The following is a 137,513-nucleotide window of genomic DNA, read 5'->3' as shown; positions in this document are numbered from 1 at the left end:
ACACAAGCTGGGTGTACTACAATTCAACTCAATTCTCACACTGTCAGTCTGGAGAAAACATCAGATCCCAGAGGCTAAGGGCTCAGCCCTATGAGATTGCCCCTCCTTTCAGAGGCCAGTCACAAGTAATAGGCTACCCACCACTTCTGCTTGACTTGACTAGAAGGGGCTCCCGTGATCTTCTCCTGCTTGGATTCAATGGTGTGCAGAGCAGCTCAGAGAACTCAGGGAAACACTTCCATTTACCAGTTTATTGAAGGATATGATAAAGGACACAGATGAACAGCCAGATGAAGCGAGACATAGGCGAGGCCTGGGAGGGCCCTACGCACAGGAACTGTCGTGTGGAGTTGGGATGCATCATTCCCTCTGTGTGGACGTGTTCACCCACCTGAAAGCTCTCTGAACACCATACTGTTGAAATGTTTATGGAAGCTTCCTCACATAAGCATGGTCAATTGTTAGCTACATTTCCAGCCCCTCTTCTCTTTCTGGAGCATAGAGGGTAAGGTTGAAAATTCCAATCCTCTGCTGATGTCTCCATCTTTCTGGTGATCAGCTGCCATCCAGGAGCCCAATCAGAATCACTTCATTGAACAAAAGATGCTCCTGGTGATCTTATCACTTAGTGGGTAACAAGAGTTTCTTGGTGCTGTTCCTGTGACCGGAACTGGTGGCAGAAATCTATCTACATATTTTCTATTATCTCACATACAGATACATCATGGTTTGTTCATTTGTCTGTTGATGAACAATTGGACTGTTTCCATTTTGGCTACTATGACTTGCGATGCTATGGATATTTGTTCACAAGTTTTTCTCGGAGCCCCTGTTCTTAGTTCTTCAGGAATCTATTCCTAGGAGCAAAATAGCTGGTAACTTTGTTTGGCTTCCCAGGTGGTGCTAGCAGTGAAGAACCTGCCTGCCAATGCAGGAGACAAGAGATGCAGGTTCAGTCCCTGGGTTGGGAAGACCGGCTGGAGAAGGGTGTGGCAACCCACTCCAGTATTCTTGCCTGGAGAGTCCTGTGGACAGAGGAGCCTGGTAGGTTACAAGTTCATAGTGTCGCAAAGAGTCACAACTTAAGTGGCTTAGCATGCACTCACTGTGTTTAACATTTTTAGGAACTTGCCACCTATTTATTTATGTATCTTCTCTACCTCCTTAAAAAAATTATTTATTTGACTGCATTGGGTCTTAGTTACAGCATGCAAGCTCTCTAGTTGTGGTGGGCGAGCGTAGCTGCCCCAAGGCATGTGGGAGCTTACTTCCCTGGCCAGGGATCAAACCCACCTCCCGTGCACGGGAAAGGAAATTCTTTTTCTTTTATTAAGATTAAGCATGGCATTTATTTCTTTTTAATAATTAATTTTATTGTTGGTCACACTGAGTCTTCATTTCTGTGAGAGGGCTTTCTCTAGTTGTGGAGAGCGAGGATTACTCTCCAGGTGTATTGCATGGGCTTCTCACTGCGGGGGCTCCTCTTGTTGCAGAGCGCAGGCCCTCAGCACACAGGCTTCAGGAGTTGCAGCACATGGGCTCAGTAGTTTTGGCTGGTGGAATCTTAATGGATCAGGGATTCGACCTGGATCCCCTGCATTGACTGGCAAATTCTTACCCATTGTATCACCAGAGAAGTCCAGGAGGTGAATTCTTAGCCATCAAAGTACCAGGGAAGTCTCTCTACTTCCTTTTTAAAAAAATATTTATTTTTGTTTTACTTATTTGGCTGCACCGGCTCTGACTTACAGCATGCGGTACCTTCAATCTTCATTGCAGTGTGCTGGAACTTCAGTTGTGATATGCAATCTCTTAGTTGCCACCTTTGGGATCTAGTTCCCTCAGCAGGGATGGAACTTGGACCCCCTGCATTGGGAGCTCAGAGTCTTAGCCACTGGACCACGAGGGAAGTCCCTCTATCTCTTTTTTGAAAGCTACGAAAGGTTCTAGTATAAGGGCACTCAGCAGTTGACTCACCAGACCCTTCTGATTAAGTACCTTCTGCACACGTAGCTTCTGGTTTTGCCACATGGCAGTAGAGATCCCAGTACCACACCCTGTGGGTACCCGTATGACTTCATCTGAGTAAATTATTGGATGCGCAAAGCCTCAGCTAAATGATTGGTTCATCTCTATGTTGAGTCCCTTTTCCCAAATTGCCCATTTTGAATGTCACACATACAGAGTTGATCACTGCATTCTCATCCACTCAGTCTTATCTCTCACACTTACAAGAGGGCTAATGTGAAAGTCAGTCATGCCTCTCACTGATCTTTCAATTTGTATGCTTTTTTGTCTTGCTTTAGATCTCAGCCCTTTTTTTTCATTATTATTACTGTTGCTATGATGTATTGGTTCATGGTCTTTCCTGATTTGGGGTGAGGGATAGTTTTTGCCCTCTAGGAACAGTTCAGATATTCTTGAAATTCACTCAGGCTGGGGAGAGAGCAGCCCTTGAGTTTCACACATAGAGCCAAACTCTAAGGCCATGCTGTGAGGACTAGTGGGAACTTGGAAAGGAGTCTTAATATAATATCATTTGCATACCCGTTCGACCAACGCTCAGAGAGCCTGACGGTGTGGTAGACCTCTTTATAGGCTGAACTTGACCGGGAAGTGATAAGTTGAAATCCTAACCCCTGGCACCTACGAATGTGACCTTCTTTAGAAAAAGAATCTTTGCAGTTGTCATCAAGATGAGGTCATACTGGAGCAGGGTGGACCTTAATCCAACAACTGCTAGTCTTATACAATGCAGGGAGGGACTTCACTGGTGGTCCAGTGGTTAAGAATCTGCCTGCCAGTGCGGGGGACATGGGTTTGATTCCTGCTCCGGGAAGATTCCGTGTACCTTCGGGCAGCTAAGCCCGTGTGCCACAATCACTGAAGCTCACATGCTCTAGAGCCCAGGTTCTGCAACGAGAGGCCACTGCAATGAGAAGCCCAGGCCCCACAACTAGACAAAGCCCACACACAGCAACAAGGATACAGCACAGCCGTAAATAAATAAATAAAATTTCTAAAAGTGGAGGAGAAGACACAGATACAGAGAAGTTTATGTGAAGATGGAGACAGAGATTGAAGCAGTACAGCCACAAGCCAAGGAATGCTCGAGGCTCCAGAATCAGGGAGAGGCACAGAAAAACCCTTCTCTAGGACTTTCAAAGGGAACCACCACCCTGCTGACATACATACTGATTTCAGACTTCTGGTCTCCAGAACTGTAGAAGGGAGGCAAGAGAAAGATAGATAGACACACCACATAAAGTTATATCTGGGAGAAGAGAGAATCAGTTCAATGACATGTGCAAAAAAGGGTGATTTGATCATCTTGGGAAAGCCAGTGATAGCTTCCCTGAAACTTGACATCCGAGTCAAGATCTGACGGTGTTAGTAAGTCACGGATTTGGGGAACACCATTCCAAGCAGAGGGAACAGCCTATGAAAAGGCCCTGAGATCAGATGTGCTTTTGAAGAAGAGAAATAAGGTCTTCTGGGGAAAGGAGAAGACAGCTGGTAATGAAACTGTAGTTTCCATAAGACATTTGAAAAGCATGAAATTTCTGGAAGCTAAAGGCATTCTTAATCCAGCAGATCTGCATTGATTTCCCGTCTTAGATACTCCCCAGCTATGTGGCCTCAGTGACTTTGCCTCTCCAAGCCTCAGTGTCTGTCTATAACAATGTTGATTATGCAAGTCCTTGCTTGGTCAAGGAGAGTGAATGAAATAACCCATGTGATGTGCTTCCCTATCCTTCACTATCTCCCAGAGCTTTCTCAAACTCATGTCCATTGAACCGGTGATGCTATCTAATCATCTCATCCTCTGCCTCCCTCGTCTCCTTTTGCCTTCAATCTTTCCCAGCATCAGGGTTTTTTCCAGTGAGCCAGTTCTCTGCATCAGGTGGCCAAAGTATTGGAGCTTCAACTTCAGCATCAGTCCTTCCAATGAGTATTCAGGGTTGATTTCCTTTAGCATTGAACGGTTTGATCTCCTTGCTGTCCAAGGGACTCTCAAGAGTCTTCTCCAGCACCACAGTTCAAAAGCATCAATCCTTTGGCATTTACCCTTCTTTATGGCCCAACTCTCACATCCATACTTGACTACTGGGAAAACCATAGCTTTGACTAGATGGACCTTTGTTGGCAAAGTGACATCTTTGCTTTTTAAAACGCTAAGTTTGTTATCTTTTAAGATTTGAAATAGCTCAACTGGAATTCCATCACCTCCACTAGCTTTGTTTGTAGTGATGCTTCCTAAAGCCCTTGACTTTGCATTCCAGGATGTCTGGCTCTAGGTGAGTGATCACACCATCATGGTTATCTGGGTCATGAAGATCTTTTTTATATCATTCTTCTGTGTATTCTTGCCACCTCCTCTTAATATCTTCTGCTTCTGTTAGGTCCATACCATTTCTGTCCTTTATTGTGTTCATCTTTGCATGAAATGTTTCCTTGGTATCTCTAATTTTCTTGAAGAGATCTCTAGTCTTTCCCATTCTATTGTTTTCCTCTATTTCTTTGCATTGATCACTGAGGAAGTCTTTCTTATCTCTCCTTGCTATTCTTTGGAACGCTGCATTCAAATGGGTATATCTTTCCTTTTCTCTGTTGCCTTTAGCTTCTCCTTTTCTCAGCTATTTCTAAGTCCTCCTCAGACAACCATTTTGCCTTTTTGCATTTCTTTTTCTTGGGGATGGTCTTGATCTCTGCCTCCTGTACAAGGTCAAGAAACTCCATCCGTAGTTCATCAGGCACTTTATCAGATCTAATCCCTCGAATCTATTTGTCACATCCACTGTATAATCATAAGGGATTTGATTTAGGTCATACCTGAATGGTCTAGTGTTTTTCCCTACTTTCTTCAATTTAAGTCTGAATTTGGCAATAAGGAGTTCATGATCTGAGCCACAGTCAGCTCCCGGTCTTGTTTTTGCTAACTGTATAGAGCTTCTCCATCTTTGGCTGCAAAGAATATACCTAATCAGATTTCGGTATTGACCATCTGGTGATGTCCATGTGTAGTCTTTTCTTATGTTGTTGGAAGAGGGTGTTTGGTATGACCAGTGCATTCTCTTGGCAAAACTCTGTTCCTTTGCTCTGCTTCAGTTTTTATTTCAAGGCCAAATTTGCCTGTTACTCCAGGTATCTCTTGATTTCCTACGTTTGCATTCCAGTCCCCTATGATGAAAAAGACATCTTTTTTTTGGTGTTAGTTCTAGAGGGTCTTGTAGGTCTTCATAGACCCATTCAACTTCAGCTTCTTTGGTGTTACAGGTTGGGACATAGACTTGGATTACTGTGATATTGAATGGTTTCTTTGGAAACAATCAGAGATCATTCTATCGTTTTTGAGATTGCACCCAAGTTCGGACTCATTTCAGACTCTTTGGTTGACTATGAGGGCTACTCCATTTATTCTAAGGGATTCTTGCCCACAGTAATAGATATAATGGCCATCTGAATTATATTCGCCCATTCCAGTCCATTTTAGTTCACTGATTCCTAAAATGTCTATGTTCACTCTTGCCATCTCCTGTTTGACCACTTCCAGTTTACCTTGATTCATGGACCTAACATTCCAGATTCCTATGCGATATTGTTCTTTACAGCATCGGACTTTACTTCCATCACCAGACATAATCACAACTGGGTATTGTTTTTTCTTTGGCTCCATCTCTTCATTCTTTCTGGAATTATTTCTCCACTCTTCTCCAGTAGCATAATGGGCACCTATAGGCCTGGGGAGTTCATCTTTCAGTTCATCTTTCCTATCTTTTTGCTTTTTCATACTGTTCATGGGGTTCTCAAGGCAAGAATACTGAAGTGGTTTGCCATTCCGTTCTCCAGTGGACCACATTTTGTCAGAACTCTCCACCATGACCCATCCGTCTTGGGTGGCCCTACACAGCATAGCTCATAGTTTCACTGAGTTAGACAAGGCTGTGGTCCATGTGATCAGTTTTATTAATTTTTTGTGATTGTGGTTTTCATTCTGTCTCCCTCTGATGAATAGAGGTAAGAGGCTTATGGAAGCTTCCTGATGGGAGAGACTGACTGTGGGGGAAACTGGGTCTTGTTCTGATGGGGGGGGGGCATGCTCAGTAAATCTTTAATCCAATTTTCTGTTGAAAACGGGCTATGTTCCTTCCCTGTTGTTTGACCTGAGACCAAACTATGGTGGAGATAGTGAAGAGAATGCGACCTCCTTCAGAAGGTCCCGGGCACATACTGCCACACTCAGTGCCCCTGACCCTGCAGCAGGCCACCGCCAACCCATGCCTCCTCCAGCGACTCCTGGACACTCACAGGCAAGTCTGGGTCAGTCTCTTATGGGGTCACTGCTCCTTTCTCCTAGGTCCTGGTGCACACAAGGTTTTGTTTGTGCCCTCCAAGAGTCTGTTTCCCCAATCTTGTGTAAGTTCTGTCATCAAATCCCACTGGCCTCCAAAGTCAAATTCCAGTTGAGCTATTTCAAATCCTGAAAGATGATGCTCTGAAAGTGTTGCACTCGATACACCAGCAAATTTGGAAAACTCAGCAGTGGCCACGGGACTGGAAAAGGTCAGGTTTCATTCCAATCCCAAAGAAGGGCAATGCCAAAGAATGCTCAAACTACCGCACAATTGCACTCATCTCACACGCTAGTAAAGTAATGTTCAAAATTCACCAAGCCAGACTTCAGCAATACGTGAACCGTGAACTTCCAGCTGTTCAAGGTGGTTTTAGAAAAGGCAGAGGAACCAGAGATCAAATCGCCAACATTCACTGGATCATCAAAAAAGCAAGAGAGTTCCAGAAAAACATCTATTTCTGCTTTATTGACTATGCCAAAGCCTTTGGTTGTGTGGATCACAATAAACTATGGAAAATTCTGAAAGAGATGGGAATACCAGACCACCTGACCTGCCTCTTGAGAAACCTGTATGCATCTCAGGAAGCAACAGTTAGAACTGGACATGGAACAACAGACTGGTTCCTAATAGGAAAAGGAGTACATCAAGGCTGTATATTGTCACCCCGCTTATTTAACTTACATGCAGAGTACATCGTGAGAAACCTGGGCTGGAAGAAGCATAAGCTGGAATCAAGATTGCCGGGAGAAATATCAATAACTCAGATATGCAGATGACACCACCTTTATGGCAGAAAGTGAAGAGGAACTAAAAAGTCTCTTGATGAAAGTGAAGGAGGAGACTGAAAAAGTTGGCTTAAAGCTCAAGATTCAGAAAACTAAGATCATGGCATCTGGTCCCATCACTTCATGGGAAATAGATGCGGAAACAGTGGAAGCAGTGTCAGATTTTATTTTTTTGGGCTCCAAAATCACTGCAGATGGTGACTGCAGCCATGAAATTAAAAGACGCTTACTCCTTGGAAGGAAAGTTATGACCAATCTAGATAGCATATTAAAAAGCAGAGACATTACTTTGCCAACAAAGGTCTGTCTAGTCAAGGCTATGGTTTTTCCAGTGGTCATGTGTGGATGTGAGAGCTGGACTGTGAAGAAAGCTGAGCGCCGAAAAATTGATGCTTTTGAACTGTGGTGTTGGAGAAGACTCTTGAGAGTCCCTTGGACTGCAAGGAGATTCAACCAGTCCATCTTAAAGGAGATCAGTCCTTGGTGTTCATTGGAAGGACTGATGCTGAAGCTGAAACTCCAGTACTTTGGCCACCTGATGTGAAGAGTTGACTTATTGGAAAAGACCCTGATGCTGGGACGGATTGGGGGCAGGAGGAGAAGGGGACGACAGAGGATGAGATGGTTGGATGGCATCACCGACTCGATGGACATGAGTTTGAGTAAACTCCGGGAGTTGGTGATGGACAGGGAGGCCTGGCGTGCTGCGGTTCATGGGGTTGCAAATAGTCAGACAGGACTGAGGGACTGAACTGACTGACTCCCAGTCTGTGATACTTTGTTACAGGAGCTGCAGGAAACTCATGCAGTCTCCTCTAATTCAGTCTTCTGTGCTCACCTTCCGGGCACATCTGGGCAGTGATTTGCAGTTACACATTTGATCTGAAAGTGGCTCTGTACCCAGCTTACTTTCAGGTGTCCATCTTACCCCTCAGGGACCTATTTTTTTCTCTCTTTTCTGGAAAAAAATTTTTTTTGGTCACAAAATTATTGCATGTGAGATCTTAGTTCCCTGATCAGGGTTTGAACCCACAGCCCCTGCACTGGAAGCTCGGAGTCTTTTTTTTTTTTTTTTTTTTTAGTTGGAGGCGAATCACTTTACAACATTGTAGTGGTTTTTGCCATACATTGACATGAATCAGCCATGGATTTACATGTGTTCCCCATCCCGATCCCCCCTCCCGCCTCCCTCCCCATCCCATCCCTCTGGGTCTTCCCAGTGCACCAACCCCGAGCACTTGTCTCATGCATCCAACCTGGGCTGGTGGTCTGTTTCACCCTTGATAGTATACTTATTTCAATGCTGTTCTCTCTGAACATCCCACCCTTGCCTTCTCCCACAGAGTCTAAAAGTCTGTTCTGTACATCTGTGTCTCTTTTTCTGTTTTGCATATAGGGTTATCGTTACCATCTTTTTAAATAATTCCATATATATGCATTAGTATACTGTATTGGTCTTTATCTTTCTGGCTTACTTCACTCTGTATAATGGGCTCCAGTATCATCCATATCATTAGAACTGACTCAAATGAATTCTTTTTAATGGCTGAGTAATATTCCATGGTGTGTATGTACCACAGCTTCCTTATCCATTCGTCTACTGATGGGCATCTAGGTTGCTTCCATGTCCTGGCTATTATAAACAGTGCTGAGATGAACATTGGGGTGCACGTGTCTCTTTCAGATTTGGTTTCCTCAGTGTGTATGCCCAGAAGTGGGATTGCTGGGTCATATGGCAGTTCTAATTCCAGTCTTTTAAGAAATCTCCACACTGTTCTCCATAGTGGCTGTACTAGTTTGCATTCCCAACAGTGTAAGAGGGTTCCCTTTTCTCCACACCCTCTCCAGCATTTATTGCTTGTAGACTTTTGGATAGCAGCCATCCTGACTGGAGTGTAATGGTACCTCATTGTGGTTTTGATTTGCATTTCTCTGATAATGAGTGATGTTGAGCATCTTTTCATGTGTTTGTTAGCCATCTGTATGTCTTCTTTGGAGAAATGTCTGTTTAGATCTTTGGCCCATTTTTTAATTGGGTCATTTATTTTTCTGGAATTGGAAGCTCGGAGTCATAACCACTGGACCAAAAAGGAAGTCCTTTCTTTCTTCCATCCTCCCTCCTTTCTTTCTTTTCTGGTGGTAAAATACATGACACAAAATTGACCATTTTAGCCACTTAAAGTGACAATTCTGTGCCACTTAATACATCAACTATGTGTACAACCATTCTCTCTTTCTAGTTCCAGAGCATTCTCATCACCCGAAAAGGAAGCCCTGTACCCACTAAGCAGTCACTCCTCATATCCCCTCCCCCAGCCTCTGGCAGCCACTGATCTGCTTTGTCTATGACTTTGCCTGTTTGGACATTTCATAGAAATACAGTCATATACTGTGTGGCCTTTCATGTCTGGTTGCTTTCACTTAGCAAAATGTTTTCGAGGTTCAATACATTGCAGCGTGTATCAGAGCTTTGCTACTTTTTATAGCTGAGTAGTATTTCACAGTATGGAGGCACCACCTTCTGTTTATCCATTCATCAGACACTTGGATTGCTTCCACCTCTTGGTGATTGTGCCTAATGCTGCTGTCAATATGTGTGTACAATCACTTCTTTGAGACCCTGCTTTCAGTGATCTTGCATACACATCCAGAAGTGAAATTTCTGGGTCATTCGGCATTTCAGTGTTTATCTTTTTGAGGAACAGCTGAACTTTTCTGCAGCAGCTGTACTATATCTGTGAAGTGGGGAGAGTGACCAGGGCCGGGGCCCACTGGGAGATGTTATTTAGTTTCCCACCCCAACACCTTCTAAAAGAGCCACAGTGAAATTCCACCCCAAATATATCCCAGCCTGCAGCCTGAGGTGAGAAGGGATGGGGGTCCCTGGAGGCTGCCTTCTTCCCCGGAGCCTTGCCACCCACAATAGCAGCCTTGAGTCTCTTTGGGAACTGGACCTTTGAGGCCGGGCCAAAACCCACCTCCTCAGACATCCCAGTGTATCCCCCAAAAAAGCAGCTTGTGGTTGAATCAGAATCAAGGTGGCCGCCTGCTGTCCCCGCACCCAAGGCCTGCTATGACCCATCGTCACCTTCAAAGAGGCTGTTCAGAGAGCAGAGGAAGGCCATGAAATGTATACACATGCCTATTTTTCTTTCCCTACCAGCATCGCCGGGGCTTTGGCCACAGGTCTGTGTCCCACAAGAGGCTCCTTTGAAGCAAGCATGGGGCTGCGAGGGGGGGGGGGTTGCCCAGGGAAACCCACAAGCACCCACTGTTCCTGGGGAGAGCCCCCAGTGGGGTCCATAGTCAGCCAGGGCTGGCCACATCTCAGCAAGGCATGGCTGGTGAGGGCCACTTCTGTGGGAGCCAAGACCCCAGCAGATGGTGTTTCAGAGAGGCTGGGCTGGGGGATAGCTAAAATCCTAAATGTCTTTTTTTTTTTTCCCCAAAGTCATGGAATTTCCCTGGAGCAGCCATGGCTGCTGCTTACCCTCGAGGGACCTCTCTTGGTATGAAAGAAGAATTCCATTTTCCTGGACTTGGAGGCTGGCATGGAACTCAAGGAGGAGCTTGACTGGGATGTGGGGCAGAGTTGTGAATTCAGGACTGGCGAGTGAATTCCGCAGTGTGATCTGTGCTGGGTTAAGTCACTGAGTGGGACAGCCCTGGGGTTGGCTGAGATCTACCTGGAATCCAGCCTGGGCTGTGGTGGAAGCCTGTGAAGACTTTGGCATGGTCCGAAATAAATTAAAAAATTTTTTTCTTTTCTTTTTGGCCATACCATGTGACATGTGGGATCTTAGTTCCCAGACCAGGGATTGAACCTGCAGCCTATGCACTGGAAGCACAGTCTTAACCACTGGACCACCAGGAAAGTCCTTTTTTAAAAAAAATTTTCAATGGTGAATTGTTAAAATGTAGACAAAGTAAAGAACAGTGAGGACTGGTGCTTGATGGCTGCTGGCCAGATATTGCCTCATGCCCTTTGAGTAACACACTGTGGGGGTGTTGGGGCCACGAGAGCCCCATTCCACAGGTGGGGCACAGAGAGGCCAAGACACTTGGGAGAGGTCACACAGCACACCGAGAACAGAGCGACAATGCAAACCCAGACTTGCTTTCGTTAACCCAAATCCATCGGCATGGGGGATCTAGTTCCCTGACCAGGGTTGAACTTGGACCCCCCTGCGTTGGAAGTGTGGAGTCTCAACCACGGGACCACGAGGGAAGTCCCTGTATTATTCTTTTTAGTAGAAATTTACCTTGTTCACAGGCGCAGTAGTTGTGGCTCATGGGCTTAGTCGCTCTGCTGCATGTGGGGTCTTCCTGGACGAGGGGTCAAACCCTCATCTCCTGCGTGGGCAGCTGGATTCTTCATCACTGTGCCACTAGGGAAGCCCTTTTTTTAGACTTCTTTTTTTTGTGGAAAAATATACCTAACATAAAATTCACCATTTTATCTGAACAATTCAATGGTATTAAGTACATTCATGAACCGTAGTGCAAGCATCACCATTTGATACTTCCAAAACCTTTTATCTCCCCAAATAGAATCCCAGTGCTGATTAACCGATAACTTCCATCACCCCCTCCCCTACCCCCTAGTTAATCTCTAATATCTGCTTTCCGTCCCTGTGGATTTGTTTGTTCTGGACATTTCATAGAAATAGACTCACACAACATGCAAGCACACAGCCTTTAGAGTCTGACTTCTTTTACTCAACACAATGTTTTTAAGGTGTATTTGCGCTTCATTCCTTTTTATGGCTGAGTAATATTCCACTGTGTGGACAGAGCACATTTGCCTTACCTGTTCATCCACTAATGGACAATTGGGTTATTTCTACCCTTGGGGCATTGTGAACAGGGCTGCTATGAACATGCGCATGCAAGTATCTGTGAATCGCAACTTTGAATTCCTTCTTTACATTTCTTTCTTTCTTTTTTTTTTTAGTTCTTTACTTTTGGCTGTGTTAGATCTTCGTTGCTTGGCAAGGGCTTGCTGTAGTTGCAGTGAGCGGGGGCTCGCTGGTGCACGGGCCTCTCACTGTGGGGGCCTCTCTTGTTGTAGAGCGCAGGCTCTAGGCAAGCGGGCTTCAGTAGGTGCAGCATATGGACTCAGCAGTTTCCACTGTGGGCTCTAGAGGGCAGGCTCAGTAGTTGTGGCACCTGAGCTTAGTTGCTCTGCAGCATGTGGAGTCTTCCTGGACCAGGGATCAAAACTGTGCTCCCTGCATTGGAAGGCAGATTCTTATCCACTGCACCATCAGGGAAGTCTCCTTTGTTATAATTTTTTCCTTACCATACACATTTCTTACCACATACATTTTTCCTATAATACTCTCAAGGACATTGCTATTTATTTATTTTATTTTTTTTCTGGAAACCTTGGACATTGCTATTTAAAACAGCACTATTCAGTTAAAGCGGACATACAAAAACCTGCACATTTTTAAAGTGTACAATTTGATGTCTTTGATATATGCTTACACCTGTGAAGCTGTCTCTGCATCTAGATAGTGAACGCAGCCAGCACCCCTAGAGGTTCTCTTCCGCCCTTGACATCCCTCTCTCCCTCTCATCCCTTCCCCTGAAACCTCTGTCCTGTTTTCTGTCAGTTTACATTAGTTTGCACTTTCCAGGATGGCATAAAAAAGGAATCATGCAGTATGTAGCCTTTGGCATCTGGATTCTTTCACTCAGCTTAATGGGCTGGAGCTGCATCCCAGTTGCTTGAGTGTCGACAGTTCACACCTTTTCATTGTTGAGAAGTATTCCATGGTGTGTTCATCTCTTCCCTTGAAGGTGAAATTTTGGGTTATTTCTGGTTTGGTGTGATTGCTAATAAGTAAAGCCACTGTGAGCATTCATGTACCAGGTCTTCCATGAACACCTGCTTTCATTTCTCTAGGGTAAATACTGAGGAAAGGGAGTGGCTGACTCAAGTTAACTTTTGAAGAAACCACCAAATCGCCTTTCCAAGTGACTGCAGCAGTTTGCATTTCCCGCAGCCTGGATGGGAGTTCCAGTTCCTCCCGATCCTCGCCAACACTTGCCGGTGTCAATCTTTTTCATGTTAGCCAACTAGGGGAGGGGATCATGGTGGGCACTGTGTTCTGGGCTGTGAGACTCCAGGTGATTTTATAGTCTTTCTGCTTTTCTATTTTGTCTGATTATCTTCTTTTCCAGCATCAAGAATATGATACTTTTATAGTCAAGGATCCTCTACCCCATGTATACATTTTGTTTTTTCCCAAATAGGAAAAACAAATAAGAGTTAAATACTGGGCTTCCCTGGTGGCTCAGTGGTAACAAATCTGCCTGCCAACACAAGAGACACAGTTTCGATCCTTGATGCCACATTCCTTGGAGCAAGTAAACCCATGTGCCACAACTACGGACCCTGTGCTCTAGAGTCCAGGAGCTGCAACTATTGAGCCCACCTGCCAAAACTACTGAAACCCATGTGCCCTATGACCTGTGTTCTGCAACAAGGGAAGTCACTGCAATGAGAAGCAAGTGCACTGCAACGAACAGTAACCCCTGCTCGCTGCAATTAGAGAAAAGCCTGTGCAGCAGCGAAGACCCCACACAGCCAGAAATAAACAAATAAGAAAGAAATTCAAGTATAAAAAAAGGATTAAATACCAATCAAACAGTTACTTAGTTTTGCTCTAAAGTTGCCTTGAAGGTATGTTTTGAGGTGATGAAAATGTTCTGCAACCAGAGCTGATAGTCACACAGCAGTGTAAGTGTACTAAATGCCACTTAAGAAAAATAGCCAAAGTGGTGAATTTTACATTAAGTGAACGCATTTAAAAATCTAGAATAACCTGAGAAATAATGCTGCATCCAGCTAGCTGGCAAAAATTGCCCAGTGTGTTGGGAATGGGGCTTCTAGGAAACTCACAGAAAGCTATGAGGGGGCAGTCATGTTGTAGTGGCCACCCTGGTTCTTCCTCCTCGGGTGGAATATTCACATGCCTTGTGACATGTCCTAGAGAAATTGCTAGACATATTGGAGATGTCCACACCTGGAATCTGCCTGAATGTTGGATAGTGGTGATGGAATATTATACAGCCATCAAAAATCATGCCTGGAGGCGGACTTCCCTGGTGGTCCAGAGGTTAAGAATCTTCCTGTCAGTGCAGAGGATGTGGGTTCAGTCACTGTTCTGGCAGCTAGGATCCCACATGCTCCTGGGCATATGGGCAACTGGGACCATGTGCCATCATTACTGAGCCCACGCTCTAGAGCTGGTCCTACTAAGCATGTGAGCTGCAAGTAGAGCCCATGCTTCACAGGAAAAAAAGCTGCCAATGAGAAGCCCGCACACGACTAGAGAGTAACCTCAACTCACCTCAACTAGAGAAAGCCCATGCAGCAACGAAGAGCCCATGTGCCTCAGCAAAGACCCAGTGCAGCCAAAGATAAATAAACAAATAAAATAATTTTTTAAAAAAGCATGCCCGGAGGGATGAGTGCCAATATGGCCACAGCTCAGAAATAGAATCACCATGAGAAAAAGAGTGACCTCAAGATCACAGGCAGCCTGACGCCTTTTATGCAATTAAAGTAAAGGTGCATATGTATTTTAATAATTATTAGAACTATGAAAAATACAGTACAAGGGTTGAACAGGGGGTTTGAGATGAGGCTCATCTGGTGGAATTGTAATGTCCTGGGAGTCCTGTAACAAGCTACCACAGACTGGATGGCTTAAAACAACAGGACTTTTATTTTCTCACAGTTCTGGAGACCAGAAGTCCAGGATCAGGGTGTTGGCAGGGCCGTACTCTCTCCAGAGGCTCTAGGGGAGGAGGCTTCCTTGCTTCTTCCAGCTTCTGGGGACTCCAGGCATTTCTTAGCCTGTGGCTACATCACTCTGACTTCTGCCTCCATTATTGCATGGTCTTCTCCTCTGTGTTTCTCCTTTTCTATCTCTCATAATACTTGTCTCTGGATTTAGGGCTCACGCTAAGTCTATGATGATGTCATTTGTAATCTTTCACTTAATTACATCTGCAAGGACTCTTTTATCCAAATGAGAGCATATTCATAGACTCTGGAGGTGAAGGCGTGGACATATCTCTTGGGGGAACACCGGACAAGCCGCTGGAGGGGCAAGTAGTAGGCTTGCTAATGGCTGCTTGGTAGGCTTTTAAAAATGACTAATAACCTGATAAACGAAAGTGGCCATGGATGCTCCAGTGGTGAGAATGTGGCTAGATCAAGTATTATTTTATTTTTCATCCTCTTCATGTGATATTGTAAAGAAGTGCTCTGGGTAGAGTGTGTTTTTATATTATAGTTACTTTATAATGTTGTATTAGTTTTGGCATACAGTGAAGTGATTAATTTTTCTTAATTTTTACTTACTTGTTTATTTTTGGCCACGCTGGGTCTTCAGTGCTGCGCAGGCTCTTCTCGAGTTGCGGCAAGCGGGGGCTACCCTCTTGTGGCGCATGGGCGTCTCACTGCGGGGGCTTCTCTCGGAGAAGCTGTACCACATGGTCTCTAGAGCTCTGGCTCAATAACTACTGCAGACTGGTTTACTTGCTCTGAGGCACGTGAGACCTTCCCGGATCAAGGATTGCGCTCATGTCTCCTGCATCGGCAGACGGATTCTTTGCCACTGAACCACCAGGGGAGCTCAAGTGCCTCAATTACACATGTACATATATCCATTCTTTCCCAGATTCTTTTCCCATATAGGTTATTACAGAATATTGAGTAGCGTTCCTGGAGTTGTGTTAAGATGTAAGTGCCTGGGTCTGCCCACGATCTTCTCAGGCTAAGCGTCTGTCAGAGGTGGTGCTTGGCATCCTTGGAGGCTGATCTGAGATGCCTGCACCCATAGCGGGTAGCCCAGGTCCTTTCGAAAAGCCCCTTTGTCCCTTCTGAGACAGACTATCCTGGATGATTAAAAAAAAAAAAAAAACCCAAGGGAATCCCACCCTCAGTGTCCCCTGGGTTTGCCTCACCTGCTCTGAGCCTGTTTCCACTCCTGGAAGATGGATGACTCACTTATTCTTAGAATTTCTGAGGTGCTGGTTGTCAAGCAATGCTATCCCTGTGTCTGTTTCACACCAGGGTTTCTCAGCCTCAGAGTTATTGACATTTTGGGTAAGATTCCTTTCTTTCTTTTTTTTTTGTGTGGAGGGCTGTCCCGAGTGTTAGAAGATGTTTAGCAGCATCCCTGCCCTGTACCCACTAGATGCCAGTATAGAGTTGCAGGATTCAGAAAATACAAATGCAGAAGATCCAGGTAAATTTGAATTTCAGACAAACATAGAAAAAACTTTTAGCCTAATTTATCCCAATTATTGCATGGCATACAATTATACTAAAAAGGCATTTGACAAGGGTGAGAAATGAACAGTCTTTTCAACAAAAGGTGTTGGGATAATTGGATACCTACATGTAAAAGTATAGCGTTGGATACCTGCTGTATATGGGGGGAAATATCTATGACCTTAGAATGGAGTCGGGTGGGCTCATGCTCAGTCGGGTCCAGCTCTTTTCGACCCCATGCACTGTAGCCCTCTAGGCTCCTCTGTCCATGGAATTTTCCAGGCAAGAATACTGGAGTGGGTTGCCATTTCCTACTCCAGGGGACCTTCCCAACCCAGGGATTGAACTAGCATCTCTTGCATCTCCTGCATTGGCAAGCGGGTTCTTTATCAACTGAGCCACCTGGGACTTTAGAATAGGCAATAGTTACTTAGCTATGATGGCAAAAACAAGGCAACAAAAGGAAAACCAGGTAATTTATACTTCATCATAATTAAAAAGTTTTGCGCTGCAAATGATATCATCAAGAAAATGAAGAAGACAGCCCCCAGAATGGAAGAAAACAAGCGCAAATCATACAGTTGACAAAAGACTTACATTCAGTATACAAAAATAACTTTTTACCACTCAATGATAAAAATATAAATAACTCAATTTTAAAAGGGCTAAGGACGTGAGTAGACATTTCTTCCTCAAAACAACCAACCTGAGATAGAAGAACAAAGTTGGAAAACCTCACTTTCTGATTTCAAAAACTATTCCAAAGCCACAGTAATCATGACAGCATGGTATTTGCATAAGGATAAACAAATATATCAATAGAATAGAACTGGGAATCCAGAAATAAAGCCTTGCATTCGTGATCGATTGATTTTTTAAAAAATATTTATTTTTGGCCACGCTGGGTGTTCACTGTGGTGCGGGCTTTTCTCTAGCGTCGGTGAGCAGGGGGTGCTCCCTCGTTGGGAGGAGAACTAGAGCGACAAGTAGCTGAACTAGAGCCATTCTCTGGTTCTCACTGCAGTGGCTTCTCTCGCCGCAGAGCACAGATTCCAGCGCACAGGCTCAGCAGCTGTGGTGCATGGGTTTAGTTGCCCTGCAGCATGTGGACTCTTCCTGGATCAGGGGTCGAACCCATGTCTCCCACACTGGCAGGTGATTCTCTACCACTGAGCCACCAGGGAAGCCCAATCAATTGACTTTTAACAAGGGTGCTATTTCAGTCTGCTTGGGCTGCTATAGCAAAATAACAGAAGACTGGCTGACTTAAGCAACAGGCATTGATTTCTCATAGTTCTGGAAGTTGTTAGGTCCAAAATCAAGATGCTAGCCAAGTCAGTTCCAGGTGAGAGCTCTCTTCCTGGCTTGTAGATGGCTGACTTCTTTTTTTTTTTTAAGTCTTTATTGAATTTGTTACAATGTTGCTTCTGTTTTATATTTTGGGTTTTTTGGCCCAGAGGCATGTGGGATCTTAGCTTCCTGACCAGGGATGGAACTCATACCCCCTGCATTGGAAGGTGAAGACTCAATCACTAGACCACCAGAGAAGTCCCGTTGGCTGACTTCTTGCTGTGTCCTCACATGGCAGAGAAAGAAACAGAGAGACAGAGTGATCTGGTATCTCTTCTTATAAGGGTACTAATCCCCACTATTAAGCCCCATTCTCATGAATTCATTAAACTCCAATTACCTCCCAAAGGCCCCACTTCCTAACCATCATAGTGGGGGTTAGGGCTTCAATTACACATTTAGGGGGGATACAAACATTCAGTTTATAAGAGGTGCCAAGACCATTCAATGGGGAAGGAGTAGTCTCTTCAGCAAATGGCACTGGAACAACTGGATATCCTAGATATCCACGTGTAAAAACAAAGGAGTTGGACTCCTACTTCACACCATACACAAAAATTAACTCAAAATAGATCACAGACCTGAACATAAGATTTAAAATCATACTACTCTTAGAAGAAAGTCAGCTCAGTCACTCAGTCATGTCCAACTCTTTGCAACTCCATTTGGACTGCAGCATGCCAGGCTTCCCCGTCCATCACCAACTCCCAGAGCTTGCTCAAACTCATGTCCATACAGTTGGTGATGCCATCCAACTATCTCATCCTCTGTCATCTCCTCCTCCTGCCTCCCAGCTTTCCCAGCATCAGGGTCTTTTCCAATAAGTCAGTTCTTCACATCAGGTGGCCAAAGTATTGGAGTTTCAGCTTCAGTATCAGTCCTTCCAGTGAACATTCAGGACTGATTTCCTTTAGGATGGACTGGTTTGATCTCCTTGCAGTGAATTTTTTCTCCTTAGAAGAAAACACAGAAGCTAATCACCATGACCTTGGATTAGCAATGGCTTCTTGGAAATGACGCCCACAGCACAAGCAACAGAGGAAACAAGTAGATCAATGTGCCTTCTTTTCTGAGGGGCCCTCAAAGCATGTGAAGGTGTTGGTGGATCTTGAGTTTGCAGGAGAAATGCGCCAGAGATAGCAGAGAACGTAAGATCTTGACAAAGCATGTTGATTCTTTAATCATCCCTTTACCCTATAACCATGGTAATAGGATTCCTCCCTGTTCTCCCCGAGCGCTAATGTGGGCTGGTGACTTGACCACCGGAACGTTTACGGAGTACCTACCGTGTATCCAGCTTTGTGTCAGGCCCTGAGCATACAGCAGTGAATGAGCAGTGAATGAGATGGATACAGCTCCTGCCTTCAGAGAACTGATTTTTGCTCCCACCTAGGTTGGGTTCTCAAGAAGCTGAGCCTGAGATAGGGATTCAAGGCTGGGTGGGTTTGGGAGAAAGCAGTGAGGGAGAAGACAATGCAGGACAAGTTAGAAAAGAAGCAGGTAAGGAACTGGGCTCAGCTGGAGTCAAGCCTCCACTTCTTCAGGGTGGACCCAAGAGTGTGAAGAGCAGCAAAGTTGGTCTCATTCTGCTGGTTCCCCACGCCAGTTGGTCATTGGTGCGGGCTTGCCTAGGGTGTGTGTGTTTTGGGAGGCGTGACCTCCCCACGGAGGCAGTTAGGATGAGGGCGATTCACAGTGGGTGACTGTGAGCTGTTAGCAGACAATATTTGCAACAGCTGAGCTAGGTGCACTAGCCGGTAAAGGAGATCTGAGTGAGGCACCTACAGCATCCTGTACATCAAAAAATCACACTAACAACAATTTAGTCACAATTATAATCAGTGCATTATGGGACCAAACTTGGGTCCACTCACAGTAAAACCAATCTACTGACGCTGGGTTGTGATGAACGAAAGTACAGCATTTATTGCAGGGCGCCAAGCAAGGAGTCCCGGCAGCTAGAGCTCAAAAGGCCTGAATTCCTTGATGGCTTTCAGGGAGAGGTTTTTAAAGACAGAGTGAGGGAGGGGAGTTTGGGGTGTGTGATCAGCTTGTGGACATTCTTTTCATTGGCTGGTGGTGAGGTAACTGGAAGTAAACATCATCAACCTTCTGGTTCCAACAGGTCTGTGGTCTATGTGCTTGAGGGCAGCATGCAATTAACTTCTTATGCCTGGTGGGGGATCAGTATCTGCAAACTAATTCAAAGGACACAACTCAGAGTGTTATCTATAGCCCTTGAGGAAGAACTAAAGTTTCCTGAATCTGTTTACTGAACTGTTACTATTTTGTCTCCCTTGACTATTTTCCTTTCTCGCTACATTTTCTCACTTCTCTGATTAAATGTGTTTGCAACTTGGGCAAGGCCTAGGAGGCTAAAGTTATTTCTATAGAGGAGAGGCAGGTGAAGGACATGGGAAGTGGGGTCTGTCCTGTGAAGGCCCTACAGGGTACTGCTCAGTTACAAACTGTGGTTGTGAAAAGGGCTCCATCAGAGGAAGGGAAAGGAAGGTCTTGGGGTGACAGGGAAAAGAGGGATAAGGCATAGATCCGGAATTCTGGTGACCATGTCGCCAAAAAAGCTAGAAAACCAAAGTCCACCGGAAGGTCTTGGGGCTCAGCTGCTCCAGATCACATTCTAGGGCTGGCTTCCCTCCTGAGGCACCTCAGCCAGGATATCTTCCAGCCCATGACAGCTGTGGCTGACCTACCTTTAGGGGTGTAACACCCCAATCTGAGGTTGGGACAAGTCATTTGTTACTACTGACAAACACTTAAGTTGTTTTGAATCTTTTGCTTTTACCAACGAACCTGCAATTAAATATCTTGCAGGGCCTTCCCAAGTGTCGCGGTGGTAAAGAATTTCCCTGCCAATGCAGGAGACACAGAAGATGTGAGTTTGATCCCTGGGTCGGGAAAGTCCCCTGGAATAGTAAATGGCAACCCACTCTAGTATTCTTGCCTGGAAAATTCCATGGACAGGGGAGCCTGGCAGGCTACAGTCCATGGGATTGCAAAGAGTCAGACACAACTGCAACTGAGCACATGCACATGTAAATATCTTCTATGTCTGTATCAGTTATCCATTGCTATGTAACAAATTATACCCAAAGTTAGTGATTAAAATAATAAACACTTGTTATCTCATAGTTTCTATAGGTCAGGAATTAGGAAGGAGCTTGAGGTCAAGATGGCGGCTAGAGCTAAAGGACACGCCCCTGAGGCTGCGGAGTTCGCCGCCGCACATGGGTGGCGCCGGGGGCTGGCTGACGGTTACTGTTTCTCAGTTGCTCCGTCATGTCCAGCTGTTTGCCATCTCATGGACCGTAGCACACCAGGCTCCTCTGTCCTCCCCTACCTCCCGAAGCTCGCTCAAACTCATGTCCACCAAGTCGGTGATGCCATGCAACCATCTCATCCTCTGTCGCCCCCTTCTCCTGCCCTCAGTCTTTCCCAGCACCAGGGTCTTTGCTAATGAGTCAGTTCTTCGCTTCAAGTGGCTGAAGTGTTGGACCTTCAGCTTCAGCATCAGTCCCTTCAATGAATATTCAGGATTGATCTCCTTTAGGATTGACTGGTTTGATGTCCTTGCAGTCCAAGGGACTCTCAAGAGTCTTCTTTAGCACCACAGTTCAAAAGCATCCATTCTTTGGCGCTCAGCCTTCTTTATGGTCCAACTCTCACATCTGTACATGACTACCGGAAAAACCACAGCCTTGGCTATACAGACCTTTGTCGGCAAAATGATGTCTTTGCTTTTTAGTACAGTGTCTAGGTTTGCCATAGCTTTCCTTCCAAGAAGTGTCTTTTAATTTCATGGCTGCAGTTACCATCCACAGTGATTGTGGAGCCCAAGAAAGTAAAGTCTGTCTCCACTTCAGGGGTCTTAGTTTCCTCTCCCTGGTCCTCAGGATGTGGTAGCTTGTATAATGTAGAGTAAGTGACCAGGAGAGGGCAAGGCAGAACCCCCAGTTCCTCCAGCTTCATGCAGTTACTTCTGTCACCTTCTGTATTGCCCTCTATTCATTAGCTGCAAGTCACTAAATCCAGTTACACTCAAGGGGAGGGCAATCAAAAAGAAGTGTCAAAGAATTTGAGGACATATTTTAAACTTCCAAAATGTTGATGAGGGGGCAACTTTTACACTGAAGTAAAATCCTATAACATAACATTTAAAGCAGACAATTCATTGGAAATTCCCTGGTGGTCCTGTGGTTAGGATTCTGGGCACAGGTTTGATCTCTGGCTGGCAAACTAAGACCCTACAAGCGATGCAGTGTGACCAAAACAGACAAACAAAACAAAAACAAAACACACAAAAAATAGGCAATTCATTGATTTTTCGTATATGCACAATGTTACACAACCACCACCACTATCTCATTTCAGAACATTTTTGTCATCTTCCAAAGAAACCCTATATATTTTGCAATTCCCCCTCCCCCATATCCTGGCAACCATCATTCTATTTCCTGTCTTTATGAATTTGCCTTTTCTCAGTATTTCACAGGAGTGGAATCATATGGTATTTGTCCCTCTTGGCCTGACTCATTTCAGGGTTAATATTTGTATGTTAATCTCATCAAAAAATACCTTCATAGAGATCTAGAATAATATTTGACTGAAAATCTGGGTACCATGGCCTAGTGAAACTGACCCTCAAAATTAACTATCACAAGTCTACCTCTTGTCAATTTGATAATCATACACATCTCCTTAAACCATACTTAATTTTCAAAAAAAGATGCTAACCAGGTCATACTTTTACCTAACACAACTACAACTTTCCTGTGTACAATGAAAATATACTAACCCTTTCTCTTGCAGAGAATACAAAGTCCTTGGGTGATATTTACTTTTGTCCTTAATATCCTGTAAGTTAATTACTATGATGTGAAGTTCAGTTTGGTGAAGTCGAGTTCAATCGCTCAGTCATGTCCAACTCTTTGCGACCCCATGGACTACAGCATGCCAGGCCTCCCTGTCCATTGCCAACTTCCGGAGTTTACTCAAACTCATGTCCATTGAGTTGGTGATGCCATCCAACCATCTCATCCTCTGTCATCCCCTTGTCCTCCTGCCTTCAATCTTTCCCAGCATCAGGGTCTTTTCCAATGAGTCAGTTCCTCACATCAGGTGGTCAAAGTATTGGAGTTTCAGCTTCAACATCAATCCTTCCAATGAATACTCAGGACGTTGTGCTATAAAGTCAATATACTGAATATTGGGACTTCCCGGTGACCCAGGAGTTAAGACTCTACGCTCCCAGTGCTGGGGGTTTGGGTTCCATCCAGTCAGGAAACTAGGTCTCACATGCTGCAGCTGAGTTCACATGCTACAACTAAAGTGTTCACATGCTACAGTGAAAAGATCCTACATAAAAGATCTCGCATTCAGCAATGAAGTTTGAAGATTCCGTGTGCCAGAACTAAGAGCTGGCACAGTCAGATAAGTAAAGAAATATATCATTACATGGTCAGAGGATAAGATGAGGAAAGCAAAGACATTTGCTATATAGATATTACACACACATACACAGCCAAAAAAAAATAAAGGAATGGTATGGCAGAAGCAACACCATGTTGTAAAGCAATTATCCCTCAATTAAAAAGAAATAATTTTTTTTTTAGAAAGGAAGAAGTACTCATGATGATTTCAGTCCTCATTTCTGTAACTGGTCATGTGGTCATAGCTGGTATTAACTACCTTCTTCTACTACCCGTTCCATATTCCCTTTGCCCTCAGCAAGCATCTGAGCCATCATGGTTCTTTACCTCATTGAGTGACACAAAGCTTCATTCCTGAAGGGTCTGGACCATTAGTAGTCGTGACTGAACTGGGTTGTTGTGGTTCTTTATTGGCCTTAATCACATGACCACAATAATACTACAGTGAGAGTTGGACCATATAGAAGGCTGAGCATCAAAGAATTGATACTTCTGAATTGTGGTGCTGGAGAAGGCTCTTAAGAGTTCCTTGAATTGCAAGGAGATCAAACCAGTCTAAAGGAAACTAAAAGAAATCAATCCTGAATATTCATTGGAAGGACTGGTGCTGAAGCTCCAATACTTTGGCCACCTGATGCAAAGAGCTAACTCATTGGAAAAGACCCTGATTCTGGGAAAGATTGAGGGCAGGAGAAGAAGGGGACAACAGGGGATGAGATGGTTGGATGGCATCACTGACTCAACGGACATGAATTTGAGCAAATTCTGGGAGATAGTGAGGGATGGGGAAACCTGGTGTGCTGCAGGCCATGGGGTCTCAAAGACTTGGACACAATTTAGTGACTGAACAACAACAACAAATGACAATACTAACAGATGCCTTCATGGATCTGTTGTGATCCAGACATAGTCTTCCTTACTTCCATTGTGGAGTAGAAGGCTACTTTCCCTCCTGGACATCACGACTCATCATCTCAGTCAGCACAGTAACCCCCTTCCTTGCCTGTTGATTCAGAGGCCTGAGGAACCCAAAATGGCCAGGTGGCCAGGTAACTGTAACTTCCAGTTCAATAGAATCATTGTTTTTCTCCCAGTCTAATCACTCCTCCCTTTGAAATAAAGACCTTGGGACTTCCCTGGTGGTCTAGTGATTAAGACACTGTGCTCCTAGTGCAGAGTTGAGGCTTCAATCCCTGGTTGGGGAATTAAGAGCTCACACGCCATACAAGTGCAACCAAAAAATAAATACAAAAATGAAATGAAGACCTCTAGGCCAGGAGAGCATAGGTCACAATGACAAGAAGCAAAAATTTTGTTAGGTGTCCCTAGTGGTAATAGTGAATGATGCCACTCCCATATCCATACCTCGGTTCCTGGGTTCATGAATCTTGGCTATCAGATTCAGACCATATGCAGCCTCCTGGACAACCGTGCCTCAGCCCTGCACCTTGCTGGTACTGTAACTGAGCCTTCAAATGGCCATTCTATAACTCTGTCAAACCAGTTGCTCCAGGATGATGGGGAATATGGTAAGATCAGTGAATTCCTTGCCACACTTCATTTTCATTTGCTATGCAGTGAGCTTCTCAATCGGAAGAATGCTGTATGGAACACCATGATGGTATAAACCCACAGGTGATAGTTTTAATGTATTCTATTTATTTTTGGTTGTGCTGGATCTTTGTTGCCGCAAGTGGACTTTCTCTAGTTGTGGTGAACGGGTGCTGCTCTTATTTGCATTGCATGGGCTTGTGGCTTCTCTTATTGCGGAGCACAGGCTGTAGGCACAAGGGCTTCTGTAGTTGCAGTATGCAGGCTCGGGGGTTGTGGTTCACAGGCTTAGTTGCCTTGAGGCAGGTGGAATATTCCCAGGCCAGGGATTGAATTGAACTTGTGTTCCCTGCACTGGCAGGCAGATCCTTGAACTAAAGAGCCTCTTGATGAAAGTGAAAGAGGAGAGTGAAAAAGTTGGCTTAAAACTCAGCATTCAGAAAACAAAGATCATGGCATACTGTCCCATTACTTCATGGCAAATGGATGGGGAAACAATGGAAACAGGGACAGACTTTATTTTGGGGGGCTCCAGAATCACTGCAGATGGTGACTGCAGCCATGAAATTAAAAGATGCTTGCTCCTTGGAAGAAAAGTTATGACCAACCTAGACAGCATGTTAAAAAGCAGAGACATTACTTTGCCAACAAAGGTCCGTCTAGTCAAAGCTATGGCTTTTCCAGTAGTTATGTATAGATGTGAGAGTTGGAGAGAGTTTCTTTATAGAAAGCTGAGCACCAAAGAATTGATGCTTTTGAACTGTGGTGTTGGAGAAGACTCTTGAGAGTCTCTTGGAGATCAAACCAGGCAATTCTAAAGGAAATCAATCCTGAATATTCATTGGAAGGACTGATGCCGAAGCTGGAGCTCCAATACTTTGGCACCTGATGTGAAGAACTGACTCACTGGAAAAGATTCTGATGCTGGGAAAGATTGAAGGTGGGAGGAGAAGGGGATAACAGAGGAAGAGATGGTTGGATGGCATCACTGACTCAATGAACATGAATTTGAGCAAGCTCTGGGAGTTGGTAATGAACAGGGAAGCCTGGTGTGCTGCAATCCATGGGTCACAAAGAGTCAGACACAACTGAGCGACCAAACGGAACTGATAGTTGTACCGGCCTTAGTGAATGGAAGTCCATATGGCCGAGCTCGTGCATAACCTCTACCCCTGCCACCATGGTCACTTGTTGATGTGGTCCATTGTGCTGTGGCAGGAGTGGCTGGGGAGAGAAGCTAACTTGTATTCACAGAATGGGTCACTTTGTCCTTTGATTATTGAACTTCTCCTCTGTTGAGTTTAGCCTTTGTGAACATTCACATGGGGTACAGATATCTTCACATCCCCCACCCTCTCATTCAGGGAGGTCTATCCACACAGTCTTCCCCAGACTTTATAGCCCTCAAAATTCCAATCATGTTCCTTCCAAATCCCTGACCATCCAACAAACCCACTGGCTGCAGCCTATGAATCAGTGTGCAATCATACATTTGGCCATTTCTCCCTCCAGGCAAAATAAACAGCTAAGTGCACTGGTTGAAGTTCTGCCCACTGGAAGGACCCCCCTTCATGGCTGTCCTTCAGGGCTGTCACAGAGAGGCTGTAGCTTTGCAGCTGTCCACTTCTGGTGGTATCTGCATATTTTGCAGGATCATCTGGAATCTAGGCCCAAAGAGAAATCTTGGGTCAGTTGAATATAAGAAAGACTTCTAAAAATATCACTGAGCTAGAAAAGCCCTGAATTTTTGCTGAATTTATTTCCTACTCTCTGACATACAAATGTTTTACCAGTAAGTTTGGAATCATTGCTACTTCTGGTTCATTAGGTCCAATCAGCATAATGTCATCAATATAATGGACCAATGTGACATCTTGTGAAAGGGTAAGTTGATCAAGATACCTGCAAACTAAATTATGACTTATGGCTGGAGAGCTGAACCCCCGAGGCAGGACAGTGAAGGAATATTGCTGGCCTTGCCAGCTGAAAGCAAACTACTTCTGGTCTTGGACAAGGATGGAGAAAAGGGCATTTGCCACCTCTGTAGCTGCATACCAGATACTGAGAATGTGTTTATTTGCTCAAGGAATGAAACCACATCTGGTGGGGCAGCTGCAACTGGAGTCAACTACCCAGTTACTTGTGATAACCCACTGTCATTCTCCAGGCTCCATCTGTCCTCAGCACAGGCCCAATAGCAGAATTGAATGGGGATGTGCATTCAATTACATCTTTCAAGTCCTTAATGGTGACACTAATCTCTTCCACCCCTCCGGGAATGCAGTATTATTTTTGGTTTACCATTTTATTTGGAAGAGACAGTACTAGTGGCTTTCACTTGACCTTTCCCCCCAAAATAGCTCTCACTCCATAGGTCAGGAAACAAATGTGAGGATTCTTCCAGTTGCTAAGTGTATCTATTCCAATTATGCATTCTAGAACTGGAGATAAAACACAAGATGAGTTCAGGGATCCACTGGAAAATGAACCAGATAAAATTCCATTGATAACTTGACTTTCTAAGTCCCTACTCTGACTGATGGGCCACAGTGATGTTTTGGGTGTCCTGAAATTTGTGTTGGTTCAGAGCCACTGTCTAGTAATCTGTGAAAGGCCTAAGGATTTCCTTAAGCCCAGTGCATGTTCACCTTGGCAAAGGGCCAAAGGTTCCATTGGAGAAGACTGGGAGAAAGGTTAACATAAGAATTTTTGGTAGTGTATTGGGTCCTTCCTCAAGGGGACTCAGCCTCTTCTTCATTAAAGATGTTCTGGGTTTGTGAACTGGATCAAGTCTAAGAATTGACTGACATGATACTCCATTTTTAAGATTCAAATTAGACTTTTATTCACATGATCTAGAACTTTTCTGCTTAAACAGATCAAGTAAGAATTTAGTAGGCTTCCCAACCATTTTACTTTTAAGAATGCCTTGATCAGCTAGTCAATGCCATAGGGCTCTGTGAGTCAGACTCTTCTGATTGCTGCTTTTTTTCCCTCCTGATTGCTACTTTGACTCTGCTGTCCATTATGGTAACCACATCCATCTTCAAAAGCTTAGGGAGGTGAGTAGGTCTTAAATGATAAATCTACTCTTAACGTTTTCATCTCCCTAAGCTTTTGACTTCTTTCCTTGAGAGTAAACTATAGTTACTGTTGAATTACTTCTCCTTTCAATTTATCACATTTTTCTTAATATATTTTTGGGTTTTGTTGTTAGGTGCTTTCATGTTTACAATTATTATTTCTTCCTAGATTGAAATTGTATCATTATCATTATACAATATTCTTTGTCTCAAGTAACAGTTTTTGTCTTAATATCTGTTTTACCTGATACTAGTATAGCCAATATAGCTCTCTTTCAGTTACTATTTGCCTGGAGTATCTTTTTCCATCCAGTTACTTTTGGCCTTTTTGTCTTTGACTCTAAATTGAGTCTTTGGGGACTTCCCTGGCAGTCCAGTGGTTAAGATTCTGCACTACCAATGCAGGGAGCATGGGTTTGATCCCTGGTTGGGGAACTAAGATCCCACATGCCAAGTGGCAAAGAGAAAAAAAAAAGTGATTTTTTTTTTTTTTTTTGCAGACAGCATAGCTGAACCATGATTAAAAGAAAAAAAAAAAAAAAACCTCTGAAAATCTCTGCCTTTTAACTGGAGAGTTTAATTCAATTTCATTTAGTGTAATTACTGATAAGGACTTATTTCTGCCATTTTGCTATTTGCTTTCTGTATGTCATATCTTTTTTCAACTCTTCCATTACTAACTTCTTCTGTGTTAAATTGATATGTTTTAGTGTATCATCCACAATGTTATTTTGCAAATGTGAGGCTATGTAGGAAATAAAAGGAGATCCTTAGAAGTGGAATTACTAGGTCAAGGGCAGGGCAAGGCATGCACTGAAACTGCTAAGTTTTACCAGATTGGTCTTAAATGATTCTACCAATTCGACTGGATACTTTCCATACAGGGCTTTGCATTTTATTGAAAGCATCTGTTAGCTCGCTAGGATTCTCCCTTAAACTGTGTCTTCCTGTAGAGGGGGACCTAATTATTCATTTTTTATATTCCCACGTTTTCATGCACTGGAAGCCAGAAAAGATGTGAAGAAAGAAAAAGGAATCTTTTATTATGTCATGACAGGAATATTGGAAAATGAGGAACCATGCAGCATCTGGAACTTTAGGAATGGCCATGCAAACCGGGAGCCCTGTGAACTGACTTCAAGTGCTTAGTCCCAGAATCTTGGGAAGTGGGGGGTTCTCCAAGACATTTTACAGAAAAGGAAGCTGGGGCTAGGAAGTTAGGAGATTAAGGCTCATAAACTAGTAACTAAACTTTTACTGAGCACCTTTCTGCGAGGGCGGTTATCCTCCCCACAGAGAAGACCATGTGATGAACAGTCAGCCCCTGTCCACATGGAACTTCTCTTTGTAAATACTTGGGAGTAAAGAGTAGCTCATTTATTCCTCATCTCACCTTTTTATTTATTTATTTTAGGTTGTGTTGGGTCTTGGATGCTCCTCAACGATTTAGCAGGGCTACTCTCTAGCTGTGGTACACGTGCTCCTCAGCGCAGTGGCTTGCTTTCTCAGAGCACTGGCTGCAGGGGGTTCGGGCTTCAGTAGTTGTGGTCCAAGGGGCTTAGTTGCCCCACAGCGTGTGGGCCCACCCCAGATCAGGGATCAAACAGTGTCTGCTGCATTGGCAGGAAGATTCTTAACCACTGGACCACAGGAAAGTTCCCCTCATCCCATCTTAATGGCTATTATTTCCCTTTCCCAGCTGAGGAAACGCTAGGCTCAGAGAGAGAAAATCGCTTGTATAATTAAAGTCACACAGACAGTAGGTGGCCAGGTTTGGGTTTCAACCCAGAGCAGTGCTCCCCATCGCTGTTGTTTCATGCCTCTGAATAATACCATTGTCCAGAGCAGCAGCAACCACTTTTTCTGTGCGCTAGGCTCTGTGGTAAGGACTGTCCCCATTCACTTATTCAACCAGTGCACAATGAGCAGCTACTATGCGCCATGCGCCCTCATCTTAAAAGATTTGGCGAAATTAGCCCCGGGAGTTTCTCCCAGTGAAGGGGACGCACCACTCCTTCCTCGCCAAGCCTCCCCAGCTGGGTGTTCCACCTCGGGAAGGCATCCAGCTGGCGCTCAATTAACCCATGGCACTGTCGCCGCTTCTAGGGGCACAGACGACCACGGCCGCACCATCCGCTGCCGGAGTGCCACAGAAAGCGGTTGAGGCGGCCCCAGGAACTCGTGTGGTGGCCGGGACGGCGGTTGGAAGCCCCGCCCCCCGCGCGTGCGCGCTGCGCGTCCCGCCCGCCCGCTGGGCTCCGGCAGTGCGGGCGCGGTTGAAGGCGTCCTCGAGGAGCGCGCGCGCCTGCGCCGTCGTCGGACTCGCGCACGCGCACCTGCGCCGGCGCCGGCCTCACGCACGCGCACGGCGGCGGCGACGGCGGCGGTGGCGGCGGTTCCTGCCGGGGGCTGCGAGGGCGGGCGGCCCCGAAGGAAGCGGCGGAGCTGAGGGGCTCAGCGGCTCGGCGCGCGTGACTCTCAACCCGGCTCGCTCCGCGGCGGGCGTTTTGAGCCTGTCCAGGGGCGCGGACGCGGCGGCGGCGGCGGCGACCCGAGGCCTGCGGCCTAGGCCTCAGCGCGGCGGCGGGCTCGAGTGCGGCGCGGAGCCGGCCAGAGGGCCCTACGCGGCGGCACAATGAGCGTGGAGGCGTACGGGCCCAGCTCGCAGACGCTCACCTTCTTGGACACCGAGGAGGCCGAGCTGCTCGGCGCTGACACCCAGGGCTCCGAGTTCGAGTTTACCGACTTCACCCTCCCCAGCCAGACGCAGACGCCCCCCGGCGGCCCCGGAGGTGGCGGCGCGGGGGCCCCGGTCGGAGCCGGCCCGGGCGCAGCGGCCGGACAGCTCGACGCGCAGGTGAGCGGCACATGGCGGCGCCGGAAGCCGGGGCCGGGCCTCGGCAGCGGGGGACCTGCTCGGGTTTCCCCTCCGGCCCGGCCGGGGCTGATCTGCTCGTCTCCTGCAGTCCCTCCTGCTCCAGAGTGACTTGTCCGGGGTATGTCCCGCTTAGTCCAGGTCCGGAGTAACCTGCCTCCAGTTTCTGCTCTCCAGCCGACCCGGGTAAACCTCCTTCAAGACCTTCTCTGGTCTCTCTCTCTCAGGATCTAGTTCCACACTGAGTCTTAGCTGATTGGTCCCAAGTCCCCTTCCGGGCCTGTCCGAAGTGACCGGCCCTAGGTACGTCTCTGGCCTGGGCGGGGGTGACTTGTCCCCGAATTCTCCTTCAGCTGGGTCAGTGCCCCGCTCAAGCCAGCTCCTGATCTGCGCCGATTCCCCCTTCAGTCCCATCCGACCGCTGCCCCACCCCCTTACCTGTGGTCGCAGTCTGGACACCCCTGCCCTCATTCTTGCCCAGTGTCCAGTGGGTTTATATTGCATCGGGCCGACGGACGCTGGCGAGAGGAGGGCTGAGGCTCCTCCAGCAGAAACGGAATTTGTGCATTCAACAGAGAGCCCCAAGCTCGCAGACTTTTAAGATTATTCAGGGGAGTGTTTGCGTTTTGTTTTTTCTTCTTGAATTGCCTGTTGCTGAAACCGACCTGTTACGTAACTCCGCAGCCCTGCCTTGGAAAAGTTGGTTTTGAGTTTGTTCTTCCAGTGGGTGAGTGGTAGTGGGTTTTATATACGTGGCTCTGCCACGTCAGGAACTTTTGTTCTTAATGATGTGAACATTTAGCAAAGGCTGCTTGGTTATTTTAAATTTGGGTTTGTGTTATGGGAGTGTATCCGGCATACACTTCCTGGATCTGGGTCCCTGACCGGGGATGGGAGAGGGCGCTGGCTGTGGTCTTGGGCTAGGCTCCCCAAGGAATGTAGCCATCATCCTGTGGCTCTCAAATTCCATTCCTGTGCCTGGCACCTCCCTCAGATTTATTTTCCTGAATTCTCAGCCACAGAGGAGCTATAGGCTTCACCTTGTCACAGGTGTCCCTTGGCATGAGGACCCACTGCCAGAGTGGGGGGAGCCAACCCAGCCTCAGCCAGAGTGAGCTGAAACTGTCTCCTGGGGGAAGGGGCTTGCATTCTGGTTGATTGAGTCACTCCCTGTGGGTAGACCACCCACTTGGACTTTCTTTTAGCCCCTAATAGAAGCAGAAAACATTTGACTCATTCTAACCCCAGATTCCTTAAAAATAGAAGCTTAATGGGTGGGGCATCAGGGAGAACAGGTGTGCACATATCTGTGTTTTTTCCCTTTTGTTGACATATCATGGGGGCAGGGAGAGTTTGCTTGGGAAATAAGTGAGCCGCTGGAAGCTCATGATAACACCTGTTATCAGAGTAGTTTCATACTCTGTAGATGCTGTTTCCACAGCTGTAACATGGGGGTAACAGCTGTATTTTTGTTACTTTTAAACATACTGAAATCTGGACTCATGTATGAGTGGATAGACCAGATATTACTGTCTGTTATTTGTATCCAGTGTGTCCAGAAGATGAGGCTAAAGATCTCTTGGCTGAGCAGTGTGCCATGACCTGTGGCAGTTCAGGGTTGTTTTGTGGAACGTAATTGTTTTATTGCAAATCCTTTTTAAACTGTAGACTGTAAAACAGAAAACTTGGGTTCTGCTTCAGCTCTGAGTTCTAATTTTGTCCCTTGGGTTCTGTTTTTGATTAATTGTGGGGGCGTGTCTTTCTCTTTCAGTTGAAGTAATTGATTTCTTTTTTTAAAAAAATAAATTTACTTATTTTTCAATTGAAGGATAATTGCTTTACAGTAATTGCTTTCTTTTACTGCACCTGAACACTGAACTGTATTGAATAAGAGCATTAAAACACTTCACCAGAGGGAAACATTATGGTTGAGCTTACTTGTTATGACATCAAAAGGGTTTGTCCTTTTTTACTTTTAAATAACTCTGGTGACCCACCCACCTGTAGCCTCACTCTGGATTTGTCTTTGGGTAAGGGGAATGAAAAGTTGATTATCTCCTGTGTTAGTTGGTGGCATTGGCTGCCTGCGACATTTGGGAGGTTTTCCCTTATTTGTCCTCAAGACTTGCCTGTATAACCAGATGTCCGGTGGAGCTTCTATTCTGAGTGCCTTTTGATTTTATCTTTTTGGATGAGAGGCTGTGAATTGTCCAGTGCCGTGCAGCGACTTTTGTTTCACAGCTTTACTGAGGTAGAATTTACGTACCATGCGCCTCAGCGTTCCCAGTGCTGCCCAATGCCTTTAGTACAGGGCTGTGCAGCCACGCCCACAGTCGCTTTCAGGGCCTTTTCCTCACCGTGGAAAGAAACCTAGTGCCCTGGAGTCTGCCAGCCTCCCTTCTCTAACCCCGGGCAGCCGCTGATCCGTCTCTGTTTACCTGCTCTGGGCCTTTCACGTAAGTGGACTGTATGTGGTCGTACTGTGCCTGTGGTCATTCGCTCTTTCACCGAGCACGTTTTCAAGGCTCATCCACGCTGTGTAGCATGTATCTGCTGCATTCCTTTTTATGACTGAGTGATGTTCCACAGCATGGACAGATGACATTTTGTTTATCTACTTGTCTGTTGGTGGACCTTTGGCTTAGCCACTATGGGAAGTGCTGCTGTGAACATCTGTGTACAAATTTCTGTGTGGGTGTAAGCCTTCAGTGAAATTCTGGGTGGTCTGGTAACAGCTGCCTGTTACCTTTTCAGGGGCTACCAGACTGTTTTCTAATGTGTAGCTTTCTACGTCACTGATTCCACTTTTAATATCAGTCTTGACTGCCAGTTTTGGTTTTGCCTGAAGGTGTAGGTAACACGTGTGTGTCACGGGGCAGTGGGGAGAATGGCGCTGAGGTGAACTGAGTTGGTTCAGATAACACTTGTTTTCTTATTTATGAAATGAACTGATATTTTTCACAGCCCTGTCAAATGTCCTTAAGATAAGGCAACAATTTTCTTTTGAGTATTTGACCCTTTTTTGGGCCTGTCTCCCAGCGTCTCAAAGGGCAGGGAAAGGTGATTTCAGAAGTCCTGTCCATAACAGCTGCTGTTACAGACCTTCTGGCCTGCTTAGTTGTAATATTCCCCTTTGGTGCTGCTATCGTGTTTCCTCCAAACATTGGAATTATGATGATGAAAATCTTGAGTTGGGAACACTACCAAACAAAAAAAGGAGTGAACCACTGATGCACACAGCAGCATGGATGCATCTCAAAATAATTACATTGAGTGAAAGACACACTTTAAAAAAAAGGTATATACTCTGTGATTCTTCTCATATAAAACTCTAGAAAGTGCTAGGTAACCTATGGTGATAGAAGGTAGAACAGTGGTTGTGGGGATGGGAGGAGAGGAGGGAGGGGATGACAAAGGCAGGAAGAGACTGGGGGTGATGGATGTGCTTGTTATCTTGATTGATGGATTCATGAGTATTTAGATACATCAATGTGTGTCAATTTTAAAAGCTGTAAAGAGCTGCTACCTTGTCTTAACTCTGGCTGCCTTCAGAAGTTCTGACATGTCCTTGACTATCTAGGTAAACAGATTGTCTTATGATTCCTGGCCCTTAGCTTATGATGAGGAGTGAGTTCCTTACAGTTCCAGGGTTCCTGAAAGTGGTGAGTTTAAAATTTGCGTGGACCTTTTTTGGTTGTGTGAACACTGGGTTAGTACAACTGTGACATAGTACGCCTTGAGAAAATTGGAGATGAGATCCTGCACACTTCACAGGAGCTCTGGCAAGTATTCTATAGCACTTGTCTTTTGGTGGATTTCCGGGGTTTGAAAACCAAAAGGGAGGAACTAAGTAACTTAGTGCTGAATAGCCGAAATAGCTTCTGCCTCTGTTTACCCAGTTAATTTCTTTACCCAGATTTAGCGTGATTGGAGGAAGTTAACACTAACACAATAGCAAAATTCTCTGTCAACCTAGGTCTCACAACCAAAAAGGAGACATCTTTCAAACAGCTTCACTGAGGTATGATCGTACACCATGGAGTCCTCTTGTTCTTCAGTGTTTGATTCAGTGGGTGTTTTTTTAGTAGCTTTACTGAGCTTGCAGCCATCAGACAGTCACTGTCTTCTCTTCTCTCTCATGCCACCGTTCTTTCCTCTTCGGTTTTGCTCCTGCTGATCTCTGTAGTCTCTGGTTAAAGCCCTGAGGTAGGGAATCGGGTGAGCCCACACTTGGCCACTTGAGCCCGCACGTCGGGGGCGTGTGCTGCCTGCCCTGTGTGGGCTTCCGTGCCAGGGTGCTGAGGCTTGGCCCCCCGCTCAGGGACGAGCCTGCGCGCCCGTGTGTCTGTCCGCCGGTTCTTTGGTTCCTTCCACACAGGCTCCCGGGCTGCCCTCCCTGGCCTGATTCTCGACGGCTGCCCCTCGGTGCTCCCCTCTCCCTGTCCTGCTGTGCTCCAGGATCGCTGTGGGCAGTGACCCCCGCGAGGAGGCAGAGCGAGGCCTTTGTCAGCTGCAGGTTCTGTGTTAGGCGCGGCGGGTGCTGCCCAGTCGGCAGGTGGCCGTGGGGACAGTGGGCATCCAGAGGAGGGCGTGGTCTGCCTGGCCAAGTGACGGCCTCTATGAGTGGTGCTCCTGGAGTCGGTCAGGAAGCTGCGCCCACTTGGCAGGGAACACAGGGCTTGGCATGGAGGGCTAGTGGGTGCAGGCAAGGGCCAGTGTCTACACCAAGGGGCCCGGCTCGATCTGGGAGCCTTGTGTTGCTGCTGAGGGGTGCCGTGACCTCACTTAGAGTGGGGCCCTTAGATGGCGGGAGGCCTGGCAGAGTGTGGCTGAAGCTGGAAGGGGGATTCAGACAGAGAGTGCTGGGGTCAGGTGTGTGGCCTTCCGTGTGTGTGACAGAGAACGCTCATGGTACCAGCTGGCCCTTCCTCCTCCCAGGGTCCCACAGCTAGCATCAGATCCTTTTGTGCCTTTTTAAACGTGTGCCGGTCCAGTAGCAGCTTGTGAGCTGGACAGCCAGACCCAGCTTCTCAGGACCCCTGTGGACTGGGCCGGGATGCCTCTAGACCTCCAGTCGGCTTAGGCCGCCTGGGGAGCTTTGGGGACCTTCGTCACGACTGAGGATAGCACCTTCCTGTCTACTGCAGCTCCTCTCGTAGCTCAGCTGCTGGGGTGACATGAGCCTGGCGGCGCCACTCTCCTCGTCCCCAGGTGGAAGGCGTTTGGCTGCGCTCTCATCTTCCGTCACTCCTCTCAAGGGCGTGGCTCTGCAGAGCTGACACAGTTTCCAGGCAGCGCTTTGTCCACCTGTATTGTATAAAAATGTATGTTGTGAATTCTCTCGTGTATAAGTAAGTAAAGCAAACCCTGCCCTTCTTTCTTCTCGATTTGATGATTGTGAAGATTTTCCGCTCTCTTTTTCTTTTCCTTCTCTGACATGTTTTAAAGCAAATCCAACCTATTTTGCTCTTCTGAGGTTGAGCCATATGAGTTAGTAATACTCAACCATTTAGACCTACAGTATTTAGAATGCGTTTCTAACAACAGGCAAAGGGCATCCTTGGAGCCTCCCTGCTGTTGTCAAGTGAGCAGCGCCAGCGGTGGTTGTTCGGGATCGTCTGACACGTGGGACTCCCTTCCTCCACAGTCGCACCGTTTACCTGGTCCTGAGCCCGGCCAGGTCTGGTGTTAATGGGACCGACTGTCGTGTCTCCAGCCCTGCTCTCCCGGGCAGCTCCTCTCTCTCCTTTCCCTGCCACAGAGCCAGAATCCTGTCCAGGTCACTGTCCTGTGAGGTGTCCCGCCTCCTGGACTGAACCTCTCCTCACAGTCTGGCGTCTCCCTGCAGGTGTGGGTGGACCCCGTTTCAACCTGTGAGCTCCTCTGAAAAGTGGCTGACCCCAGAGCTGGGTAGTCAGGGGCAGGGTGAGCCTCAGCCACCTCAGACAGGTCAAGGATATTTGTGAGCTTTGGAATGAACTGCAGGGGTGGACTCAGCCCTCGGTGAGAACAAAACAAGGGGGAGGCAGGTGGGGCTCCTTTAACTCAGAGCTTAGGGACTGCTTTGTTGGGTGGGACCATGTGAAGTTCCCTTCATTGTAGGTCAAAAATGGTGAAATCGCAATAATTTCTTGCGGTTAAAACAGAATAAAGAAGGCTGAGAGATTATATCACAATGTATAATCATTAACTGGATCTTGAATTTAAAAAACTATAACAGATGTTATTAGGGCATTGGGGACATGTGTGTATGTGTGTTAGATAGCAGTGTTATATTAGCATTAGTCGTGAGTGTGATGCTTATATTGTGGTTATGTGGAGGAAGCTCTTGTCCTGGGGCCTGTGACTCTGAAATGGATCAGGAAAGTAAAAGTATGTGTGTGTGTGCATGCTTGTGCAGAGCAAGAGAGGGAGAGAGCAAGCCTGGTAAAATGTGAGTGACTGGTAGATCCAGATGAGGGATGAGTGGGTCATTCATTCTCTGTAGTTTTGAAACTTTTTCGAAAGTTGAAGGAGAAGGGATCTTCTGTTAGGCTGTCCTGAGGGCTCATAGGCTGTCCTGAGGGCTCAGAGACCCAGTAGCTCCTCTCTGCCTCAGGCCACCTCAGGAAAGGTGGTTTCCCATTCACTCTTTTTTACTTAGACTGTGGAAGAAAAGAATAAATGATGAGTCATTTTACATCACAATCTTTCTATCTTGGATGAGAAGATGTATTCATTGAGCCAGTACTGTGAGAGCATACTGGGGTGTGGGCTAATTCTAGGTGCTGGGGTCATAGCAGGACACAGAACAGCAGAGTTGGCCCCTCTGGCACCCCTCAGATGGGGTCAGGGGTGACCTCCCTTGGAGGTGCCCTCTGGATGGAGACTGAAGGACCAGGAGCTGTCTGTGCAGAGGCCAAGGGGGTAGTGAGTGCAAAGGCCAGGGACTGAGAGCAAGGTCCATTTTATGGTAAGTGGTTGACGCTTACAAGGTTTGAGATAACGCGTGGTCTGAAAGTTCTTACCAACACATTTAGCGGTAATTTTTAATTCACGTGCTTTTCCTCCATGAGAATGAAGTGACTTTTCTTCCTGCTGCTCTGATGTGCACAGAATTCTGCAGTGGGTCATAAGAAACTCTCTTGGCAGAAAATCCCTGCAAGGCCTTGATCATAGTGTCCAGAGCAGGGGTGGAGAGGAAACTGTTTCTTTGGCTTTCTGGACCCAGTGACCTGGTACCTGGGGGTGTGTGCAGAGAGCCCGGGGAAGGCTTAGGGAGGCCTTTGCCCGCTTGAGCCCAGCAGGACCCAGGGGTCCTGGCTGTAGTTGAGGGGCTGATGACTTCAGGCAGTCCTGTGCCAGACAAGGACCTTCCCCTCCCTTCTGTTACGTTGCCTGGCTTGGGCTGTGTGCCTTCTCTGTGCCAGGCACTCTTTAGTGCTTTAATTCAGTTAATTATAGTTTCTAAGGTCAAATGTATTTTTGAAGTTAATGTTTATCTTAAAACTTTCCAGAAAGTAGAGAGAGAAACGAACAACCCAGCTGTGGAAGTCTGTGTTGTGGTCAGGTCATAGTAGGGCAGGAGTCGGGCCGGGCAGGGGTTGAACATGCCCGTGTGCGTGTGCAAAAGTACTTGTAAGAAGGGGCACACCCACACTCCCAGCCACACAGCTGAGAGCCTGTTGGGGAATCTGGCCTCTTCTCTCTGGTCTCCTTGCCTTAGAGCGTGAGGGAGAGCTCATCTGACCTTGTGTTGTCTGTATTGCATTCTCTCAAGAGACTTCGTAGAGCAGACTCAGATTTCCTGCTCCTTATGAAGCCTGAAGGGTTCATAACAGTGATGCAGAGAAAAGATCGCCACTTTCAAGAGCCTCACTCATCCCCGAAGCTGGTTCTCTCTGTGAGGGGAGAAGGGTGGGGTCTGAGGCCTGGATGAAGCAGGATGGGCAGAGTGAGGGCCCCTGGTGGCACGCAGGTTTCTGTATTACTGCACACACTAATTTTGGTATTTCAGGGAAGTAAAGATTCACATCACTAATGTTTCTTTGAACAAAAAAGTTTATGCAGCCTGATGACATATTTTAGGAGCTCCTCCTCTAGGAGTTGGTGAGATTTTCGTTTTTCTTTTCTTTAACCATTTTTAAATTGAGTATACTTAAAATGCTGTGTTAGTTCAGGCGTACAGCAGAGTGATCAGTCACACACACACGTGTGTATATTCCTCAGACTCTCTCCTGTCGCAGGCTGTCCCCAGGTACTGGGTGTAGCTCCTTCTGTCATAGGTCTCTGTGGTTTGCCTGCTTCATGTGCAGCCGTGTGCATGTGTTGGTCTCAGAATCCTAGGTAACAGCTTCCCGCTCAACCCCTTTGGAAGCCAAAAGTTTGTTTTCTGTGTCTGTGAGTCTTTCTGTTTTGTAAATAAGTTCATTTGTTTCATTATTTGTTTTTTTTTTTTAATATTCCAACATACAAGTGATATCATACGATACTTGTTTTTTATCTGACTTCACTTAATATGATACTCTCTCATCCATCCATGTTGCTGCAGGAGGCATTGTTTCATTCTCGCTAATGGCTGAGTAGTATTCCATCGTTGCATCTTTATCTGCCCCTCTGTCAGTGAACATTTAGGCTGCTCCCTTGTCGCGGCTATTGTGAATAGTGCTGCTGTGAACATTGGGGTGGATGTATCTTTTCAGAGTTTTCTCCGGATACATGCCCAGGAGTGGGATTGCTAGATCATACGATAACTCTATTTTTAGTTTATCCTCCATGGTGACTCTACCAGTTTACATTCCTACCAACAGTGTAGGAAACCTTTTTCTCCACACCTTCTCCAGCATTTATTATTTGTAGCCTTTTTAGTCATGGCCATCCTGACTGATGTGAGGTGATACCTCATTTGGTTTGCATTTCTCTAATAATTAGTGATATTGAGCATCTTGTCATGTACCTTTAGCCATCTGTATGTCTTTGGCGAAATATTGGCAAACATTTTCTTAAAGTGCTAGGTACTCAATGTTCTAGACTTTGTGGGACAAGAAGCAAATACCTACTATTAGGTAATTAAGTCAACCGTTTAAAAATGTGAATACCGTTCTGAGCTTGAGATTGTGGCCCATATCCTTCTGTCTCCTGTAGCATGATACATATGGCTGTTCCATTGCCATTAACTGAAATCCAGGTACTGTAATCTGGCCGCACACTTTGAGAAAACCAGCGTGTGTGTGCTGAGGTAGTCATCCCCAGAGCAGCCTCATCCCAGTGTTGCCACTGTGCGCGTCAGGGGAAGTGTTGCCGGGAGGAGAGGTGACTTTTGGAAGTGGTAATCTGCTATCAAAATTTCAAACAAAGCACAAAAAGAAATTTAGCAACCTGATGAAAAATGGGCAAAGCGCTTGAATAGACTTTTCCTCAAAGTGAAAGTGAAGTCCCTCAGTCATGTCTGACTCTTTGCGATGCCACGGACTGTAGCTTACCAGACTCCTCCGTCTGTGGGATTTTCCAGGCAAGAGTACTGGAGTGGGTGGCCATTTCCTTCTCCAGAGGGTCTTCTCGGCCGAGGGATCGAACCCGGGTCTCCTTAATTGTAAGCAAAGAAGATAAACAGTTCCTCAAAGAAGATATACAAATGGCAAACAAGCATAGGAAAAGATACTTAGCATCATTATAATCCACGAAAGGCAAATCGAAACCGCAGTGAGTTACTGCCTCACACCCATTAGGATGGCCACTGTCAAGAACAAACAAAAATCACAAGTGTTGTCAACGATGTGGGAAAATTAGGACCCTTGTGCAATTCTGGTGGGTGGGAATGTAACATAGTGTAGCTGCTGTGGAAAACAGTAATAACTTCCTCACAAAGTTAAACAGAAGAGCTATATGATCCAGCAACTCCATCTCTGGGTATATACCCCAAAGAATTGAAAACAGGGACTTGAAGAAATACTTGTACTTTATAGTAACATCATTCACAACAACCAAAAGGTGAAAGCAACCCAAGTGTCCATTTTCAGATGAATGGATAAGCAAAATGTTGTGTCTGTACAACGGAATATTTTTAGCCTTTAAAAGTGAGGAAATTCAGACACAGTTATGGCATAGATAAACCCTTAACCCCTTATGCTAAGTGAAATAAGTCAGTCACAAAAGGACAAGTACCGTATGACTCCACTTGTGTGAAGTCCCTATAGTAGTAGTTAAATTCATAGAAACAAAGTGCAATGGAGGTTGCCAGGGACTGAGGGAGGGAAAACGGACAGAGTTTCAGTTTGAGAAGATGAGAAAGGTCTGGAGATGGATGGCGGTAGTGGTTGAACAACCATGTGGATGTACTTAATGCCACAGAACCACTTAAAATTTTTTAAAAAGGAGATCAGGGATTCACAAAGAGGTGCTTGTGATGATGTTAATAATGTTATCTTCATGACATTAAAACCCAAAAGTTGATATTGATTTTTCATTTTTAAAAAAAAATAATTTCCCCAAAACAAAGCATACAGTCTTATATTTAACCTGGACCTTCTGAAAATGCAAGTATATTAAAGTGGTGGCAGAAACTGTGAAATGGGGTTCTGATCTGGGTGAGACCATTACAGAGACAGGGATTCCTGTAACGGGTTCTTGGCTTTCTTGACAACCCGAATACATCTTTGAGATTTCTGGGGTGCCCCCTCAGGAGACGTGTTGTTCTTCGGCTCAGATAGCTGACTGAGCAGCGGCCAGGCTGGCCAGGGCCCGCCCTGCATGGCGCGCATGCGGGTTATGGTATCAGTTTGCCCGCGGCGCGTGGCAGGGGCTCTGCGAGGGAGCCAGGCCAGTGTCTGACCCGTCTCACAGCTCAGAGAAGCCTGGGGCCCCTGTCAGTCCCTGTCCTTCATCACAGGCCTCTCCTACTGCTTGACCCAGCTCTGTGTGGGCTGTGGCCCCTGGGGGTGATGATGGGGACAGTTGGCTGCCGTCTGAAGGGGCAGTTCCTGGAGGGCAGCTACTAGGAGCGTCTCTTCCCCTTGGATGAGCTGTCTGTGTACCTGTGAATGGATGTGTGAGCTCAGCAGAAGTGCCTGTGAAGTTCACTGCTTAGTTACTTAAAGTTGCCTGTTTGTATGTTTTTGCTGTTACAACATGTAAAAGGTAGTATATTTAGTACAATTGTATCCTGAAACTAGAAGATTGTCTTAACATTCAGTTTCTAATTCCTGCTTAAGGGCTGCCTTCTGGAGGGGGAGCCGACAGTGAAGAACATTTGTGGACTGGCAAGAGAGCCACACCCCTACGTCTGCAGGAGTCCCAGCCGCCTCTGGTGCTTAGGCAGAGGAGTGGGCGGGGCAGGCCCTCGCCGCGGGGGTGCCACCCTGCGGTGTGGTTGTGCGTCTGTCCTCGGGGACCACACTGGGCTTGTGCGATGTCATCTTGCTCCTTGTGGCCCCCGTGTCCTGGTGGTTGTGGCTTTGTGGCTCGGTGGGGTTTGGCTAGGCTGTGCGCGTGGCAGGGCGGGTGACCTCGGCCACGCGTGCCCTGTTTCTGGCCAGGTAGGCCTGATGGGGAGGAGAGTGCGAAAAGTCAGATCAGCAGAAGCTGGACTGTCGCAGCAGAGAGCAGGCCAGTGCTTCACGGGAAGGTTGCCACGGCTGCTCACGTGGGGAGAAGCCAGGTGCCTGGGCTGAGGCCCAGAAGCTGCCGCCTTTCATGATGATGCTGCCCTTCTGCCATAGGTCGGTGGGCCTGAGGGCATCCTGCAGAATGGGGCCGTGGATGACAGCGTGGCCAAGACCAGCCAGTTGTTGGCCGAGTTGAACTTTGAAGAAGATGAAGAAGATACCTATTACACAAAGGATCTCCCTGTACATGCCTGCAGGTGAGCACTTCAGCAGAGGGGAGGGCCCACCTCCCAGAGCATCCACCGTCCACATGCATGCTCTGACTTTACAGAGGCCCATCTGAGACCATGGACTGTGGCACTTGGAAACCCGGTCCTTGGCAATAAGGTTGCTCAAGCCCTTGTACGCACATAAATCCCTCATCCTGGGCAGGAGAGTGGGATCAGCAGCCTCTGTCATCCCTGATTCTCCCAGCTGGAGGGAGAAAGAGTCCCCTTCTCTGCCTTCCTCAGGCCTTAAGGTGGTTCCCCGGAACCTGCCCCCTCACTCATCCGAAAGAACTCAGCATATCGGGTGAGCATCTGAGTCCAGAGGGTAAAGAGAGCAGCTGACATTTCGCTTACAACGAGGTTCCTGTAGGCTTCTTTAAAATAGCTGCCTTGGGGACTTGCATGGCGGTCCATGCTGCCAGTGCAGGGGGCGTGGGTTCCATCTCTGGTCTGGGAACTAAGATCCCACATGCCGTGTTGGGCAGCAAAAAAAATAATAATAATGGAAAGACCTGCGTGTTGACCAAATTTGGAATTCTGGTCTAGAGGAGGACCCATCCCTTGTGTTTGGACTTACTCTTGCTTTTTTGTTACACAAGGAAATTGAGACCAAAAGAGGTGTAATGATCTTGCTCAGGGCACTCCGCCAGCCAGGGCCCTGGGCCTCTCAGCCCTGCCCACCCTCGGGCACGCTGCCCCTCCACGGTCTGCACCCACGATGGCGTAGAGGGCTGCTCCTTCCCCGCTTGATGGGCAGACTGTCTGACCTTGTTGGTTCTGTGTTCCCTCGCATTCACAGTACATTTTTACATCTGTACTAGTGTTCCTGTTCTCAACAGGCCCATGAAGTGGTCCTGGTGAAGCTGCAGTGGTTAAAGTCTGCACACCCCCTCGCACTCCTGCCGTCCACGTGGAGTGGAGGAGGGGAGAGCTGTCCTGGCATGAGGTGCCGCCGGGAAGGTTCTTGGCCAGAGCACATTCTGGTTTGAGACGAAGTCTTGGCTTCATGCACACACAGAACTCTGTACAGAGCCAGAGGCAGTGCTTTTGTTTTTGGCGTATTGATTTTCAGAAAAGGGAGTGCGGGGGCTCTCCCGAGGCGCTCCTTGCGGGACCCTCCACTGCTGGGTTGAGCTGTGTTCCCAGGAGCATGGCGCCCTCTGCCGGAGCGTCTGCAGCTCTGAATGCAGCGTGGTCTCAGCTTATCTTCTGTGTGCCCAGAGCTAGGGATGTTGACTTCCTTGCTCACAAGTCACAGTTCCTAAAACTTGAGACCAAGGGAAGTGACCCCGTCACCTTGGGGGTGTTAGGTCTGCGTTGCTGGGCTCACCTGGCACCTTGCACTGTTTTCGTCCCCACTCCCCCAACCCTGCCAGCAAGGGTCTTTGCTGCCATCTGAGGAGTCTCCACAGCACCCTAACCCCTTCCCTGTGTTCACAGGGTCAGGAAGCCTCTGCAGTTAACTGATTGGATTTTGTTAGTGGGATCGTTGGGTTTGAGTATGTGTTTAATGAAAAACTTAAAAATGTTGTAAGAGGAAAGAATTTTACATCCTGCCAAATTAAAACCAGAGAGCAATCTTCCAGCTTTAACTGTTGATGTTTTGACTTTTTCAGTTACTGTGGAATACACGATCCTGCTTGCGTGGTTTACTGTAACACCAGCAAGAAGTGGTTCTGTAATGGACGTGGAAATACTTCTGGCAGGTAGATAACCAAACCGCGCATGTGTCTTTAATCAGTGCTGTGTCAGATGTGTGTGTAAATTAGGGAAATGTTGAAGCAAAGCACAATATAAAATCACGCTAACAAACCTGGTTTTTTCCCCTCCTCTGTGACTGGTTTAACTTGAAACAGATGGTGGTGTGTGAATGCCTTAATGTATTTACCCTTGATTTATTCTCTGCGGTTCTTTTTATTATGCAAGTAGGGTTGGTTTAATTCTCATTCCCAGTTTTTATTTATATTTTTCTGCAAGATGAGCTCCTGGCACGCCCGTTCATCTACATTACTGGGTGCCTGGGGAGGATGTTCCCAAGACAGTCATGGGCATCCATGGGAGCCGCTTCCTGAGAAGGCTCTCCCTCTGGCCTTAGCTCATCGGAGCAGTCCTGAGGCTAATATGGGCCAGATCCTGAATCATCAGATTAAATTAAGTTCACTTGACCGTCGACTCTGGGCTTCCCTTCCTGCTGTTGATCAGCAGCAGCTGTGACAGGGTCCCTTTTTTTGGGTTTGGGTGAGACCCGCATGATGCGGGTACTCAGATTCCAGGGGAGAGTCTGTTTGTCTAAGCTCGAGTGGTGAGATTCCTCAGCCCCCACCACTGGCACGGGTCTGGTCCTGTTGGCTTCTCAGAGGCTGCTGTGAGGTGAGGACTCAGGCCATTGCCACAGAGAAGCAGAGCAGAGTCTCTGTGGGACAGGGCTCCAGGTCACCGGCACGGAAGCAGCATCTTCCTCTGAGACTCCTGTTTTATAGAAACAAAGTGACCAAATTCCGTAGGCAGTTTTTTTCGTACGGAGCCCCTACCCTTCGTATGTCTTCGGCAGCCGTGGACCCAGGCCCGGTTCACGATCTCGTGCAGGACACAGAATGGTCAGATCTCATGTCACCTTGGAGTTAGTAATGCAGATTATGGGCTTCTGAGTGAGGCAGGAGAGGGAGCTGTGGTTTTTTTAGAGATATGAAAGGAGAAGCATCTTTAGGGTACCCAGAAGAGATTGGTATCCCACTTTCCAAATGTTCTGGGTAATTTAAGTGTTCCTGTGTTTGCATTAGTTCCTCTGTTGCAGGAAAAGCAATTAAATAAAACTTTCCTTAGTTGGCAACCCCATCTTCAGGTCAGCAGAGCCCAGATCAGGGAAGTGAGCAGAGAACCTCTAAGAGAAAACAGACTTGGTCAGCCAGCACTGTGTGTTCTGTGCAAGGTCAAATTGTGGAGGTGATGGGGCAGCCACCCACGTTCAGGAAGCTTCCAATGTGATGGAGTGTTCTGGGCCTAGAAAAGACAGGAGGAAATCACTGAATCCGGTAGAATACCCAGGGGTGGCAGCTCCAGGAGGGGAGGAGAGGGGTGGGGGCTTTGGAGGTACAGAGAGCTGTGGTGATTAGCTAGGTAATCTGACAGTCTTTGTGGGGCCAGAGAGGATCAGGATGTTGGCCTCTGAGCCACAGCTTGCACAGGAGGGGTTTCCCAGGGTGATGCGAGGGGAGCAGCAGGGAAGGCTGGAGGCCCAGCAGGCACGCTCAGTGTGTGACAAACCCCGCAGCAAGGCTGGGAGAGCCTGGGGCGGAGCCAAGGCCCTACCTGGGCCCCGAGTGAGGCTGGCGTTGGGGAGGGTGAGTTCAGCCCTGGTTTAGGTGAGCCGTGTCCCGGAAATGAGAAGGGCGTCAGAGTTCTGGCCACGCGCAACAAGAAAAGAACTGGGACAGCGGGGCTTCCAGGAAGCTCAGAGCTGGCCCTGCGCTTCCCGAGAGTAGCCTTGACCTCCCCCCTACTCCGTATTTGTTTGCTGTCCTCAGGTTTCTAGTACGTTTGGTTATCAGGTTTCCTGGCCTGCAGCAAATGAGAAGGGGTGTTGCTCCTGGAAGCAGGCGTGGGGGCCAGGAAAAGTGACTTTGAAAGGAGCAGCGGAGAAACTACATTGAGTGAATAGGAGCAGTGAAGGGGCGAGCCTTCCTCTCCAAGACAGCAGCCTTGGCACCCGTGTTAGATTCAGTCAGCCCCAATAAGTTGGATTTAAGAAAGCAGAAATGGGGTAAGAGGGAACTGTGTGAAACATGTTAGGAAAGTTTTCCTTAGAAATGGTTCAAGTCGGATCAATTTTTGCACTCAGTGGGGAACCAGTTCAGGGGCAGGCTGGTCCCTCTGGATGCCAGATGGATGAGGTGTGACCACTCCTGCTAATGGACCGTGAACGGTACCGGAACTTTAAACGGAGCTCGAAAATTGGAAGTGGTGAAAAGCCAAACTTTGGGTGTTAACTATTTATCATTTCCTGGTTTCAGCCACATTGTAAATCACCTTGTGAGGGCAAAATGCAAAGAGGTGACTCTGCACAAGGATGGGCCCCTAGGGGAGACGGTCCTGGAGTGTTACAACTGCGGCTGCCGCAACGTCTTCCTCCTCGGCTTCATCCCTGCCAAGGCCGACTCGGTTGTGGTGCTGCTGTGCCGGTGAGGGCAAGGCCCCAGTTCCCTTGTTTGGCGGGGGGGTTGCCTTTCAGGCAAAGACTCAGTCTCCATGGCTCCAACTTTCTGGAGCTTTAAAATAGTTTTAAGTGGTTTCCGCCAACTGGCGAGGTGTAAGGAGGTTTGGAGGGTTGGGGCTTGTTACAGAGCTAGGAATGTCATAGGACCCTTTTGGGGTGTCTTCTGGTTAAATCATAAAATTCTGTAAAAGCAAAGTCTGTTCTGAGTTTTAAGAATTAAAAAAAAAAAGAAAATTTCAGAGCTTAAATGCATGGGGAGATGCAATTTATTGCTAACAGTTTGAAGGTACTCTGTCCATACAGTAAAATGTAGGGAGCACCACTCTGAGGTGAGAGGTAATAAGCCTCTGGGGGGGGCAGAGGTCATCCTCATCTGGGCTCTCCCTGCCTTCGGGGCTTCTGCAGGCAGCCCTGTGCCAGTCAGAGCAGCCTCAAGGACATCAACTGGGACAGCTCCCAGTGGCAGCCCCTGATCCAGGACCGGTGCTTCCTGTCCTGGCTGGTCAAGATCCCTTCTGAGCAGGAGCAGCTGCGGGCGCGGCAGATCACTGCCCAGCAGATCAACAAGCTGGAGGAGCTCTGGAAGGTGAGGGCCTGCCGGCAGTGCACATGCCCCTCCCTACCGAGTGTTGGGGGGGGAGGGGGCTGGGACCGGGACCGGGGTCCTCAGAAACAGGAAGGAGGGTACCCGGGATGCCTCCTGCCAGGCCTCTGGGAAAGGAAAGCTCTGGCCAGTGGAGTGTTTCTCTTGTTGAGGGCAAGGGTGGCTGGTGGGAAGGAGGAAGATGGGAACTGGCTGTCAGCGACTGCTGGTGGACATGTCCAGAGGAGCCGGGCCTGACGGGACAGACAGGACTGCGGTATACTGTGCAAAACCTGCTTGGGCTTGAGGCGTGTGACATGTTGGAGCCAGGGTGACACCAGGTTAGGGGCTAGCAAGATTCCTGCCCTGCCCACAGGCCGCTTCTCCACGGGAGCCCTTCTCTGGTTCTGGATGCGCGCGCACACACACACACCCCCCCACAGGCCGTTTCTCCAAGGGAGCCCTTCTCTGGTTCTGCACGCGCGCGCACACATGCACACACACACACACTCACACACCAGGTTAGGGGCTAGCAAGATTCCTGCCCTGCCCACAGGCCGCTTCTCCACGGGAGCCCTTCTCTGGTTCTGGATGCGCGCGCACACACACACACCCCCCCACAGGCCGTTTCTCCAAGGGAGCCCTTCTCTGGTTCTGCACGCGCGCGCACACATGCACACACACACACACTCACACACCAGGTTAGGGGCTAGCAAGATTCCTGCCCTGCCCACAGGCCGCTTCTCCACGGGAGCCCTTCTCTGGTTCTGGATGCGCGCACACACGTGCGCACACACACACACACCCCCCCACAGGCCGCTTCTCCAAGGGAGCCCTTCTCTGGTTCTGGACGTGCACACGCGCACACACACACACACACACACACACGCCAACAGGCCGCTTCTCCACAGGAGCACTTCTCTGGTTCTCGACGTGCGCACACGCACACACACGCCCACAGGTCATTTCTCCAAGGAAGCCCTTCTCTGGTTCTGGACGCTTACACACACGCGCGCGTGCACACACACACACATTTTATTTATTTTTGGTGCAGGATGTGGGATCTTGGTTCCCTGATCAGGGATTGAACCTGCAGCCCCTGTAATGGAAGCTCAGCATCTTAACTAATGAACGGCTGAGAACTCTGAATTGCTGTTTTTTAATTAGGCTAGAAATTTTAATTAGGCTAGGCACACATATAGTTAAAAAAATGTGAATTTATCTTCTCTTCAGCTGCCGGGAAAAATATGTTTGAAGCATTGGCTAGCAAGGAACCTTTCCACCTTGATTTTCAGGTTGCTGCAGTTATCTCACTGTTCTTGTTTATATCCAAACAGCCCACTTACTGCCAAGAGAGAGTGGGTTTCTCCTTTTGGTGCAGTGTAGTAAGATCAGGAAGAAATGGGGAGATGGGCCTGCTTTTCTGTTCACACAGTCAGGGAATCCAGTGCTTTTTCTGGCAGCTGGGAGGAACACGCTCTCGCACGTCGGGGGCTCCGTGTTTGTTGAAGAAGGTGGCCCTGGTGGGGGGAGTGTGTCAGGCTGTGTTCCTGGGGCATGCACCCTGTGTGCCACGTGGGCTTCCTGATACGGGGGCTCGGCTGCTGGGTGCCCTGCTCGTCCTGAGAAGTGATGGCGGGTGTGCGCTGCGCCTCTGGAGACTGGGGAGCACGCAGACAGTATGTTTTAAGTAGAGGTGGGAACGGGGAAGAATGTGGTCCCGGCCCTTGCCTCTAGGAGAACCCGTCTGCCACCTTGGAGGACTTGGAGAAGCCTGGAGTGGACGAGGAGCCGCAGCACGTCCTCCTGCGGTACGAGGACGCCTATCAGTACCAGAACATATTCGGGCCTCTGGTCAAGCTGGAGGCTGACTACGACAAGAAGCTGAAAGAGTCACAGGTGATGTGTGTGTGCAGGAGGGCTTGTTCATTTTAACAGAGCCTCTCTCCTCAGGTCTGGGGAGGGTGGGTTTCTCTGCAGACCGCAGATGCTGACTTGGGCCACGGTGCAGCTCCTGAGAGACGGAGCCGTGGATTAAGGACAGGCTGTGGGCAGAGGCCCCCTCGCTCAACGGCCAGACATCCACATGGGTGCTGTCTGATTTAAAATCCAGCAAACATTCCTTCCAGTTGGGTTCGTAGCCTTTGCCGCAGCGGGGAGAGTCAGACCCCAGGAGCCGACAGCACCCTGAGGACACCCTGTGCCCATTCCTCGGAAACTGCATGGGAATCAGGAGCCCTGAGGCTCACGGGCCGTGTCCTCAGCCGTCAGCTTCCTTCTCTCCCCCCGCCGCCCACAGATCAGCTGTCTTCAAGAACAGACGTCGTGGGGGGGGTCTTCTGGTCGTCCTCTGCAGGTTTTGGGGTCCTCACGCCTTCTCTCCCGGATGTGCCCTTGTTGGCGTTTCAGGCTGTCGGGTGCCGCTCGCCGTGGGGCACCTGCCTGTGGAAAACAGACACGAGGAGCCCAGACCCATGTCTGTGTTGCGGGCTAACAGGGCTCTTATTTTTTATGTGCTCAGACTCAAGATAACATCACGGTCAGGTGGGACCTGGGCCTTAACAAGAAGAGAATCGCCTACTTCACTTTGCCCAAGACTGACTCTGGTAATGAGGATTTAGTCATAATTTGGTTAAGAGGTGATTTTAAGTTTTAAAATATTTGTGACTCTAAGTAGCATAAAATTCCTAGTTTCACCCTTGTAAAGTGTCCCTGAATTTGAACTGTTGGTGGTGGTGTCTGTGACGCGTGTGAAAACACCGACTCTCCTGTTGTCTTCTCCCTGTAAGATATGAGGCTCATGCAAGGGGATGAGATTTGCCTGCGGTACAAAGGGGACCTGGCACCCCTCTGGAAAGGGATCGGCCACGTCATCAAGGTCCCTGATAGTATCCTTTGTATAAAGAAGGGCTGGCATACGCACCCTCTGCCCCAGTCTCCGAAGGGCTTGACCTGTGTGGGTCACCACGGAGAACGGTCTTGGGGCCTCAAAGGCAGGGGAGGGTGTGTGCAGCCCCAGGGGCGGCCCCTTTGACTCTGGTTTGTTTCCAGCCGTCAGGCTCTTCACTTGTCCTAGCTGATACAAAGCTGCTTAGACAGAAGCCAGTGGGCTCCGAACTGTGTGCCCGAGGGCTCTGTGGAACCTGGGCCCTGGGCTTGGCTGTCCTTGCTGGGTGCCCCCCGGGCTCCTGGGGAAGGCAGCCCTGGCTGCAGTGGCCCGGACTTGCTCCCGGAGTCTGTCGTTGAGAACACAGGCCCCTCGCTTCGTTTTCTGCGTCTGGTGCAGAGGAGGGGCTGTCTCCTCAGTGACTGAGTGAGGGCTCCTCATGAAGGCTTTGACAAGGGTGAAACTTAACTCGGCGGTGCAGATTATGGCGATGAGATTGCTATTGAGCTCCGGAGCAGTGTGGGTGCCCCTGTGGAGGTGACTCATAACTTCCAGGTGGATTTCGTGTGGAAGTCAACCTCATTTGACAGGTATGTCTGCCCCCTCCCCACCCCCGCTTGCCTGCATCTGCTTGGCAGGCCCCGGCCCTCGGTGTGGCTGCTGCCTCCTGCGTCCCCCCACTGCTCCCTGGCAGCTCCAGTGTGCCCGCTGCTGACCCGGAGTTTCCCCTTCAGAATGCAGAGTGCGCTGAAAACCTTCGCTGTGGACGAGACCTCTGTGTCGGGCTACATCTACCACAAGCTGCTCGGCCACGAGGTGGAGGATGTGATCATCAAGTGCCAGCTGCCCAAGCGCTTCACGGCACAGGGGCTCCCCGACCTCAACCACTCTCAGGTTCTCACCTGTCCCGGGGCAGGAGGGTCCCGGGCCTCAGGGCCTGCGTGCTCAGCAGCCATCCGCCTTGCTTACACCCCTAATGGCCGCTTGTATCCGAAGGTTTACGCTGTGAAGACTGTGCTGCAGAGACCGCTGAGTCTGATCCAGGGCCCGCCGGGCACGGGGAAGACCGTGACCTCAGCCACCATCGTCTACCACCTGGCCCGGCAAGGCAACGGGTACGGCTCTCCACAGCCCAGGGTGGGAAACGGGGAGCCCAGGGTGCCTGGCTTGCTGCTTCCTGTGCCGTTGGTAGTAGATCTGGCCTTTGTGACTGCTTTTCACAAGGAAGCTTGCACAGGGTATGTTCATCCTCGGTTGTGTTGTGCCTGTGTACTCCTCGGAGCTTGGAAAGTCTTAACAGCACGGTCAGGAGGTGATGGCACTGGAATCAGGAGTTAGCGGGGAGAGGCATGCACAGTCTGAAGATCAGGAAGCTCCAAACCATCTACCTTGTTGCTCCTTCAGCACCGTGTCACTCCTGGCTTTAGTCGTAGAGCTTGAGTCGGCTGCCCTACCACCTGTGATCCAAACAGTGGTCTTGCTGATTAGCCTCTTCTCTGGGTGAGCGCTGACGTTCGCTCACATTGTATTGAAGGCCCGTGCTCGTCTGTGCTCCGAGCAACATAGCCGTGGACCAGCTGACCGAGAAGATCCACCAGACTGGGCTGAAAGTCGTGCGGCTCTGCGCCAAGAGCCGCGAGGCCATAGACTCCCCCGTGTCCTTCTTGGCCCTGCACAACCAGATCAGGAACATGGACAGGTGGGTGTCGGTCCCTCGCCTTAAAGCGAGACACGTCTCCCCGGGCAGGCCCCGGCGGCAGCGCCCTCCTGCTCACATGCCGTATTTGCAGCATGCCCGAGCTCCAGAAGCTGCAGCAGCTGAAGGATGAGACCGGGGAGCTGTCGTCGGCAGACGAGAAGCGTTACAGAGCCCTGAAGCGCACTGCCGAGAGGGAGCTGCTCATGGTGAGCTCCTCACCCGCCCTGCTGCCCGGGAACGGGCCTGGGCTTTGGGCTTTTGTCTTTACTTGTTCACTGTGGGCTTTCCTGGTGGCTCAGACAGTAAAGAGTCTGCTGGCCGTGCAGGAGACCCGGGTTTGTTCCCTGGTCAGGAAGATTCCCCTGGAGAAGAGGATGGCAACCCACTCCAGTATTCTTGGCTGAGAAATCTCGTGGACAGGGTCCATGGGATTGGAAAGAGTGGGACACAGCTGAGCAACACTTTCAGTTTCACTTGTTCACTTGGGCCAGGGGACCTGTTTGGATACATTAGGTCCATGTGAGCGCCTTTAGTGGGTTCTTTTCCATTTGAGGAGAGAACTGTAATACCGTTCTCCATGTGCTTTCTCTGAGGTCACACAGAGACAGCTTATTGTCTGAAACGCACGATTTTTTGAGGTAGATTCCACTCCCTGCCAGCCTCCCTGTTGCTGGAATCGTGGGAGCCTGGTCTGTGCCTGGGGCGGGGGCAGGTCCGGAGCACCGTCTCCCACTCTCGGTGGTTTCCCTGGCTCAGCACTGCCCCTCAGAGGCTGTCTTGAGGCACCACAGCCTTCTTTAGGCGTGACTCCCAAGCACGTAGGATCTTGAGAGTTGGTGTCGCCACAGCCTGGATTGAAGATGCTATCAGGGAGGGTGTGGGCCACAGCAGTGTCTGTGTATTGTCCTGCCTGCCCTCTGGGGTCTGGGAACCTTGACCCGCAGGTGCCCTGAGGCCTGGCGCACTCTCTTCCCCAGAACGCAGATGTCATCTGCTGCACGTGTGTGGGCGCAGGAGACCCGAGGCTCGCCAAGATGCAGTTCCGCTCCATTCTAATCGACGAGAGCACGCAGGCCACCGAGCCAGAGTGCATGGTCCCTGTGGTCCTTGGGGCCAAGCAGGTGGGCCACAGCACGCCCCTTGTGGCCTTGTTTGAGACTGTGCGCGCGCTTGTGTTCCCGTCCTGTGCGGAGCTTGGTGCTGGAGACCCGCCTCAGTGCCCTGTGCTCTGCTCCATGCCCTGGCAGAGCACACAGGGGTGCCCAGCAGGCCTTTGAGGGGGCTTCCCCGGGTGGGCGTGGCGCAGGGCGCCTGCATGGCGGCTCTGAGAGCGTGCTTCGTGTGCATGCTGGGCGGTTCTCCCACTCCTGGTCAGTATCTTGCTGCTTGAATTAGTGTAGTTCGGGGGGTGTATGGACCCCAGTCCTCTTAGTCCCTGAGTGGCCGTGTGGGCTGCCCATGTTTGAACTGTGATGTGGGCCTCTTATCACAGCTGATCCTCGTGGGTGACCACTGCCAGCTGGGCCCCGTGGTGATGTGCAAGAAGGCGGCCAAGGCCGGGCTGTCGCAGTCACTCTTCGAGCGCCTGGTGGTTCTGGGCATCCGCCCCATCCGCCTCCAAGTCCAGTACCGGATGCACCCTGCGCTCAGCGCCTTCCCATCCAACATCTTCTACGAGGGCTCTCTCCAGAATGGCGTTACCGCAGGTAAGCTCGGCCCAGTGCCGGGAGTCTGGGGACAGTGCCTGGCCTCACTTCCTTCTCAGGTGGCCTTACGTGGTGACCGTTTGTGTGTAGGGGCCCTCTGGGAGGTGCAGTGGGCAGAACGTGTGCTCTAGAGTGCAGGACATTCTGTGGCAAGGGCAAGGGGGGGAGCCCGCATCTTGGTAAGATTTGCAGAGTGAGCTGTGAGGATTCCCACCAGTGGTGCGTCACACATAGAAGAGGGGGTGGCAGAGACAACCCCCGTCCCACTCCTTCCTCTGTCGGTGGTTCTCAAGGTCTGGGCCCTGGGGGTCTCAAAGACTTGTGCATACCCAAGAGCAGACTGCTTCCACGGTAACCCTGGGGTGTCGGGCGCCGTCAGGCTGTGCTGACGCTTGCGGTGTGACCAGGCTGTTGTGTATCATCTCCACCACACACCTGTGGCAGGCCCCGTCCTGAGTTCAAAGGGAAGAGTACCCCATTCCCTGGTCCCTGAGGCATGTGCTTGTGACTCTGTGTGGGGTGGGAGAGGATGGTCTCTGAAGACACTTGGCAGGTGTGTGAGGTGCTAGAAGGCAGGACTCACACACTGGTTACACAGACTGGAACGGTTAGTAGGCAGTTTCTTCAGAGGGATCAAAGCTGGCCTGTGGCTTCAAGGAAAACAACTCACAGTATTCATCACCAGTGATAAAATCTGAGACTTCACACCGAAATGAGAATTTTGGAAAACACGTGTCCCCTAGTATGAGCTTACCATGTCTTCCAGGTGCTGAGTAAATTTTCTGATGAGGTCTGTGGTGGTGACATGTGTCAGCTGTGTTAGCCTTTGGAAGCCCTGCCTGACAGGGTGAGCAGCATGTCCCATTCCCACAGGCAGCAAGGGTGCTTCCAAGTCCCTGGGGGTCAGAGGCCATGCAGGTCAGGGCAGGGTAGAAAGGCCATCGTCCCGGAGCTTCAGGGCAGCCTCCCATCCAGTTTTCAGATAGAACTGAGGTAATTCCACAGTGGTGGGAAAGGTCTTAGAAGATGCTTCCTGGGGCTTCCCTGGTGGTCCAGTGGCTAGGACTGTGTGCTCCCAGTGCAGGAGGCCTGGGTTCGATCCCTGGTCAGGGAACTAAGATCCCACATGCTGTGAGCAAGAGTTCACATGCCGCAGCTAAAGATCTCAAGTGTGCAACTCAGAACTAGCACAGCCAAATAAATATTTGAAAACAAACATGCTTCCCTTTTCACCCACTTGCATCTGTGAGCCCTGTCCATCCTGACATGCTGCGAGGGCTCACAGGAGACTGGGGGCAGGAGTCCAGTAAACTGGAGAGTGAAGTGGTTGATAAAATTCACTAAACATATATTTCAGTGAAATATTATTTTTCATGAAAATGTTTTAAGTTAATATGTTCATCTTTAAACAGATTTTTAAAATTATTTTACATTTTTGGGTTTTAAAATACAATAAATATCAGTAGATGTAATGCATAGAAATAATAGCTGTTTGGACTGCTCTGCTTGCAGAGTGTAAAGACACGCTGAGAGCAGCATTCGTTTGAGAACTGCTGGCTTAGAGTCTTAGTAACGCCAGCGGCCCAGTACATCGGCTTTGCTCAGCCCACTTTGTAGATGAGGAGACTGAGGCAGAAAGTGCAAGTGCCCGTCCAGGGCCACGCGGCTGCTCTGCGGTACAGTCTTGACACTTGGGGTGCTGCTGGCCTGCCGGGCGGTAGGACTAGGAAGGCCAGGTCGTGAGGAGCTTGTAGGAGATGCAGCTGACACTCGTTGGGAAAGCCAGCACTCAGCACTGGTGCAGACCCCTGCTGGCCTTGCTGCACCGTCCCCATGGCCTTGGCTCCACAGGATAGAGGCTGCTGGCGATGGTTCAGTGCTGGACCGCCAGTGTCTGGGTCATGGCACCCCTGAAGGAATGCTTTTAAGAACTCTGAGGAAGTGTAAAGAAGTGCCCAGATCCTGAGAGTCCGACTTAGTGAGTTTTCACTAGGTGACCGTGTCTGTTACCAGCACCTGCCCCTGAAAGCCCCGCCTCACCCACACCCTGCAGCCCAGCCGTGAGCCTGTCTGCCACCCCGGGGTGGCCGCCAGCAGTGTGGGGGGGCGTGTCTACAGCGTGGAAATTAGCCGGCGCTGTGTGCTCGCCCCCGCCCTGTCCCTCACAGGTGGTTAAACATTTGCCAGCCTCGGGTCCCCGAGCTTGCTCTAGCCACTGCCCTCACTTGAAACATTGAGTCTTTGCCTCATTTTCAGCTTGACTTAAAAGGGATCATAGCAGTGTCCTCATAGCTTAGGCTTTCCCTTCATCTATGGTAGTCTATTTTGGTGCAAAAATTCCAGTTTTCTTACATTAATCTGATTAGGTGTAACTCCAGTCAGAAATTCCCAAAAGAATGGGTGGACTGTCTGATTGGACGACTGGTTTTCTGCATCGTAAGGCCTCGCAGAGGACTGAGCACCTAAGATGAGCATAAAGAGCTTGAGGAAGGTGGCGGCTCGAACTCGGGTGTGACGAGGTACCGCTCAGCTGCGGTCCCGAGACGCCGGGCACATCCTGAGATGGAGGCCAGAGGCAGACCCCCCTGTCCACACACCTTGGTTTGGGACAAGACGGGTGGCTCAACAGTGTCATTGTTAAAAGCCAGTTGCAGGTACACATAAGTCCCATCATAAACCTTCTGGAAGGAGATAGGATATTTTCTTTACCCTGGGGCAGACTTAGACCGCAGAGAACACTAACAGTGAGATCTGTTCAGTGAGTAAGCCAGCTTTGTACCAGGTAGAGTGCTAAGTGTTCCTGGGAGTTTCGGTCAGAGGACCCCCTCCAGTGGCCTCCCCTGGGACCCACAGACCTGGGTCAATTGCCTGGAGCCTGCTGTTTCCTGCTCTGCTGTGTGCCTCTGCCCAGGATGGAATGGCCTCCAGTCTGCTCTCCGCCTCAGCTCACCCAGGCCGGCTGCACTCTCTTCTCTGACAGGATGTTTTCTTTTTTCTCCTCCACGATGCCAGCGGATCGTGTGAAGAAGGGATTTGACTTTCAGTGGCCCCAACCAGATAAACCGATGTTCTTCTATGTGACCCAGGGCCAAGAGGAGATTGCCAGCTCAGGCACCTCCTACCTGAACAGGTAAGCAGAGACTTGTCTGTGGGGCCTGCTGGCTTCAGTGACAGCCTTTCCAGTGACTGCACACCTGTGATTTTGTTTAACGTGGTGGTGAAACTTGTCCTCGTTTTCCTTGTCCTTGTGTTCAAACACTTAAACCAGCAGCCTACCTAGGTCCAGCCTCGCCTTGTCAGTGTGTATTTCCTGTTGAGCAGATCCTTTAGGAGCCCCGTGAGCCTTTTCTGTCCCTCCTGACTCAGTTGGTAAATGCTGGGCTGCCTGGCCCTGGGTGCGCCATGCAGGTCCTCCACAGGGTTGTGCTGGAGGTGAGGCTGCACCGAGCCTTCCACAGCCTCTGGCCTTGGGGGTCTCAGGAGCCCAGAGATGGAGCCTGGAAGTGAAAGCCTGACTTTCTTAGGACGGAGGCTGCAAACGTGGAGAAGATCACCACTAAGCTGCTGAAGGCGGGCGCCAAGCCGGACCAGATCGGCATCATCACGCCCTACGAGGGCCAGCGCTCCTACCTGGTGCAGTACATGCAGTTCAGCGGCTCTCTGCACACCAAGCTCTATCAGGTGCGCCCGCTGGCTCCCACCCCGCCCGGCTGCAGGGCCGCTGGGAGCCCACGGCCGGACCCCGGGGCTCTGCAGCTCCTGGTCCCCGGCGCACCTGTGGGATCCCATGGCGGATCTTGACACAGTTTGTGCGGGCTGAGGGCTCCTTGAAGGAAGCCTGTTGGCTGACTGTGATTATTGCCCCTGTAGGAGGTGGAGATTGCCAGTGTGGACGCGTTCCAGGGGCGTGAGAAGGACTTTATCATCCTCTCCTGTGTGCGGGCCAATGAGCACCAAGGCATTGGATTTTTGAATGACCCCAGGCGACTTAACGTGGCCTTAACCAGAGCACGGTACGGAGAGCTGAGTCTTGCAGGGCCTTGTGGGGCGGCCCCCCTTGCATAGGAGTCTTTATGAGGTGCCGGGAGGGGTTGGCCCAGGAGCTGCTCCCTGCCTGCTTCTCTTCCTGTCAGTTCTCGCACCCCAGCCACACCTTGGGCTGTGGCACACGGCACATAGAGGGGCCTCAGCAGTGCCCGGGGCAGAGGGCTCCCAGCAGCAGTCTGGAAAGAACCTCTCACTCGTGGCTTGTCTTTGTTTCTGTGTCGTGTCTTTCTATCCAGTTGCCTTGTTTAGCTCTGGAATGTAACTTTTGAAATAGCGAGGGACCCAGAGAATCAGGTGGACCCCGTGTCACCCCACATGAAACCAGACAACAGCCACCGTTGTACCAGCTGCAAGAGGGACTCAGATTCCCTCCCCAGTGAGGGCACCTTGGTTTTCATTTGGTAGCCAGCATAGGAGGGGGAGCCCTGAAACAGCTGATGAATGTAAGCTTCCCCCCAGGAGCTTGGCTTGGGCATCGAGTGCGTGCCCAGCCCAGCAGAATGCCTGAGGTGGCTATGGAGTCTGCCTCGGCCATGTGCGACTTGGTGCCCAGGAGGCCGACTCGTCTCGAGCTCATCTTCCCACAGAGATGTTTTGACATCTGGGCTCAACAGAAACCTGCCCTCACATAAACCCAAGCGCAGGGTCGGCAGCTTACAGGATGGGCTCCAGTGAAAGTCACCTCAGCTTACAGTTACCCAGCCATCCCCAGCATTCCCCGTGGGTGCTGCATAGGCAGGCCAGGCGTCTAGGCAGGGAGGTGGAGGGTGGCTCTCGATGCTCCTGTGTGGTGAGGAGACGGGCATGGTGGGCAGGGTGCCAGGGGAGCTGCCTGGGCATCTTGTACTTTCAGTTCAGGTGCTCAGTCGTCTCCGACTCTGTGACCCCATGGACTGCAGCACGCCAGGCTTCCCTGTCCATCACCAACTCCCAGAGCTTGCTCAAACTCATGTCCCATCAAGTCAGGGATGCCATCCAACCATCTCATCTTCTGTCTTCCCTTCTCCTGCCTTCAATCTTTCCCAGCTTCAGAGTCTTTTCAAATGAGTCATTTCTTTGCATCAGGTGGCCAAAGTATCAGAGCTTTAGCATCAGTCTTTCCAATGAATATTCAGGGTTGATTTCCTCTAGGATTGACTGTTTTGATCTCCTTGCAGTCCACAGGACTTTCAAGAGTCTTCTCCAGCACCACAGTTCAAAAGCATCAGATCTTCAGTGCTTAGCCTTCTTTATTATGGTCTAGCTCTCACATCCATACATGACTACTGGAAAACCATAGCTTTGACTAAAGTCTCGGGGCCTACCTCTTGCAGATATGGGGTCATTATCGTGGGCAACCCGAAGGCCCTGTCCAAGCAGCCGCTGTGGAACCACCTGCTGAACTACTACAAGGAGCAGAAGGTGCTGGTGGAGGGGCCCCTGAACAACCTGCGGGAGAGCCTCATGCAGTTCAGCAAGCCCAGGAAGCTGGTCAACACCATCAACCCGGTGAGCGTCCGCCACGGGCCGGGGGAGAGCTGGGAATCCCCCCTCCCCAGGCCACTGTGCTGGGCATGTGGTAATGAGTGATGGCAGGTGGGACTTGTGACAAGTACCAGCTGAGGGCAGGCTGAGAGTGTCAGTGTGTGAACATGAGCGATGCGTGCTAGCCTGTCCCCGCAGAGCTCCGCACCCCAGGCATCTCAAGTGTTCTGAGGCTTTGCTTTTCTTGGCCCTTGTGGAATACCATCTCACAGGCGGCACCTAGCAGCTTGCAGTCAAACCCAGGCAGCTAGGAGCTTGATAAACCCATGGTGGTCTGGGGCTTAAGGAGTGGATGCTGCTTGAGGTGAAGCCCAGAAACAGAAATGGTTGGCATCAAAGGCCAGCCCAGGCGAGGACAGCTGGGCAAAGCCCAGAGCACACGAGTGGCAAGCCTCAGGGTTGTTTTCTGTGTGTGCAGCTTGGCCACCTCCCAGGCACCAGATGTTTGGAAAGTTCTTCCTTGTGTCAGCATGATAAATTCCTCACTGACCTAAACCCTTTGCAGGGAGCCCGCTTCATGACGACAGCCATGTATGATGCCCGGGAGGCCATCATCCCAGGGTCGGTCTATGACCGGAGCAGCCAGGGTGAGTCTCTGCGGGGGACCGCCCTGCCCCGTGCTTGTTGACTGTTCCCACGCCCACACCTGCCAGCCCTGTCAGTGCTGAGTGACCTCTCGTGCCTCTGTCCGTAGCAACCTGCCTGGCAGTGAGAGTTCTTTCTCAGCTTCGCTTGCTTGGAATCACATAATTGGTCTTGGGCAATGTCTAGAGAGACAGATGTTTCTAAAATAACGCAGCTGTGTGCCCAGCGGTGTCTCAGCAGATCTTGTCAGCTTGCTTCCACGCCCTCACCCCACCCTGCCTGCTCTTCGAGCTCCTTCTCCGGGAGCATCACCCCTGCAGCCTCAGGCTCTGCTGCTTGCCCTGAGCTTCAGCTCCATCTGTCAGACCTCGGAGCTGGGCGCACCGCCTCTTTAGCGGGTGAGGCTTCTGTGTACTAAGGCCGAGCCTGGCCCTGCTGCCTGGGGCTCCTCCTCTAGCCTGAGGCAAGCTGTAGCCGGTTCCCATTCATCCCACAGATCCCTGCCTCCCGGGACCCTTCCCTGTGCCAGCTGTCATGGAGGCCCAGCGCCTCGCCTGTGTACTCTTTGCCACCTGCCCAAGTCTCGCAGTTGCCTTTGACCTCCCGCCTGCTTGCCATTCCCCGCTGGTGTACCCCAGCTGCTCCTCTTCCACCGGAAATCGTTACAGACCCTGTCCCTGCCCCAGTGTTCTTCTGGTCCTTAGGCTCAGACTGGGGGTTGTGTTCTTAAATAACAGCAGATCTTGTCGTCATATCTGATGAGTCCCTGTGTGGCTGAGGGTGTCCTGGGTCCATCCCTGAGGCCCCCATGGATCTGCCTTTACCGAAGGTTGCCCTGGGGGTTTTGTCTTCAGTGAGATGCACTGGTCTGTCAAGCGTAGGCATTTTCTTGCTTTTGGTTGGGGGTGGCAGGGTGGCAGTGGTAGATGTAATATGAATGTAATATTTGCGCTAGAAAGGGCTGTTTAAAGAAATCAGAAATGCAGCATGGTTTCCGTCTTTCATACCCCCATAGGCCAGTGGTTCTCAGAATCCCCCAGGAGAAGAGGTTCCTTCGCAGACACCGGCCTCAGGAGGCTGTCGGGGGGTGGGGAGGACGTGCTGTGAGATCCTGCAGCAGGTGACTGTGCTGTCGGAGCACTGCAGGAGACGCTGGGACAGACAGCAGGGAGAGGACAGGACGGACGTTTCTGCCGTGGGCCGGCCAGCGGGCGGTGGGCTCTGGGTGGTGTGACGCCTGCCGCTCATATTGTGTCTTACAGGCCGGCCCTCGAACATGTACTTCCAGACCCACGACCAGATTGGCATGATCAGTGCCGGCCCCAGCCACGTGGCTGCCATGAACATTCCCATTCCCTTCAACCTGGTCATGCCGCCCATGCCACCGCCGGGGTATTTTGGACAAGCTAACGGGCCAGCCGCGGGTGAGCACTGAGTGGTATCCCATGGGGAAGCCAGCTTGGCCTTGGACTTTGTTCACATCCTGGGTTTGATGTGAGGCTCAGAACCTCCTTCAGGGAACCCTGGACTGCTGTCTTTCAGGCCGAGGCACCCCAAAAGGCAAGACTGGTCGTGGGGGACGCCAGAAGAACCGCTTTGGGCTTCCTGGGCCCAGTCAGACGAATCTCCCCAACAGCCAGGCCAGCCAGGATGTGGCGTCCCAGCCCTTCTCCCAGGGCGCCCTGACCCAAGGCTACATCTCCATGAGCCAGCCCTCCCAGATGAGCCAGCCCGGCCTGTCCCAGCCTGAGCTGTCCCAGGTGAGCACACAGCCATGAGGCGTCAGACCAGCCCAGGGGCCCCCCTGACACACACAGGCCCTGGGGCCCTCTCCCCTGACGACCTCAGCTGGGGCTGTGGTTCTAGAGCACCCCACACACAGTACTGCCCAGGGTAGCACATCTCTGGTGGTGAGGTAACCAGCGTGGGTTTCCTGCCACTGGGCATCAAGGTAAGCTTCCAGATGATTCCTTGGGCTGGTGACGGGTTGGACACCGAGCAGGTTCTCAAGACTGGGAGGATGACTGCGCCTCCTTGCTCAGGGCTCACCTCTCCACCCTTGTTACAGGACAGCTACCTTGGAGATGAGTTTAAGTCACAGATCGATGTGGCTCTGTCGCAAGACTCCACGTACCAGGGGGAGCGGGCGTACCAGCACGGTGGAGTGACGGGGCTGTCCCAGTACTAGAAGGCAAGCTGGCCTCAGGAGGGGGGTGGGCCTCTGGAGGAGGGGTGCTGTCTCGAGTCCGCGCCTGTCACTCTGGGTCCCTGTGCCTCTGCTGTGTGTGGGGCTGTGAGCTTCACGCGCTCCTCTGCCGCAGTCTTCTCCAGAGGGTCTTAGCGCTGCTTCTGGTGGGCAGCCAGGAGGCAGAGGGTCCCCTCACCCTGACGAGGGTGGTCTGCCCGCAACAAGGCCAGAGTGGTGTGAGAGAGGCCGTGGGCCTGCCCCGCCCCGCCCGTGACCAGGGGCCGCGGGAGCTGGCGACGCTGGGAGCAGGGGCGGGCTGTTGATTGCACAGGCCCAGCAGCCGCGACTCTCGGGGTGGAAAGTCTATGGTCTGGGCCCCCCAGCGGCCCCTGGAATGGGGCCAGGTGGAACGGGGAGCTGCCCTGGCTCCCGCCTGTTCTGAAGCCTCTTGCCCTCTCTCTCTCCCTGGCAGGTGGCAGCGGAAGAGCTAAGCTATGTGGCTTAGTCCATCAGCATCTTATTCTGGGTAATAAAAAATAAAAATAAATGGATACCTGTTTTCCACTGCTAAAACTGAAGCACCACTGCGAGCAACAGGAGAGGGAGAGGAGCCCGAGGCAGAGCGAGCGCCCTCTGCTGGCGCGCGGCGGCACGGAGACCGGAAGGGAGAGCGGGAGGCGGGGCGGCCACGGAGGACCGCCCGCCAGCGAGCCCCGCCAGCCCCGCGCGCGAGGGGCCCAGCTCGCCCGCCGCGTCCACACCTGGGTCTGCGACCGGGGCGGAGGGAGGAAGACCCTCATCTCAGAGTAGCCCTTTCCTCTGTTCTTTTCTTTCTTTTCTCTTTTACTGAAAGGGGACTACGTTTTAGCAGGAAAAAACTTCGCGATTCTGTGCTGAGCAGGCTGCTTGCAGTGGCGGCCGTGCGGGGAGAGCCCCGCAGAGTGTGGGTTCTGTCCACACCGGCTCTGATACCGCTGCGCTCATGCTGCCTGCGTTCTAGGAGGGTTTTCATTTCAAGAAAATATGGTGGTTTGTGTTTTTCTGTTTGTTTTTTAAAAATTCTTTCTAAGGAGTACTGAAAAATATACTTTCCTGAGTTTGTCTCTCAAATCTTAGTGGTGGACCTGGGAGATGCGACAAGCTTCCAGAAACGAAGTATAAACATGCCAACACAACTCAAGATTAGAATCAACCCCTGTGATGGGAGGAGGATTTTTTTCAGTTTTTAGCTTCCAGCAGCTTCTCCCAGCGCATCAGGGCAGTGAGGTAGCACAGTCCTGGGCCGGTCAGGCAGCTCCGAGGTCTCTGCTGGACTCCGAAGAAGCAGAGCGCTTGCCGTGCACCGTGGACTTGGCCCCACAGGAGGGGCTTCGGGCGGGACTGGCCATGAGGCCAGAAGGCTGGAAGGTGGCTGTTCCCCGGCCAGTTGCTTCTTCCCCAGGGTCCTTCCTGAGGATTTGGTGAAAGGCGGCAGTCAGGAGGACCTGTACCTGTTCCCAGGGAGGCCGCCGCCACCCCTGAGGCCAGTTGGATTCACTGAATGCCCCCCACCCCCACCTTGTTCCCCACCTGCCCTACTAGTTTGGAGCCGCTCTACACGCGGGCACAGCTTCAATGAGGTAGGGTCGTTTGTGGGGGGAGAAGGGAGTAAGTTTCCAAAATAAGTTGGTTCTGTGCTAAAGGGCTTGAAAGAGTTTGTCACATCAGGCGTTACACGGGGCCTCTGCCTGGGTCTGAACTGCAACTTGAAGTTATTGTTGCTGGCAGAGGCCCCCCCACGCCCAGCTCTTCGCACACTGTGGGGTATTAGCCTCCCTGGCCGGCCCTGGTTGGGGACCGTCTAACCCTAACCCTGCCTGTCCAGGCCCTGGTGCCCCTGACCCCACCACCCCCCTCCCAGTGTGCCTTATCCCACAGCCTCCAGCTGGCACACGGGAGAGAGGGAGCCGCAGGCCCCCTTCCTCTGGCACACAGGAGGGAGGGGGCGCGGGCCGCCTTCTCTGGCAGGCCCCCTATCACCTTCGCTGCAGGGCCTTCGGTCCCCACTTCTTTTGGTAGCTGCATAGTTTGGATAGGTTTCTGCTGTGACCCCTCGTGCGCCGTCCCCATGGGTGACACCCACCCACCCTGTTTTGTTCCTTGGAATGCTTTGCCTCTGCTTTGTGCTGTTTGCTTTTTTTCTCCACCTTCTTAGCAGCAGTTACTATAAGTTCCCCAAATTAGAAAAACATCTGTACCAAGGCAATGTAACTTTTGGTTTTTGGTCAATTTGTTTTAAGCTCTTTTGTCACCAATAAAATCTTAATAAACATCTCTTGCTTTCACACTGGGGTTGGGTAACTGCAGGGGTGTGTGGCAGAGCACTTGGCCTGGGGGTCTGACTGGTTGAGGATGTGGGGTTCAGAGCCACCTTGATGACAAAGCTGAGACGGCTTGAAAAAGGGGGCCTGGGCCTGCGCCCGGCGGTTCCTAGGTTTCAGATTCGTTAGATGTTGGGCTCTGGGACGGTTTGTCCGGTGGCATCACTGTTGGGAACCCCCACCCATTACCTTCGTGGTCAACGGTGATGGTCGATGGCTGCCAGCATCCCCTGCCCCCCCCCCCCATCCTGGCCACGTAATAAGACCAGAGGAGCCAGCAGAGCAGACCACAGTAGTGTTTATTGTTACCCCCACCCCAGCCTGCCTGCCCCCGTCAGCGACAGCCGCACTCATCCACCACCATGTCTTCGTAGTGCCGTAGGACTACGTTGTCGCTGTTGTCAAAGAAGAGCACGGAGATGGGCGACAGGCGCGCGGGCACGCAGCAGGGCAGGCCGGCGGCGCCAGGGGCGGCCGCGTGCATGAGCGTGCGCAGCACCGCGTGATTGAGCGCAGGAGTCCCGCCGGCTTCAGACAACACCGCGGGCAGCGCGCACTTGCCCTGGCAGTAGTTGGCCAGGAAGCCGCGAGGCGCGATGACCCAGCGGTGCCAGCCCACCTCGCGGAAGCTCACATAGAGCCGCCGTGCGCGACACGCGCCCCCGGAGCCGCCGCCCACTGGGGGCTCGGCCTCACGCCGCGGCCGGGCCAGGGGGTGGCACAGGCGCTGGTCGAGGGTCACCAGCAGCAGCGAGGCCTCGGCCAGGCGCGCACAGGCCGCGGGGGTCCGGTGACGCAGCGCCAGCGTCAGGCGGAGGCTGCGGGGCGCCGAGGCATTGCGGGCCCAGATGGAGCCCAGCAGCTCGGCACGCACCGGCAGTCCCAGCGTGGGCACCACCTGGCGGAACCCCACCGGCCCGAGGCCTGCTCCCGCCGGCGCCACGCTCAGTTCCCAGCCGCCAGTCGTCCCCGCTGTCGCCTCTGCAGCCGCGAAGCGCAGCTCCAGGCGGGCCTGGCTCGGGCGCTCGGCTGGTTCCACGGCCGACAGGTCGAAGATGACGGTCCACTCAGGGCACTGCCCTGCAGCTGAGGCGGGTTCCGGGGGGCGGGCGGCCGCTCCTGGGAAGAAAGGGAGAGGGCTTGGCTGGCGCTGGGTCCCCTCTCGGTGCTGGCTGGCCCACGAGGGGGGTCTGGGTTGGGGACTGCAGAGAAAGGTGAGCATCTGGAGATGGGGGCGCACCGTCTGTTAGAAGGCGTCAAGTGGTGTGAAGCACCAGGGAGTGGGGGCAGGGCATCACTTGCGAGGAAGAAGCCCTACCCATTTGGGGTCTGCCCGCGGTTGGGGACTTAGGCAGACAGGGGGCGGGCGGGGGCGGAGTGGAGATCGGCGAGTGGGGGATGAGCGAAAGCCTGCCTCGGGCCAGGGGAACCGATGCTGGGGCGGGGTGGCATCGGCAGGAAGACATCAAGTGGTGTGAAGCGGCAGAGGGGCTGCGATGGAGTGGGGGCAGGGCTTCAGCTGCAAGCCAGGGGGCCCGGCTCAGAGTAGAAGAGCCTGGCTTTCGGACCGCTCCCTTCGCTGTCCCCCATCCCCTGTCCCCACAGGTGTCCACGCCCAGGACCGCATGGAGTACTGAAGCCCAGGTTGCTTGCGGGCTGGACGGGATGGGTGGGGATCCTCAGGGCTCTTTGGCCTCCCAGACCCACGCCGCCAGCGCAGACCCCACTCACCGCGGTCCAGGACGTGGCGCACGATGTTTCCGGCGACCCCCAGCTCCTCCACGTGGCACGGCAGCAAGGTGGCGCCTGGGGGCATCCTCCGCGGGTCCGCCCTGGCCTCCTGGTGGTCCCGGTGGCGGAACAGGCGCCACATGACAGGGGGTACGGGCCGGGATCTGGGGGGGCCCCGGGGCACGTCGGGCAATCCGAGAGCCTGGAGCAGGGCGGCGGCGGGGCCCGGGGGCGCGGGAGCGCAGGCCGGGGGTGATGAGAGCAATAGCAGGGCCAGTAGGAGGAGGAGGACTCGGCGGGCTGGACGGCGGCACAGAGGTGGCATCTTCCTCACAGGCAGCGGCCGGGAGAGTGCTCAGGGCCTGTCGGGCTCCCTGACCTGTGGGCTGGGGGCAGGACCGGGGTCCCTGGAGAGATCTGGGCTGGGTCAGGGTCCCGGGGGGTGTGGCCGCGATCTTGAAGCCAAATAGGGACCAATTGCAGGGGCGGGGTCTCTGGGGGGTGGGGCAGGGGTCCGGGGAGCGGCCAAGGCGGAGTGGGTTGGGGAGGGGGCGGAGCCTGGTAGGGTTAGGGTCCCTGGGGCGGGCTGGGGAGCCGCGTGGCCGGTCTCCTAGGGCGAGGTTGGGTGGGACTGGGTCCTGGGCGGCGAGGCCGGGGTGGAGGGGTTCAGAAGCGTTTGTCCTTAACCAGGCCATTCCTCAGCGGCTTCCTGCGAGCCAGAACCGGCCCAGGTTAGCCTGGGGACCCCACGCCCTTAAGCAGCAGCCCCCACCCCTCTCCCGCCCTCCTGGCCTTTCATATCTTTTTTCCCAGCTCCGCCTCCATCCTTCCTCCCAGCCCACAAGGCCAAAAGACCCTGCCATCTGCCTGCCGGCCAAGTGGTCCCTGCTCCTCCCCACAATTAAACCCTTCTCTCCCCTCCCCAACTCCTGAGCCACCCGCGGCTGCTGGAGGGCAAGTTACCTACCAACTCTACCTGAACCAGGACCTGGACCTCTGCCTCCACAGGAGGCAGAATTGACCAGAGCCCCCTGCGACCCCACTGGGACAGGGCAGGCTCCTTCCCACCTCCAGGAGCCTTACCAAGAAAGGCTTCCCAGGCCACGATTCTCCATCCACTGCCCGCTGTCTACATCTGCCACAGCCCCTATTTTGCTTCCATGTCCTTAAAACAAGTTATGTGGTGTTTAAAAAAAAGAATCAATACTATAAGTGCCCAGCTTGAGATCCCAGAGAAAGACCCCTAACTTCTAAACAATGTGCATGGCTTGCATCTTTTGAACTGTCTATAAAGATGTGTGCTCCTGCACTTCAATTTTCCAAATGGTGCAGCTGAGATGGCACCCATGTGCCCTGGTGCTCCCTTTAATTCCGTCTTCCCTGCCTGTGCTCCTGGCAGGTGTCTGGGCTTCCCACTGGGAGGAGACCTGTGCTCTCAGTGGTCTACCCAGGCCCACCTTACTGGACCCAACAGGCCTGCCCCTGCTTCTCACCGCTACTGCCAGCCCTTGCTCAGAGTTACGCCCTGTTTAACTGCCAGTCTGCTGATGCCAAGATGGACCTCACTGCAGCCTAATGGTCATGGCCATTGGCCATTCCTGTTCCCACGTATGAGAACTCTTCATGCTTTTGCACGTGATCGATCCATCAGTCTCTGCTGAAATGAGTTCTACAGTCCACTTACACACAAATGTATTTTTTTCTTTGAGCCAGTAATACATTCTTGGGCTTCCCTGGTGGCTCAGTGGTAAAGAACCTGCTTGCCAATGCAAGAGATGTGGGTTTGATCTCAGGGTCAGGAAGATCCCCTGGAGAAGAAAATGGCAACCCACTCAAGTATTCTTGCCTGGGAAATCCCATGGACAGATTGAGCCTGGAGGGTTACAGTCCAGGGGATCGCAAAGGAGTCAAACACGACTTAGCGACTAAACAACAAATACATTCTCATGATCTAGACATCAGAAAGCACAGAAAACTCAGTTTGACTGGATGACTCCTAGCAATCCACCACCGTTTTTCTGAGAATCCTGCCCTCTGGTTTGTGGAGCACTCTAGCCCACAGACCCTTCCATGTCAGGACACAGACTTTCCTGAGGAGGCTGTCTCAGTCACTGTGATTCGCTCTTCCTTTGGGCTGGAGCCCTGGATGCCCCTTCCTGGGAGCACATCTCTCCCCCTTGGCCCACTTCTCCGTGGGTCGCTGCTTCCTCTCACTGCCACCACAGGAGTCTGTTATCTAGGAGATCAGAGATAAGCCCCCTGTGGACGGCCCATCTGTCCCACAGCTTCTGGCTTTGCCTGTTGGTCCTTTAGACGGAGCATAGGTGGGATTCCTGGCTTCTCGAGGCTTCTCATAGTTCCGTTGTTGGACAACAGTCTCTCGTTTCCGTTTGTTTGATTGCACATCTTTCATTTCTGCACCGACATCTTTGATCTTTTGGAAGTTTGTGCTGAGGGCTGATGTGAGATAAAGATGGTTACCAAGGAAGCGTCCCACTGACACTTCTTCCCTCCCGGGGGTTGCTTCTTTGTTAACGTTTGATGGGCTCAGCTCTGTTCCCGCTGTTTTTAATTCCTATACTTTTATAGAAGGTTTAATACCTCCAAGGATCTGTATCCCCTGCCCTGGGCCTTTTTATCAGAGCTTTCCTGGGGTTATTCAGGTTTGTTTTTCTGCACAAGCTTCCAAGTGCCCCCTCCCTCCTCAAAAACAGTGTTAGTATTTGTGGGGGGAGGGGAGTACCCAATTCTGGCAGGACGGCCTCTCTGCAGTATCAGATTTATACATTTTTAGTCTCAGTGCAACACTGCAGGGAAAGAAAAAAATCAGAGTGAGGGTGGAAGCTGGAGGGAGATGTGGACAGGCAGAGACCCAGGTGGTTTCTGGATATTTCCTTGAGGATAAGGAGAAGGGAGAGAAGGGGGTCTCTCGAGGGTTTTGGAAGGCTTACACCTTGAGTTGCCATCAGCTGTGATGGGCAAATGTACAGCAGAGGTAGTTTGGGAGTGGGGCTGGGGGTTGATGTTGGATATTTGAGGTGCTGAGAATGTCAAGCAGACACTGACACAGAGAATGCTGCTCAGAGGGACCCTGGGAGCTGGGAGAGACACTGGGAAGTCCGGTTGGATTCAGTGACGTGGGAGGCGGGAAGCCAGGCAGATGAGCAGGAAGGCGGCAGGAAGTGAAGCGGGGAGCAGGAGCGCCTGGTGATTGCAAAGGAGGGCTGGGCTGGGTATGAGGTTTCTTTTGGGGTGTTGACAAAAATGTCCTAAAACCATGGTGAGGGTTGCACAACTCTGTGGATGGGCCAAAAACACTGAATTCCACATGGTAATTGGGCAAACTGCATGGTGTGTGAATTCCATCTCAATAAAACTGTTTTTAAAAAGGGGAGGGGTTTAAGTGACCGCCAGGTTTGTTTAGCATCAGTGGAGCAGACAGGAGTGGTCTCAGGGGGTGAGGGGGGAAAGAACCCAGAGGGAGCTGGGTTTGGGAAGGGAGGGGAGGGGGGCGCTGTGCTGTAAAGGGGGGTGGGGTGGGGAAGAAGCTGGCCAGACTGGCAGAGAAGGGCAGAGAGAGAGGCGGCTTCTCTCCTTGATCAGAATGTCCCTGAGCAGGAAAGGGGGTGGACATCGGTGGCCCAGATGGTGGCTTCAGGAGACAGACCAGCTACCAGCCAGCCAGCCAGGCAAGAGGGTGGACATCCTCCTCCTGGGGACACGGGGGCCAGTCATCGGGTGAGGGGACGATGGTGAAGACAGCTGCTGGCCAAGGAGAGGGAGAGTCCCAGGAGCGCAGGCACCGCCCCGGCATCACTAAGGACCCTTGGCCCACGTGGCTGCTGTGGCCAGACGGGGGGGTCTCAGCTCTTCGGATACCGCAGGGCCTGCTGAGAGCGCGGCGAAGACCAACGTCTGGGGAGGTGGGGCTGGCAAATCAGCGCAGCCAGAGTGGGGCAAGGGGCCTGGATGGACGGGGGTCCCAGCAGCCTGAGGGTATGACGGGGGCTTCATGCCAAGGTCATGCCCAGGACGTGGGGGCCACTGCAGGGGCCCGGAGGTGGAGACCCAGGAGGGGTCCCGTGGAGGCAGATGAGAAGAGAGAACCAGCAGGAGCCAGGAAGGCATCGGTGCCGCCCTGCCACATGATTCCACTCCGAGTCCTTCCAAGTGATTCTCAGCCACCGTTTTCTTACTGTTTGCAGACCTAACTGAATTTTCTCATCATACATGGTCTGCGTGATCCTGGTCCTGAGCAACGGAGGTTGCTCCTGTGGCCTGTTTTTTTTTTTTTTTCTTCAATTTTGAAAAGTGTTCTGTGCTTTAAAAGAGCATCTGTTCCTGGGCTTCCCTGATGGCTCAGCGGTAAAGAATCCGCCTGCCAGTGCAGGAAGACATGGATTCGATCCCTGAACTGGGAAGCTCCCACATGCCTCAGGGCAACTGAGCTCACGCACCACGACTACCAAGCCTGTGCGTTAGAGCCTGGAAACGGCAGCTACTGAGGCTGCGCGCCCCAGGGCCCACGCTCTGCAACAAGAGGAGCCAGTGCAACAAGGAGCCCAAGCACCACAACTAGAGAGTAGCCCCCGCTCGTCGTGGCCAGAGAAAGCCCCAGCAGCAACAAAGACCCAGCACGGACAAAGACACATCATAAAAATCAAGTTTAAAAAATACAAAAAGGAACATCTGTTCCTGCTTCTGAGCCACCTGCTGAGGAGCACAGACTTAACCTCCCAGGGTCCCCTCTTGCCATGGTTTAGGGCTGCATTGTGCAGATTCCTCCAGATCAAAGGTCACACCTGAATGTGTCTTCCTGTCCTTTACTTGCAACCTGCATTTATCCTGGAGTTGAAGTCTTTAACCAGGTCAGAAGCGGGGAGTCTGCCTGCAATGTAGGACACCCGGGTTTGATCCCTGGGTCGGGAAGATCCCCTGGAGAAGGAAATGGCAACCCACTCTAGTATTCTTGCCTGGAAAATCCCGTGGACAGAAGTGCCTCGTGGGTTACAGTCCACAGGGTTGCAAAGAGTTGGACACGACTGAGCGACTAACATAGATTACCCAAAGGTAATCCCCTGGGATGCCCCAGGTGGCGCTAGTGGTAAAGAACCCACCTGCCAATGCAGGAGACATAAGAGATGCAGGTTTGATTCCTAGGTTGGGAAGATCCCTGGAGGAGGGCATGGCATTTATTTTTATTTATTTTATTAAGCTTGACCCAAACATGGCATCTTTGTGATTCTTTAACATTTTTTTAAATGTTTGGCTGTGCAGCATGTGGGACCTGGGTTCCCAACTAGGAACCAAACCTGCACACCCTGCAGTGGAAACTGCAGAGTTCTGACCCCTGGACCGCCAGAGAAGTCCCAGCTCTAGTTTTTTTAATCTCTGAGATGAGGCATTTAAAAGAATTTTACCCAGATACGTGTCAGTTTCTCTGCTTATGTATCTCTTGGGTGTAGTTTTCCTGTTTTCTGAAATATTCTTGTAGAGAAGGTCTGCAAGTGGTAAGCATTCTTAATTTTTGTTCCTGTGGATATTCTTCTTCTTTTTTTTTTTTTTTCTCTCTTGATGGGGATGCTGGGGACAAAACCCAGGATCTCATTTAAGCCAGCAGGTATCTTTTCTCTTGAGTAATTGTTTTTCAAGTTGTATACAAGAGTCCTGGTTTCTTGTTACTTTCTTTCCACGTTGGAGGTGATATCTGACTCTACAGTTTTCCAGCTTCCCTTGTTGCTGTTAGTCTGTCACCGTTTTGTAGGTCATCTCCTTTTCTGTGGTTGTTTTACATTTCCCAGGCTCCTCTGCCCATGGGATTCTCAGGCAAGAACAGTGGTGTGGGTAACCATTCCCTTCTCCAGGAGATCTTCCCAACCCAGGGATTGAACCCAGGTCTCCCACACTGCAGGCAGATTCTTTACCATCTGAGCAACCAGGGAAGCCCCATGTTTGGGGCAAGGATGCTTTCTTATTCGTCCTGCTGATGATTTATGGTTTGTCATTTTCTGGAAGAATTCTCAGTGTTATGTCTTCTCATTGTTCTCTCTCTCTCTGTCTCTTCTTAGAACTCAGCCAGATAGTTCTTACCATTTGAGTTGTCATATTTTCCATGTGTTTAGCTGCATTCTGGATAATTTCTCCACAGCTTTCAATTTACTGATTCTCCTTTAAGCTGTATCTAATTGTTGGAGACAACTTCTACAGTAGGTTGAACTGTGGTCCCTAAAAAGATACGTTCCCATCCTAATCTCTGGAACTGTGAATGTGACTATTTGGATAAATAGTCTTTATAAATGTAATTAAGTGAAGGAAATTGCAAAGAGATGATAGTGGTCTAAATCCAATGACAAATGTCCTTATAAGAGAAGAGCTGGAGAGAAGAGACCATGTCTTCGAAGACAGGAAATGGAGACTCGAGTGATGTAGTCACAAGCCAAAAGGAACACCCAGAAACTGGAAGAGGTAAGCACAGATCCTCCCCTAGACCTTCAGAGAGAGTTTGTGGCTCCTGTTGACACCTTCATTTCAGATGTCTGATCTCCAGAACTGTGAGAGAATAACCTTCTGTTGTTTTAAGCCCCCTGGTTTGTGGCACTTTGTTACAGCAGGCTCAGAAAAGTAACAGAACATCCAATGCTGTTTTGGCTGGTCTCTCATGTCTTTTACATTTTTCATAAACTTTCAACTTTAGAATAATTTTTAGATTTGCAGAGATAGCATAAAGAGTTCCAGGGCAGACCTTGTCCAAGCTTCCCCGAATGCTGAGATTTTATATCTCCACAGTGCACTTGTCGCAACTAAGAAACCAACGCCGGGGACACTGCTATGAGCTAAACTGTAGACTTTATTTGAATTTCACCAGTTTTTCTATAGATGTCTCTTCTGGTCCAGGATTCCACAACTGCATTCAGTCAGTCTGAGCTAGGACAGCTCCTCCATCTCTTGTTTTCCATGACCTGACAGTTTGGAGGTGTCCTGACCAGCTCTTTGGGGGCACATCCCACATTCTCATTGCTTTTTATCCCCTCTTGTTTTGTACTCAACTGTGCTAATTCTAGTTATCCTCATGGATTAGGTTCTTCAGGTGGTGTCCACGAGGCAGCATTCCCTGGTCCCCTGTCATCTCTGTATGGAGTTTGTTCTTTGCCATCCTAGTGGGAATGATGCCATTTGGGGCTGGAGGTGCCAGCCTCCCAACCCACATTCTGACTGGACATTCCTGGGGGAGACAGAACAGGGAGCGGGGTGTGGCTAGGGGGTCTGACTTTCTCTTTGCCTTGGGCTCTCCAGGAGTTCACTGTCTTACAGAAGAAAGAGCTCTCAGAGTTTTAGACTTAGGCCAAGCAAGTGCTTCTCTGACCTCGTCCCTGAAGTTATCTTTAGTCCCTGCTTCTTCCAGAAGCCTCTGAGGGTTGGTCAGACTCCTTGGTGAGACCTCACCAATCTCTATGTTCAATTCCCAACTCAAATTCGCTGGACATGGACAATCCAACATCCTTAGAACTAGTCTCCCAACTTCCAACCCCACGGGTGCACACAGCCCTGCCCCGAGTCCCAGCTTGGTGAACGGCAGCTCAAGCCAGAGGTCTTGGATCGTCTCTGATCCTTTTATTTCTGTTTCACCTACAGCCAGAGCAAGTCTGGTTAGTTCTCCAACACCGCTGGGATCTGACCACTGGGATGACCTCACCTGCGGCCCAGCCTTCTCGTGTCCACCGTCCCCACTCCCTGGCCTGACTCCTCTCTCGACCCTGGGTGCTGGCTTTCTGGCCTCTCTGACCATCGCCCAGTTCTCTGCTCCCCTTCCCACATCTGTTTCTCTCTTCTTCCTCACTGCCCATGCTGACCCACGCGTCACGCACTCTGAGCCCACTGCTTCCTGGAAAGCATCTTCCCCAGCCTGGTCCCTCACGATCTTCCAGAGGCCAAATCAGAGGGTCTGCAGTGAAGCACCCTGGGGGCCTTCAGCGGCCCCCCTACCCCACCTCACTGCTGCTCAACCACTCCTCACACTGCCTGTGGGGTGCTGCATGCCTTGGACCTGGCTGGTCACCCCAGCCTGCCTCCATTCACCCCTGGGGCCCCTCTAGGCCAGGGCTTTGGGTGCCATCTAGCTCACATCCCAGGGCTGGCAGCCCCCAGGCCCACCTCCAGAATGCTTCAAGAGGCCCCTTTTGCTCTCTGTCCCAGGCTCCCACCTGGGTCCAAACCCCAAGCCCCGTCTCTTGGCTGACCAGTGGTTGCCTCAAGGGATCTTGAAGCCAAAGAGTATCAGCATGAACAGAGTGCAGGTTCTCTGGGCCGCCCACAGCAGCCCCTGCTCCCCACTTAGAGGTTGTTGTCAGGCCTGGCCAACGGCCACCCCTCACCACTGGGCTTGGCCCTTACAGCTCCCACCACTGAGACCCTGACCTTACCCCTCACCCCTCTGCCCCGACCAGGCACCTCTCTGCCCCCACCTTCCTCGCTGTCTGTTCTGACAGCGTCTAACTCTGTAGCTACATCGTCCATGCCTTTATTGCAGTCTCTCATTTGAATGGAGGCTCCGGGTGCGGGGCAGCGTCCACCTGGGCTTCATTGGCCGCCGCGTCTCCGGGGCCCGCCCTCAGCGCGCGAGTCAGACAGAGGTAGCTAAAGGAATGAACCAGGGCCGCCGGCCCCTCCACACTCACTCAGCTTTGCGGGGCTTCGGGCTCGGGGCCTCTGCCGTGTCATATTCCCGCACATCCTTCAGTTCCCGCACCTGGCCCGTCAGCACCTTGGCAGCAAAAGCCACGATGTACTGTGGGAGGGGAAGGCAGAGGTGAGAAGAGAGCCCTGCGCCTCCTGACCGCCGTCTGCCCCTCGCCTAAGGTGGCCCTCTCACTGGGCCTGTGAGAAGACAGCCTGCGCCTGGAGGGCTCCTTGGGGACGGGCACCGGAACAGGACCGCGTCTGCGGAGGGCCGGGCGGCGAGGCGTGGCGGGCGTCCACTCACCAGGAACCAGTAGAGGTTCATGAGGGTGAGCAGCAGCAGGAGCGCGTTGAAGAAGAAGTAGAAGGGGATGTCAGGCACCGACCGCAGGCTGCAGTAGCTCGTGGTGTACAGGACCTTGAGCGGGAACCAGTAGAGGCGGAACCAGAACCTGCAGGAGGAAGGGGCGGCTCGGGGAGGCTGTGGGGGAGAAGCGGAGGACGGCCCCACCCCGTGCCTGACCTGTCCCGGCTGGAATCTTCCATCTGTCCCCGTCTCCTCACCCCACCCTTGTTCATTCCTACCCCTCTGTTTCCATTCCTGCTCTGTCCTTTCCGGCCCACTGGCTTCTTCCCGCCTCGCACCGCCTACTGCCCCGCCAGGCCCTGCCCGCCCCCACCAAGCCCCACCTGCTTCTCCGGCCTGGCCCTGGCCCTTCCCACAAGCCCTATCCCGTTCCCAACTGGCCCCAACCACCTCACCAACCCCACCCGCTTCCCTGCCTGGCTCACCAGGTCTCTGGGACCCGCTTTCTTCCGGCTCGGCCACGCCCACTCTTCTAAGCCACACCCCCTTCCCTGCCGGGCCCACCCCCTCTCTGGGACCCGCTTTCTTACGGCCCGGCCACGCCCACTTCTCTAAACCCCACCCCTTTCCGGCCTGGCCCCGCCCCCTCCCCGCACCAGCTGAGGCAGAAGCTGAGGCAGCCCAGGTCGGCAGCCAGGGCGTGCAGCCTGTGGTGGGCGCCTCCGCGGGACTTGAAGTAGACATTGAGCTTGGTGAACTCCAGCTGCACGTCGCTGATGTCATGCAGGAAGAGCACAAGGATGCCCACCTTGTGGTACCTGGGTAGGAGAGCGGGAGAGCAGAGGGCCAGTTACATGGGACCCCCACCCACACTCAGGCCCCCTGGCCGCCCCCCAGGCCTCCTGTGGGCGGTTCGCAGCCATCCTCCCTGGCCCGGCTGCCCTGCCCATCCCTTCAAGCGGCTAGGTCAGCAGGAGCGCCCAGACCGCATCCACCCTGTGGCAGCCCCACCCAGGCCCTCACCCTATCCCTCCTGACTCAGGAACCTCTCTGCAAGTACTTTCTCTGATCCTTCCTTACCTCTGTGACCCCTCACCCCTCTGTAACCCCTGACCCTGACAAGTCCAGATCCCTCAAACTTTAAACGCGACTGCCTCACTGATGTTCCCAGGTTTATACATTTAACCTGAACACGGCCACAATCTGCAGGCTTGCCTGAGACGGGCTGGGTCCCCACCAGGATCTGCAGGAGCCTGGAGCCCCGGTCCTGACCGCTCACAGCTGCGTGGGCCAGCGGCCTGAGCCCAGCCTGGACGTGGCCGTATGCCTTGGTCACATCTTCGTCCCCTCTGTCCTCCTGACAGCTCAGGCTCCCGAGTCACAGGCTGTGCTCACCACCTAGCATCCCTGGTGTTCCTGGAGCCTTCCTTCACCGCCCTTCAGTCTCTGCTCACCTGTCACCCCCAACCCCCCACCTAACCTCACCACCTTGGTAGTCCTCATCTTTCCACTCGAGTTTTCCAGTTATCACCTTCAGATAAGTGTCGGTTTTTTTGGCGGGGGAGGGGGGGTGAGGGGATGTTATCTGACTCTACCCTCTAGAGCAGGGCTGTCTGATAGAATTTTCAGGAATGATAGGAATGTTCTAAACCTGCACTGTCTGAGACCCAGAGTCACCAGCTACAGAGTCACCAGCGCTGTAGTACAGAATGTGTGATTTTATTTAAGTTTAATTAACATTAACAAGGCCACCCGTGGCCAGCAGGCACTGTGCTGGAGGGCACAGCTAGTCCAATAGGAATAGAATATGAGCTGTATGCGTCATTGTTAGTTTTTTGATTTTATTGAAGTACAGGTGATTTACAATATTGTGTTAAATTTATGCTGTAGAGCAAAGTGGTTCAGTTTTATATATATATGTATTTTTATATATATAAAGGCTTCCCTGGTAGCTCAGCTGGTAAAGAATTCATCTACAATGCGGGAGACCTGGGTTCGATCCCTGGATTGAGAAGACCCCCTGGAAAAGGGAATGGTAACCCACTCCAGTATTCTTGCCTGGAGAATCCCATGGACAGAGGAGCCTGGCTATCTACAGTCCATGGGGTCACAAAGAGTCAGACACAACTGAGTGATTAAGCACATTCTTACATATACATTCTTTTTCATATTTTTCTATTAGGATTTATCACAGGGTACTGAATATAGTTTCCTGTGCTATACAGTAGGACTTTGTTGTTTAACCCTTCTATATGTAATCATTAACATCTGCTAATCCCACTTTCATTTTAAATTTTCCATCAGCCACGTTAAAAAAAAATAAAGTGGAAGAGGTAAAATGAATTTTAATAATATATTCTAAATAATTCAGCATATCTGAAATATTGTCATTCAACATGTAAATGAGATAACAAAGGGCTTGCAAGGTATTTTCACTCTCCTTTGCCTTGGAATCAGAGTGGCTTCTACATACACAGCAGCTTGTGGCTTGGACAGGCTCTGCCTTGAAGCCTGTGGCCCCATGTGGTGGCCACGGTGGGTTCTGGAACATCAGGGTCTGTCGGGCTCATGGTCGCACCCCCAGCAGCACCTGCCACATGGCAGGTGTTCAGTAAACACCTGCTTTGTGACCCGGCCAAGGATGCCATCTAGGAGGGGTTAAAGTGGCACAGATGGGGTGGGGGCAGGAGGGCCTCTCTGCACCTGTCTCACCCCATCACTCTAGAATCTCTCTCCAGAAGCCTCCCCCACGGACACTCCCATGCCTGACCCAAGGATCAGCCTCTGTCCTGTGCCAGCCTCCTGCCACTGCTCACACCAGCACCCTCTACCCTCCTGTCTCCCCCTGGACTCACCGGAAGGCGTAAGAGGACACAATGAGGATCAAGGTGACCACGTGGTGGACAAGCATGACCACTGAGTCCTTGCGCCAAGCATCCAGGTACAGCGTGGCATAGATGGAATGGCCGTAGAAGCTTCCCTGTAGCAGGTAGGCCACTGCAATGTCCCGTGGCACCGCCATGCCCGTCTTCCAGTCTGGGGAGGGCCGCACCGTGCCGTCAGGGACTCACAGGGCCTCTGGGACCCCCGTGACCCCACTCACCCCCTCAAGCAGGCGTGTGCCGCATGTCTCTGCAGGTGCGCTGGTGACCGGGTTTCTGTTACCCACTCTCCACCCGTCATTGTTTAGGAATAGGCATTACCTTCTAGACCGATTCTACATCTACAGAAAAAGGTGCTCCTACCCTCAAAACGACTCCTACAAGTCCATACTAAAGGAAACCAACCCTGAATATCCATTGGAAGGACTGATGCTGAAGCTGAAGCTCCAATACTTTGGCCACCTGATGTGAAGAGTCGACTCATTGGAAAAGACCCTGATGCTGGGAAAGACTGAAGGCAGGAGGAAAAGAGGGTGGCAGAGGATGAGATGGTTGGATGGCATCACCGACTCAATGGACATGAACTTGGGCAAACTCTGGGAGATGGTGAGGGACAAGGAAGCCTTGTGTGCTGCAGTCCATGGGGTCGCAGAGAGTTGAACACGACTGACCGACTGAACAGCAGCCCTGAAATCGGTCCTGTGCAGAACTTCCAACTCTGCCCCAGGCCCCCTTCCTGTTGTCTCTTAGTCGCCAGGCTTGCTCGAGACCCTCCCAGCAAAGTCCAGACTGATGGAGGTGCCACCTGCCTCACTGTGCCAGCCCGTGCCCATGAGTGTGGGTGCTCCCGCACAGAGCGCCCAGCTCCACTTCGCTCCCTCCTGTAGTTCCCCCCGGCCACCCCCAACACACGCGCCCACTCACACTCCAGTCTTGAGCCTTCCCAGGGACACCGACCCCCAGCTACTTCTACCACCTCTGTCCCCTCCTCAGCCCATCACCAGTCTCTGCCTGGCCTGACCGAGAACTCCGGGCTGTGCCCTGCTGTCTGCAGCTCCTCCTGCTCACCCCACCCCTGAAATGGCCTCCGCGGGCTCCATCCCAGGTCTCCTGTCCCCACCCCCGGCCTCCATGACCTGGAGCTAGACCCTCAAGTCCCCCCTGGAGCCTTACCCCCTAGCTGCCTCCTCCAGTGACAAGCCTTCGCCTGTGCCCCAGCCCCTCCTGCAACAGAGACCCGCTTGGGCGCCTCTCGGAGGGCCCCTCCTTGGTCCCTGCCCCCACCCCCGCCCTGGACCAGGCACTGCCATCTCCTCCCAGCACTGCCCCAGCTTCCTGGCCCCCAGAGCCTGTTCCTGACTGTTTGACAGTCCGTTCTCCCCGCAGCCACCTCGATGGCTGGGAATACACAGACCCCATGACCTGGCAAGCCCGCTCTTGGCCTACGGCCAAGGGAAATGAACACAGGGACGCTTTACACCCATGTTCACGGCAGGACTAGTCACAGTCATCAAAAGGGGAAGAGCCCCAGTGCCCGTCAGCAGGTGAATGGATGCACAAAACGGGATAAATTCACACGATGGAATATTGTGCATCCACAAAAAGGAAAGATGCATTAACACACACTACAATGTGGATAAACCTCAAAAACATGATGCTGAGTAGAAGAAGCCAGACGCAAAATAGTCACATATAATCACAAACCAATGATTCCATGTAGAAGAAATGACCAGAACAGGCAAATCCGTGGGGACTGAAAGCAGATTAGTGTTTACCTGGGGCTGGGAGAGGGAGGATGGGGAGCTGCTAATGGGGATGGGTCTCCTTTTGGGTGAGTTGGAAATGTTCTGGAACTAGACAGACATGGTGCTTGGACAACACGTGACTGTGCTGTCACTGATTTGCTCACTTTAAAATGGTGAATTTTTAAAAATTGTGCTAAAAATATATATATAACATAAAATGTACCATCTAGGCCACTTTTAAGTCAGTAGCACTAGGTATATTCACAGTGTTGGGCAACCAATCCCCAAGACGCTTTCCATGTTGTAAAACTGAAACTCTGTTCCAGCTGGACACTCCCACTGTCCCCACTCCCCCAAGCCCCTGGCCCCCACCATCGACTTTCTGTCTCTGTGGATCTGACAGCCCTGTGCTGTGCTGGGCTTAGTCGCTCAGCTGTGTCCGACGCTTCTCGACCCCATGGACAGAGGAGCCCAGGAGCCTGGTGGGGTCCTCTGTCCATGGGGATTCTCCAGGCAAGAATACTAGAATGGGTTGCCATGCCCTCCTCCAGGGGATCTTTCCAACCCAGTGATCAAACCCAGGTCTCCCGCATTGCAGGTGGATTCTTTACTATCTGAGCCATCAGGGAAGCCCATGAATACTGGAGTGGGTAGCCTATCCCTTCTCCAGGGGAATCTTCCCAACCCAGGAATTTAACCAGGGTCTTCTGCATTGCAGGCAGATTCTTTACCAACTGAGCTATCAGGGAAGCCCTAAGTGCCTCATATAAGTAGAATCACACAATATTTGTCTTTCTGTGACTGGTTAAAATCATTAATTCTGGGAATTCCCTGGTAGTCCAGTGGTTAGGACTCTACACTTTCATTGCTGGTGGCAGGGGTTCAATCCCTGACAAGGGAACTAAGATCCTGCAAGCCACATGGGGCAGCCAAATAAATTAATAAATAAAATTAAATAGTTAATTCTATGTTATGTTTAACTAATTTTAAAAACGCAAAACACCCGACAGATCACTCACCCCCAACTTTAACACGTCCAGGGCTCCCGAGACTCAGCAGCCAAACTCAGTCTTGGGAGCGTCTCTCGCCACGCTGTGTGTGCAGCCGGGCAGCAGTCAGCAGAGGGAGCCCCCCACCCCGCACCTGCCAGGGGCCTCTGTCCCTCTTCAGAAGGAAGGGACATGGAGGCGCCCTCTGTGGAAACTGGACATCCACTTTTCCACCTATTGCATTCAAGACTGGTACAGTGGGGAGCAGCCCCTCTCCAGCCATGGGCCCTGGATCTGGGCTAGAGGGACATGGGGAGCAGATAACTCCCCATCCGGGCTGCGTCTGTGCCTCCTGGCACATTTGGAGGGGGGCAGGCAGGGCACCTCGTCTCCACACACACTCCCTTGCTGCTCTGGACTTTCCACATCACCCTTGCCTCATCCCCCTCCTCGACCTCCAGGATCAGCTCCTGGTCTCCCCACACCTGCCCCACCTCCACCCCCTAGACCCCAGCATCAGCCCCACCCTCCTCCCCTCTCATACCCACCTCTGGTTTGGCAGTGAATCCTACCAATTCTGCTTTCAACAAAATTTTTAATGATGTGACCTCTGTCTCTCTCTTTTTTTAGTTTTGGTCATGCCGAGTGGCACGCGGGATCTTAGTTCCCTGACCAGGGATCCAACCTGTGCCCTGTGCAGTGGAAGCACAGAGTCCTCACCACTGGGCCACCAGGGGGGGATCCCCTTAAAACATTTCTTAACCACTTCTCTCCCTGCTTCAGCCCTGTTCTGGACACAGACACCAGCTCCCGTCCTCAGCCCCTCAAGTCATCCTGTCAGTGTCCCCCCTTCTGCTCTCGGCCCTCTGGTTAAGGGCTCCACTGCCCTGGCCCCAGCTGACTGGGCTCCTTGCTGTTTCTGGTCAGCCAATAGCGGGTCTGTTTGACAGTAGCCTTTACATCTCCTATCTGTCCCAGGCTCCTCCCAGTCCCCACATATAAGTCACCTTTGGTGGGACCATTCCCATCCCTGTGGCCTTCCTGGTGGCTCAGATGGTAAAGAATCTGCCTGCAATGCAGGAGACCTGGGTTCAATCCCTGGATCAGGAAGATTCCCTGGGGAAGGAAATGGCTACCCATTCCAGTAGTCTTGCCTGGAGAATTCCATGGACAGAAGAGCCTGGTGGGCTATACAGTCCATGGGGTCACAGAGAGTTGGACACTAGCTAACACTTTCCCCATCCCTGTAGAAAATGCCCTTCTCCCCGTCTCCCAGACACCCCATATCCCCTCTCCTCACTCAAGATTTCTCACCTGTGTTTGCCACCATCAACAGATTTCCTATTTCATGGTCTGTTACCCCAAGACACAGGGGTAGGGCCCTTTCTCTCACCTGCCCACAGTTGTGCCAGCAGAGCGCCTGGTACACAGTAGGTGCTCAATAAATGTGCACCCAAAGAAGCAGCTAAGTTGCAAGTGTAGTCGCAAAGAATAATTTATAAGGAGGAGCCAGAGGCAAGTCCATGCCCGAAACTTTGAAAGAGTTCAATTACAGTTCATTCTCATAAAAGAAAATTGAATGACAACTAAAACCTCCCCCCAGGGATTTACAACATGGGAAAAGCGGTCCTGCGGACAGCAGGGTCCCAGAAAGAGACACACAGGGGTTCCATGCTCAGCTCCCTGGGGCCACAGGAACCCTCTCAGGATGTTTATACCACACGGCAGGAAACACGTCCATGTGTGTCCCAGACGCACGGCCTGTGTGGTCAGCACAAGGGTAGCGACGTCTGACCCCTCACTGCAGACTGTTCTCTATCAGCCTCCCGGCTGGTGACAGACAGCGCTGCAGTCACCTTCCTGCCCACCCCCCACCCACAGCTCAGACCATGAGACTTCCACATCGAATCCACTCAATGGATGCAGTCACTTCCCCCCACCTATATCTCCTCGCCAAGCTGGTCCAAGCCACACTGGTCTTTCACCTGCCCCCTGGGCCCGGCTCCCCTCCTTACCCAAGGTTCATTTCCTGGGAGCCAGAAGCTTCTTATAATCCACAAACCCACCCCATTTAGGATGAAACTCAAGCTCCTGCCGTCCTCCTCTGGCCTTTAGACATCGCGCTCATGCAAGCCCCAGGGCATTTGCATGTGCTGGACTGCCTGCCAGGGCCCACCCAAGGGGTCACCTCCTCTAGGATGTCTCCCTGAGTCCTGACACAGGGTCAGGTGCCCCCTTTCCTGGCCCACAGGCCCCTCGATTGCCACTGTCTCAGGGCCGACGTCCAGCATGGGATGTCTGATGAGCGTCGGGCTCCCCAAAGTAGCTTTCTCTGAGTTCCAAACACAGCCCTCCCCCAACCTGCCCCACCCTGGGAGGTGCCCTACCATAGAAGACGGAGGGTGGGTCGTGAAAGAAGGGGTAGTCAGTGCCGAAGAGCAGGTAGGTGCTGTAGCTCCAGGCGCCCAGGTAGAAGAGAAACTTCCAGGCGCTCTCAGGCATCTTGGCGGCATCTCTGGGCTGGAGGCGGCACCGCTTGGCTAGGGGCTATGGGTGAGAAGGTGGGTGGGCCATCAGCGCTGGGGGCCCAGGTCCACTCCTCCAGGGAAGGGAAACCGAAGCCCGGGGACTCCCCAGGCCAGGCAGTGTTGGGGAGGGCCGGGCCAGGTCCCCACAGCCTCCTGGAACGTAACCAGAGCCCACGAGCGCCTGCCAAGGGCTAAACTTAGTGCCCAGCTGTCCAGCCGCAGTGGCCTGGGGAGGGGAGTGATGGGGGAGACCTGAGAGGAAACGTGAGGGAGGCTGTGAGCAGAGGAAGGGGACGTGTGGGTGTAAAGCCAGGGAGATCACTGGGTCAGTCTAGGGGACTGGGGGTGGGGGGTCTCAACAGGAGCTGGGGGTATGACAGGGAGGAGGGAGGATTAAAGAGAAGATTTGGAAGGCGTGGTGGGGGTGAACCTGTGAAGAGAGCATGGAGGCAAATTTGGGGGCATTTGTGGGGGACACAGGGGGCTGGAACCCAGTGATCCCCAGGGGGAGAAACTTGAGGGGAAGGGGGTGCCTCAGAGGTGAAATCTGGGGAGACCTGAGAGGAAGAGAGGGCTGTGGAAGATGGGGGAGGGATGTGGGGCAAGACCTGGGGATGCAGGGCGACAAAGGAAGGGAGGATGCAGCAGAGGAATAAAGAGGGTCAGGGCAAGGATATCAAAGACAGGCGGACCTGAAGGGACATCGGGGAAGGCACAAGAGAACTGGGGGCATGCAACGGTGAGACGTGGAGGAATCTGCGGGGCTCAGAGCCTCAATCTCCCTGGGGGCGGGGCTCCACAGCTGCCGGCCAAGCCCCGCCCCCTTCCCCTAGGAGAGGCTGAGGGGGCTGGAGCACCAACAGTCGCCATGGAGACAGTTGGAGCCAGCTCCAGTAACCCCTGGCAACCAGACAACTGCCAAGAAGATGAGCTTTGGACGAGGCAGCCCACCCATTTCTGGGGAAGGGCGAGCCACAAATTTGGAGTGAGTGCCAGAACTCCTGGGATTCCAAAAGTGGGGGCGCTGTGATCTTGCTGTCCCCTACCCAGCTCCCTCAGGAAGTGAGGAGGAAGCCTGCTCCAACCTGGTAGTCCCAAAGTGACCGTATCCCCTCCTGGGCTCTGGTGTTCCTGGACCTCCCACCTCCCAGCTGGAACTTGCAAGGTGGGGGAAGCAACAACGCTGGACTGGGCCCAGAGCTGACATGTGGAGCGGCTCTTGTCGTGCCTGCCGCCCCTCCCTGGAGCAGGGTGGTGGCTGGGGTCTCTACCCACCATGTGGGTCATATGGGGGTGGGGACAACGGCAGCCAGACAACATCCCATCCTCGACTTAACAAGGGCCAGCCTCTTCCCTGCCAGCAGAGAAAGGCCCCTTTGTTGGCTCCGGGCACTCTGTCCCTGCACCCCCTGCCAGCTCTGGTCAGACGGGCGGAGTGACCCCAGCTGGTCCTCGGGGGAGTCACAGCCCAGCGATGAGTCCAAACGCCTTCCCACAAGCTCCCACAGCAGCGACCCCTCCCCAAGGAAAGGAGGGAGACCAGGCACCAATGTCACCCCCGGTCACTCTCCAGGTTGGGGAGGTGGCCTTCCCAGGCTCGCCGGAAATTCAGTAGTTCGGTCACGACCCCTTGGGGGCCGTACAGTCCGGCTTCGAGGACCCAGGCCGCACGACCTCTCCCAAAGACTGAGAACGCGGCGTCGCCAGCGAGCCCCGGCTTTTGCATCCCTTGATCGGAGGGTGGCGCTGACTCCAGAGAGCCGAGCTACAGCGAGCGGGCAGCTCCGGCCTCTTCCCCGTAGCAGCGGACAAGCCAGTCCCGCCGCCGCACCGACCCAGGACACCAACATGGTTCGGACAGCGCCCCGCAAGACCCGGAGAAGCAAGGCGCAGACGGCCCCTGTGCGCCCAACCTTCTCCTCCTGTGTCCTCCGCTCCTCGGTCTCCGGCTCCACCGGGTCCGAAAGAGTGCGCAGCAGCCAAGGCCCTCCCACCTCTCGGGGCCTCCTTGTGCCTCACTGACCGGATCTGTTCCCCCACATCTTGAACACCCTACCCGAGTCGGGGTCCCCACGTCCCACGCTTCCCCAGCCCGGTCACACCCCCGCATCCACCCCCACTCCCACCCCGCCCTGACCGATAAGGCACCCGGCGGCCCACGATTCCGCGGCCCGAGCTCCTCCAGCCCGGGGCCCCCACGTCCTAACCCCTTGCAGCACTGACCCGAAAGAGGCGCGAGGTGGCCGCCGAGCGCAGCACGGTCCAGCCGAGCGCGCCGAGGGCCAGCAGCAGCAGCTCGGGCGGCGCCAGGTGCGCGTGCTCGGCCAGGCCGCGGCGAGCAAGCCCCCAGCCGCAGTCCGCGCAACCCCGCGCCGCCGCCAGCGCGCTGCCCCAGCCGCGCTGCACCAGCTGCGCGTAGCTCGGCATGGGCTCGGGCCCCGCCGACCCCGCCGCCGCCATGCCGCCGCTCCCTGCCGTCCCGGCAGTCTGCGCCCGCCCACGGTGGCCGCCGGAGCCGCGCGCCCCGCGTCACGCGCTGCAGTTGGGCCGGGGGGCGCGCTGGCGGGAGTTCTTGGGACGGAGGGGCGGGACCGGCGCTAGCTCCGCCCCTCAGGGACGGGGCGCGGCGTTTACGATTTCGGGGCGCGCGGTAGCTGGGTCCCGCGGAGGCAGCGTCGGCGTCGACCTCGGGTGTACAAGTCCCGGCGTTGTCGCGCCGCGTCCTGGAGGCGGGCCAGCGCTCGGGCTCATTTTCCAGTGGAGGAAACCCAGGCGCGGGAGGGCGGAGCAGAGGTGGACTGGGTGTCTTGCCTGCCGCCTTCCAGGCCTAAACCCAAGAAAGACCGGAGCGGCCCCGTGCCCCCATCCCTCGTCCCCGCTTGCATGCCCTTGCTCAACCTGGGCCCCTTCACCCCACCAGGCTGTGTTCTCGACATGGGGCACAGCGGACACCAGCAGGCCGCACCCGGGACCCGCGATTCTCTTTCCCAGGCCCTCCAGCTTGTCTCTGTCGCCCTGTCCCACACTCACACCTCACCACGTCCCGGCCTGAGGGCCACCTGCTGCCCTCCGTGTCCCTGAGGACCCGTCAGGCCACTGCAGCAGGTTAACAGACCTTCAGGGAGGCCAAGAGAGTGGGTGCCCCAGGTGTGTGTGTGGGGGGGCCCACTTGGGTTGAATCCAGACCACTGCTTCATTGGGACCACCCCTGGTGATCTTCCATTATCCACCCACCAGGCCTCGTGTCCAAAGCCCCCAAAGGCCATCACCAAAGGTCACCTCTTGGGGACATCGTCTCTCCTGCCACCGATGGGCTTCATTCCAGCCCCTGGGATTCTCATACACCTGTGCCCCTCCCTCCCTCCCCCTGACCTTTCAAGGTGCAGAGTTAATCCGCGTGGGCCGTGCAGGAGCCCAGCTGGGTTCCATACGGCCACTAGCCTGACCCGGCCTTCACGCACACAGGTGAAAATGGAAGACAGAGGGGCCAAGAGGACCCTCATCCCTCGTCCTTTCCCTTACTGCCTATCCTGACCCCTAGTCTTCCAGCACATCCAGTTCAGTCCACCTTCAGACGTTCCCAGAAAACAGTCAAGCCTCTGCATCTGTGCAGCCTTGTTCAACCCTTGGCCACCCTTGTGCCTCCTCCTTACCCCACACAGAGGCCAGAGGAAACCTAGCCGCTCCTCCTCTGCTCACAGCCTTCCATGGCTCCCATCACCCAGAGTAAAAGCCCACCTTCTCACTGTGACTCACAACCCACCCTCAGGCCTCCTCGCTTCACCTCGCTCCTTCCGTTCCAGCTGCACTGGCCTCACAGCTGGAGGTGGCTCTCCAACAGCAGGCAGTTCTGCCTCAGGCCCTTGCACTGGCTGCTTCCTCAGGCATTGGCAGGGCCCTTGCTTCCCCAGCTTCAGGCTTTACCTCGTGTCACCTGGTCGTTGCACCTCCCTGATCGCCCTGCCCCCATCAGCCTTCTCCTTGGCACGAGTCACCATCTGTCCTGCTCTGTCTCCTGCTCAGTACTTTTTTAATGTGCTCTCCGTGTGGGCGAGGATTCTGTCCGTTAAAGATACCCAATTCTGTAGCCAGCCTGGCAAGCTGAGGGGAGCTAAGGGGTCCCAGGACAAGCTGCTGGACAAGCCTCTCTAAGTCCAGTCGGGCAGCCCTCCCCCCGCCCCAGGCACTATCTGGTCACTATGGCACCCATCAGTAAGGGGAGAGCTGCGCCCCCACACCAGCCCCAGCCCAGCCTCAAGTTTCCCTTTGGCACGGCCCAGGCAGGAGGCTGCCAACGGGTGGGTGCAGAGGAGAAACGCAAAGTGGCCCCTGGTGCTGGCAGCTGGGAACCAGGGCTCCCAGGCACCAAGGGCTGAGGGGGCTGCCAAGGTCCCAAGAAAGGCACTTGTACCCTGCCCTTCCTGAAAGGGCAGGCCGCCTCTTCCCCAGGGAGCTTACCCCAGCCCTCACCCTTGTACACCACTGCCCCTGCCCTGGAAGGCCTCTGACACCTCAATCCCCTGCTGACCTGGCAGGGAGGGGCTTGGGGGTCCCTTGCTCTCTGTCCTGTCTTGGCAGTCAAAGGCCACCTCTGAGGCAGATGAGGTCAGGTTCTGGGAGGCCAAGTATCTTCTTTCTTTCCCTCCCCAGGCAAGGGCCCAGAGACAAAGCCCCATCCGGCTTGTTGACTAGTGCGGCCCCAGGATTTTTGCACAGGCTGTCCTTTCTGCCCAGGAGGCTTGACCTCCCAGAACCTGGGCTGACTGATCCTTCTTGTTCAGGCGGACACACCTCAATGGTGACCTCATCCCAGAGGCCCCGCACACCCCCGCCCTCTGTTGTCCAGCTTCTACTTATCAAGGGGCGCTCACTGGGCACTCATCTTTCTGGGCAGGGAGCTTGCTGCTTCGGCCACAGCAGTGCTCTGGCACCCACGCCCCATCACGGCGGGTCTGTCCTGACTCACCACTCGGCAGCAAGGAGCAGGGGCCGGTGTGGTAGGGTGATGTTTACTCCTCTGAGGACCCGGCACGCCCCCTCCCCACTTAACTGAGCTGAGGCCTGAGTACTTCCGGCACTCTCACCACCTCCAGACCCCCCAGGGGTGCTGCATTTAAATTCTGGTAACCCTTGTGATGGCTGTGACCTCCCCATGCCTCAGTTTCCTGGATGTCAACCGAGTTGTAGGGGTAGCTGTTTGGTCACCAGGGGTCCCTCCCATCTGCCCCCTCAAAGTGGCTGGAGCAAACACAGATTGGGTGGGGATTCCTGGAATGGAGACATTTATTGAAAAACGGCGGGCTGGGCTGGGCTTCCAGCCTGTGCTTCTAGCCAAAGGGCAAGTGCCCGGCGGAGAGGGCAGCAGAGCCCTGGCCTCGCATTCTCACGGCTCCTCCGGAAGTGCCTCTGGGGCAGGCCTCAGGCACTGGGGGCATACTGCAGCACCAGCCGGTCAAAGTCGTTCTCCTTCCACGTGAATTGGGGGTGCAGGGGTAGGGGCGGAGGGCGGGCAGAGAGAGAGAAACAGGAGAAGTTGTGAGCCAGGCCCCGAGTCCCCCACCTTGCCTAGCAGAGCCTACGGGCTCTGGGGCAGAGCTGGGCCACCCGCAAGGGCTCACCTTGGCCTGGTACTCCTTGATGAAGGGGTGGGACCTGTGGGCGTCCTTCAGCTGGGACAGGTAGCGGTTTGTCACCTGTGGGAGGAGGCAAGGTTAGCTAAATATGGGGACCCCACTTAGGCTCTGACCTGGAAAGAATGGGATCAAACAAGGGCCACCCAGCCAGACCCAAGCAAGAGCCCCAATTTCTCCACAGTTTTTCCATCACCGCACACCCAGGAATCATGCTGAAGTAGAGGGGACCCTGGGGGGTGGGGCCAGGAGCCTGTGCTTGGCACATGATTGAAGGGATGCACCGGGTTCAGGGATGTGGGCTGGGGGGGGGACCCAGGCCCAGGGAGAGGCAGAGGGCCAGACGGAGTGGACGACAGGTCAGGGGGACGGGGCTGGGAAAGGAGATGGGCTTGTTCTGGGCACACTGTATGAAGACGCCTCAGAGGCCTGGGGATGGGAACTGGGGCCAAGACGGAGCCTCGTGCCCAGCCTGGCCCTACCCACCCCCCGGCCCAGCCAGACATACGGGGCTGTGGGCGCCTGTGCGGCTCTGCTTCTTCCAAACCGGGAGTCTGGGGGTGTTTCTGTGCTGAGTGGGAGGGCTGTCCTATCTGTCCCACACCACCCCAGCCCTGAGGCTGCCAGGGGGCCCTTCTCTAGGCACTGGGGACAGACCCCCATGAAGCCCTGGGTGGGGCGGGCCCCTGACTGCCTGGGCTTGGCACCTAATGGGGCAGGGCCCTGCATCCGCCCCCTGCACCCTCAGACGAGACAGGCTCCCCAGGATGGCTCCCCTGGGCCCCGTTTCTCTGTCCCGTTGCCTGCTCCTGACTGTGAGGTGACACAGGCTGGCTCCCACCCTGGGAGCCCTGAGCCTCAGTGTCCAGAGAATTCGCAGAGCTCCAGGCAGGGTGGGGGCCCTGGGGGACTGCCTGCACCACCAACTTCCCAGGGTCAATGGCAGCCGCATCCACTCATGGGGAGCAGGTTTCTGCCCCAACCCCAGGCCAGCCTTGAAGTTCGACCCTGTGGCCTCGAGCTCCCGGGGGAGCCAGGGCCTCGCTGGAGACCCTGGCCCACCCCAGGCTGGCACCATGAGGGCCGGAAAACCCTGCGGCACCTGCTGGGGGCGGGGAGGCCTACCTCAGGAGGCTTGCCCAGGTGCTGGGACAGGACGACGAGGTTGATCAGCGTCTCAGGGTGGCTGCTGTCCTGGCAACAGAGGGGACGGGCAGGGTCAGCTTCTCCAGGCCACAGCCCCAACTCAGGGCTGGGGCTACGAGACGCAGCGTGCCCCGTGACCGGATGGTTGGCCAGGTGGCGGCCTCGGAGCCTTCCCTTCTGCCTCCCCACACCAGCTGCTTTCCCCAGGGGCTTGGTGCTTCCTGAACAGGCCAGACTGACACGGAGACTCCGCTTGCTGCAGTTTCCGAGGGGCATATTTATCTATCACAAATCTTAAGGTGACAGAGTCTAGGCCCAGGCAGCCTCAACGTATCACAGCCCAGCGAGCTGGTCCTGCTGCTGCAGCTGTGAGGCCTGAGACTGTGGGGTAGGGCCCGCCCGCCCACTCCCCAGGGGACTTGACAGGAAACTACAGGAAATTACCAGAACCTCTGAGCAGCTGACCTCCCCTCACCCGCCCACACTGGGCGCTGAAGCCCGGGGAATGCTGGGAATGGGCTTGGCTGCTGCCTTGGCCAGGAACCCCAGCCCGAAGGCCCTGATGGGGGGCGAGGCAGGGACATGCCGCACGGGGTGTCGCAGGCTCAAGGGGCCGCGAGGACCCTGGCTGCCTGCACAGGGCACAGCTCCACACACGCCCTTCAGCCTGTCCCAACCTGGCCAACAACCTGCTGTGATCGCTCGGCCCCTCGCAGCGAGGAAGAGGGGCACGGCTGGCCACTGGGGTCAGTCTCTCACTGTATCAGAGCCGCTTCAGCTGTTGCTCGGGAGAAGGCAGGCCACGGCGGCAGCCCCAGCCCCCTGCAGGCGGCACGCCCAGACCCTCTACTCAGCGAGCACGGGCGCCACGTCTGCGTGTGGTCCGCTCGCTCCTCAGCAGTCATCGGTAGGGTGGCTTTCTCTCAAGCACAGAAACAGGTCAGGGATCATCGCCCTGAAAGGCCCCAGGCCAGGCAGCGGCAGCATCAGTGGGGAGGAGACGGGGTGTGTGTCTGCCTAGCTCAGGCCTGGGCTGACGGGATCCTCCCATTTCCAAGAGAAGTCAGAACGAGGACTGTGGTTCGCAATCCCGATTTTCAGCTGAGTCAGCGTGAGAACCCCCACCCGGCCAGCAGGCAGGCCGTGGGGTCCCTGCTGCACCTGTTTCGGGGGTGGGGCTGGGCCTGCCCATACCTTGTCCAGTGCCTCCTGCAGCACGCCCTCGGCGGCCTCCCAGCGGCCCTGGGCCATGTGGCAGGCTGCCTGCCCGTTGAGCAGCAGCAGGGTCGGGGAGCACTTGTCGGCCATCTCCTGGAAGATGTAGTAGGCGTCCTGGAGCTTCTCACCTCCCTGCGGGGACGGATGGACATCACGGCCTTGTCACCCTGCTCCCCTGCCCTGCCCCAGCCTGCTCCCTCCTGGAGGGCTCTCACGGCAGGCGGCCCAGGGCAGGCACCCTGGGGACACCGCCCTCTTCCCCACAGAGGCCCTTGAGCAGCCTGTGCCGTGAAGGGGCCGAGGCGGTGCGCAGACCCCTCAAACCCCAAGGCCTCAGTTTACGGCCTTGAAAGGCTCGGCTTCGGGAAGGAGGAATCAACGCACAGGCAGCGGGGCCGAGGTCTGGGCTGGGACACATGACCCCCCAGCCTCCGCTCCACGGTCGGTCCTGAGCCCGCCCGCCTGCATTCTGAATGGCAGGTTCTGTCTGCTTGGCAGAGACAGAGTCACGCTGGCGAGGGAGCCTGACACGAAGATGCACTTGTGAACAAATGCAAGGCTACCAGACAGGACTGTTGGGGTGTGTCCCCTACACTGAATAGATCCTACAGGGTGAGGCCTCAGCCCTGCAAAACGACGTGCAGATGCTCGCAGATGAAGGACACGTTTTGAAAAAGCCCAGACAAGAGAGTGAACTCAGAGAAAAGAAGTCAAAAGCCCAAGACAGAAATGGGGCTGCTGCCAGGAGAGGGGTGCCCAGGCATGTGGGGGTAAGAGGGCTGGGCTTGAGGAGGGAGAGTGTGAGGGGGGACTCGGGCACAACTCTGTGTCAGGAGCCTGGAGAGAGCTGAGCAGCAGCCGAGCCTGGGGCCAGGCCCCAGAGGAGGGTGTGCTGCCAGGCTGGCTGGCTGGCTCCCTGCAGCCAGGGTGGGGGTGGGGGCGCATGCAGGGAGAGGCAGGCCGAGTCTGGTTCGGAGCCCCCGTTGGTGCACCCTGACCCTGGCCAAGCTATCGGGCTATAGGAAGCCAGTAGGGGTCAAGGCTGAGTGACGGGGAAAACGTGCTGGGGCTCTTCTGGGCGACTGGCCCCCAAGGAAGCACGAAGCCCGGGGTGCCCGTGAAGCCCAGCTACAGCCTTGGGGCACCCGGGTGCTCCCGCCCTCGTGCTCCCGCCCAGGCTGGGCAGGGGCTCACCGCAGCCAGGTTGGCCCAGGCGGTGGCCAGCTGGGTGAGCGTGGCGTCCTCATCCTGGTCCTGCATCTTCTTCAGCTCCTTCCTGGAGGCGGAGGAGAGGGGCCCAGTGGCTGCGGGGCCCGGTCACTGCCCCCCACCCCTGCCCGAGTTCCTTGCTCACGAGGCGTGGCACCTCCCCACCCCCGCGGCCGCACACGCCTGAAGCCTGCCCCCACCCTGCAGGCCGGGCCCCGCTGCCGGCCTCATGGAAGGAAGCTGAGGCACAGGCAGCAACGCCCCCCGTCCCAGGCCACACCGCGCAGGGAAGGGCAGGGAAGCAGTGGTGCCCTCACCCCCGTGGACCAGAACACTCTACGTGGAGAAACATTCACGTTGCTGATCATCTGAGCCAGGGGGCGTGCTCAGAGTGGTCCCCACTGAAGACAGAGGCCTGGTTTCTGGAAAACTCAGAGTCCCAGCACAGCCTGGCCTTTACTAAGACACCCTTCCCTCCCACCCCCAGTGGGGAGGGGCTTACCGGGCTAGGTCCAGGCGGTCAAGCTTCAGCAGGATCTGCACTGTCATGGCCATGCTGCGGGAAAGGTATGTGGTCTGTGAACCCTCGTCCCACCGTACCTTCATACAGGGACCTCACTCTCATTAAGCACCACCTTCCCGAGACTTCCTGTTAGTGCTCGGGCCACCAGTCCCACTTTGCAGAGGGGAAAACCGAGGCTGACCACAGCCCAGTACAATCAAACTCTGTGGGCACTGCTCGCCATAACCAGTGCCCCATCGCTTCCCGGGCCCTGTGCCTCCGTCGAGCAGGATCAGGCTGAGAGCTCCAGGGGTCCCCAGGCCTGTGGCCCGCTCCCTGCCCACCCCAAGGCCAGCCACCGGTTTGCACCCCCCTCCTCTTTCCAAACACAGTCCCGGATGACGTGCTGCAAGGACGCACGTGCTCCTTGCCTTCAGCGCCCACACCCACCACCCCCTCTCAGGCCTAGACAGTTGGGACGCCGATCACTAATGTGGCCTCTTGTTCCAGAGCTTTCCCTCCGGAACGTGACCCAGCGCCCAGAAGAGCCCAGGGAGGGGCATGAGAAACATTCATGGATCCACTCCCACCTGAGCCACGCACCAGGCCGACTGCAAACCCCTTTCTGCATTGAGGTGGGACATGAATGGAGAAGGAAGACTAACCAAGGGAAGGCAGAAACCAGAGCGCTCGTGGAGCCCCGGCCACAGCGAGGGTCACAGCACAGCCCAGAGCCACCCACTGGGGTGGGAGTGGAGCCAGCTGCAGGCTGCACGGGGCTCCAGCACCCAGGCCTGCCGTGCCCAAGGGCCGGCCTCAGGGGAGGGTGGTGGGGGCCCAAGGAAGAAGTGGACAGGCCAGGGCCCTGGGCAGAGGAACACAAGGCTTTGTGGAGGGAGGGCGGGCACGGAGGCCTCGGGCAGAGACAAAGGTGCTTTCAGCTCCACTGCTGGGAACAGAGGGTTTTCAGCTGAGGGTGCCATGTCCTCAGAGCGCAGCCCAGCCGTGCGGAAGGGAATGTCTCTGGAACTGGGAACAAGAGCTGGAGCCGGAACAAGAGGCCTGCGCCCCACCCCAGGCCCACTTTCAGAGCAGCCCCCATCGCCGTTCCTATGACAACGGCTGATGAGGCTCTGGGTGGCCTGGACAGCAGAAGGGCCACTCACGCAGCAACCCCCCAAAGCCCTGTGCAGGACGGCCACTCACCACTCCAGGCTGTCCCCCTGGTGAAGGGTGCGCAGGGCTGCGTCTGGGTTCTGGTCGTAGAAGTAGATGGAGGCGGCCATGAGCAGAAAGGTGGTGTTGGTCACATCCACGCTCCGGCTCATCTCCCGGTCCAGCTCGGCCACGATCGCGTCCCTGTGAGACACAGCTGCTCATGGCCTGAGGCAGGGGCAGCAGGTGGCCGCACCCCCCGGGGGAACAGACAGGCCCAGAGACAGTGAGTCAGGCCCCCGCGGGCACACAGCAGCAGTGGGCAGGATGGGCCCAGCTGTCTGTGCCAAGCCCCTCTGGGTGCTGGTCTCCCCACCTCATCAGGCACTTCTCAGCCTTCACACAAACAGGGAAACCAAGGCCAGAAGTGGGGTCAGGTGCGCCAGGCCCTGTGGGGAGATGCGGTGCAGGAAGGGTCGTGCCTGGCCCTGCCCACAGATGACCTCCCAGGCCCCGCGCTCCCCTGGCCGCAGTGCTCAAGGGCTGAGGAGTGCACACCACCCCAGTGCAGAGGGGTGGGCTGGCTTTGCCGGGGGCACCTCCCACCGCAGGGGCATGATGCTGCACAGGTGGACTTCATTCTCATGCTGCCGCCAACTTCCCCAGGAGGCTGGTGGTCTCAGCAGAGGGTCCAGATCTACCTGGGTCAGCACTGGGCCTGGGTCCTGAGGGCGGCTGTGCAGGAGACACCCCGCGGCCACGGTGACTGTCCCTAGCTCCCCAGCCTGACTGCTTCCGACAGGTGGGTGGCGTGCTAGGCTGGGGCCTGGGTGCTGGCGCCAGGCTGGAGTCCAGGCTGGCCTGAGGACCAGCTGGGTGCACCCACACGTCACATTACACCAGAAATGAGCTGCTTAACCAAATCGAGGAGTTGGGACTCTTGTTTCAAAAGGGCTGCTGGGCAATTAACAAGAGAAGGGCCCTGTGTCGCTACCAGACAAACGCTGTAGCTCAGGACCGACGCCGTCTCAGCAAATGCCTACGTTTCATGTGGGTTTCAGGGGGCAGTGGCCAAATGTCTGTGTACCCCGGGGTCCCTGGAGGCCAGGGACCTGTCTGTCACCCTCTCCGCGCCCACAGAGAGGGGCCTGACGGACAAACGACTTCACAGCTGAGTCTGCTGCCCATGGTGCACGCGGCAGGACTGTGCCGGGATCCCACGGGGCTGGCATGAGCCGCCCCAAGGCCACCTCACACAGCTTCCCGCCTGCTTCCAGGCGCACAGGCGGTGGGCGTGCGGCCTGCTCTTGTCCCCGTGACGTCGGCGTCGTACGCCGTTACTGGAGCGTGCTGTGGTTATCGCGTGGGCTCTGGCGCTTTCTCCACCACCTGCCTGCCAGGCAGTCTGCACTGTCAGGACAGACGCCCCGTGAGCACCTCTGCTTGTCTGAGCACCGGCTCCACGCCCCGGCTTCCCGCGGGTTCTTTTCTGCAATGCCTGCAGCAGCCCTGGAGCGCCTTCCCCTTCCCAAAGGGCTCATCACCCAGGCTAGTGGGGTGCAGAGAGGGCGCCTGTCTTAACTGCCCCAGGGCTGCCATCACAAAGCACCCGGAAGCAGTAAAGTAACAAGGATGTATCCTCTCACAGTTCTAGAAGCCAGCAGTCTGAGATCAAGGTGTTGGCAGGGGACTTCCCTGTGGTCCAGTGGCTAAAACTCTACACCCCCAATGCAGGGGGCCCCGGTTCAATCCCTGATCAGGGAACTAGACCCCAAGTACCACAACTAAGATTTCGCAGGCTGCAACTAAAGACACTGCAGTGAAGATCAAAGACACTGCACGTGGCAACTGAGACTCAGTGCGACCAAATAATTTTTTTTTTGAAGGCGTTGGCAGGACTGGTTTCTTCTACAGGACTCCAAGGGACAACGTGTCCTGGGCCTCCCTCCCGGCTCTCGGCGCTGTGGCAGTCCTTGCCTTGTGTCTTGTTTTATCCAGATCTCTGCCTGCGTCTTCAGGTGGCCTCCATGTCTGTCTTCTTTCCCATCTCTTCTGAAGACACCCGTCACTGGATTTAGGGCCCACCTTACAGCCAAGATGAGCCCAAGGTCCTTAACCACTTACATCTGCAGAGACCCCACTTCCAACGAGGTCAGGTTCACAGGTTTTGGGGGTTCCCATTCGGCTGCCACTGCTTTCGGCCTCTTTGAAGAGACCCCTCTGGGCTCTTTGTGGACCAAGGAGCCAGATCAAAGGAGGCTGCACATGGGGTGCTGCCCTCCATGAGGAGCAGAAGTGGGGGTCACAGGAGATATACACACTTGGGACCCACAGAGGGCTGCAGCAGCCAATGAGGGAAGCGTAGTATCAATGAGGTCATGACCACATCCTGGTCTAACAAGCTCCGTGGGGCAGAGTGCAGGGCAGGACCCCCTGAGACCCCCCCTGAGGCATCACAGTGCTGTGAGAAGGCCCCGGAGCTGGGACGGGCAGGTGGGGGCCGGCTCCCAGCAGAGAGTCTCCGTCATGGGCTGTGCTGCCCCTGCCTTCTAGCCCAGCCACCCTCTGAGGAGTGTTTCCCCTCTGAAATCCCAGGGGACTTTGTGACCAGTCCATTCCCGGGGGTGGGGGAACCGCAGGGCCTGCTGGGTCAGGGTGGTGCTCCACGCACAGGCAAGGCAGGGCCACACAGCTCCCAGCAGAGGCTGAGCTCACAGGCACCTGGGCGAGCCGCCCAGCCCAAGACCTGCCGAGCAGGAGCCACCTGAAGCCAGCAGGGCCAGACCGCGTGCAGTCTCAGACCCCACGCCGGGCAGCAGAGAACAGGCAGGCCTGGTCCTGGAGGACCCAGCGCTTCCGGGCCCCTACAGCCCTGCCCCTCGCCTCTCCCGGCCACCGCCTGAGGAAGCCTGACGCCTACTGATCTGCGGCACGAGACGGGCAGGCAGCTCAGAGTGAGGACTCGGTGTCCACCCTCCCACCCGTCTGCACAGAGATGAACGACAGGCGGAGCAGCCGCCAGCGCCTCCCGCAACACAGGCGAGCAGCAATGGGAGGTGGGCGGCAGGGTCCCCGCCACGCGTCCCGGGGAGGCGCTCTGGACAGTGAGGCTCCCGCAGCCCCTAGGCACCTGTGCACTGGTCCCCACCTCTGGTCCCCGGTCCCGCAGAGACCTCCGTGAAGCAGGGCCCCGCACTGCCCCCCCGTGTGGGTGAGAGGAACCAAGGCTCAGTCAGGTGACAGGACACAGGAGGGATGCCATCCAGACATCCCTGCCCACCCAGGCCCATCCACGGTGCCCCAGCCCCGTCCCAGCCTCACCGCCGGCTGTCGCTGGCCAGGTACTCAGCAAACATGCGCACGGCCTGCAGCTCGGGGGCGGAGGAGGGCTTGATCTCATCCAGCACCACGCCGTACTTCCTCTGCGGGTAGGACACGGACACCGTCAGCCCCACTGGACCTCCCCGTGCGGTCTGTGTCCCAGACCCCAGGGAACATACAGGGGCTGTCTGGCGCCAGCATCGCCCTGGGGAAGCCCCAGTGCCTGCCGCTCCCAGGGACGCCCCTCGGCCCACGGGAGCAGCGCCGCTACAGCGCACTGTGGCAGCCGGCACAGCGTCACTTGTCAGCCGCACGGCCCGCTGCTCCAGTTGGAGACCCTGGCCGGTCACTGTACATCCCCCAGTGGCGAAGTGACAGGGGGAGGGCCCCCCAGCTTTGGGGAGGGGGTCGCCAGGGTCAAGGACCCTGGGTGCGTGCTTCTGCTGAAGCAGAGCGCACGCCCTGCCAGCAGACATCCAGCAGGGAGGTCACTGCCAAGGGAAACGGGAATCAGGGACCCTTTTCCCATTTCTTTCCAAGTAGCTGCAGTGAGTTCATTGCTTCTGCGTGTGCTCACCTTTCATTTTTTGGTCTTGCCATGCAGTATGTGGGGTCTTAGTTCCCCGACCAGGGATCCAACCCACGACCCCCGCACTGGAAGCCACGGAGCCTTAACCACTGGACCGCCGGGGCAGTCCCTACACGTGTATCTTTTAAACACACATGTGCGTATATGAACATGTCCAGGGAGACTCTGGAGTACACTGGGGCACCCTACTCTGATGGGGGGGCCACGCATACCCTGGAGGTGGGAGGTGGCAGGGAGGAGCACCTGGGCCACAGGGGAAGTCCCCTTGGGTTCTAGAATGCTCTACAGAGGGAAGGATGCAAACGGACCTGGGAAGGCAGCTGGGGCCTGACGTGAGGTGGGGGCACCTATGGGGCCACGTGCCCACCACACAGCAGCCCAGGCCTGCCCTCTCCCCGCTGCTCCAAGGGGACACGGCTGGCGGGAGGCTGGCGGCCACTCCCGTGCAGTGGGCCTGGGGTGGGAACTCAGCGGGCACAGTTCAATCCTCTCTGCAGAGCCCGGGTTGTTTTTAAAACAGGGGGATGAACTCTCACTGTATTATGTCCCAGGGGAATGCTGCTTTTTAAGCCCCAAGTAAAGAACCTGCCTGCCAATGCAGGAGACGCCAAGAGATGTGGGTTCCATCCCTGGGTGGAAAGATCCCTTGGAATAGGAAATGGCTTCCCACTCTAGTCCTCTTGCCTGGAAAACCCCATGGACAGATGAGCCTGGTGGACTACAGTCCACAGGGTCACAAAGAGTTGGACATGACTGAGCACAGCATGTAATGCTGCTTTTAAAAATTTAACTGTAGCATAAAAATTTAACTGCAGCGTCTAAACTGCTAGCTATAGTTAGTAACAGTATCAATACCAGTGCATCAATTGTAACAAAAGCACCCCACCAACCCAAACTGTTAATGAGAGAAACTGCCTGTGGGGTGGGGCTGGGGATTTGGAATTTTTTTATCATCTGCTCGGTTATTCTGTAAACCCAGAACCCTGGTCTTCTGAGCCGGTGCTGCGGGGCCTCAGTGACACAGTCACCTTACTTGTGGTGGCCACGCCGGCCGCGGGGGTCCTGCCCCCGCGGACACTCTGCTCCTGACTCCCCCGTCCCAGGGCGCCGCCCCCGCCAACACTCTGCTCCTGACTCCCCCGTCCCAGGGCGCCAGCCCCCACTGACACTCTGCTCCTGACTCCCTCGTCCCAGGGCACCGGCCCCCATCGACACTCTGCTCCTGACTCCCCCGTCCCAGGGCGCCGGCAGTCATGGTCAAGGGCCCACGCTTACCTGTGCAAGGTACGCTCTGTACAGGAAGACGTCCCGTTCCACATCTCTCTCCGGGCTGGATGGCTGTGGAGGCAAAGGCAGGTCAGGACTCACGGGGCTGTGTGGCCAGCAGGCCCGCAGAGGCCGCCGCGGGCAGCCTTCCCAGGAGTCTGGGCCTAGTCCCCGCCCTGGCTCCCTGCTGCCTCACGACCTTCGGCCGCAGGAAAGCAGCCGCCACGGACGGCATGCAGCATGCTGGGCACCCCATTCCATCCCCCTGGGACATCCCCCTGGGCAAGGTGGCATGACTGTTACCCCGATCCGGCTGGGTGAGGGATGGGGACACTAACAGGCTGAAACGGCCCCAGCCATGCAGAAGGGGCCAGGGCAGAACCCATGCTTCTGACCACGGGACACTGGGCTGCTCATCCTGATGGGGAAGGACCCCAAGGTGCAGCCGACCAAAATGGAAGCAGCTCAACAGCCAGGTGGTCCGAGGACACCCGCAGTGGGGGTGGGGTGGGTGTGCACTGACGCCTACGTCTGCACAAGCCCAGAAAGCAGGCCTGGGAAGACTCCTATCTGGAGATGGATGGCTGATGCTGGAATGGGATGGGACCTGGTGGGCGATGTGCAAAGGGGACTTTACTGTCTGCAGCCGATACTTCCATCCCACTTTGGTTTCAAACGCTCTTTAAATGTGACCAACAGGAGAGACAAAGGTTCACCTCACTCAGAGGACCTTTCTGGGAAAGCTCAGCTTGGCTGCCCCAGCACAGTGATGCTGGGGTCTAGCCAGGCGGGGGGAGTCCTTGGAGACCGCCGTGTCCTCGGGGACGAGGTCCATGGGCTACGTTCAGTCAGCCCAGTCACCACACAGAATCCAGAAGCAGCCGTGAGGCGAGCTCATGCAGGCTTCCCTGCAGCACCCTGAAGAGGGCCCCTGTGCGGCTGCGGGCACGCGAGGGGCCCTTCCTTGGGGGGACAGCTTCGGACCATGACCCGAGAGCTGGCTGCCTTTCTGGAGACCCCACGGTGCCTGCGGTGGGCAGGCACAGAGCACTTCAGCCCAGCGGGTGCGGGGATGCTGGGACAGGCCGCGCAGGGGCCGGGAAAGGGGAGTGACCTGGCAAGGGGGCCTGGCCACCTTGGAGCCGCCACTCCAAACCACAGGGCCCGGGGACCAGCAGAGAGGATGGCCTGCCAAGCTGCCCAAGCTGGGGGGACAATGGCCTGGAGCCCCACCAGTGGGAGCATGCCAGGACTACCCTCCTCTGAGGTTGAGAACCAGGCTCCAAGTGCCCAGGCCTTCTTCCCAGCCCGAGGGTGTGAGGGAGGTGGACATGTCCTCCTCTCAGGCCACCGGAGACTACAAACAAGAAGCCTGGCTCCTGGCCCCAGCTAGACTCCAGCCAGCTTCGCCACGGGGTCTCGGCAGCTTGCTCCAGCCACGGTGGCCAACCGGGATCTGGCCAGGACTTGGAACACAGTGTCTTCTAAAGAAGTGACTCTCAAAAGACCCTCAGAGCTGGACACTGGTGAAGACAACCCAGCTGGGGTCCCCACACCAACTTCAGTATAAAAAAAGACAGAGAGAGAGAGAGAGAGACAAGGGGCTTCTCTGGTGGCTCAGTGGTAAAGGATCCACCTGCCAATGCAGGAGACATGGGTCCAAGCCCTGATCCAGGAATACCCCACAGGCTGCAAGGTCACGAAGCCTGTGCGCCACAGCTACTGAAGCCCGAACCCTAGAGCCCGTGCTCCACCAGAGAAGCTGCTGCAATGAGGCCCACACACCGAGTACCCCTGTTCACTGCAACCAGAGAAAGCCTGCGTGCAGCAACGAAGACCCAGGGCAGCCAAGAATAAAATAAATAAGATTATTTTCTTTAAAAAAAAGAGAGGGACAAATGCTGGCTCTTGGTATTTTTGAAGCAGGGACACAGTGAGATGCCCTGCGAGGGACCAGGGGACCAGAGGCCACTCTGCGCCTCAGGTACCCTCTGCATCTAACGGGCACACCACTGACCCTGCAGGATGGCCGAGGGGGGTCACCGAGACCCCACACGCAGACCTCAGGACCTTCCCAAGCAGCCAAAGAGAAGCGCTTCTGGGAGGTGTAAGAACGAAGACAGGTGTACAGACCAGGGAACCCCAGGAACTGTGAAGCGTGCCCCTAGGGGAGTGCCCCAGTGCCTAGTCCTGACGGCTCATCGGCACCAACTGGGAGGTCAAAGACCAGAAAAGCCAGGAGGCTCACACCCACCAGTGACATCCAACCTCCGGGGGTGCCTCAAACGGCCTGCAAGGAGCTCAGAGGTGCAACCAGGCCGGAGAGCCAGGGGAACGGTCCAGGGAGGCCAGGGATGGGGTTGAGGAAGGGACCACATCCCATCCTCTGACTGGCCATCAGTGTCAGCTGACCACACCAGACTGTCGGCTCCTGGAGGCCTTCTTAGCTGCTTCATCCTTAACACCTGTGCGGTGCCTGCCATCTTGTGGGCACTCGAGAAACAAGTAGGGACACAAACATCATGATGGCGCCAGCACCGCAACACACCAGGGGCTCCACCTGGGGCCACCTCTGGGGGTGCCTGTCTGAGGTTGCTGTAACCAACCACCACCTAGGGTGGGGTTCTAAACAACAGAAACTTGTTCTCTTGCGGTTCTGGAGGCCAGAGGTCCGAGATCAAGGTGTCAGCAGAGCTGTGCTCCCTCCACAGGCTGAGCAGATCGGCCTTTGCCTCATCCAGCTGCTGGCGGTTCTGGGTCATCCTTAGCTGGCGGCTGCATCACCCCAAACTCTGCCTCCACTTTTTCTGTCTGCCTCAAGCCTCTCTCTGAGAAGGACACCAGTCACTGGATTTAGTTGCTGTTTAGCTGCTAAGTCGTGTCTGACTCTTTGTGACCCCATGGACTGCAGCACGCCAGGCTTCCCTGTCCTTCACTGTCTCATGATTTTGCTCAAACTCATGTCCGCTGAGTCAGTGATGCCACCCAACCATCTCATCCTCTGTTGTCCCCTTCTCTCTTTCCCAGCATCAGGGTCTTTTCCAGTGAGTTGGCTCTTCATACCAGGTGGCCAGAGTACTGGAGTTTCTGCTTTAGCATCAGTCCTTCCAATGAATATTCAGGGTTGATTTCCTTTAGGATTGACTGGTTTGATTTCCTTGCAATCTAAGGGACTCTCAAGAGTCTTCTCCAATACCACAGTTCAAAATTCTTCAGTACTCAGCTTTCTTTATAGTCCAACTCTCACATCCAAACATGACTACTGGAAAAAGCACACCTCTGACTATAGGGGCTTTTGTTGGCAAAGTGACGTCTCTGCTTTTTAACATGCTGTCTAGGGCCGATCCTAAATCCTGGTTGATCTCATCCAGAGATCCTTCACTGGAATACAGCTGCATGTGAGTTTGCTCAGAAGTGTGTGACTCTTTGTGCCCCCATGGATGTAGCCCGCCAGAATCCTCTGTCCACGGAATTTCCCAGGCAAGAATACTGGAGTGGGTTGCCATTTCCTCCTCCGGGGCATCTTCCTGACCCAGGGATCGAACCCCATCTCCTGTGTCTCCTGCATCGGCAGGTGGATTCTTTACCACGCACCACCTGGCAGTGTGCAAATACCCTTTCCCAAATAAGTCACATTCACAGGTTCCGAGTGGACGCATCTCATCAGGGACACCATCTGACCCACTCCAGGCTGCCGAAGGGGGTTTAGGTAGCCGGTGGACCAGAGTTAAAGCCCATCAGAGGGCTCGGCAGGGAAAGCACTCCCGTTATTCTGGCCATGGCAGGGAGGGTCTCTTGGTTTGGTGCCAGTGCATCTTTACCGTGTTGCAGAAGAGGGCACACAGGCCCCAGCTCAGAGGTTGCACCACAGCCTTGCCTCCAACAACAGTGATCTGACAGCTGATCTGGCTTCCTTTGCTTTCCATTGCTGTCTGCATACAGCAGCTTGTGCTGCTTCCTTCAGCAGGGAGGTAAAATCTGCATATTATGACACAGTAAGACTCAAAGAACACATTGCTATAACACAAACAGAACAGACACTCAAGAGAAGACAGAAGGTGGATCGCTGAGTATGACGCAGAACCTCACAGGGCCCTACTGAGATCAAAGTCATGGCTCCCGTCTGACAGGAGGGAAAAGCGAGGCTCAGAGGGGTGCTGTGACAGCCCTGGCTGCAGGGAGAACTCAGAAGAGCCAGAAGCTGAGGCAGCCAGGCCTGGCCGACCTCCCTGCGGTCTATTCGACCCAGCAGAGAGGCACATGAACAGCTGCGACGCTGAGCACAGTAAGGCCCCCAGACATGCTCACGGCAGCCCTGGGACAGCTTTCCTTACATCACCAAAGGGACTTCATAGGTGTCATTAAGGTTATGGACCTGAACATGGGGAGACCATGCTGGGCTATCTGGGAGGGTCCAGTCTAACCACAGAACCCCTTAAAAGCAGAGGACTTTTAGACAAAGGGAACGAAGGGGAAGGGGAAATTTGCAAGACTCCAAGAACCCCCATGCCTGGATCTTTTTTTCTCTTTTTTAATTTCTTTGGCTGCATCAGATGTTAGTTGCGGCACAGGAGATCTTCACTGAAGCATGTGGGATCCAGTTCCCTGACCAGGGATCGAACCTGGGCCCCCTGCATTGGGAGCACAGAGTCTTAACCACTGGACCACCAGAAAAGTCCCTCCGTGGCTGATTCTGAGATGGAAGGGTGATGTGGGAGGTTGAGGACTGGAGAGAAGCATCTAGAAGCCTCCAGGAACTAAGGGTGGCCCTGGCCGAGAGGCAGCAACTTCAACGAGTTAGGAAGGTGGTTCTTCCCCAGAATCTCCAGAAAGGATACAGCCGGGCCGATACCTTGATTTTAGCTTAGTAAGAGGAGGGTTGGACTTCTGACCTACAGAAGTTGCAAGATAGTAAGCTTGTGGTGCCTTGAGCTGTCCTTTGTCACACTGACAATGGAAAACTAATACAATCATGCAAACGTTGTTTCAACGAATCCGAACCTCCTACTGAAGTCTGAGGTTTTACCCTCCATACCACAGATGACACTCAGGGACATGGGGTTCACTGCCAAAGGCCAAAAGGGAAAGCAAGCCTTCTCCACTTCAGAATCCAAACTCCTCCAACACCTCAGCTGCCTCCCTGAAGACGTCTGCCACTCCCCTTGCATGGTGCTCCTATGGCCTCCCACACCTTGGGGATAAACTCCAAACCCTTGCTGTGCCCTCCTCACCCCAAGCCCTGCCTCTTACTCTGCTCACTTCATTCTTCATCTCCCCCACTATGCTCACCCCACTTCTGCGACCCCAGCCTCTTAGGCCTTGACTACACAGTGCTCACCCCTGCCTCAGCAACTTTGGGACTCTCACCTATGGAGTGAGAGCCTTCTCCAGGTTTGGTCACAGGGTTAGATGACAGTCACAGAAGCCTGGTCTGATTTGACCACTCCCACATGAAGCAGCCCCCCCTCCCCATGCCCCCCATATCTGATCAGCACTTTCTATCTCCTATCCCTGCAGGGCTCAAGTTGTAATTACATAATCACTCAATTCTTTACTTGTTTACTCTCTTCAGAACACTAGACCGTGAGGACAGGCAAAGACCCTGTCACATTCTTATCTCTTAAAAATCCTCGGGATTTCCTGGTGGTCCAGTGGTTAGGAGGGAGTCTGCCTGCCAGTGATGAGTCAAAGAAGATTCCACATGCTTCAGAGCAATGGAACCCATGTGCCACAACCACTGGACCAGCACTCTAGAGCCTGCAAGCCCCAACTACTGAAGCCCTTGAACCTAGAACCTGTGCTCCACAACAAGAGAAGCCACTGCGGTAAGAAGCTCATGTGGTGAGTAGTCCCCACGCTCCACAACTAGAGAGATGCCTGAGCAGCAATGAAGACCCTGCAGTCAAAAATAAATATTAAAAAAAGTAAAAAAAAAAAATCTCCAATAGCTCACTCTCAAAGTGACAGTACCATCCATCTTCTTCCCAAAAAGGTGCTGCTAGCAGTCCGGCTGCCTGCCCCCTCTCCTGTCACCCACTCATTGCCTGGCTGCCTGGGCCTTTCCAGCTGCATTTTCTAGCTCTCAGTCAGGCTCACTCCCACCACTCTCCATCACACCACTTCCTGACACCTTTTAAATAACTTAATTTTATTTATTTGTATTTGTATTTGGCGTGGCATTCAGAACTTCCCCAACCAGGGATGGAACCATGCCCCCTGTAGTGGAAATGCCAAGTCTTAATCGCTGGACCACCAGGGATGCCCCTGATACCTTACTTTCTTATTGTCTATCTGCCTCCCTTGGGAGCTGAGGTTTCCAAGAAAGATAGGAGTTTTATCTATTTTGTCACAGCTTTGAGCCCAGTACGAATACACGGCCTGGCCCATACAGATGATCAGTGCGGAATGAATGATGAGCAAGTGTGGGGAGAAATAACCTGGCTAGAGGGGCAGGGTAACAGGCGAGAATTCATTTATCTCTTGAGCCTTCCTGTTCTCTCACCTGTAAAATGAGGATAAATAATAGTCTCTAGGGGTATTTGGGGGCATGGCGGAAACAAATGAGAACTATATTGTTATTACTATTATTACTACCGCACCGCAGTATCATTATATTTGTTACTATTACTATAGAAGCACGAACCTCTCTCTTAATCAAACGCCTCCTAAGGTACACAGTGAGCGGTCCAAGTAAGAATTATCATGAAATGTTACTGCTTTGAGTTTTGTCAAGGGACAAAGACAATTCCTCATCGCGCTCTGAAAAGGTGTGGGGGGTGAAACGGCGCGAGGAGACAAGATAGGGTTTTAAAAATCAGAGCCCGACCCGCGGCCACCAGGAAGCATCTTCCGTCTCCGCCCCCAGCGTCTCCCAGCCCCGGAGACGCCGCACCTTCACCCGCTGCGCCTCGTTGATGCACTGCTGGTAGCTGCCAATGTAGAAGGCGTTCTTCACGTCGAACAGCTCATCCACCTCCCCGGAGCCGCCAGAAGCCGGACCAGAAGCTGGAGGAGCCATGTCGCTGCCCTCTCACTCGCTCCTCTTCCTGAAAGACACGTCGGCCGGAAGGAGGCAGCCACCTACGGGCACGCCGGCAAATGTAGTTCACTGGCTGAGGGGCGTGAGACGCAAGTGCGTCTCGCAGGGCATCTTGGGAACTGTAGTTTAATGTGAGGCTGAAACTCCCGCGGGATTCCGGGAAAACATTGTAAGGATGAGGTCGAGGCTTTGAACTGAATTGGAGAAGGTGGGACCAAGCAGGAGGCAGATCCAATAAACGGTAACGCTTTCGTGACGTCATCGACACGCGCCGGAAGTACCGTTCACAGGAGCAATCACACTGCCCTGGCTGCGAGGATGGCAGGCTTCGCGGAGCTCGGGCTGTCTTCGTGGCTCGTGGAACAGTGTCGGCAGATGGGTTTGAAGCAGCCCACGCCCGTGCAGCTGGGCTGCATCCCTGCCATCTTGGAGGGTGAGTGTGGCTTGGCCTCTCCAGGAGGCTTCCCCGCTACTGTCGCTTCTCTTGCCTTATCTCAGCTTTTGCCCACGCGGGTCCCGTGAGGCAAGGGGCAGCCCTGGACTTTACGGGCGATCCTGGGTTCCGGAGGACGACTAGGTGATGTTGACGTTTAGGCTGTACTACTGACTCGCCTGCACAAATGATGTAATCTCTGAAACTTTCGTAGTCTCATCACTGAGAGGGTTTGATGAATAACTAATAGATAGTACTGAGAAAATTCGGTAGAACTTGCTTTACTATCTTCATTTTACAAATGGCAATTGAGGTTGTCAAGATTATTGGTAAATCCAGGATTCTGGTCCCTAGACTGCTCCTCTCTCCACCCCTTTGGTCCAACCCAGTTTTGCCATTAAAAGAGATGCCTTCAGGAAGCTTAGGATGTGACAAGTTAAGGCATTAAATAAACAGGGACGAAGAGTCAGTAGGGAGAATAGGATGCAGGTTGGGGGAGGGCATTCTGGACTGAGGAGGACATTCTGAGTTTCCCAAGCTCTGATCCCTGGGAAGGAGTCAAAATGAAATCGTGTTTAGTAGCAGGTATCTCAGGTCAATGGATGTGGGTTCCAGTCTAGGCTGTTATTCACTGGCTGTATGTCCTGGGCAAACCTTTGACTCTGTTTTCCCTTCTGTTAAATGGGGATGATAATGGCCTCACCCTCCTTAAATTTGTCAATTACTCTAAATGGAAAGTTGTCATAATGTTTTCAATAGAAAGGGCACAGGCTGGTACTGAGAATACAGTTTTTGTCATTATTGTTAAGTTGCTAAGATGTGCCCAAGTCTTTTGTGACCCCGTGGACTGTAGCCCGTCGGGCTTCTCTGTCCATGGGATTTCCCAGGCAAGAGTACTGGAGTGGGTTGCCATTTCCTTCTCCAGGGGATCTTCCTGACCCAGGGATCAAATCTATGTCTCCTGCATTAGCAGGTGGATTCTCTACCACTGAGTCACCAGGGAAGCCTGAGCATATAGTCATTGCTCATTAAATGTTAGCTGCTGTAAACTGTGCCTGATGGAATACCTGTCTGTACCTGTGACACTGCTCTGTTCTCTGCCCAGGTCGGGACTGCCTAGGCTGTGCCAAGACAGGCAGTGGCAAGACAGCAGCATTTGTCCTGCCCATCTTGCAGAAGCTGTCTGAGGATCCCTATGGCATCTTCTGCCTCGTCCTGACACCCACCAGGTGAGTCCCACACCCCACACACAGACACACGCTTCTCGGGTGAGTTAACCAGCTGGGTGCTCTTGGGCACGTGCCTTTACCTCTTTGAGTACACTTGCCATGTGTGCAAAATGGGAACAGAAGTTAGCCCACCCCTTAGAGGTGCTGAAGAATTCGCAAGATGGTGTGTGAAAAGTGCTGAGCACAGGGCTTGACTCAGGGCAAGCAGGAAGGCCAGGAAGTAGGCACATGGGCAGAGGAAAGGCCTGGACAGAGCTGGGGGCAGAGAGGAGGGGATTTGACCACTGACCCACTGACCAGCCTTGGAGCAGCAGTGGGGGGTGGGTGGGTGGGGGTGGTTGACACTTGGGTCTCGGGCTTTGATAACTGTGGTGTCAAGGCCATTGCTGAGGACGTGGGATGAGGAAAGGCCAGTTTGGGTGGGACTGGCCGAGGACAAGCCATACTCTGTTCGGGCACCCAGCTTAGTGAGAGCTGGGCCTCCAACAGTCCATACCAGAACCTTTGTCCAAAGGGGACTGGGAGCCATGGAGAGTGTGTGAACAGGAAAGATGCAAGCAGGAGGCCCTATTAATGGAGACGGGAATGAGAGGCAGGCACAAAACCCCTATCTGACTCAGTCTGGCCCCTTCATGCCCACAGGGAGCTGGCCTATCAGATCGCAGAGCAGTTCCGTGTCCTGGGAAAGCCTCTGGGCTTGAAAGACTGCATCATCGTCGGCGGCATGGGTATGGGGGGACCCAAGGAGGTGCTGGGCATGGGACTGCTGCAGCCTCAGACCATCTACCTAGCCCCATCTCTCGAATTCCACCCACAGACATGGTGGCCCAGGCCCTGGAGCTCTCCCGGAAACCACACGTAGTCATTGCCACACCAGGGCGCCTGGCTGACCACCTCCGCAGCTCCAACACCTTCAGCATAAAGAAGATCCGCTTCCTGGTGAGTCAGCTTGGGGCCCTGATTCATCCGTTTGGGAACTGTGTGTCCCATAGGCCATCCGTTACCAAGTTAGGAATGGTGACAATGACATCTCAGGGACCAACAAAAGGGGGCCTGTACTAGAAAAGATGGGCTCCCCAGGTGACTCAGTTGTAAAGAATTTGCCTGCCGATGTAGGAGATGCGGGTTCGATCCCTAGGTGGGGAAAATTCCGTGGAGGAGGAAATGGCAACCCACTCCAGTATTCTCACCTGGAAAATCCCATGGACAGAGGAGCCTGGAGGACTGCAGTCCTTGGGGTTACAAAGGGTCGGACACAATTGAGTGGGCATGCATGCACACACTAAAAAGTCAGTAGAGGGCAGGGCCTCTCTGAGGAGTTGACGTTGAAGCTGAGATGGGCAAGAGGGCAGGCCTCCAAGACCTCGAGGGAGAGTGCTCCAGGGTGCATGTCTGAGCCCAGGAAGGAGGCACGTGGAGGAGGTAGGCTGGGCGCTGGGCTGGTGGTCAGGCCTTGGACAGCGGCCTCACCCCACCCCCTGCCTGCTGCGGCTGATGCTACAGGTGATGGATGAGGCGGACCGGCTGTTGGAGCAGGGCTGCACTGACTTCACCATCGACCTGGAGGTCATCCTGGCAGCCGTGCCCGCCCGCAGGCAGACGCTGCTCTTCAGCGCCACGCTGACCGACACACTGAGGGAGCTACAGGGCCTGGCCACCAACCAGCCCTTCTTCTGGGAGGCTCAGGCCCCGTGAGTCCATAGCTACTTTCTGGTGGCGGGATGGGGCAGGACAAGCTGGAGGCGGAGGTGTCCAACAGAGGTCATTGACCATGGGCGGGGCGGGCAGTGACCTCATTCAACAGAAGGGGAAACAAATCTGCCCGTGCCCAGGGTGCGCACCGTGGAACAGCTGGACCAGCGCTACCTGCTAGTGCCTGAGAAGGTCAAGGATGCCTACCTGGTCCACCTGATCCAGAACTTCCAGGACGAGCATGAGGACTGGTCTATCATCATCTTCACCAACACGTGCAAGTGAGCATGGGCGGGCCTGCCGCTCCCATCCCCTAGGCATCCCTCCCCCTGCACCTCATGGAGGTCCAGCAGGTGGTCTGCGGTTGGAGGTGTCAGGCACACGGCCAGTCTTGGCACTCCAGGGCCTCTGCTCTGACCAGCAGTTTCAGAGGATCCACTCAAGGAGGTTCAGAGAGGTCAAGCAGTTTGCTAATAAGGTCATCCCCATGAAGACAGAGCCAGGATTTGGGAGTCCTCAGACCTGCCTTTTCCTGGTGGCTCAGATGGTAAAGAATCTGTCTGCACTGCAGGAGACCCAGGTTCAATCCCTGAGTTTGGAAGATTCCCTGGAGAAGGGAATGGCAACCCACTCCAGTATTCTTGCCTGGAGAATTCCATGGACAGGGGAGCCTGGTGGGCTACAGTCCATGGGGTTGCAAAGAGTCAGACAAGACTGAGGGACTAACACTTTCACTTTTTCAGACCTGCCCTTAACTGGAAGAGCTGAAGGCCTTGGGCTCTCCCCAGGAGACCCCTGCAGCAGCTGGGAAGGCCCTGGAGCAGCCAGTTTGCTGTGGTCTCAGGGGGGCACTGAGGCCCAGCACATCACCCCCACGGCTGTCCCCTCCACAGACCCGGGGATTTCAAAATCCTTTCACATATTTGGGGAGAGCATCAAGGAGCTGTAGGCTGGTCTAGCCTGAGCCAGCATAGAAGGGCAGCCCACAGCACACGGAGGAGACGTCCTGACCACTGCCCCCCAAGAATTTCTTGGGCTACCAGAAGAGAAAAGCCTGGACGTAGAGTGCTCTCTTGTTGGCTTAGGCCAGGGAAGGGGTCAGCAGGCAGGACGCGGCATCCTTTCTCCCGCTTCTCCTTCCCCAGTCATGCAAGGCCACTGCTAGGGGTCTCAGGGGGGTGGGGGACGGAGCACCCTCCCAGGACCCCGGCACTAGATGGACCGACAGCCTGTCCTTCCCACCAGGACCTGCCAGATCCTATGCATGATGCTACGCAAGTTCAACTTCCCCACTGTTGCTCTGCACTCCATGATGAAACAGGTGAGGCACCAGGTGGCCACCCAGAGCCCTCCCCGACCAGCCTCGCCCTGGGGATGCCTCCCCGCTCCGGGGCTTTTGCTCAGGCCCTCTCCTCTGCCTGGAACACTCTTCCTGCCGCCCCATCTGCCCCGTTCTGGCCTCCTCAAGGTCATCTCCCTCGCTGGACTGTGAGCCCCTTGAGGGCGGAGACTGTCCTGGCCTCTGTCGTGCATGTCCCCAGGCCTGACACAGTAAGCATAAACTCTGAAACATTTCTTGGGATGTTACCTGACACTCCCCTGCCCCAATTTTCTCCCAATTTGGTACAGAAAGAACGCTTTGCCGCCCTGGCCAAGTTCAAGTCCAGCATCTACCGGATCCTGATTGCAACAGACGTGGCCTCCCGGTGAGCGGCTCCAGGGTGCTCCCTCCCCCACGGTGGCCCCCACAAAAGGGCCAGAGAGGGAGGCTGGCTTCAGGCAGCCCCACTTCACCACCGAGTGACCCTGGGTGAGTCCCAACCTCGGTTTCCCCACATGGACAGAGGCGCTGACTGACCTCTGCCTCCAGGGGCCTGGACATTCCCACTGTGCAGGTGGTCATCAACCACAACACCCCCGGACTCCCAAAGATCTACATCCACCGAGTTGGCCGGACAGCCCGCGCAGGTGAGCAGAGGGCGGGGCGGCCTTCGGGCACCCACCCTCCTGCCCGCACAGCACGCAGAGCCAGTCACAAGCTGGTGGGGCACGGGAGGGCCACAGACTGCAGGTGAGAGAGACTAGAGGTAGTGCTCGCAAGCTGGGGGAATCCTCCTTTCAGAACCATGGGCAGGACTTCCCTGGCGGTCCAGCGTTTCAGACTGTGCGCTACCCATGCAGGGGGCACGGGTTTGATCCCTTGCTGGGGAAGATCCCACACACCACTGCCAAAAATCCCCCCAAACAAACAAAAAGACCTAGGTGGGGGTGGTGTGTCTTCTCCACATGATCCAGGCAGCGCTGAGCTGTCCCCTGGGGACACGGCACACACAACCCCCCTCCCCACCACTACCTCTTGCCTCACTCAAGCCCCCTTCACCTGTCAGGGCTGGCTGCCCTAGCCCAGCAGCAAACAGGTGTATGGGTCCTGATGGGTAAGATGCTGCCCTGAGGGATTCAGCATTCAAGTTCAGCCACTTGCTGTGACTCCTGGTAGGAGCCTTGCGTCTGCTCCCCAGCCCCACCCGGAAGGGACACAGAGTCCGGGAGATTTTCTCACACCTGGAGTGGACAGAGCCATGGTCTCTGGAGCCAGACTGGGTCTGGCCCTTCTCTCCTGCCCTGTGGCCTCAGGCCGGTCACATCAGCTCTCTGGGCCCCCACTGCCTCATCCAGCAATGGGTAACAAGAATGTGACGCCTGTTTGGGGCCGCTCTGAGGGTCTCAGGCCTGGTCAGCTCCCAAGGCTGTTCTAGTACATTGTCTCATGGAAACCGGGAACAGAGAAGGTGGCATGTAGAGATCGGAGCTGAAGCCTGTCTGGGCTTCCTGCTGACAGAACTGGGCTTGAGCTCCCTGGCAGCCATACCGAAAAGGGAAATCAGCCACGTCACCGGCCCCTGATTAAGGCCAAACTGGCAGGACAGCCGCCTCTCCCTGGAGTCCTGCTACTCCCCTGGGATAGACCTGCCTACCACATAGAGATCAAGCAGGGGGCTGAGACCTGACGCTCTAAGCTTCCTTCGTTTCCACTCATTCCTCCACCCACTGAGCTCCTGTACAGTTCCTCTTGATCAAGAGGAGCTCTGAGCCACCTAGCGGTCAGGACCTGCTTGTATCGGCCCCTTCTGGCCTCCAGCACATAATCTGGGTGTGTCCCCACAGGGCGGCAGGGACAGGCCATCACGCTGGTGACGCAGTATGACATCCACCTGGTTCACGCCATCGAGGAGCAGATCAGTGAGTGGGGGTAGGGGGGGAGGGTGGTGCCTCCGGGTGAGCCGTCCACTCACCCTGTCAATGCCTGCCTGTCTGCTCATGGGAGGAGGCTTAAACTGCGCTTTCCTTCCTACACAACCCCCCTAGAAGTTTCTTTGGCCCAGCTATTGAAGCAGAAACTCCGTCATGGCCTCCAGCAGCCGAAAGCCACGTCTGATGGGAAGGGACTTTGGTTTCTCAGACCACAGTGTGTGGGTGGTCCCTGCAGATGAGTCAAGCCCCAGGGCTGTGGCCTAGGCATGTTTTCAAAATTCCCCTTGGGTGGTTTAATGTATATCCAAGACCGAGAAGCTCTGGGGCATCTCCAACCACTGCACAGACTGTCCTGAGATTCAGAAACATCTTGACTTTAATGGACACTGTTTTCAGAAAAAAAAACTCCTAATCAAATTCATAGTGTTGTTAACAACCAGAAAAAGAGAGCAATCTGTACCTAGCTCTTGCCCACCTGATCTTTATCTGATATGACTCTCTATGACCTTGCATGCCCTGCTGCATGGAGAACTACATGGTTGAAATCTTTCTCCCTGTGGTGCCTGCCCCTCCCTGCCCCCTCCCAACCCCAGGTCCCTGCTGTCCCCACAGAAAAGAAGCTGGAGGAATTCTCAGTGGAGGAAGCCCAGGTCCTACAGATCCTCACACAGGTCAACGTGGTGCGGAGGGAGTGTGAGATTGTGAGTGTTGGGGAAGGGGCTCGTCCTCGGGGACCCAGGGTGCTTCCTCTAAGGTGGCAACCCCCGTGATGGTCTCTCCCTCCCCCTACTCCTTCCCCCCTGCCCAGAAACTGGAGGCGGCCAACTTTGATGAAAAGAAGGAGATTAACAAGCGGAAGCAGATGATTCTGGAGGGGAAGGTGAGGGCTGGCGGAGCTGTCTGTGTGGTAGGGGCAGGGCGCAAGGGTCCCCAGGGGAGACAGTCAGCTTAGCCAGCTTCCGGTCCTCCCTGTGCCAGGACCCCGACCTGGAGGCAAAGCGCAAGGCGGAGCTGGCCAAGATCAAGCAGAAGAACCGGCGCTTCAAGGAGAAAGTTGAGCAGACACTGCAGCGGCAGAAGGCCAGCAGGGCTGACCGCAGGGGGCGCCCGCCCAGGGCCCGGCCTGAGGCCTCACTGTGCCCAGCAGCCACTCAGGGTCCAGCCTGAGTTCCGCACAGCACCCACTCGCCTAGCCTGGGACTCCTCCATCAAGCTGAGGGTTGGAGCGCCCTCCCCTGAGGACAGGACCCTCTGCCAGCCTGCCCAGTGCCCCTCAGCAGAGCCCGCTGACACCCACGTACAGTGCACAGCCCTCCACCATGCAGCCTCTGGCAGCCCCTTTCCAGAGCCTTGGCCAAGAGGCGGGCTGCTGAGGAAGGAAGAACACTGGCTATGAGGTTGGGCCCCAGTCCACCTGGGGTACAGTGACCCCAGCCCAGGGTCACCCTGGATGTGTGATGAGCAAAGGTGTGTCACTTGCAGGAGGTGCTTAATAAATGAGTCTTTTAACTTCTGCAGTCTGACTCTGGGGAGCAGGGGCAGCGAGAAGAGGATGTGGCTGCCTGTACTTCTCAAGTCCCCTGGAACATCATGTTGCCACCCCACCCACTGGTTCTTTCCTGTCGGGCCAGGCCCAAAGCTTTGGACTGTAGTGTTGACCATTCCAGCCGAGTGACCTTGGGTGGGTGAAGTCCCTTATATGGGCCTCAGTTTCCTCATCTGGAAAATGGGTATAGCAACCGCTCTACTATCCGGATGTAGACATGATGTTTTGGAGAGATCGTTTCCATGCCTAGTGAACACAGCCACATTCTAGGAGCTTGCCCACTTGGTTGTACTTGGGGTTTGTGGCCAGAGTGAAGTGAAAGTGGGGGGCTTAATCAGGGTCCATGTTAGTCTGTACTGGTCCAGACAACATGGGCAGGGCTTAAGGAGATGGGGAAGCAGAGACATGTGTCCTGGACATGCTCCCTCAGGCTTTCTGAACCTCACCCTCTAAGTGGCTTACCAAACCCTACACAGACTGAGGGTAGATGGACAGAGGGTCCAGTGATGGTGGTTAGGTATACCCAGCTGCTCAGACACCACACATACACAGCCACGCTTAGAAATGTAATTTGGGCACCAGCACGCGCCCTGGGGAGTCTAGAAATTCTACACAATGAAAAGCTCAAAAACAGCCTCTGAGCTGTGAACAGCCAGGGCCGGCTGGAGTCTGTGGACAAGCCCTCCCCAGGCTGAGTCGGGCCCCAGTCCCTGCCAGGGGGCTTGGCCCACCGTGCCGCCTGCGGCCTGGCCTGTGCCCCAGGCGGGAGTCGTTCGGGTAAAACCAGCTCCCACAGGCCCCTTCTATGCAGACCCGGAGGCCGGACTCAGGGCGCGCCCTCGGCCAGGCGGGCCAGCCCCTCCCGCAGCTCGCTCAGCTCAAACAGCCTGACATCCAGGAGCTGAGCGGCCCGGCCCACCTCAGCCCGGGCCCGCTCCCGCTCAACCCGGGCCTCCTCCAGGCTGCGCTCCATGGCCCGCAGCTGGTGCTCCAGCTCCGCGTTCCGCGTTTCCAGGTCCTACGGGGAGAGGGTAGGCAGTGTTGGGGGCCCCAGCGAGTCTGAAGGGTCCAGCATCTCAAAGCGGGTGCCGGGGACCACAGCCCTCCCTCTGGGCCAAACTCTCCCTGTCTGCTGGCTTTCTCCCAGTTACGTATACCCAAGACACTCCCTGGTCCCCCAGCCAATTTGAAGTGACCACATTCCTCCTCAAAATCCTCCTGTCACCCATTGTTCTGGGAATGAAATTCAGACCCCTCCCTCCTCTCCTTGCTCATTCCTGCTCAGCCTTTCTGGCTTCCTTGTGGTTCCTTGAATACTCTCTCCGCACCTCAGGGCCTCTGTATTTGCTGTGCATGCTGCCAGGAGACAACAGGGAGCATTCCCTGAAATACTCTCTTTGGGGTACCAGATCCTTTAACTTCTCCACCTGCTGGACTCACAGGACATGCCCCTATGACTGTTCCTCAGATACAGTCTTCAGTGAAAGCCAGGTCAGCCACATCTGGGTACAAATGCAAGCTTCTGGCCTCAGACAGGGATGTGTGAGGTTTGATAGGGCTCAAGAATGGAAATTCAACAGAGACTCAAAAACTGCTTGTTGAATGAATGGAAGAAGATGAAACATTGTCCTAATAACCATCATTTGACTCAGTCCTTCCATGCACCTGGTTATCTGAATCCTTCACAACCTTAGATGTCTTCCTGACTCCATGTATAGGTGAAGAAACGGAGGTTCGGGAAGGCACATGGCTGCCCAGAACCCGTGGGAAGGGAAGATCATGTCCGTCCCACAGCAGGATCTGGCTGCCGCGAGTAGTCACCACACCCCACCCCACAGCAACCACACATACCTGCACCTTCTGCTGTGTCTCCTCACGTTCAGCAGTGTCCGCGGCCTCACGGGACCCACTAGTCTGGCTCCTCAGAGTCTGGATCTCCTAGTGAAAAAGTTCCCAGAATCTGTTCTGAGGTCCTTGGCTCCCCTGCAGGAGATCAAGGAAGGCAAAGCCCGAGGAAACACACATGCAAACAGATGCCTTCACACACCTGGTCTTTAGTTTGCACCAGTGCCTCCAGCTGCTCCAATGACTGGCCGGGTCCCTCCTTCTCACTGCCTGTAGGTGGCTCGGCGGCAGCCTGGGCTTCCAGCTCAGCCACCTGTGCAGACAGGAAGGTCAGCCCTGATGGCTCAGTCTGTACCCTCCTCACCCCGGGAATACGCCTCCTGATCAGTCAAGCCCATGACTGGGAATTCATCCCTCCACATCCAGGCCACTACCTCACCTCGGGCAGGCAGGACTTTAGGGTCTGACGACCCTCTGGGCCGACATCACTTCAGACCCACACTACGGAGCGAGAAACTAAGACTCTGGGACGTGACCTGCCGAGAGCACGCATCCAGCCAGGTGAGCCCAGGACAGACAGGGGGCAGGGGCTTCACAGTCACCCTTGGGCCACCTGGGGTCTTTGGGAGGGTGGGGCTTCCTCACCCGCTGCCGCAGCCGCTCAGCCTCTGCGCGCTGGGCCTCCAGCTGCTGCCTCCACTGGGCGGCGGCCGCGTTGGCCTCTCGCAGGGCGCCCGCCAACTTGTTGTTACTGTCCTGCAGCGCGAAGAACTCGGCCTCCCACTGCACCTCGCCCACGGAGCTGAGACAGCACGGGTGTCGGCAGAGGGCGGGGCGGGGCCTCACTGGGCCGGGGGCGGGGCCAGGGCGGGGCCGGGTCTGGGGCGGGGTTGTGGGCGGGGTCAAGAGACAGGGGGCTGGGGACGTCCCGGGGAGCCGGGGTCAGAGTAGGCCCTTCTGTGTCCGCTCCGCGAGACACAGTCCGCTTGGCGAGCAGTATCAACCCATGGGATGTGGACAGAACCGGGTGGCGGGGAGGCACCCGTGGGTTTAGAATTAGCTGGGGGAGGTGTGGACGGGCCAGGGTTAGCCCCGAGGAATGGATGAGGCAAGCGGGGTCGGCTCTGGAAGGGGCGTAATCTGGGTGTTTCCTCTCCAACCCAGGCGTGTTCGGGGATCCCAGGCGTGGATCCACTGTCAGATTCCGCCACTTGAACGAGTCCCAACAGTTTCTGAGAACCTCCTCTCGCCTCCCCCACCTTTCGTCCTGCCACGCCCCTTGTACCCTTCGCTACCCCCTCACCCTTCGGACAGCATCTTTTTGAGCCGCTCGCGTTCAGCGGGGCCCGGGGCATCCGCGCTCTGGCTGCGGAATAGCTTCTCATCGCCGGGGCCATTGGCGCTGACGAGGGGGCTCGGAGGCACCTAAGGGAATGGATAGAAGTGAAGTCACAGTAGGGCGTGGCTTCCGTTAAGGGCCAGTTAGGTCATGGTTGGGGTTAGGGCTGAGATGTCAGGGGTCTTGACTGAGAGGGGGCAGGTCCTTCCCAGCACTGGGATCCGATCGTTCCTCTCCCCCCTCGCCCACCATCCATGGCCCCGCATGGCCCCTGGGCTGTAGTTTGGCGCCCTGTCCCGCCTCCTTGCCTGCTGGGCTCTCACCAACCCACCAAGAACAAACCTGATGTAGGCTAGCCTAAACCCAGGGAGAGAGATACTCATCATCTGCAAATCGGGGAGCAATCTGAAGCCTTGACGCTATTCCCTCACCGCAATGACCTTTCCTGGGGCCAAATTTCAACAGCTATTTAAAATTCCTACGGGAAACCTACTCCATTAGGCTAAATTTATTATGAATCCACCTGGTGCCTGAACCACAATCCTGAGGGCAGGGACCAGCCTACTTTTTTATCTTCTTAAGCCCTGTGCCCAGTCCTGGCCTGGCACACAGTAGGTGGTCAATAAATGATGTTGAATAAGTTAGTAGGGGGAAATGCTCAGGGACAGTTTTTTAATCCCACCCCACTACTTAGGGTTTCCCAGATGGCTCAGTGGTAAAGAACCCGCCTGCCAATGCAGGAGACATAAGAGACACAGGTTTGATCCCTGGGCGGGGAAGATCCCCTGGAGGAGGGCATGGCAAACCACTCTGGTATTCTTGCCTGAAGAATCCCATGAACAGAGAAGCCTGGTGGACTACAGTTCATAGGGCCACAAAGAGTTGGGGACGACTGAAGCGACAGTATGCAAGTATGCACCACTACTTAGCCATTTCAACTTTCACATTTCAACTCTGCCACATGAGCTGGTTTTCTGGCCTTCCTTTATCTAACTTTCAGACAGGCCTATGACATGCTCTCGTGGCACCCACACCCTCTTCCATGGCCCCTGCCATGGATCTAGTTTTACATCATCAGTGAGCATTTGGTCCTGAGCACCGGCATAGCATTTAGACCCCTCCCCTTCATAGCAGTTGAGTTCCTGGCAGGCCTGGGACAAGGAGTGCTGACCTGGTGGGCAGTGAGCCCCAGGGCTGGACTGGTGAGTTCTCCCCCATCCTGAGATTTCTCCCGTGCCAGCCTTGCTGCTTCCTTCACTTCCTGGAACTTCTCAGCAAACTGAGGGATGAGGGATAGGAACAGACAGTCAACAAACTCCCAGCCCCCTCCACCAGGGCCCCACCACACGACTCCCACCCAGCACCATCCCTGTCTTTGGAAGAGAGGGAACAGGCTTGGAAGATGATGCCCAAGGAGCAGAGTGGGTATCAGGCTAGAGGGCTGGGGTGGGATGTTCACAGAGGCCACCTTGAGAAAGAGATCCCCTTTCCTTCTCAATCAGCTTATCTCAGTAAGGAGAGCCTCAGGTGGGTGCTAATCTGTCTTTCATGCCTGGGACGCTTGTGAATATCCTTTGTGACAAAGAGAAAGCAGGTCTTGGACTTGGAGCCTCTGACAGGCACCTGCAGCCAGTGGGAAAGTAATCACCCTGTTCTCATTTTTGTTATATTATAGTTTACATTAATCTCCCATACCTGTTTTCCAGCTAGGGTAGGATACACATTTTTTTTTTTTTTGGCTGCACCAAGCAGATTGTGGGATCTCAGTTCCCTGACCAGCGATTGAACCTGGACCGTGGCAGTGAAAGCCTGGAATCCTAACCACTAGGCCACCAGGGAACCTTTTTTAAAGAAATGTGTTTATGTATTTATTTATTTTGGGTTGTACTGGGTCTTCATTGCTGCTTGGGCTTTTCCCTGGTTGCAGCGAGCAAGGGCTACTCTCTAGTTGCGGTGCCCAGGCTCCCCATTGCAGCTTCTTTTGTTACAGAGCACAGGCTCTAGGGCACACGGGCTCAGCAGTTGCAGCTCCTGGGCTCTGGAGCACAGGACCCATGGTCACGGCGCACGGGCTTCATTGATCCGCAGCATCTAACATCTTCCCGGTCCAGGGATTGAACCTGTTTCTCCTGCATTGGCAGGTAGAGTCTTTACCACTGAGCCACCTAGGAAGCACCCCCACCTTTTTACATTTTAAAATAAATTTTCTTAGCTTGAAAGTAATGTTAAAAATATTTACAGATATACAGCCCCTTGGTTTGTGCAAAGGGGCCAGTGCAATTCATTGGGGGTGTTGGGGGCAGGCAGTGTTTTCAAAAACTGTTCCAGGATTTCTCTGGTGGCCCAGTGGTTAAGACGCCACACTTCCAGGGCAGGGGATGCAATCCTCAGCTGGGGAACAAAGATCCCATATGCCACATGGCGTGGCCAAAAAAAAAGTCCCAAGAGCAACTGAATACTCATATGTGAAAAAAATACTCCTACTTTATACCGCCTGCAGAAATTAATTCAAGATCTAAATTTGAAAGGGAAACTAATGCTTCTAGAAGAAAAGAGAAGAAAAGCATCTCAGAGAGCATGAACCATAAAGGGAAACAATTAATAAGACAATGCCGAATTCTAGAAACAGCAGAGGGTGGAGGGAGGTGGTAATGAGGGAAGTGCCAGGGGTGTGGGGAAGCGCTCAGCCCAGCAAAGGCACCCAGAGAGGAGCAGGGTGTGTTCAAAATCAAAGCAGGTGGCCAACTGAGCTGGGATGTGGACCAGGGAAGTGGGAAGGGGCTACAGGCTGGTCCAATTCTGTATGCCCATTCTGTTGCTGGGAAGACGGAGGCCCAGCATCTGTCCAGGGTCCCCCAGTACACACAAGAGAAGACCCAGCCCCAGCCCGGCTCCTCCCACCATGTACCCCCGCAGGCCCACCTGAGTCAGATGCTGTTCAGAAGCAAAGCCAAGGCCATAGACAGTGTTGGCGCGGCTGTCTGCCCACTGTCCAAACTTCTGGGAGGTTTTAGTGAAGGTCATGTTGGGAGTGACAGTGCTGTTGATGATGGCCTGGGGGAAGGTGGGGTGGGGAAGAAAAGCTCATGGGTGATGGAACTGGTAATAATCAATAGGAAACCCCCAGAGAAAATCGCCTTGTGCTAGTCCTTCTGTGCTAAGTCGCTTTAGTCGTGTCCGACTCTTTGTAACTCTATGGACTACAGCCCACCAGCCTCCTCTGTCCATGGGATTCTCCAGGCAAGAGAACGGGAGTGGGTTGCCATGCCCTCTTCCAGGGGATCTTCCTGACCCAGGGATCAAACGTATGGCTCTTACGTCTCCTGCATCAGCAGACAGATTCTTTACCACTAGCACCACTTGGTTTGAGCCATTTCAGGAACAAGATGGAGACCCAGAAAAATTCAGAGTATCCCCTGGCCCCCAAGGCACACAGCAAGGCAGTAAATGGACCCAGTCCTGTCCCTGGGATCCTTGGGACCTGCCACCCCACCCAGGCCCCACCAGGACCTTGGCACCACCAAGGCTGATGATTCGATAGACGTTGCGGGTGGCATCGTAAAAGTAGGAGACAGTGAGTGCGTGTTTGCCCGCAGGGATCCAGTTCCGTTTGGTGGCTGGGTCGATCTGGAACACGTGTGCCCGTGTGCTGAAGATGGGCTGCTCCCTGTGTGGGGAGAGGGTGCTCAGTGGGAGCCAGACACACCCACCCCCGGGGACTCAGGGTCAAGCTGGCAGAAGCAGAGGCTGACCTGGCTGTGGACATTGGTCAGGCTGGTCTGGGCGGGCTCCAAGCAGCAGCCAGTGGGATGGTAGGAACTGCTGGTTTGGCCTCTGGAGGGAGAGGGGGTTTGTGAGTGTCCCCCCTGCCAGGATGAGGGAGGCCAAGCACGTCTAACCCCAGGACCGCACTAGCAAGTACACAATTCACAGAATTTCGATCCAAAAGTGAAGGGAATGTAGCCTGCCAGGTTCCTCCGTCCATGGAATTCTCCAGGCAACAACACTGGAGTGGGTAGCCATTCCCTTTTCCAGGGGATCTTCCGAACCCAGAGATCAAACCCGGGTCTCCTGCATTGCAGGAAGACTCTTTACCATCTGAGCCACCAGGGGCCATCTCCTGTCCTGAGTGTTGCAGGAACATCCTCCAGATGGAGGTGGCCTCTGACAGGAGTCAGGTGGTACCTGATATCCCAGCATAAATCTCACATCTTCCTGCTTACAGGACTCCCAGTGAAGTCTTCTCTATCTCTGGGCCGGGCCCAGGAGGCCAAGGCCAAATCCTGTGCAGTACCTTCTGACATTCATCCATCACTCTTCAAAGCAGGGCCTCCATCAAAAGAGTGGGGCAATAGCGGGTGCTTACTGGGACACCCGTCCCCCACAGGACCCCCAAAGAAACCCCTCAGCTTCCACTCTAGAGCAGAGGCACACCTTGGAGTCAAAGACCAAAAATCCCCAGGGAGCCTGCAACCTAGTTAAAAAGACAAGATGCGGCTGAACAGGTTCACTGGGCTGGCCACCCATCACCACTGAATCCCAGTACGGGCGGCTGGGTGGGGGCCAGTCCCGGAGAGACCCGGTGGAGGGCAGGCAGACCGAGGGAAGTGAGGCCGGGACTCTGGAGCCCCCGCGGTCAGAGGGGGGAGTGCACCCCCTCCTTCTGGGCAGCTGCTGTCCTGGTCACAGGGTCTGAAACCGGAGCTCGGGGTGGGGGAGGGGCGGTGACTTTGGCCGGCGTTGGGGGTGGGTCCCGGGTCGAGCCGGGGTTCCGCGGGCGCAGGGGTCTCAGACACTCGGGTCCCTCCTGCCCGTCCGGACGCTCCTGCCGCGACTTGCTGCACTGGGGAAAGTTACTCACCAACTAGTCATGCGCCTCGGACGCCGCCGGCCGCGGGGCTCCCCAAGGGGAGCTCGACCCCGCCCGGTGTCCGGGATCCAACATTGCATTTGGTGGTCGAAGCCCCACCCCACGAGCCCCACTACAGGGAATCGGATATTCATTCGGGATCAAGACCCCACCTGCGTCAGGACCAGGACGCCCCAACTTCGGGAAGTGTTGCCCCCAGCCCTGGAACTTCCCAAGATCCCTTACCACGGCCCTCCAACACTCCGGGTCCAGAACTTCGGGGACACGTTATCTACCTCCTGCAACCGCAGGTCCAGAACTTAGGGGATCCTTCGCGCTTTCCCTGACTCCTGAACTTCGGGGACCCCCTGCCACCGTTCCATTCCCAGGTCGGGAATTTCGGGGTTCCCTCGGATCGCCCCTCCACCCCAGGTCCGGAACTTCGGAGACACCTTCACAGCCTTCTCCAACGACGGGGCCGGAACTTCGGGACCCCCTCCCAATGTCCCCTCCCTGACCCCGACTCCGGAACTTCGGGGTCCCCTGCCCTCTCAAGCTCTGGCACTTCGGGGCTCCCCCAGCTCCCCCCAGCCTCCGTATCCCGAACTTCGGCGACCCCCCCCCCAGTACCCTCTCCGGGGCTCTGGAACTTCGGGGCCCCCCGCACCCCCAGCGCTGGCTCGCTTGGCCGGGCTCACCCTGCCGGCTCGGCGCCCCGCAAGTGTCCGGGCGCGAGACGGGTGCCGCCCCGCGGCGCCGACTCCCCGCAGCCCGGCGCCCCGCTCGCTCGCTGGCTCCGGGGCCCGCGCCCTCCGCGCCGCCCTCCGCGCCGCCCGCGCCTTTGTCTGCGCCGCCGCCGCCGCCCGCGCCGCCTCCGGTCCCATCGCGGCGGGTCCCGACGCGGCCGCCGCCCGCCCCGCCTCCCCGGGCCGCCGAGGCCGCCCCGCAGCGCCCCCTGCCGGCCCTCCGCGGCGGGGGGGCGGGAGAGAGGGAGGGGCAGGGGCAGGGAGGAAGAGGGGAAGGATGGAGGGCAAGAGGTTAAGGAGGGTGCGGAGGGGGACAGTCAAAGGGGCAGAGCCAGAGACGCGGACCCAGAGACAGAGAGACGGAGGAGAGAGGCAGAGACACAGGCGACAGGCAGACAGACCTCGGCAGACAAAGGACAAGGTGGCCTCATCCCCCTTTCAAGGGTGTATGTGGGGGGTGTCCCCGATCCTCTGGGCCACGGCTGCTTTTGTCTGCTATGGGGAGTCAGGTCCCTCTTCACCCGAAGGGAGTCCAGGTGCAGGGCGCATCTGCCCTAGGTGGACGGACCCAGGCGTGGCTGGTCCTCCTTGCCTGTATGCGGGAAATGAAGAAAGAGACCTTGGGGAGAGGAGGCTAGAAGATGAGAGAGAGGCGAACAGTAGGCGCCTAATGGGGCTTGACCCCAGGTGCCCTCTCAGATCCCTTCCTGCCTGCTCTCCCACCCCACTCTGATCCCCAGGGGCGAGCTTTTGTCCACCTTGGGGCTTCTGTGTCTCCCCAAACGGCTGTCACAGTGTTGATGAGGTTGGATTAGGATTATCATTGCTGTTAAAGGGTCCCCAAATCCCAGGTTGGGGGAATATCCATGTCCACTTGCCACTGAATGGGTGAATTGCCTGGAGGTCCACAGGCCTGGGCTTGTCACTACTGCTCGGAGTCCATGCCTTCCTACAGTTCTGGGAGACGGAACTTCTAGAGCTGAGCCAGGATCTCCTGGTCCAAGCCTGCGGAGCCCCCTTGTCAGTCCCAGCTCCACCCTCTCTCTGGAGGCTCCTCCAGAGTCACACAGTGCCACGGGGTTTGTGGACAGGGGCACTGAACCAAGGAAGGCCTGCACTTCCGTGAAGCTCTGAGCCTCACCTATGTGACCCCATGGACTGTAGCCTGCCAGCCTCCTTTGTCCATGGGATTCCCCAGGTAAGAATACTGGAGTGGGTAGCCATGCCCTCCTCCAGGGGATCTTCCCCACCCAGGAATGGAACCTGCATCTCTTATGTCTCCTGCATTGGCAGGTGGGTTCTTTACCACTAGCACCACCTGGGAAGCCCACATTCGAGGCTTTTTGCTTTTTCTCTCCTCTGACTGCTTTCCCTGTTCTTGTCTGTCTGTTTCCCCCACATCTGAGCTGGTCTCTCCCTTCAAATTACCTTTAGGTGAATCCTAGGTCATGTTGTTTCTGGAGCCTTCATCCCAGGCCAAGATCTGAGTTTTCCTCCCTCCCAGCCTTTGCCGAAGCTGTTCCCTCCAACTAGAATGCCCTTCTCAAAGGCTTGTATTCTGTTTTGTCCTTCTAGGTTCAGCTCCTCTGCCCCCTCACCTCCCAGATGCTTCTCTGACTATCCTGAGCTTGGTAGGGACCTCGCCCACCCCTGCTGCACCACCCCATCCCTTTCTTTGGGATCCCTGATTGATTTACTGGTCCGATTGTGGCCAGAACTGACCCATCCTTGAGCCTGAACCTCTCTCAGCATGAGAGGGACTATCACTCCAGCTCAGGAAACAGAGCCACAGACTCACTTTCTCCACCTGCCTCTAACTTCACACGGCATCTGCATAAGCAAGGGATTTGGCTTCGCTCTCAGGCCCAAAGCCACAAAACGCTTGAACACTGTAGGGAACAAAGAAAATACCGTCTGTTCCGTGCAGAGAATGACTTTTCCTTATAACCAAAAAAAAAAAAAAAGTAACTGGGAAGGTGCTGGCAGGGCCGAGGCTTTTGGAAGCCACTCAGCGTGTGCTGAGTACTGGCCGGCTGTAGAACTGGGGCCAGGTGGCTGTTCCGTGGGGGGCGGGTGGGCGAGGAGCCTCGGCAGACTTTACCCCTTACGTGGGCAGGAGGCGACAGCGTGACGGAGAATGGGGTCCCCTCTCAAGTCTCCAGGAAGGATTGGGATGGAGCTGGCCTTGAGCAGCCCTGACCTGCAGTTGTCTTAGTCCAGCTCAAACTGAGAGAATGATTCTGTCAGTGTAGACTCGGCTTTCTTGCCTGGAGAATGGGCTGATGCTCATGGGGCTGGGGTGGGGGGAGGAGGCAGGAAGAACCCAGGCAACACCATCAGCCTCTCACTTTTCCCCGGGCATAGATGAGTAGGAGGCTGCCCTGAGCTGCCTCTCCCACCTCGGCCTGAGCCCTCTTCTGCCTGGTCCTTGGGCCTCTCTTACAAAGGACTGGGAATGTCCTTAAGGGACGAGCAGAGGCCGCCAGCCCAAGGTGGTGACTAGAAAGGACAGCTTCCTCTTGGGGCTGAGCAAGGACTTGAGGGAACGCGCTTCCTGCCACGGGAGGAACCAAGCAGGAAATAGCTCATTCGGCTCTCAGCTCAGCTCAGTTCAGTTGCTCAGCCATGTCTGACTCCTTGAGACTCCATGGACCGCAGCACTACAGAGTAGCTCTTATAGGTGAGGCTCCGGCCTCTGTCTCGTTAAATCTGACCCAGACTTTGGGCTGAAGTTATATTGTCTCTCTTCCCTGGAGGGTTCCTGTCCCACCAGAGCAGCAAAGGGGGGAGAGTGTCTGTCACTATTCCCCAAAACCACATGCCCAACCTCATGGCCTGGATTACAGGGACCACTCAGGTCTGTTTATGTCATGATTTGGTTACTGCCTACTTTGTTCAAGCCTCTGTCCCACCACCTAGAGCAAGTCTGACTTGCACCAGGAACTCTGTAAATGTTGCCAGCAGGAAGAGATCCCAAGGGCCCTGCCTAGGTCCTTGGTGGCCTTCAATGTCACATGAGCCAGGGTGCCTCTTACCAGCAGAGTGATCTTAAAGAAGTCACTTTCCTTCCCGGTATTTTAGTTTCCCCATCTATAAAACATGCGTTAAGAATGATACCCACTTCTGAGGCTTCCTGTAAGGCTCCAATATGGCCTGGCATGAAGAGGGCATGACCCTAGGAGCTTAATAAATGTCTGCTCGTTATAAACATCATAGTTATTCTTGGCTATCTGGACAGGAGGTTTTGATATGAGCCAAGTTCTTAAGACTTTCAGGGTTCAAAGGGTCCCAACCAGATGTGAGCTCCTGAAGACAGAAATGGGTCCAACGTGGCATGATATCCTCTAAATCTTTAGCTCTGGGCCCTTCCTCTAACCACCCTCCTTCTCCTACTCCCTATGGCCCCAGGTTTGCCAGCTGGGACAGCCACAGGATCGTATCCTCCTAGCAAACTCCTATTCATTCCTCAAACCCCTACCCACCCCGCCCATGCCCTCTTCTCTAAGAAGGCTTCTTTCCTGCTAAACCCTCCCTAACACACTCCCTCCTGGTGGAAGTGTCTGTGTTCAGGGCTGACTCCCCCAGCCCGAGGGAATCTCAAGGGCTCAACTGAGGCATCTCTTGGCTTTGGCGTCTTCCAGCATGGGTTAGCTGCATGGGATTCATGGCAGAGGAAAGTTTGATGATTCTCAACTCACACACAAAAACTGACCCCACCTTAAATTCAGATCTATTTCAATTTCTGCCAAAGGCCAAGGTTAATTCATTAAACAAACAGCCCCCAGGAAGTAATGAAGACAGGTACCCACCTCCCCCACCCCACTCCAGCCCAGCCCAGCCCCGGCACGAAGAGGCTGGGGCAGGGGGTCTGGCACTGGATTATGGACTAGACCTCCCAGGATCAGGGTGGGTTGGGGGTTAGGGAAGCAGAACTTGAGCCCCCTCCAAACTCCAAACCTGGATCCGTGGTTTGGTTCCCACAGACCTAATTACCCTCATTTGCCACATGCACTAATTACCTCCGTCGTACCAGGTGTCTGGGCGGGGCTGCCCCACTTTCGGGAGGTAGGTCGGGCCCGATTATTTTTGGCTGTGCCGTCCTTGAAGGCTCTACCATCCGTTCATGTCAAGGGCAGAAAGTGGGGCAGAAAAACCAGGACCACATCAGGAGAGACAGTGGGAGACTTGAGAGTCAAGTTGGCCTAGGAGTCCCCTGAGCAGGGATCTGGGCCTCAGACTGAGGGTCTTTGGCACTTACCTGCAGCAAAACCTGGAGAGGCTGAGACTCATTCATCTCTATGGTGGATTGGTCTGGAGGCCTGTTTTGAATGTGAAATAATTGGTGAGAGAGGGCTTGGATTGCGGGTGTTAGTCAGACGGGTCTGGGTGTAAGTCCGGAGTCATCCCAACTTGATGTGTGTTCCTGGGCACATGACCCTCTCTCTTTGCATCTTTCCTGAGGGACCCAACAGGGACCATAAGTTACAAAGAGTGCTCTGGGCAGCATGTATGGCATGTGCAAAGGCCCTGAGGTGAGGGTGGACTCATGTGTTGGAAGAACAGCCAGGAGTCCCGGGTGGTCAGAACAGAGTGAGTGGGAAGAAAGCAGGGGGATGCTGAGGGCCCACGAGGCCACAGGAGCCAGGTGGGACCTCATGGGTGGTGGTGAGGTAGGTGGATTTCCAAGTACCCCAGGGTACTGGGGAGCCATGGGAGAGTTTGGAGCCACAGAGGGAGAGATGTGATCGGATGTGCATTGCAGGCTGGTAGCATCTGAGATCCCCAACAAGGGATTAAACCCAGGCCCTTGCCAGTGAAAGTGCAGAATACTAACCACTGGGCCACCAGAGAATTCCCCAGGGTTTCAACTCTTAGGAGAGAATGAGGTATTTCTATGGGCATCCCAGGTGATTCTAGTGGTAAAGAACCTACCTTTCAGTGCCAGAGACACAAGAGATGTGGGTTTGATCCTTAGGTCAGGAAGATCCTCTAGAGAAGGGCATGACAACCCACTCCAGTATTCTTGCTTGAAGAATCCCCGTGAACAGAGGAACCTGGTGGGCCACAGTCCATAGGGTCACCAAAATCAGACACTACTGAAGTGACTTAGCACACATGCAGAACACTATACAATGTGCAGAGCAGCGGCAGGCCCTGAGCCTCAGTTTCCCAGTCCCAGCAGAGTCCAGAGGCTTTGGCAGCCCCAGGACACTCTGGACCCTCAGCCAGGGAACCTCCCCCCACCCCAAGCTCCCACATTCCGGCCAAGCAGCCTACATGGACTCCCTTCCGCCTGCCCTCTCCTCCTACTCGCCTTCTGGGGCCATGAAGGAACAGCTGTGGGAACAGAGAGCGGGAGGCCTCGGGAAGGCTGCGTGGAGGGGCTCCGGGGGCCGTGTTCCCGCTTGGCGACAGCCCCCGTGGGGCCGCTGGGTGCCGAATGTTCTTGCAGGAACTGGGTGACTCAGATGCCTCCTCCTCCTCCCTCGGTCTGCCAGGGGAGGTCGTTCCTGGTCCCCAGGCACAGGCTAGAGTCAGCATTCACCCCTCTGGGCCGCCCCCAAACCAGCATCTCCACCCCCGGGATCCCTTAACTGGTGGCATGGCTCACTTTCCTGCTCCAGCAGCTTCCAGGAGTCTCTTGGAGGTTTCAGAGGGAGAATCTAGCACCTTGTTTCCACTGGCCAAGCTCCTGGACCCCATCTCTGAACTTATGCACTTGGCCTCGTTTCTGAGCCTTTGTACTTGACCCCATCTATGGCCTGGAAAATGAGCTCCGCTAAACTTCCTCCTCCAGGAAGCCTTCCCAGCCTCCCTCCACTGCCCCAAGCCTGACACAGGGTATCTCTCTCTGGCTTTGCCCCTACCCCACACTGGGAGTCCTTCAGAGTCTTGACTTGAGTAAAGGGCTCTCAGGGGCTCCACTGTCTCCAGTGTGGGGTACAAAGAGAAAGGGAGACACCCGCCGTGGCAGCCCGAGGCAGGACCCCACAGGCCGCCTCCTTGATCTGATCTCTAACTTCATTTTTTTTGTTGTTGGCCACACTGTGGAATCTTAGTTCCCTGCCCAGGAATTGAACCCACATTTCCTGCAGTGGAAGAGCTGATTCTTAACCAGTGGACCGCCAGTAAAGCCCCTCTTGTTGTTCAGTCGCTCAGTCGTGTCCGACTCTTCGCGACCCCGTGGGCTGCAGCACGTCAGGCATCTTTGTCCTTCACTGTCTCCCGGAGTTTCCTCAAACTCATGTCCACTGAGTTGGTGATGCCATCCAACCATCTCATCCTCTAGCTTTTGTTTTTATAGAAGAGGAAACTGAGGCTCAAGGGACTCAGGCCAGTTCCCCTGATTAAAAACTAGCTGAGTGGAAAAGCTTGGCCTGAAACCTGAATCTGACAAGCCAGACTCTGCTCCCTGCAACCTTCAGAGTCTTATTTACCCAAAGGAACGGGGCAAGGGTGGTGGTGGGGGGGGTTGGGCTTTCACTTGCCTGCGGGTGGATTTGGTATAATCTAGGCTCAGACTCAAATGTTCCAAATCCATCTCCATGGATACCCTGGGGACTTCCCTGGCCCTCTGTTTCCTCCTCCTCTCTCTCTCTCCCTCTCTTTTTTTTTTTTTTTAATTTTTATTTTTTGGTCACGCCTTGCAGCTTGCGGGATTTGGTTCCTGGACCAGGGGTTGAACCTGGCCCTCGGCAGTGAGAGCTTGGAGTCTTAACCACTGGACCGGACTACCAGGGAATTCCCTGCTTCCTCCCCTTTAAGAAGGAGGTTCTTCATTTTTCAAAAAAAATTACTGATTTGGCTGTGCTGGGTCTTTGTTGTGGCATGTGGGATCTTTGGTTGTGGCATACAGACTCTTAGTTGCTGCATGCGGGATCTCGTTCCCGACCAGGGATCACACCTGGGTCCCCAGCATTGGGAGCTCAGAGTCATAGTCACTGGACCAGCAGGGAAGTCCCTTCTTTTTTTTGACTTATGTTTATTGAGCACCTACTACATGCTAGTACTTTGGGAGGCGCTGCCCTCAGGGGACTCACAGCTATCTGGTGGACGAAATGGATGACAAAGGACAGAGCAGGCTGGCTTCAGTCAGCATTATGAGAAGGAAAGAAAACCAAGCAAAACAATGGACAAAGACAGCTGGTTGGCAAAGGCTGCTCTGAGATGATAGTTCAAGGGGAAAGAGCATGTGCAAAGACCTTGAGGTGGGAACGCACTCAGCCTCTTGGAGCAGCATCAGGTGTGGCTTGAGCAGGGTGAGTAGGGGGCACAGTTGGGGGCCGTGTGGGCAGAGTTTGATAGGCTTGGCATCAGAAGGAGCCTTCTGGGCCCCAGTGAAGAATGGAGACTGGGGAGCCAAGGGAGACTTTTGAGCAGGAGAGCGACAGGATTTGCTTTTATAGGTTGAGGTAAGATTCATCAGGATGCCACGTGGCAAATGGACTGAGGAGGGTGATTCTGATACTTTCCTCTTTGTTTATCATGAAGCAGAGGGCATCCTGGACTGTGCTTGACAAACAAGAGACGTTGTTATCAGTTATCACTATTTCTTTAGGGATGGCCACAGGCTCTGAGCACATGTCCCTCCCGGGTCCTCGAGGAGGAAGCTCATCTTAGCAACCCCCTTTCTGCTTTGTCTGGCCTTCCTCTTTCTCTCTCAGAAACTCTTGACGCTGGCTCTGGTCTTATCACTGAAATCCCAGGCCTCCAATAGTCCGGAAACATCTGGTTTCCGGAGCACACAGATCCTCTAGTACCAAGGGAGGTCACGGAGGAGCCTGCTTTACCCTGGGCTGGAGGAGGGGGACCACTGAGGGACAGAGAAAGGGTCACACACTGGACACCAACCACATATAGGGGAGACACTACCTCTAGGCCGCAGTCAGGGGCCTGGGTTCGAATCCATATGTGCGTGCTAAGTCACTTCAGTCATGTTCGACTCTTTGCAACCCTATGGGCTGTAGCCTGCCAGGTTCCTCTGTCCGTGGAATTCTCCAGGCAAGAATACTTGTGTGGGTTGCCATTCCCTGCTCCAGGGGACCTTCCCAACCCAGGGATTGAACCCGGGTCTCCCACATTGCAGACAGATTCTTTACCATCTGAGCCATCAGGAAAGCCCCCAAAGTCATGTCCAACTCTTTGCGGCCCTATGGACTGTAGCCCACCAGGCTCCTCTGTCCGTGGGATTCTCCAGGCAAGAATACTGGAGTGGGTTGCCACACCCTCCTCCACGGGATCTTCCCAATCTAGGGATCAAACCTGCGTCTCATGTCTCCTGCATTGGCAGGTGGGTTCTTTACCACAAGCGCCACCTGGGAAGCCTGGGTTCGAATCTTTCTCTGTCTTATTCTGGCTGGGAGGCCTGAGAGAAGTGGCCACACACGTCCTAGGAGGGGAACCATGGCTTGGCTCCGCTTGTACTCACCTGGCACAGTTTAAACGCTTGTTGATTGAGGCAGCGGAGCAGCAGAGCCTGTGTGCTTAATGGGACCCGGTGCCAAAAGAAAGTGCAGGGCCCCCTGTCAAAAAATTAGTCAGGTCTTTAAAGACTGTAACATCAGAGCTGTAAGCTCGGAAGCTGACCCCCTCAGCCTCCGGAAACGGTGACACGTGTGATGAGTGTAGCAGGGGCCTTCTTGTCACATCTTGGGGGCCCCCAAAGATGTGGAATTCTTCTCAAAATCCTTTAATTCTCTACGATTACAATCCCCAAATTGAGCAGGGAACTCAGAGTCTGGGAAGGGGGTGTTAGTCTTGCCACATCAAGACTTGAGGTCTCTCAGACTTCCCTGCTGGTACAGTGGATAAGAATCCCCCTGCCCGTGCAGGGTTCAATCCCTGGTCCGGGAAGGTTCCACATGCTGCGGAGCAGCTAAGTCCGTGTGCCACAAGGACTGAGCCCGTGCTCTAGAGTCTGGGAACTGCAGCCACCCAAGTGCCCAAGTGCCTAGAGCCCACGCTCTGCAACAAGAGAAGCCGCTGCAGTGAGAAGCCCGAGCACTGCAATGAAGAGTCGTCTCTGCTCACGGCAACAGGGAAAGCGAGCGTTCGGCAACCTAAGACCCAGCACAGCCAAAAATTTAAAAATTAAAAAAAAAAAAAAAGACTTGGGGTCTCTCAGTGCATCCTCTGGAGAAGGAAATGGCAGCCCACTCCAGTATTCTTGCCTGGAGAATCCCATGGACAGAGGAGCCTGGCGGGCTACAGTCCACGGGGTTGCAAGGGTCAAACACGACTTAGTGACTAAACCACCACCATCATGGCACCCTGGGGCCCACGCAGGATGTGTCTAGCTGCTGGACTGAATCCTTGGGGGTGTCTCTGATGTTCTGGGGGCAACTTCCAGGGAGAAGAAGAGCAGAGACATGAGAGAGGAAGGGCTGAGTGACCCCCACAGAGTTGGCCAGGTGGTCGGTCAGTGGTTCAGAGTGGTCTGCCTTGTCTTATTCATCCATCCACCCATTCACTCACTGTCTGTCCATCCACTCATCCATCTATCCATCCATCCACCCACCCATTCACCCATCCATCTACCTACCTTCCAGAAATGATCCACCATCCATGATCTAACCCCTACTCCTCTATCCATACATCCATCCAGCTAACCTTCCACTTCTCAATCTAGCACACTTCTACTCAATCTTCAAGCCCCAACTCTATGTCCCCTCCTCCATGTAGCCCTCCAGATTTTTCAGACAGAGCACCTGGCCCAGGCCTGATCCCATGGAGCAGAGAGCAACTGTATCTGATTTGGCATCCCCAGGCCTGGCGCTGAGGCTTCTCAGGGAACTGGCAGTACCAGTGTGAGGTGTTGATGAAGGAAAGTTGAAGCGAAAGCGTTTGTCGCTCATGTTGTATCCGATTCTTTGCGACCCCGTGGGCTACAGTCCAAGCTCCTTTGTCCAAGGGATTCTCCAGGCAAGAATACTGGAGTGGGTTGCCATTTCCTTCTCCAGGGGATCTTCCCGAACCAGGGATCAAACCCGGGTCTCCTGTATTGCAAACAGATTAGCTACCAACTAAGACACCGGGGATGCAAAAGACCAGCACTTTCTGCTCATGACCCACTGAGAAATCTCACTCCCCGCAGGCTACAGTTCCCTCTATCAATAATAAAGCCATCATCATATAAGCCTAATGAAATGGCTGCAGGGACGGAAGGAATCCAGGCTTGGCCTGGGTCCTTTCCAGGGAGCAGGAGCTCTAGGAGCAGACAGCTTCCATTGACGCTTATGTGCTGTGTGACATTAAACAGGCCAGACTACCTCTCTGAGCCTCAGTTCCCCCATGTGGAAATTTCTCCATCTCAACCCAAGCCTTTCGGGGTCTTAGTTCCCCAATCAGGGATTGATTCCAGGCCTCAGCAGTGAAATCTCAGAGTCCTAGCCACTGGACTGCCAGGGAATTCCCTCTCTATCATCTTAATTGCATATTTTCTAAAAGCCCCAGCCCAGCCCCGGACCCCAGGAGCTGGGATGTACAAACTTTACTCTGGATGAGAGGCCAGGAAGAACTAGACTGGAGGAAAGGAGAAGGTGGCTGGGAAGATAAACAACAGTGATGACGGGTGTGGAGGGGGTGAAAGATACCCGCACACGTTTTCTAATGGAATTAGCTTTATGTATTTTCTCTCCTGACTGCCAAAGTAATATGCTCAGTGTAAAAACAGTTTCAGAAAACACAACAAGCATAACATAAATAATCTAAATAGGTCCTTTGTTATAGCATTTAATTTCCTGAGTGAATTTTTATTATGTGCCTATGATATACCTAGTGCTCACTGTTAACTTAAAAAAAACGCTGGCCAAGTGCTGAGTGAGTGAAACATTTATTTGTTTATCTGACTGCACTGTGCCCCTGGGCGAGGTTGCTGCGCGGTGGGTTTCTCACGCGGTGGCTCCTCCTGTTTTGGAGCGCGGGCTCTAGAGCTGGAAGGTTTCAGTAGTTGCGGCTTATAGGCTTAGTTATCCTGCAGCATGTGGAACCTTTCCAGGCCAGGAATCGAACCCATGTCCCCTGTTTGATAGGTGCCTTCTTTTTCTTTTTTTACTTAATTTTCTAATTTTTATTTTTATTGGTGTATAGTTGATTTACAATGTTGTGTTACTTTCTGTGGTACAACAAAGTGATTCAGTTATGTATATGTATATATATACACATAATATTGGAGAAGGAAATGGCAACCCACTCCAGTATTCTTGCCTGGAGAATCCCATGGACAGAAGAGCCTGGTGGGCTATAGTTCATGGTGTTGCAAAGAGTCAGACATGACTGAGCAATGAAGCATGCATGTATATTATATATAGAATTTTTTCAGATTCTTTCCCCATTTAACTTTTATAGAATATTGAGTAGAGTTCCCTGTTCTATACAGCAGATGACAGGCAGATCCTTAACCAATAGACCACCAGGAAAGTCCAGTGAATGAAATTTTAAAAATAAAATCAACACTCAGAAACCACTGTTACTAACATGATTGTCTATTTCACTCTAGATTTTTTTTTTTCCAGCTACAATGGAATCACACTGTACACACAACTTGTCAGTCAAGGCCTACTTCCCACACCAATCAGTACCATTCTACTCTCTTATATTGAAAGACTTCATCATTGTCCAGCTGAAGGCTCTTCTATGATTTACTAAACTGATCCCTGATGGTTGGGCGTCTAGGTTGCTTCCTCCTTTTTGGAGAAAGCCTTAAAAGTGGAATCACTTTGTTGTCCATTTTTCAGGGTTTCTTATGGATACTAAGAGCCACACCTGCTTCCATATTTCCATAGGGGTACCCATATCTCATTCCAGTCCCACTTGATGAGTGTGTCCTTTTTTTTTTTTTTTTTTTTTTTTGAGAGTTATGTTTTATGTGGCAGAAATTTTTAAGAGTTCAAGCTGAAGAGACTGCATCTCAAGTAGCCCTGAGAGAACTGCTCTGAGGAGAAGAGCCAGGTTATATAGAAGTTTTGCAACAAAGGGCAGGTGGTCTGACTGTCAAAAGATTATTGCCAATTAAAGAAAACCAGGGGCTCAGGGTTAAAGAATCTGCCTGCTAATGCACGGGTCCAGTCCCTGGTCTGGAAAGATCCCACATGCCGTGGAGCAACGAAACCCATGGGTCACCACTGCTGAACCAGTGCCTCTGAGCCCAGGAGCCACAACTGCTGAAGCCCTTGTGCCTAGAGGCTGTGCTCCGTGACAAGAGAACCACCGCAGTGAGGAGCCCGGGCACCACAACTAGAAGCTCCCACCCGCTGCAACAAGAGAAAGACCCAGCACAGCATAAATAAAAAAAAAGAAAATCTGAAAAGGAAAAAGGAAACCAGATATCCCAAGTCAAGGAAACAGTGCTTTCTATGTGTGTGAGAGACTTTATTTTGGGGGCTCCAAAGTCACTGCAGATGGTGACTGCAGCCATGAAACTAAAAGACGCTTACTCCTTGGAAGGAAAGTTATGGCCAACCTAGACAGCATATTAAAAAACAGAGACATTACTTTGCCAACATAGGTCCATCTAGTCAAGGCTATGATTTTTCCAGTGGTCATGTATGGATGTGAGAGTTGGACTTTAAAGAAAGTTGAGCACTGAAGAATTGATGTTCTTGAACTGTGGTGTTGAGAAGACTCCTGAGAGTCCCTTGGACTGCAAGGAGATCCAACCAGTCCATCCTAAAGGAAATCAGTCCTGGATATTCATTGGAAGGGCTGATGCTAAAGCTGAAACTCCAATGCTTTGGCCACCTGATGCGAAGAACTGACTCATTTGAAAAGACCCTGATGCTGGGAAAGATTGAGGGCGGGAGGAGAAGGGGACGACAGAGGATGAGATGGTTGGATGGCATCACCGGCTCAATGGACATGAGTTCCCTCAGGGCTCACCAGCTCACATTGAAGGACTGGAATGTCTGATGACCGTGACAACCTTGTTGATTGATTTGGCGGGAGATATTCCATTTCTCAGTTCCTCCTCTTGGTCCAAAATTCGGCCAGTGTTTGGGAGACATTGTCCATTTCTTTGAGCATTTGACATTTGCAAATAACTATTAGAGATATTTACTTTGCAAAATGTGGATTAAAATCAGAGGCGCCCAATGAGACCCAAGGGGGCCTGAGGAGTGAGTGGTTAATAGGTATGGGGTTTCCTTTGGGGGAGTGATTTCAGCAATGTTCTGGTGTTAGAGGTGATGGTGGCAGAGCACTGTGAAAGTACCGAACGCCACGGCGTTGTATAGTTTATAATGGCTACTTTCTTTTTTGTTGGTTTTTTAAGCTTTGTTTATTTCTGGCTGTGTTGAGTCTGCTGATGCAGCGCTTGTGCCTTCTCTAATCGCAGAGGGCCGGGGTTACTCAGCCTCGTATGCTTGTGTGAAAAGTGGGGACGAAGACTTCCCTGGTGGCCCAATGGATAAGAATCTGCAGGGGACGCAGGTTCGATCCCTGGTCTGGGAGGATTCTTCATGCCACAGAGCAGCTAAGTCCGTGAGCAAAAACTCCTGAAGCCCCAGTGCCCTAGAGCCTGCTCTGCAATAAGAGAGGCGCCGCCGTGAGAAGCCCGGCGCAGCAACAGAGGGCAGCCCCGCTCGTCGCAGCTAGAGGAGGCCTGGGCGGCGCAGTGAAGACTTAGGGCGACCAAAAATAAGTAATAAATAAAATGTAAAGGAAAGAGGAAGGAGAAGTGGGGATGAGCACGGGTGTCCGAGTCGCCACATACAAACAGCGCCGAGCGCCGAGCGGCCTGTGTGCTGCAGGCGCTCCGTCAGCTCCGGGGGCGCCTCTGGATCCTGCAGGGCTCAGAGCCTCTGTGAGTCAGCTCTGCTCTCTGCCAGCGCGGTGACATCAGCCCGGTCACTGCCCTCTGAACCCCCGGCCCTTCCCACCACCACACCTTTGCCCACGCAGTGCCCTTCGCTTGGAATGCCCTTTCCCCTCCCTCCTTGCAAAACCGTATTCAGTCTTTAAACCCACTGGGCGCTTGCTCCTTAAATAGACAGGATGCCCCTGGTTTCGAGGTGACTCAACGCTTGTGAAGTTTTTTTTTAAGTCTTTATTGAATTTGTTACAATATTGCTTCTGTTTTTTATGTTTTGATTTTTTGGCCCCAAGGCACGTGAGTCCTTAGCTGCCTGACCAGGGATCAAACCCGCACCCCCTGCATTGGAAGGCTAAGTCTCCCACCAGTTAAGTCCCAGCACATGTGAATTCTTGTGATGGGCTTATATGAGACTGGTTAAGACAGCTGAGGACCCTAAATTTAGGATTCCAATCCT

General features: G+C 53.6%; 6 protein-coding genes, 1 long non-coding RNA gene and 1 other non-coding gene across 14 annotated transcripts; 2 read left to right on the top strand and 6 right to left on the bottom strand.

The window, feature by feature from the left end:
- Positions 1–30,220: 30,220 nt before the first annotated feature.
- UPF1 (UPF1 RNA helicase and ATPase) lies at positions 30,221–64,349 on the top strand. 2 transcript variants are annotated; one of them, XM_043910871.1, is made up of 24 exons: positions 30,221–30,724; positions 42,439–42,581; positions 44,210–44,299; positions 46,604–46,771; positions 47,212–47,392; positions 49,127–49,288; positions 49,911–49,995; positions 50,179–50,277; positions 50,758–50,866; positions 51,011–51,170; positions 51,273–51,391; positions 51,811–51,975; positions 52,067–52,181; positions 52,953–53,096; positions 53,468–53,681; positions 56,694–56,811; positions 57,206–57,362; positions 57,552–57,694; positions 59,042–59,216; positions 59,758–59,839; positions 61,100–61,261; positions 61,380–61,597; positions 61,906–62,028; positions 62,498–64,349. In XM_043910871.1, exons 1-23 carry the CDS (start codon positions 30,503–30,505, stop codon positions 62,023–62,025), a joined length of 3,351 nt encoding a protein of 1,116 aa, XP_043766806.1. In that variant the 5' UTR covers positions 30,221–30,502; the 3' UTR covers positions 62,026–62,028; positions 62,498–64,349. The 2 variants fall into 2 exon arrangements, with proteins under 2 accessions (XP_043766806.1, XP_043766804.1); XM_043910869.1 differs by having other exon boundaries at positions 49,911–50,028.
- A 317-nt stretch (positions 64,350–64,666) lies between these two features.
- Positions 64,667–66,441, bottom strand: GDF1 (growth differentiation factor 1). Its single transcript, XM_043910873.1, has 2 exons — positions 66,117–66,441; positions 64,667–65,504 (listed from the first exon to the last, which is right to left on the bottom strand). The coding sequence occupies exons 1-2, from the start codon at positions 66,439–66,441 to the stop codon at positions 64,720–64,722; spliced, it is 1,110 nt and encodes a 369-aa protein (XP_043766808.1). The 3' UTR covers positions 64,667–64,719.
- On the bottom strand, positions 66,364–85,931 carry CERS1 (ceramide synthase 1). 3 transcript variants are annotated; one of them, XM_043910876.1, is made up of 7 exons: positions 85,467–85,929; positions 83,103–83,262; positions 77,955–78,135; positions 75,756–75,917; positions 75,097–75,244; positions 74,792–74,901; positions 66,364–66,502 (listed from the first exon to the last, which is right to left on the bottom strand). In XM_043910876.1, the coding sequence occupies exons 1-7, from the start codon at positions 85,701–85,703 to the stop codon at positions 66,472–66,474; spliced, it is 1,029 nt and encodes a 342-aa protein (XP_043766811.1). In that variant the 5' UTR covers positions 85,704–85,929; the 3' UTR covers positions 66,364–66,471. The 3 variants fall into 3 exon arrangements, with proteins under 3 accessions (XP_043766811.1, XP_043766810.1, XP_043766809.1); XM_043910875.1 differs by lacking the exon at positions 66,364–66,502 and adding an exon at positions 66,652–66,825 and having other exon boundaries at positions 85,467–85,926; XM_043910874.1 differs by lacking the exon at positions 66,364–66,502 and adding an exon at positions 68,580–73,338 and having other exon boundaries at positions 85,467–85,931.
- A 2,577-nt stretch (positions 85,932–88,508) lies between these two features.
- On the bottom strand, positions 88,509–106,502 carry COPE (COPI coat complex subunit epsilon). The gene is made up of 10 exons (XM_043910881.1): positions 106,172–106,502; positions 99,289–99,351; positions 97,425–97,525; positions 94,155–94,307; positions 92,949–93,002; positions 92,432–92,513; positions 91,214–91,369; positions 89,999–90,067; positions 88,862–88,936; positions 88,509–88,709 (listed from the first exon to the last, which is right to left on the bottom strand). The coding sequence occupies exons 1-10, from the start codon at positions 106,295–106,297 to the stop codon at positions 88,662–88,664; spliced, it is 927 nt and encodes a 308-aa protein (XP_043766816.1). The 5' UTR covers positions 106,298–106,502; the 3' UTR covers positions 88,509–88,661.
- Positions 103,881–103,953, bottom strand: TRNAG-CCC. Its single transcript has one exon. It is a non-coding gene; the product is annotated as a tRNA-Gly (tRNA).
- A 79-nt stretch (positions 106,503–106,581) lies between the features above and the next one.
- On the top strand, positions 106,582–114,476 carry DDX49 (DEAD-box helicase 49). 2 transcript variants are annotated; one of them, XR_006342570.1, is made up of 13 exons: positions 106,582–106,751; positions 107,857–107,980; positions 108,623–108,708; positions 108,798–108,919; positions 109,484–109,671; positions 109,813–109,953; positions 110,918–110,993; positions 111,302–111,378; positions 111,543–111,640; positions 112,838–112,912; positions 113,518–113,625; positions 113,733–113,804; positions 113,903–113,972. XR_006342570.1 is itself a non-coding variant. In XM_043910872.1 (13 exons), exons 1-13 carry the CDS (start codon positions 106,637–106,639, stop codon positions 114,089–114,091), a joined length of 1,452 nt encoding a protein of 483 aa, XP_043766807.1. In that variant the 5' UTR covers positions 106,582–106,636; the 3' UTR covers positions 114,092–114,476. The 2 variants fall into 2 exon arrangements, 1 of the variants encoding a protein (XP_043766807.1); XM_043910872.1 differs by having other exon boundaries at positions 113,537–113,625; positions 113,903–114,476.
- Positions 114,477–115,023: 547 nt separating this feature from the next.
- HOMER3 (homer scaffold protein 3) lies at positions 115,024–123,384 on the bottom strand. Of its 3 annotated transcripts, XM_043910879.1 has the most exons (11): positions 123,202–123,384; positions 122,750–122,802; positions 121,407–121,488; positions 121,165–121,321; positions 120,577–120,708; positions 118,826–118,933; positions 117,619–117,740; positions 116,961–117,117; positions 116,518–116,628; positions 116,322–116,408; positions 115,024–115,488 (listed from the first exon to the last, which is right to left on the bottom strand). In XM_043910879.1, the coding sequence occupies exons 3-11, from the start codon at positions 121,418–121,420 to the stop codon at positions 115,297–115,299; spliced, it is 1,080 nt and encodes a 359-aa protein (XP_043766814.1). In that variant the 5' UTR covers positions 121,421–121,488; positions 122,750–122,802; positions 123,202–123,384; the 3' UTR covers positions 115,024–115,296. The 3 variants fall into 3 exon arrangements, with proteins under 3 accessions (XP_043766814.1, XP_043766812.1, XP_043766815.1); XM_043910877.1 differs by lacking the exon at positions 122,750–122,802; XM_043910880.1 differs by lacking the exons at positions 122,750–122,802; positions 123,202–123,384 and adding an exon at positions 123,134–123,158.
- Positions 123,385–127,191: 3,807 nt separating this feature from the next.
- LOC122699209 lies at positions 127,192–128,216 on the bottom strand. Its single transcript, XR_006342569.1, has 3 exons — positions 128,182–128,216; positions 127,508–127,568; positions 127,192–127,359 (listed from the first exon to the last, which is right to left on the bottom strand). It is a non-coding gene; the product is annotated as an uncharacterized LOC122699209 (long non-coding RNA).
- Between the last annotated feature and the right edge of the window lie 9,297 nt (positions 128,217–137,513).

This window comes from Cervus elaphus, chromosome 9 (genome assembly GCF_910594005.1).
Source record: "Cervus elaphus chromosome 9, mCerEla1.1, whole genome shotgun sequence".
NCBI classification, from domain to species: domain Eukaryota; kingdom Metazoa; phylum Chordata; class Mammalia; order Artiodactyla; family Cervidae; genus Cervus; species Cervus elaphus.
The sequence above is the reverse complement of the archived record's forward strand: the minus strand, read 5'-3'. Positions and strand labels throughout refer to the sequence as shown.

What these genes read in the sequence shown, in the direction of transcription:
- CERS1 (XM_043910874.1), bottom strand. Translation starts at nt 85,703, where the DNA reads ATGGCGGCGGCGGGGTCGGCGGGGCCCGAGCCCATGCCGAGCTACGCG. An exon ending in CCACCTCGCGCCTCTTTCGG is followed by an intron (nt 83,263 to 85,466) that starts GTCAGTGCTGCA and finishes TCTCACCCATAG; the next exon opens with CCCCTAGCCAAGCGGTGCCG. An exon ending in CCGAAGCCCCGCAAAGCTGA is followed by an intron (nt 73,339 to 74,791) that starts GTGAGTGTGGAG and finishes TGTCTCCCCCAG; the next exon opens with GAATGTCCAGTCAGAATGTG.
- DDX49 (XM_043910872.1), top strand. Translation starts at nt 106,637, where the DNA reads ATGGCAGGCTTCGCGGAGCTCGGGCTGTCTTCGTGGCTCGTGGAACAG. An exon ending in TGCACTCCATGATGAAACAG is followed by an intron (nt 110,994 to 111,301) that starts GTGAGGCACCAG and finishes AATTTGGTACAG; the next exon opens with AAAGAACGCTTTGCCGCCCT. An exon ending in TGGCCGGACAGCCCGCGCAG is followed by an intron (nt 111,641 to 112,837) that starts GTGAGCAGAGGG and finishes GTGTCCCCACAG; the next exon opens with GGCGGCAGGGACAGGCCATC.
- UPF1 (XM_043910869.1), top strand. Translation starts at nt 30,503, where the DNA reads ATGAGCGTGGAGGCGTACGGGCCCAGCTCGCAGACGCTCACCTTCTTG. An exon ending in GGCACCTCCTACCTGAACAG is followed by an intron (nt 56,812 to 57,205) that starts GTAAGCAGAGAC and finishes TGACTTTCTTAG; the next exon opens with GACGGAGGCTGCAAACGTGG. An exon ending in TGCACACCAAGCTCTATCAG is followed by an intron (nt 57,363 to 57,551) that starts GTGCGCCCGCTG and finishes TTGCCCCTGTAG; the next exon opens with GAGGTGGAGATTGCCAGTGT.
- COPE (XM_043910881.1), bottom strand. Translation starts at nt 106,297, where the DNA reads ATGGCTCCTCCAGCTTCTGGTCCGGCTTCTGGCGGCTCCGGGGAGGTG. An exon ending in CAGGGGGACAGCCTGGAGTG is followed by an intron (nt 93,003 to 94,154) that starts GTGAGTGGCCGT and finishes CCTTTCCCGCAG; the next exon opens with CATGGCCATGACAGTGCAGA. An exon ending in GACCGCCTGGACCTAGCCCG is followed by an intron (nt 92,514 to 92,948) that starts GTAAGCCCCTCC and finishes CTCCGCCTCCAG; the next exon opens with GAAGGAGCTGAAGAAGATGC.
- HOMER3 (XM_043910879.1), bottom strand. An exon ending in CTGAACAGCATCTGACTCAG is followed by an intron (nt 118,934 to 120,576) that starts GTGGGCCTGCGG and finishes CTCATCCCTCAG; the next exon opens with TTTGCTGAGAAGTTCCAGGA. An exon ending in CTGAGCGGCTGCGGCAGCGG is followed by an intron (nt 116,629 to 116,960) that starts GTGAGGAAGCCC and finishes CTGTCTGCACAG; the next exon opens with GTGGCTGAGCTGGAAGCCCA.
- GDF1 (XM_043910873.1), bottom strand. Translation starts at nt 66,441, where the DNA reads ATGCCACCTCTGTGCCGCCGTCCAGCCCGCCGAGTCCTCCTCCTCCTA. An exon ending in GCGCCACGTCCTGGACCGCG is followed by an intron (nt 65,505 to 66,116) that starts GTGAGTGGGGTC and finishes CTTTCTTCCCAG; the next exon opens with GAGCGGCCGCCCGCCCCCCG.